Source organism: Astatotilapia calliptera, chromosome 19, assembly GCF_964374335.1.
Source record: "Astatotilapia calliptera chromosome 19, fAstCal68.1, whole genome shotgun sequence".
NCBI lineage: Eukaryota > Metazoa > Chordata > Actinopteri > Cichliformes > Cichlidae > Astatotilapia > Astatotilapia calliptera.
The window spans coordinates 18,297,168-18,441,346 of NC_137440.1; the positions used below are offsets into that span (position 1 = coordinate 18,297,168).

Sequence of the window (144,179 nt, forward strand, 5' to 3'; positions counted from 1 at the left end):
GTCACACCTATTTGCATTGTGACTAAGAGCCGTCGGCCTTATGTGTGGGGAGTGCCAACAGTGCTGAATACAATTCTGTCAGTATGCCCACTGAATGAGTCATTGAACCTGCGCCGACCTTTTGTCTTGTATATACAAAATGCATTCTTAGAGGAGAATAAGAAGCATCAGAGCAAAATGGCACAGCTGTGAATCCCTGTTTGTTTTTACCTGTGACTGTGCCACCTAATATATTCATCCACCACACTGTGCGCTACAATAACACCTATTCTTAGCCGCCTGACTCTTTGTTTTGTGGTTGCACTTCCTGTATAACTATCTGAAAAGACCAAGAATTACATATTGTGTTACTGATTCAAAAATGTAAACTGTTTCAAAGTGAAATTAATTAAAACTGCCAGTCTGCGAAATTTACTTCAAGGGGGCATCTTGACATCAACAAATGATCTTTGTTGGCGGAACACAGTTGCCTAGCAACCAGATACAACAAACTCCTGCCAGCAGGACCGTGATGCTAACGTTAGCCAGATAGCTATCTGGCTGTGAGGAAAACAAACCGGTTTAGTTTCATTTTACCGGGGGGAAAATGGTGAAAGAGACGATTCAGATATTCGCTCGCATTAAACCCACCAAGAAAAATGTGGCGGTAAGTGCCTCACAGTAACATTTAGTCCAACACTACTGTGCTAGATTCTTTTGCTTAAACAAGGCCTTACATTCGATCATCAAGTCTTATCTACTACACTTGTTTTGCACTAACCTAAATCTATATATTACTTTTATATTAGTGGAGTAGAGTCCAATAAATGAACCAGAAAAGAAACAAAACAGTCTGAGAGACCTGGAGAACAACTGAGCGACAGTGTTGTTACTGCACACAGCAGGCAAACTAAAGGAAATCAGAGACGCCACTAAGGTGGATAGATACAAAGAAAGAAGAAAAAACTCGCTGGGTAAGTTTAGTAACATATTTGGGGAGTAGTTTAATCCTTAATCCAGTGATATGACTCAAATGCTCTGTGTAACAGTTCACCTCTGTCAGGTGTAAAAATAGATAGTATTTTATCTTTAGGTCTAATCTTCTCTATGTAAGGCAAAAGGACTGTGTGTGTGTAATTACATACATATAGATCTATGAAGCTGCTGAGTGTTAAGAAATTCAAAATTTTGGATGCAAGATAGTAGAAAAACTGTTATAGACATGAGACTGTGCACCGTGGACAAATCAACCACATGTATGTGGTTGATTTGTTATGTATAATGAAATCTGGAAAAGGCCTTATTTATTATTTTTTAAAAATGTTTAAAAAAACATAAACAAGATTTTGTTACTGTATAGAGACTGATCAAGCTTCCACGTGTAGTCACACAAAAACCCTTTTTAAAACAGTGGATTAAATTTCAAGAGTATATTTCAGTTTCTTGAATTCATTAAGTCTGCTGACATTAGATGCACATTACAATTCAGATAACGCAGCAGGAAAGACACTAAACTTCAACAGTAATACGATTTTTACATCTTTATGTTTCAAACAACTTGTTTAATACTAGAGCTGGTTTTAACTTTCTAGCTGGCACCGCAATAGGCCCAAAGGGTCCAGTTCGGCTCTCTGGATGGCTCTGGAAGTGTAAAAGTAGCAGTGAAATCATGAATTATTCAAGATAATACTTTTGTATTCCTGGTGCAGTGAACCAGAAAGTTTTTTACACTTCTTTTTAGTTTTAGTTCACCATAATAACCTTGAATTGCATGGACTCACTAGTCAAATTTAATAAAGAAAACACAAGGTTTTTTTTGATTTTCTCACAAAATAGATGAATATATAATAATGATTATGTTTTATAAAAGGAATTAGTACCCAGAAGTTAGGTTGCACTTGTCTGTGTGTATGTTTGTGTTTGTCTTTTATTGACTAGTCTTGTGGGGTGGGGATAAAACCGATCATCACTCTGTTCCCACGTGATTTATGGATCTTGAATCCCCTGCCGGAGGGCACTGGGAGGACAACAGGCTGCTGTTTGGATGAGTTGAGTCCTTTGTGCCTCTCAGTGACTTCCTGAGGCACAGCTGGGTGCAGGTCAGGCAGCGTGCGCTCACTGCTGTGCTGTGCCATCCACACCAGCCTCTCTAGGGCCTCAGCAACCCTTTATCAGGTGGTGAACAGTATCAGGTGGTGCCCTGATGGAAGTCCCTGAGCATATGAGGCCTCATAGCAAAGGTTGCAGAAACACCTGAAGCTTGTGGGCCTGTTGCAGCCCTATTCCTACCGGAAATCCTATTTGTTCTATACATGTGCAAGAGGGCTTCTTCCTGGTCTTGCCTTTCACAATAAAAGTCTACAACACGTACACTAGACTTGCAGCATAAACAACTAAATAAAAACAACAAATAGAAGAGGATTCAGTGATTGGAGTTCTAGCTGTGAAACAGAATATCCAAATATTGTATGTTTAATATTTGGAACTAATGAAACAGTATGTCTAAAGTTTGTGGTTTAGATTAGTTCAGCGCTATATAACAATATGGATGTGAACATAATGCACAGAAATAACTGAAACAACAAACTGCCCCAGTGCAAACTGGAGGTCGTTGATCCTGAGATTACAGAGACTGATACCCTCTGCACGATACCCTCGAAAGCCCTCTCCAAGTCCACAAAACACACTAGTTGGTATGGGTATAAAAACTAATTATTACAATCATTCTAAGTAATGATGTAATATCTTTATAATCTTTTTGCAGAGAGCTTCAGACTCAGCATGATGAAACATGAAATTATGAGCCAAAAGGTATAATCAGCCAACTCACTTGGAATTATTTTGCAATAAAGTACACACCTGCTGTGAGATGAATGCCACACATATAGATAGATAGATAGATAGATAGATAGATAGATAGATAGATAGATAGATAGATAGATAGATAGATAGATAGATAGATAGATAGATAGATAGATAGATAGATAGATAGATAGATAGATAGATAGATAGATAGATAGATAGATAGATAGAGAGCGCGCGCGCGAGAGAGAGAAAAATTAACAGAAAATGTTTAACTAATTAAAAAAATAGGAAATGATAGTCATTGCACTCCTGGGAAAATCATTTTCTTCTCCTTGTTTTATTGTGTGAGCACAGCAGCTGGTGGAAACAAATAAGCCTATTTCTTTAAGGTTTTCTGTGGCACCCACAGTGAAATGAGAACAGCTACCTCCTGGGGGCTTTTTGAGGTTTGGCACATGGAAGAGGCAGTACTGCAGGCGGAGTGACAGTGAAAAACAATCCAGTTATTTAGGTCTTATCTTTTATTCCTGCAACCTCAGGGACTTGTAATTGCATCAGTGTCCATTGGAAACATATGCCAGAACATATGTTGAAGCTTGAAGCTGAAAAGCGAATGGTAGGAGTGTTTAGGCTGACCTGACTGACCTCACTTTCAATACTCTATATTGGTTTAATGTTATGCCGTTTTTCCTCGCCTCCTCGCTTTGGCTTCAGCTTCGGTTAGTAGAGGTGATTTTGCAGGGCTTGCCAACACTATACGCTGATCGTGATTGCTTGTTCAGTTCTATTTGTTTCCACAGGATATGAGCGCCATAAACTCCACCCTTTTATTTTCAGGGCTCGCAGTACCCAAGCCACAAAACGTCTAAACGTATATTTTAGACCTAACATGATATATTGTCTTTGTGTTTAACTTGGGCCGCATGTATGGCTCCACATACCGTAACAGCATGCACACTGAAACATATAGAAGACTACGAATTCCTGTGTGGCTACTGAGCTGGAACATAACTGCCTGTGCTTATAATCCGTCTGCATAGTCCTGTGGTATGATATAGAAGTCTTTAGGCCTTCCTCTGCTATATAAAACTGACTCTGCTGTTGTCTTTGGCTCCCTCAGGTGTACTCTGTGGACAATGAGAACCAGACAGGTTCCTCTCTGGAGTTTTTTGTGCCCAAGGACCTGGCTGATGGCTTTGTTAACAACAAGAGAGAGTGCTACAACTTCAGGTATGTGACAGCCAGAGATCAAATGGTATTGTTGTAGGGTCTTTCTTTGAACAAGAATCGGTGAAGTGCTAAGTTATCAAACAAAAGCTAGATAGCTTGTTTAGCAAGCTGCATTTATAGACACAGAATCCTGCTACTTAGTGATAAGTAAAATCCAAGTGTGCCCTGAGTAACAAATGCAACCCATGTTATTTGTCATGTAATTGGATTAAAAGGTACAACCAGCACAAATAGCACAAATTGAGAGGTCAGTTCACTGAAGCTTAGCGAGCTAAAAAAAAAAAAATGAATGTAGCCACCCTGACATCACCTATCTTTGTGCTTTGAAACTGGATGTGACAAAGGAGGGGCGAATCTGCTCACCCTTTGCAAAAATAGGCGCACTTTGTGCTCATAGAATAGCGACTTGTCAGTCATACATGACTCTTTCATATGCAGTCTATGGTCATATTGACCTTTTAGCTCCTAATACTGCAAATTTGGGCTTTAAGAGTTATATAATTTTTTTTAAAAAGAACTAGTGGTTGCATGCTACAGTGGTTAACCCATTACCGTAAAGACCCCCGTTTTCAATACCATAAAATCTGTACCAAATCAAATATGCAGATCCATCGGTAGAGGCAGCCCAATGGAAAATAACAGTAGGGGCAAAAGTACATATCTACTTCTAAAAAAAAAAAACATTAAAGCTATGACAAAGAGAGTTTATTGCTGCTATAACGCTGGCAATTTAACACTGGAGTCTATGGGGTTCAGCCTCAAGGGGATATTAGAAGACCTGGAGAGTTTGTCATTTCCACAGTGGCTTCATTTTTAAACGTGGACGTTACTGCTTGGTTGTGTCTGTAATAAAAGTCAAATTAGCTACAGTCTGAAATAAGGGCATGACATTAAAAATGTCCAAGAAAAAAAAAAATTGAAATAGATCGTGTGAATAAAGACAACACACAGAATTCAAGCTCTTAATGTTGCACAAGAACTTTCCCGTGAATAATTCATCCCCCAGTCCTGTCAGTGAAGAGCCAGAACATCTGTTTAATGCTGGTAGTGAAAGCTGCAGCCTTATATACCCTCTGGGCAGGGCTCATGCCACGCTTCCAAGCCCTAAATTCACAGTTGGGGAGTCAGACAGCACTGGACACTCAGAAGCCTTGAAAACCACACAGTCTTATAATAGCCTGTGGAGGTTCCCTTGTGCCCTTATAGAAATAAAATTTCCACATTTAACAACCTTCCTGGGCGGATTCCTCGCTTCATCTCTCTCATCTTACTGTGGGATAAAACATGACGGGCTGTGACTACTTTAGAAAACAGAATGACCAAACTCCTCCTCTTCCACTCAGGAAACTAAATTCTTGCTGCTTTTTGTGCTTATTCAGTTCTGCTGTGGGTACATGACCCCAGATATACCAGCAACATATACAGCACAAGTTCCTGCTTTCTTGTGTTTGTTTTCCTGTTGTCACATTTACATATTTTAGATTTTTTTATATATATATTAGTCAACAGTATATATACAAAATGCTGGTTTCATTTATTAAGAGAGAAAAAGCTCTCCGAATGTACCTGTGCCTGTTTGCTTCAGGGCACGGAATTCAAGGTTTCACCAATTATGGCAAGTCGTCGAGAAGCAACAAAGCAGCAGTTCTTTTTATAAAATTGTGTGTTCGTTTTACATCAGAAGTAACAGCACAAAAGGTTTGGCATTTGTCTCGTCAGTCCACAAAATGTTTTTCCAAAAGTCTCGGGGATCATCAGGATGTGCTTTGGCAAATGTGAGACGAGTCTTTGTGTCCTTTGTGGTCAGCAGTAGTTTTTCATGGAGGCCATTTTTGCACAGTCTCTTTCTTATTGTTGAATCATGACCTTAACTCAGACAAGTGAGGCCTGCAGTTCTTATATTAATGATCTGGGTTCTTTTGTGACCACCTGGGTGAGTCATCGATTTTGAGTAATTTTGGTAGGAGGGCCAATCCTGGGAAGGTTCATCTCTGTTTTAAGTTTTCTTCCAACTTATAGATAGCCTACTTCACTGTCAGACAACTTCTATTAAAGTGATTTCTTAATTCAACAAGTCGGGCAGTAATCAGGCCTGTGAGTGGTTAATGAAATTGAATTCAACTTTCCCAAAAACTGTGATTAATCAGAGTTAATTTATGATCTAACAAAGGTTTGGATAATTGTCTACCCCTTACTTAGAACTCAGGAAGACAAATAGTTTTTTCACAACTCTGCCTATATTAGACTCGGGGTTAAACACCTGGGGTTAAATACCCCGGGGTTAAATACCTGTTATGCCAAGTTTATCATGGCCGTACCACCTTTTTTACCTCTCACCTTTTTCCAGGTTCCAGAAAGTGTTCGATCAGGTCGCCAAACAAGAAGAGATATTTGAAAACATCGCCAAACCAGTTGCAGACAGGTAAACTTTAAGTGGACGTGGCACTCTAAAGAAAGTTGTTAAGTGTCCATTAGGTAATTATTTTAATGTATAATTTTGCTATGTTATTTACAGATTGTAAAATAAAAAATGGCACTGTAAGTGAGAAGACATCAGCAGGATATTCACTTCATGGAGGGATTGTTTGTTTTTTTGGAACAAATCCAATCCCACACTGTTTTTCTTTTACCAAATCTTAACCAACAGTAGATCGCCTGCTAACACACACAAATTTCAAGTTATCTCACAAAGCAAAACACTTCCTTGAATGGATAAAGTTGGCTGAATTGACCATTTTCAAATGATTTTATCTGCTAATATTGTGAAATAACTAAACCATCAGGTTAATGTAGTGTCGCTACGTTACAACAACTTGCTTATCTATTGCTATAAAATCATATGAAAATGCTGATTGCCAGCAAGGATCAGTTTTTTAATTGTCATCTTTTCAAGCTGTTGTAGCGCCACTGTCACTCTACTCAAGAATTTCTGTGTCTCTGTGCTGAGAAATCATTGTAACGCTGGTAAAAAACTGACTGTTATGGCCCGTCTAGGCACAGCCAGACCACAACATAAAGGGTGATCCATCCCCGTCCAACCCCAAGCAGCACGTCACACACTTAATATTTTGTGACAGTGATTTATTTACAATGAGTGCAGTTAAACAAAGGAAGGCAGCATATCATAACTTCAGGGTGAACCCAATGCCAAAACAACAAACAAAAGGTAGCCTATCTCAGGAATAAACACAACTTACCTACTCAAAAGAACTAAACCAAACGACAATCACTTTCCTCCCTGCCTAACAAAAACAGGAGAAAACTGATCGAACAAAAAGGCGGTCCACCCCTACATGCTCTTACATTAACCAACATAGTGACACAGTGAACGGTCTGCCGGTTGGGTTGGGCCGAGGATGAATGCCCTGGCAGTCTCTTCTTATCCGCTGCCTCCCGGTCCTCAGCCAATCGGTGCGAGCCATCCACCCTGGATGCACCAATCACGGAGGAGCACCTGCACACTCAAATTTACATATGATTACGATCACAGTCATAACACCCCCTTTCCCAAGAATTAACATTACCCCCAAAATGTTTAATTCAAGGAGAAAGTGCTCTAGACAGAGTATCAGCCAACACATTCTCTTTCACACTGACCCTTATTCTTCGTTTGATGTCACATTTGGTGCATGCTGCTGTTTGTGAAAGTGACAGTAGCGAGTATGAACTAGGTGTTAATCACTTAATGGTACAAAGCAAAGCTATATAGCATTTATATTGCAATGGCGGTCAACAAGGGGGCAGTTAGATAGTTGTAACTTGGCATCTATCTGGTATTCATAACTTCATCGTGTCCAAGTAAACTTTGTTGTCGTTTTACCATTGCGCTGATGTACAAGTATGCAGTATATAGCATACAGCTAACTTCGAAACCGCAGCCATCGCTGTCCACCTGTCCTGTGCAGTGTTCCTCTCTGCACACTGAGACCACACATGCTTCAGAGGGCCTTGTTGACAGGAAGTGAGTAGGGCTTAAGATGTAAATGAAGGGTGTCTGTGATTTTTGGCATGCTTTGCATACTTAAACCACTAAGTGGATGGAACTGGCAGGCAAGATGGCACACTGTGCCATCATGAATGTGAGAGCATTTTCAAGCCACAGTACAGAGCTTCACTGTAAACTGTAGCTGATTCATTTTTATTTTGACTCCAATATTGAAGACAGCATTCATAGAACAAGGCATTTATCAGCAGAGCTAATTATTTTACCTGCACTATTCAGTTCCCTTGGATTAATTAGCAATTACCTTTTCCGGCTCAGGTACTTTAGAAGCCAAGGAAACTCAAATCGTGTAGCCTGTAACAACCTAGAGTAAGGTTACCTTAAGTGGAGGTCAAATGCTAATCCAGTAAGCTAATATACATTCCAATAACTTCTTAAAAATAAAGCTGAAGTAGCAGAACAGAGTAGAGCCCAGCCAGTGTAGGATTTTTAAGACTGATACACAGTATCAGCTGAATTCCTTTTTCAGACACACACATAAACCCATGTCTGATTTGAATATTTTTTATGTGTTGTTATTTGTGTACTACATAGTGAAACTATGTAGTACACAGACAATGTACGTGTACAGTAAGAGACACTTACTACATGAATGTTGAGTATTTTTGTAAAAAAAATAAAACATGTATTTAAAAACGTACTTTGATACCATTTTTTAATGGATAGTAGTAGTAAGTATTAAGGCTTAGATAAAGTAACTACGATAAAAAAAGAAGAAAAACAGCTAAATAGAATAGAAGTCAATGAAAATGAAATAACTGGAAAAAATAGGATTATCTCATATCGGGCTTTAATTTAAAAAATGATCATGCATTCATGAAATAACCCTATTTGTTGACTTTATAGACCATTTTGTCATCTCCCACAGTGCAGAATGGTACCTCAGTGATAAACTGCAGTTTCTTGCTTCTTTAAGACTCCTCTAAATACACACTGTGTCTTACAGAGCTTTACCCCCTGCCCGCTCTGACATTCAACACAGAAAAACAGCACACAAGATGGAATTTACTTGGAATTTCCTGTCATCAAATGCAAGTTATGCTGTTGTTATTGTTATGTGAACAAGATTCTTCCTCTCCTTGTCGAACCCTGTCCTGTCTCAGTTTCGTTCCTACCATCACTGGTCTTAATCACAATAGAAGCTATTTATGGACTCCCACAAGTGCTTTGAATTATCTTTGCCATTAGCAGACATATAAACAGCACAGTCAGATGTCTGGATTGGTTGACTAGGGATATGGATGCATTTGACCTGACTCACGCAGGTTATTAGGTTGCTCTCCCCACGCAACCTTTCGACAGTTTCCTCTGTGTTCTTGCATATGGTAAAAATCTAGTTAAAAAGTTGCAGTCACAGCCCGGCTTTGTGTTGCTGTATCAGTTTCAAGTTAGCATCTTTTAGTTGTTTAGTCTTTAATCTGATATCAAGGAAGTCCATTTGTAAGTGTCTTCATGTTGGCAACACCCCTCGGCAGTTATTTTGGGTTAAGTTGACCCTCCAGGTGGAGAACCAGTTGGCAATTTAAGTGATTGCTGAGACATACAATTGTATCAATAACATCAAAAAGAGATTTAAAAACTTTTTTCCCAGCTAATGTGACTTGCTGGCTTTTACAAGTATGCAAAAAAAAACACAAAGACTCATCTCAGTCTATCAGTCAGTATTCTTTCCATATATGTAAACATACAGATGTTTATTAAAAAAGCAAGACAGTAAGGGCTTTGTTTAAAAACTATCAGGGAAATGCAGTATCTTTACATTAGTATCTTAATGTGAAGACATGGCTTTATTCCAACTAGTTATTGCTTAGCTGTCAGACTTGAACCCAGGCGGCTGCTTTTTAGCCATTCAGCATGTGGTCGTCTGCTCACCCACTGAGCTAAATGGTAATGTTAATAGACAAAGGCCATCTACCCAGGAAGCTAGCAATGATGTGGAAACCAACGACCAGAGAAAGTAAAGTCAATGTCATTAATCAGTCCAGACAACAGTGCAAAATAAGTTTGCACAATTATTAAAACTCAATTACAATTTTAATCTACCACAATTAAATTATTAAAAAATACTCAAAATGTGTGTCTCACCAATAAAATTCAAACCAAAAACAAATTAAGTGCTCCCCCAATTACCGCCTGACAACGTGCCTGTCTATCTCAGTCACAGCTCTTGTGAAGCTTGACATTTTCTGGATCTGGAAGAGTAACACTATGCTTAATACAACAGATATCAGACCATCAAAAGAAAAGTCAAATGTCTAGCAAGCCAGCAGGCGATGAGGTTGTCCCTGAAAACACATCAAGGTCTGTTAATTGGAAATCAAGAACACAACATAGGCTGAGTGCTGTAAAGTTCTGTCTGATTTCCAAAGGAACACAACTAACTTCAACTTCTTGAAAACACAACATAAACAGCAGCATAATGAATGCATGAAGGCCGAGCAATGGTTGCTAATATGAATCATCTAACATCAACTCAGACGTACATAAAAGTATGTCTGAGCAGCATGTGAGCATCTAGTGCACAAGCACATTACAAACACATTGCATGTGAGTAAAAACAGGTGTCCAGTAAACATAATGAGTAATGCAGGCTTCAGAAAAATGCTGCTGCACATCAGTCTCGGAAAGGTTATAATGCCATTTCTAAAGTCTATCATTCTACAGTGAGAAAGATTATTCACAAGTGGAAAACATTCAAGACACTGGACAACCCCAGGCTCAGCTTCTTGTTTTGCTTAGACAAACCGCACAAAGCTGACTCAGACTGTACAGGTATCAGTTAGTTGAATGTTAAAGTTCATGGAAGCACACTGAACAACACTGAACAAGCATGTGTTGTTTGGAAGGGAGAAAGCATCTTTTCTCTAAAAAGAACATGGCAGGTTTAGGTTCGCAAAGTTCCATCTGAACAGACCTGAAAATATCTTAGAATTGAAAAGGGTACTTTTTTTTTTTTTACTGTGACTGTTAGGACTGGGCCATATCATACCATTCACAGTAATACCGGTATAATGTTGGGCAACAATAAGAAAATGAAATATCGCGATAGAGTATGGGTAAAAAGCGCATGCGCAGTGCCTTTGTTTTCGTACGCACATGGCGGAAAAAGCATGGCGGAGAATTAGAAGGGTGAAAGCAGATCGTTGAATGAAATAGATGAACCAGAATTGGTTGTAAAAATGCTGCAACTTCAGTGGTGTGGAACTGGTTTGGCTTTCATCCATCAGATACACAACAAAGCACTATTTTTGGTAGAGCGTGCTAGCGGGCGATCGTTATTACCGTGTTTTTTGGAAAATACACTTAAAATCAATCCTTTGATTTTTCTGAAAATCAAGAGTGCCCCTTATAATCTTGTGTGCCTTATGTATGAATTCTGGTTGTGTTTACTGACCTCGAAACGATTTTATGTCGTACACGGCGCTCGAAAATCTGTCAAATGTTTTAGTACGACTTTGCTAAGCTACGAACTCGCACCGCTTGATGGATTGTCGGAGCATTACGGCTATCGTAGGCAGGAGCCTCGCGGAGTGACACGTACTGTGCTTCAACATAATATTACAGTATTGTGTGTGTATAACCTCTTTAAGTTTTGTGGATATTATACATGGTTATGCTGAGGATACGTACGCCCAATATGAATTTGCATTTGCACTGTTACATTTTTATATAACTTTAATGCACATAAAAACAGCTGCTTGTTTAAGTGAAAATGCATTGATTTTTTTTTTGCACTAATAAAGTTGTGGAGTTGTAAACTAGTTTGTCTAGTGTCAATTATATCGTCAGTTATATCGTTATCGCAAATTTTCAAATGTATATCGTGATAAATATTTTTGGTCATATCGCCCTGCTCTAGTGACTGTAGTAGTAACTGTTCCCTCTCTGTGTCCCCAGTCAGTTGTGTCCCCATGGCTGTTTCTCCCCCGGCCTAAGTGTTAAGTCCTCGTCTCCATATTTGTTGTGGTTGATGTTTTATTTTGATAGTCCCATGTTCTGCGTTTAGGGTATTTAGTTTTGCTTCCTCCCTGTCTCCTTACTTCAGATTAGTTCCAGCTGTGTTTCCCTCCTGTTGCACATTCCCTCATTACCTTCTGTGTATATATTGTGTTAGTTTCCCTTTGTTTGGTCGTCTGTTTGTCATGTGTCAAGCTCAAGTCCCCCCATGTTAGTTTTGTGTTTGTTTTCTCCTGCCTTTCGTTTTTTGTTTTTGTTTGTTTTTTGCTTCCCAGTTTCTAATAAACAGCTCACTCTTTGTGGAAATCAAGTTTTGTTTTCGCGTGTCTGCTTTTGGGTCCACACTTCAACCTTCACATGGTCTTGACAGAGCACAGACCTTGACACAAACAAAATATTTAGCTAAATATAAGAGATAAACAGGCGAAATGCTAGTGAAAAGGAAGTTAACCTACATGAAGGTATTAAGCTGACAGTCATGGTTAAAACGATGAATGGTATTTAAGAAACGGTGATCGTTGTTATTCTGTTTCATTCAGGAATTTGCAGCAGTTTCGCTGTTGTTGCACTAAAACTCGGCTGCCTATCATCTCGGCTAGCAGTAACTGTCAGGTTGCTGTTTTGGTTGGTGCTCTGTCATACTTGGCACACTTCAAGTTTAGCCAAAAGCTCTAACTCGTTTACTTGCACTAAAGTCTGTGTCTGTGCTGTGGTGTAACTGGAACCAGTTATTTCAACTCCAGCACAGTAGCTTAAAAACAAACCAGCATTAATAGCTCCACAAGGGGACGAGCCAGTGAAATGATGTCGGGCTGACACGTCAAACCCTCTATCAGGACAGTAATCTATTTCACAAGGCTGTGAAACCTGCTGCTGAAGTTCAGTTAGGGTCTGTTCAGTTTTATCTTTGCACCTGAAGAGGTTGGACACACAGCTTCGCATTTAAACAACAGAAAGAACAAGGATCTTTTGAGCGATCACTCTCCAATCTCCAGGAAAGTTGAGGTGTAAACAGGAACAAGCATTGGGAAACACCCAAGCCTCAGTGGCAGGGCCCAGGCCGCATCATTAGTACTGACATTAAGCTAAACACTGAGCCAGTGTCTTTTCCCCACGCCTGCCAATCACTTCCATGACTCACAGTAGATTAAATGGACGCCCGTTGGCTGACCAACCAACCGCCGTTCTCATAAGTGGACCCAGTGTTCTATTTTAACTGAGATGCAGTTTTTTCCCTCGCCCTTTTCATACAGGGTGTGGAACACAGGGAAGGAAACCCACACGTTGCTCAAACCTTGGCTCGCCTACACCATTAGAATAAGTGCGAGGCTTAAGTTCGTTTATAATTCATCTCGAAAAATATAGTGTAAAGATATCCTTTTTCCTTGCTATTGGCAGAGTCAGGAGCACACAGGATACCCACACCTTTGATCCAAGCTCGCGTGTCAGAGGCCCCTCTGTCATTTTACCATTACTAGCTGGTTTATTTCCAAGAAGACACAAAATTTGTTTTGCCTATAAATTTTGTCTCATGTGAGCTCTATCATTTTTAGATGTTCATTTCATTCAGACAGATCTGAATACCATTGGTTTCCATGGCCCTGAGCACGTGCAGAAGGACATTTCTGTGCCAAACCAAAATTTACCGGACCTGCTACAGCTGAGTGGTTTTGGGCTCTTTTTGTCACTCCACCACATTCCTCCTTCACCGGCAGATATCTGTCGCCATTGCAGTTCTCTGCTCGCCGTCGCCATCCGTTCCTGTGGATTTGAAGTGTCACATTCAATTAACAAAGGCCTCTGGTGTCTGCTGAAGAGTACAGTCAATGGTCTTTTTCAGATTTAAAATGCTGATGTCATTGGAGGCGTATGAGCAAGAACTGGTGACATTTAGGGAAGTCCAACCAAATCCAGTTTTATTTATAGGACCAAAACAGCAAAGCAAAGCAATGAAAATGACAAGAAACAAAAGGCAAGAAGACACCACTCTCATTCTGAGTTAAAAGGCAAGGAGCAAAAAATGAGGGGATCTTCTGTGGCTGAAAAAACTCAGTTACCTTTTGTTTTGAGTCAAGCTTCAGGGACTGCAAGGAGCAGCTGGTCCACTGACCTCACCGACCTCAATGGGACTCTTGCAGTCAGCAGCTTACATATGTAAGTTGGTGCTGATCTATTAAAAGTTATAAAAACAAATAATAAAACTTAAAATGGGCCCTAAAATTAATGGGAAACCAGTGGCAGGAAGCCACGATGGAGTAAATGTGCTCATGTTTGTGTGTACCCGTTAAAAGATGAGCATAACTGTGAGCATTACTGAGGTTCGTTACTGCTGATATTATATACAGCTGCAAAGGGCCCAGGTCCAAGAGAGGCGCGACACAACCACATCTGGAAGTGAACACAATAACCTCAGTTTACTAAAATTTGAAAAATTTAAGGCCATCAGAATTAGAAACATCCACATTTGGCCAAGACAAGAAATTTGAGTCCAGTTCACTTTGCTGTTCTGCACTGGGTACCAAGCCCCAAGTGTGATCTTGTTCCTTCCAGAGGTCTTTATAAAGGAAAAGTGAGAGTACGTCAGTAGGACAGGACAGGGTGGGCTAAGTTACAGTTTTCTTTAAAAATGAAAAAGTATTGTTCACAGGTTTGTGCCACTTGTTTCCAGACTTCAAAGTGGACCTATTCTGGTCATTCAGAAATATATTTTTATGGCTAGACTCTACTAGAGCAACTCTGCATGATTTACAGTTCAAGAGACAGCTGTCATTTAACTTATACTTGGCCCTTCAGTTCACTCGATAAAGCTGTTTTAGCTTTATGTGAATGATGGCCTTCATATTGATCAGATGAAGAAACTATTGGGAGATATTAGTGCACTGTCCACCACTATCATGTGTTTTGAAAGAATATATTTAATGCCAAGGAGCTTTCTTTTACTTTAATTTGTCACCTGTGTTTATGTATTTGTGTGCCTTCAACTTTTAGAGAAAGGAGTCAAGCACAACTTGAAAAGTATAAACATGGCATTAGTGATAGATATTTAATGGCTCATTTACATGGTAGTACTTTTATTTTTTGACTTTAGCTTGAATTATTCGCGAAAACTTTGCTAATAATGTGGGTGTCTTTGCAGTGTGTTGGCTGGCTATAATGGCACCATATTTGCATACGGCCAGACAGGAAGCGGGAAGACCTTTACCATCACAGGAGGGGCTGAGCGGTACAGCGATCGTGGGATTATTCCTCGCACCCTTTCCTACCTATATGAACGGTTCAGCCAGGTCAGCAAACTGTTGTTCATTTGCCTGTTTTTCAGTTGATTATGTGCAGAACATAACAATCGTCTTTTTACCCATTATTATTATTATTATTAGCTTCAGAAAAATGTCAAAAATATGTAAGTCTTTTATGTGATTTATTGGTGCTCCACAGGACAGCAGCATGGTTTATACCACACATATCTCTTATCTGGAGATCTACAATGAGATGGGATACGACCTTCTGGATTCCCGACATGAAGCATCTCGACTGGAAGACCTACCGTCAGTGCCCATTTTCTTATTTTTAAGCGGTTGCACATGTCAACAACTAGGGTCATATGGTGTATATTTTAACTTTAATTTAGCCACCTCAGCCTGGCTCACAGTTATTGTGTGGTGAAATATGGAGACTCTAGTGTTTAGCAGCCCACTATGAACTGCCAGCTGACATAATGAGGCTGTGGGACCGCAATGGATGTGGTCAACCTGGTGGCAGACTGCAGGAGAGCAAAAGAGTCATGTGGATAAATAGTTTTTCAAAGCTGGTCATTGCAGCCGGTCTTTTTTTGTCCATCTGCCATTTGTTTGCAGGATTTCATGGGCTCTTTTGTTGCTTTACTCAGAACCTTTTTCTTGTTTGTTTGTTCCTTTCCGTCGTGATCCTCTTTTTTACTTTGCCTCCATCTTTCTTTGCAATCCTAATTTCCATCTGTCTAGACGCTGGTCTGTGCATTTAATTTTTTGCCTATTGTGTTTGTGTCACACACAATATTTATATTCATTCACTTTATTTTACCTTTAGTGGGACCTTCTGAGGTATTGCCATTGAACCCATGATAGGACTTATCAGTAGTTGTGACAATATTGTACCTGGCTCATTCCATGTAAATTGAAGCACATAGTCAGGGGACTAGGTCTGCGACCCAGTATTCTCTCTATTGTTTGTATTTTCTCTCCTCTGTGTCCCTCTCTCGCTCCCTCTCTCTGTCTCTTGTGTCAAGCTTGCACGTCCCAGTTCATGTCTCTCCATGTTTCCTCTTTTATTTTGAAAGTCTTCTGTTTCCATGTTCAGTGTGTTTAGTTTTGCTTCCCCTGTGGCATCTTGTTCATTTGTGTCAGAGTTGTCTCCCCAGGTGTGTCCACTTCCCTCATTATCCTTCTGTGTATCTAAGTCCTCTGTCTTCCTCTGTTCATTGTTTGGTCATCTGTTTACTTCATGTCAATTCTTGTCAGTTTACAGAGTCTTGCTTTCTACTTTTCATGTTCATGTCAGGTTTAGTTTACTTCACGTCCATGTTTCACATGTTCCTATTCAGTTTCATGTTCTCGTTGTCATAGCTGTTTATAACAGTCTTTCTATGACATTTGGTATGATGGGATATATCCTAGATTCAGTAGAAAATTGTACCAATTAAGTGTCCATGACAGTTACAAAAGCGGGCATTGGTACCTTGGGTGCTTTCTATGTTTTTACTGAAGAATTTAAATAGGAATTTAAATGGGAATGACGGTACAATAAAAGTACGGAGACGGAAAGAAACAACTCGTGATCCAAAGCATTCCATATCATCTATCACACATGGTGGAGGCAATATTATGGCACTGGCATGCCAATGCAGCGGAGTGTTTATTGATGATGTGACTGCTGATAGAAGTAGCAGGATGGATTCTGAAGTGTACAGGTCTATGCTCTTCTCAGATTCAGCCAAATGCTGCAATCTGATTGGACAGTGCAAATAGATAATGGTCCAAAGCAAAGTAGAGAAGCTACCCAAGAGTTTCTCAAGGCAAAGAAATGTGATGCTACTCAAAGGCCAAGACAATCACCTGATGTTAACCCAGTAGAGCATGCTTTTCAGTTTAAAAACCGAATGCAGAAAGATCCACATACAACAGGTAACTGAGGATGGCTGCAGTAATGGTTCAGCAGAGCAGCTGATTTCACAGGGTTTATGTATGTAACTTACATTTTACTTTAAATTACATTTCATGCAACTTACGGCAAAACTATTATTTTTTGCTACCTTAGACTGAAAACAGTCGGTCTTGTGCTTTTGCAACTTAAAATCTAGAAGAATCAAGGCAAATGTGTTCCTGCATGTTCCTTTTTTCTCAGAAAAGTTAAGTAATTAGGTTATACCCATGTAGAGGCAAAAATAGACTTTTACTGTCACCTCTGTTTCTGAGAGTGTTATCCAGTATTTTCATGTACTTGCTCGATTTAGGTTTCTCCTCTCCATTCACAGAGAATCCAGCTCAAGGTTTAGATACCCACAAATCACAGTCTTCTGGAAATAGACAGTGCCCGTCGTTAACTGTGCTCTGGCCACACTTGCTGATTCAAGGAGAAGCTGTGGCACTGACTGATGTCTCTCTTTCACTGCCTACAGTACCCCATTCTCTTCTTTATTTATTATTTCCATCGCATACTCAGTTTTCCGCCCTCTCGATGCCAGAAGTCTGCAAATTACCTTAATCCATTCTCGGTTTTTGTAAAAATACAATAAACATTTATATTTCGGGTTGGCGTGGCTGTTTAGGAAAACAACCCTGCCAGGCCACAGCTTTTAATCACATTAAGATTAATTCTGTTTTATCAAACCACCTCAATTGCCTACACATGTTAGTATAATTGTCTGCATGTGTTCGCGTATCATTCCACCCTCTTTGACATGTCAGTCTAGTAGCCATCGTGTCACAGCCCCTGTGGCGGGATGGAAATAATGTGGTGAGATCACAGGGGTTCCTTAAGTGCACCGTATTTCAAAGGGTGCCTGATGTGGGCAAGAACCAATCACCTGTTTGTTTTTAAAAGCAAGCCCTGTCTGTTATCAAATCATGAACTCCCAGATAGATAAAGCACAAAGTGGGTCGCAGCCCACACTGACATGCATGTGTGGTTTGTTTGGATTCAGAGCTGAGCGACGCCTGGTGAAGAGAGGGAAATGGATGACATAACTCAGATAATTCTTTTTTTGTAATTGCTTTGCTTGGAATGATTGGGGGTTTTGTCTGATTTCTGGTCATTTGTCTTTGATAATTCTCCCCATTAAAGATTCTTTTTCTGTTTTTTCAGAAAAGTAATGATTATGGAGGATCAAGACCAAAACATCCATCTGAGGAACCTGTCCCTGCAGCAGTCAGTGAATGAGGAGGAGGCTCTAAATCTACTCTTCCTTGGTGACACCAATCGTATGATCGCTGAAGTAAGAGCAAAAAGGGAAATAAAGGCTTCTGCTTTTTAATTTACATGCTATGAAAGCAGTGTTAAGAATTAGGATTGTAGGCAGCATACAAAAATATCGCTAACCACTACCGGGGTAAGCAGCATAAAAGGCATTTTTTGTCCACAAATGCAATATGCGTTCTAAAAGGTACCTTAAGACCCATCTAAAATATTATTTTGGTCCCATGTGGTCCTTTTTACCATTTTTTTCCCCAGTAAAACCAAGCATTCTCTCTATAATTTATGTTTATGTTGTGGTGTTGTTTTTTTCCACACTCAGACGCCCAGACTCCCCACGCTGATGAGACATGCGGTGGGTCAGCTTTTGCTTTGCAACCTGAGCTTTGGAGCAAAAGGCTGATCTCACCTCGTTTGCTCGTTTCGGTAGTTTGTAAGTAAATAGCAGACAGTAAAAGTGAACAGGATAATCAGGTTTCAAACAGGCTCTTTAGTCTTAATGAGAATGTTGAAGTGTGCGGCTGTGATGCTATCATGAAACAAAACCAAAGTAAAAAAAATATAGTAGATGTTTCAGGATCTAAGATTGAGTTTCTGGAACTTTTTAATATGTTTAGTAGGTAGTGTTTCATACAAGTATCACAAAATGAGGGAAAATATGAACATCAAATAATGCAGTTATTCCACTGAGCCTCATCTAGACAGGAATTGTAACACAAACATGTGAGACAGAGAGAGCAGCACCAAAGGCATTTAAAAACCACGAAACAAGCAAAAGGTTCTGCAATAAGGACATTAAGGATTCAGCGGAATTAAAAATACGAGGGAAGAAAAAAAAACTAGAAACAATAAAAATACAATTCAATACAGCACCTGCTCGACTATGACAAGAACAAGTCTGTTTGGCAACAGACGAGGTTAAACATAAGAGTCTAGTAATGAGATGGACAGAATACTTGATCACAGGTGAGACTAATTCAGAAGAGGTTATATTAATGGCGGTGGGACAATCACAAAGAGTGGAAAATAACTCTGTATGTGATCTTTCCGCGACCCCCTCAGTGTCAGAGCCCGGACCCTGAACAATATTACATTTGTTTTGCATCTGTTTGGTTGACACGCTTCCTATGTCAATTGCTGTGAAACCTTCAGGGATATTTCAGTGCAAACACATTCTCAGAAGTCTCATTATAAAACTTTTAAAGGGTTGCGATGTGCTGCAGGGGAGACCCCACCGCTGTCCACCCACATTCAGACTTTTGTTGACTCGTCCTCTTTGGGACTTCATCACAGGAAGGTTTCTCTTGAGCCTGAAGCAAACAAAGAACCCTCCACATGGTCAAATGGTCTCTGCCAGAATCAAGTCCTTGCTCCATGCAGACCCTCCAATAAAGCAATGCTTTCTTTCTTCTGTTACTCCCAGCCATGTGGCTAATAGATGACACATCGGATCACATCGCACTCCGCAGGCAGTGAGCTCACTCGGTTTGAGACTTTACAATCCCCTCCACAACTTTATTGAACAGGACTTAAAAAAAAAAAACACACCTTAGCTTCACAAGGAAAGGTTTCCTCTCATTTGCTCTTTTCTGTTTCGGCTTCACATCGATGTCGGACTTAGACCTCTCCTCTTCTCTCAGATTTCCCCTCCAACTTATGGGGGTGAGCTGGGTGCATAGAACCAGAATAGAATCCAATCAGAATCAAAATTATTTACATGTTTGTACACAAATAGCCAAATTTCAGCTTCCCTCTCAGTATTTTGGATCAGCAAACTCTATATATTTAGCAGTTTGTAGCACCACTTTCTGTTGATCCCCTGCGACACTGTGTGTGGTTAGTGTGAGGTTATCATAAGGTCTGCATGTGTGAGAATAAAGGACATGACTCCATTGAGGACAACTTGTACTTTACTGATGTTACTCCATAGTTTATATGTTTTGAATAGGGATACTTTCCCCTGTGGACACATTGTTTATAACTATTAATATCCATTGTGTCCCCAGTGTGCCTGCATGCTTATATGCTAAGTTACTCTATGACTTCTGGAACTATGATCCATCTGTTCATTCATCCATCCTATCATCAATCCATTTCCCTCCTGTCGGGAAGGGGGGCTGAAGCCCATTCCAAATGCCACAGGGCAAAAGACAGGATATAACCTGAGCATTTATGCTTTCTATATTTAAACATCTTTAGCTTGCTGTGCTTCTGCAAGCCTCCCTTGTGCCAGCTTCTCCCTGTCTTGCTTTTTCTGATTTAATAATCATCCTTACTTATCATTTACATCACTGCTCTGTTTTCCACCTCAAGTTTTCCATCTGTCTACATGGTAGGTCCCACAACATATATCCATATCCACAAGACTACAGATGGAAAAGGGTTCCTGAAGTAAATTCTCTAATTTAGCATGGACACACTATCCCCAACCTTGACCCATTATGCAAAACTATTAGAAATGCGATCCCAGCTCAACATATAAGAGCTGCCTCACGTTACTTTGGGGATACAATATGGAGAAAAGATAGACATGTGTAGAGTGAAGGGAATTTGCACTGAGGAAAGGGATGACAGCAGAGGGTTAAGATAGTGAAAGATCTGTCACTAGCTGTCATGACCCTAACAGTCAGGTGTTGGCACTTTTATGCCGAGAGTAAGTCAGAGTCAGAGCAGCTTTTTTAGACTGTCTATGGTGATCTTTTTTAGCAGTGAGAAAAAGTGGCTCATGTCAATATCTTAGATGACTGAGAGTTACAAGATGAGATTAGAAAGGAGGTGTCATACCTCCTTTCTAATTAAAAGCTGCTTAATAAAACCTGCATCATGTGTTCAAACTGCAAGAAGTGCATGCTCAGCGCTATGTCAGTGAATGTCCATTTCCTCCGTTTATTCTGTCAGCAATGCCCTCATCCTCCTCTAGTTAATAAAACTTGTTTGTGCAGAGTGACTCATGCTCTATTTCTGTTTCCTTCTGGTCTCAACCTGCTTTCTGCTGTTCCAGTGGCCTTCTGAAAATCAGCCTCAGCTTTTGTCAAGCCGCTACCATGTGTTCACCGCGCATTGGTTGCACATGCTGTGACTTTGATCTATAAATGAGTGGGAACAAGAAAAAAATAAGAATCAAAGGGAACGTGTTTTTTTGTTGTTGTTTGAATTGGAAAATACCAGAAATGAAGAATTAATTCCCCCCTTTGTTTTTCTGGTTTCACCACGTGTGCCAGTTTATCAGGATTCAGGATTATTACTCTCTCACAAACCTGCAACTGCAACATTATTTTAAAATCTGTTCTTGTCACTTGACCACTTTTGTCATCCTCAGACTCCCATGAACCAGGCGTCCACTCGTTCCCACTGTATATTCACTGTGCACCTATGCAGGCGTGAACCTGGTTCAGCCACCCTGCGGCGATCCAAGCTCCACCTGGTGGATCTGGCAGGATCGGACCGAGTTAGCAAGACTGGTTTAAATGGGCAGCTGCTCACCGATGCAAAGTATATCAACCTCTCTCTCCATTACCTGGAACAGGTAGGCTCTTTTTTTTCTTTGTTATATATTAATACAGATTAGAATAAAAAAAAAACATGTTTAGTGTAAAGATATAATCTATCAGTTGGTTTAATGTTTGTTTTCTTGTTACTGATACCAAACAGAAATTTAGCTCTTTCCCCAAGGACTTCAGTTGCTTCATTTGTACTACTCCCTGTGAGTTAATAACATTGACTGGATAAAAAAAGATGGAAATAGCCACTGTGAAATCTCCCACTGATTTGTGAAGGCCCGTTTTGAAGCCCTGGGCTGACTCAAAGACACTGTGCACTCATATACTGAGAGTGGCTGCAGTGTGTTTCCTATGATATCGTGCACACTCCGCCAGGTTGACAGTTTATCCCTGGAGATTTTGCAGAGTACTGCAAAACTAGTAGAGAAATAAATTACTTTCTACATCGAGTAAATAAGTAGTGTAGAATATTGCTTTTTTAAAGAGTAACAATTGATGTACAATTCATTACATTGTTGAGAATGGAGGCAGTTTGGTTAGCAAACTGCATTCATAAACTGAACAGATGCAATGCGCAGACACACATATTGAGTACCAGGTAACAAATAAAGGACTAATAAAATGGTTGAATTTTACTCACTAAACTGAAGCATAGACTGCTTGGATGCGCTATACCAGCGGTCCCCAACCCCCGGGCCTCGGACCGGTACTGGTCCGTGAGTCGTTTGGTACCGGGCAGCGAGAGTTGAGGCTCAGGTGTGAAATGTATAGTTTTCAGGGTTTTTATCGGTTTTCAGCGTTATTTTGTTATCGTTTTTATTGTTTACTCGGTTTTTACTTGGTCTTTTCACGTGTGTTATGAATAAATTTTCTTTTTTTCGGTACCGGTACTAGTTTTATTTTGTTGTATTTATCCGCAACACCTTAAAGGCCGGTCCATGAAAATATTGTCAGGCATAAACCGGTCCGTGGCGCAAAAAAGGTTGGAGACCGCTGCTATATACCACAGATAAGCCATTGAAAATGCTCCAAATGGCATCAACTGCACACACACGCACACACACACAAACACACACACACACACACACACACACACACACACACACACACACACACACACACAAACACTGTGTAAAAATGTAGTTTAATGGCCAAACTAATGGATGAAGGGTGGCAGACTGTGTCAGCACACCTATCTCAGTTATCCATGTTAAGCAGTTATAAATAATATTCACTTGCAAATGTTAAAACGTATCCATAGAGGTCAAAAAAGAGGCCTGGCTTTAAATAGGCTCTTTAATGCTGTAAAGTTGGAAATCTTAACATGAAAGTCTAAAGGGATTTTGGAGCCAGCTTCAAGTGGCCATTAGAAAAACTGCAATTTTTGCCACTTCATCAGTGGCTTAATTTTTAAGCTTTTTAAGCCCATTGGTAATAAACCCAACAATGCTACTCAACACATTACTCTTACCCTTTTTCTGTGTATGTAGTCTTTTAGTCTCTGGCCCATATTTGTAGGATTTGGGCGTGGACATTTCCAGTCTACATATTAAAAAGCTAAACTGTTGGCTGAGAATGCCCGATTTTTGTTTTCAAGCTTTTTGTTTTGCAGTTCGTCCCTCGTCGGCTCTTCATACAGATGTATATCTGATTGGCCAGTAGAATTCTGTAAGCAGCGTACAGATAGAAAGGTCTCATGTAGTGAAGATGTGATTAACACTGTAGAAATAATGCAAAAATAATGGCAGCCTTTTGAATCATGAGCCGTGTGCCAACTTTTCCCTGGTTTGCGTGGTATTTCTCAGTCATGTCAGCACTTTTCTCTTCCTCAGGTCATCATAGCACTGTCAGAGAAGAATCGTTCCCATATTCCCTACAGAAACTCCATGTTAACGTCTGTTCTGAGGGACAGTCTTGGGGGCAACTGCATGACCACCATGATTGCCACTATGGCAGTTGAGAGAAGGAACCTCGAGGTAAGCATGGTTACAATGAGGACATGTTCAGACACAAGTCTCTTAGATTCCCTCAAAAAACAATACTTTATTGTAGTTTTAGGACACTACTTTTGTCGGTGGGCTTCGTAGAGAAACTGTTGTTACCTTTGTTGAGTCTCTGCATGCATTCCTTTGAGGAAATGTACAGTATCACATGATTACTAAATTATGGTGTAATCAGGGGTATTCATTTTTCCCCCTCCTATTGACAGATCAGATCACTGACAGATTTTTCAAACTATTTTCCTCAGGAGTCCATCTCGACGTGTCGCTTCGCACAACGTGTGGCTGTCATCAAGAACGAGGCGATACTGAACGAAGAACTGGATCCTGCGCTGGTGAGACAATCAGACGCTCGCGCTGCTTCGCCAGGCCCTCGGAATTCTGACGCTGAGCTGCACAATCACACCACAGATCCATGACTTAATGTGCCGTTTTATTTTGGCCAGACCCTCCCTTAAGCTTCCAGACCTTAAATTGATCGGCAAATGAACAGCAGTGAGAATCCAGTTTCTAAACTAAGTGTAACCCACCATGTGCTTAAGTGTCCTCTTTGGGTTTCCAGCACCAAGTTAGTTTTTCCATTGTGACACAGTCAGTCTGAAAGAAGCCGTTTTCCACCCTCAACATGTGGACGCCCGTCCATCTTGTGATATTTAGACTGCTCACACGTCCTGTTTGCAATCTCTCTCTGTCTTGTTTACATGCCTCCAATTCTGTTATGGCATATTCTCTCCCAATAATTCCCAGCCTCTTGAGAAAATATTCAGCTGGTGTATACATATGTCCTTCACACAGTCATGCAAGGAAGCAGAAATTACACATTGCACTCCTCACTGAGTAGTGTTTCCCCAGATGTAGTTATGAGGAGACTTTTTTTTTTAAACCAAGAGTGGGTAGTCGGCTGAACATCATTATTTTTATTTGGTATCTATATATTTGGGATTAACAAATAATACTTTTTCACGGGTGGTACTGGTAATTATTAATTTAGCAAGGAATAAGCAATACCTCAGGAAGTTTTGAATAAATTCTGATTAAAACTTGTAGGGGTGTAGAGTGGCAGCCCGTTCTCACTCCCGAGGCATTATATACTGACGATTTGTCAAGTCCCGCGGCGTTCCTGAGGAACGTGAAAGGTGACCGTCCGCGTTCTTATGCTACATGCCGGGTTATGGATGAAATCTAGTAGAATGACAGTCCCGCGGTAATACACAATCCAGCTATGTATTTCAGCCCTAACCCTAACCTCATCCCTAAAATACACTCATTAATCACATACCTGATAACAGTTCATTTAATTTACTTATAATAACAAAGCCTACAGGGGATATAAACTCTACACAAATAAGTAGCAACACAGGACAAAAACTAACAAAAAAAACAGGGCTCATCAGGAGGAGAGGAGTGCCTTACAGTGGACACTATAAATCAGGGGTCCCCAATCCCAGTCCACGAGGGCTGGTGTCCCTGCAGGTTTTAGATGTGTCCTTGATCCATCACAGCTGATTTAAATGGATAAATTACCTTCTCAACATGTCTTGTAATTCTCCAGAGGGCTGGTAATGAACTAATCATATGATTCAGGTGTGTTGACCCAGGGTGAAATGTAAAACCTGCAGGGACACCGGCCCTCGTGGACTGGGATTGGGGACACCTGCTATAAATACACAGGCAAGAACATGAGGGTACGAGGAACAGGTGGGAACACAGCCGGAAGAAATTAGACCTAAGGAGACACGAGGAAACGCAAAGTCAACACACTGACATAAGACACGGACCTTCACAATAAAACAAGAAATACACCTGGCTCAAGGGCACAGACTTGAAACTACACAGAGGGGACAGAAAACAGGGACCTGAGAACTAGAAATACAAAACAAACCATCAACCTATCAGTCAAAACCTAGAAGAAAACAAAGCTCAATGATAACACAAAAAACCAAAATGCTGGATCACCGACCCAGGATCATAACAACTATTAGCTTAAAAGGTAATGCAGCCTAGAGACTGCTTTGAGCTCTTGGGGGCTTTTTTGTTGTTATTTCATTCACTAATAATAGGAAATCACATAATCACAGCCAGGTTAACCTCTGGCACGATGCCCCTCCTTCACTATTTGTGGTAAACTATATAACACTGTTCTTAACAAAGCTACTCTTTGCCTCACAGAAATAATTTATTTAAATTCTCAAAAACAGTAACAAAATAGTAATTCTAGTTATACTAGATACTTTGGAATACCTGTCACACCTTCCACTGTTGCAGTTTGCAAACCTGGTAGTTGTTAAAAAGGCCTAATGGGCAGATATATGGTAGCGAGTCATCACTCCTGTATATACTTCCTCTGCTCCCAACCTATCGACAGCTACTGTATTACTGCTGCTGCTAAGAGTTGGCTGGCCACTTGCAAACCCCACAGAGGTATTTTTAAGAGAGTCTGCGGCCGGCTCAGTAATTGTGACAGTGTCTGGCTGCTCCCAGTCGGGTCCGGCACAGTTACAGCTCCAGGCAAACCCAACCTCCATGGGCAAACCTCTTGTCTCTGTTTATGGATTTTTAGTGTATTTCTCATTTTATGTTCATTGCTTCTGTCTCATCTATCTCTCGGCCCAGTTTACTGAGGAAAATGCAAAGCAAGCAGCAGCGCAGCATGCAGAATAGAGTGATGTCATTTATTGTGGTTTGGGGGGGACACACTGACTCCAATTTTTGGCCTGCCCCGTCTGAAGGCGCACTGTGTCTTGGAGTCGCTGGCTTTGGTGATTTAAAACCTGAAGTTTGCTTTTCACAATGATTTGTCTGGTCCTGGTCCTATACTGTAGCCTACAGGCTTCAAATCCTGAGGAGCAGGAAACCAGCCAGACCAGACAAAACACTGAACACGTCTCTCACTGACAGGCAAAGAATGAGGTGTTGAAAGTGACCTGTGATGATGATTAAGTCAGCCACAGTGGCCGCACCATATAAGGCTGCATCGGTTAGTTCCTCTAAGAGCACTGATGTTGGCGTTAATCCTTCAATTAGACCCGGCTGATCCCAATCTGCATTCATCAGTGGAGATTGTCAGCAGCTATTGTAACAGTCACATCGCACTGATGCATTTATGTGTTAATGCTCCCATTATTTATATTTCTTTAATTCTTAAAAGGGTTAAAAATGTTGGCTTGAGGTTATGCATTTGTGCAGAGGTTAACTTAGGGGCCCTCTTAAACTTAAAGCCAGTATTCACAAAAACGCAAGCAACATCCAGCTTTAAAAGACAGCTCTGATTAGCTGTACCCCAAGTTGGTGCTTTAGTAGTATACCCCTTGGGTTACTCTTACTCCTGCTTGGGAATCACTGGTTCAGTGCAGTGCTTCTTGTTTTAGTCTGTAATACCAAAGTAGTGCCATATGACACAAGAAATTCAGCCCATGTGTTCGCATTTTGTTGTGGAGGATGAAAACCTAGCACACAGTTAGTTGTAATGGGAAATTTTGCCTAATCTTCCTTTATAAAAGAGGCCCCATAATAGCAGCATGTTTGTGAGTGGCATACTGCGTAACGCTGCACATATACATTTTTAAGGTGTAACCTGTGGTTATATTGCGGGTTATACTGCAGTGCTTACACTTTAGTGTGGGTGGTTATGTGCACAGGATAGAGGGTATGTTTTCAAGAAGAGGAGGTATAATTTAAAGTTAGGCCTGTTTAATGTTTCAAAGTTAATTGTGTTTGTCAGTACATAGACTGTGACAGACATAAAGGTAGAGAGAAAGAGGGAAAATGAACATCTAGATGTTTCTTCTATCATCAGATTTGTGTTGTTGGGTTTCCATAGGGTTTGCTGACATCATCAGTCACATGGTTTGAGTCCGTTTTTATTCAGAGCCTGCCCTGAAACTGTGGTGCCAGTGTGGGCTTGGCGCTCTGAAATAGACTGCGCAATTCTGCTGACCAACAACTGGTGGGCAGCTTTTGGGGATGCAGCTGGAAGAATTACATCAGACCACGAGCTCCAAAAAGGAGATACAGGGAGCGGCTCTGGTGAAGAGTGGTCAGATGTGGTGTTTGGTGTTAAAGCATACAATAAATACAGGGATGGGATGATGTGGGGTGATCGAGGTTGAAACAGCAAAGTCACGCCTTTCCAAAAACACACAACAGATCTGTTTCTTTTCAGAAGCGTCTCAAGTTGTGTTCGAGTGTCTGGCTGCTTTGGCTTTTCAGTTTGAGGTTGACACTCAGTCTGACCTTTGTCCTTGATTTAATTCTCACTGACCTTTAACTCTTTAGCAGTTCTGTGTCAGGAGTGGCACTGACTAACACTTGCACACAGTCGCTAATTTCTATTCCCTTTGCTCTTTGCTGTTGAGATATTTAAGTAGGATTTACCCTTAAGTAAGGGGGTTTTAGCAAAAAGAACAATGGCCACTTGTGTTTTTAGAGGGTTTAGTGTGTTGTTTCATTTGGGGATTTATGTAAAATTTTTATTACAGTGGGTTTGGCTTCATTTCAGTAATTTCATGATCCATTGACTGACTATTTTCCCCACCATTAACATGTAATTGCATGTCTCTGTTTTTCTCTTTTGGGACTGTTTCCTCTTTTTGAACAGATTTCCAGTGTGTAAATACCAAGTTATTGAGCCAGTCATTCACAATGTTTTTGCTGTCCGGATCTACATTTTCAGTTTACCATAGCACTTTACGTTAGGTCGTGGCACATGAGAATTGGACTCACCTCTGACCTCTTGCTCATCATCCTTCAACCTGGTTATTTTGGAGAGCTCTTCCTGTTAAAAGGAGTTTTTCCTTCCCACTGTCCCCAAGTGCTGCTCATAGGAAATCACCTGATTAGTGTTCTTCTCTCTGTTTAATATTGTACTGCCTATGCACAATGTAACTGTTGTGGTGAATTGGTCCCATGTCATTGCATTATTACACATCTGCAAAGTAGAGGTTCTTTTTTTACTTTTATAGAGAAACACGGTCATAATGGATAAAAAATGAATTTGCTGCTGATCAAAGTATCACAGAGTCAAATGTTTATCTATCTTTTGGTGTTAAGATGATGCAAGCATGCAGTAAAATCTTTTGTAAGTTGTAACAATTTGTTCTCTTTCTGCACACAAATCTTTTCCTCGTGTGGAGCCAATTCCCTGATCAGTCTGACACTTTAAGGATAAGAAGCACATTTCCTGTTTAAAATGTTTTTGTGGGTGATTGGCAGTATTAGTTCAGAGGACCTTAAACGATTAACCAAATCATGTCTCATCATACCATTATCCCCAGTATCACCAGAGTCACTGGTATCTCGCGTTTTAGTGAATTAATCAGAGTTAATAGAGCATTAACACATTCATGAAACCAAGCTGAACTGACACTGTCCCATGAGATGAGCAGTGTCCAAATCTGTGATCACTGACTGACTAATCCTTTACGTGTTAGGTAGCCAGATGGCAGTTAATCCTCTGCTAGACTGACACGAGGCTGCTTAGACTGACCTCTTTAGGCATAGAGCCTTTCAAAAGAGGCAGACTTATCTCCAGAGAGTAAAGGTTGTGGTGGTGAATTCACTTTTATCTTTTGTTATTGAGCCTCTTTAATCAAAAAAATCTCTCTAGGAGCCTTGGTTCTCAGTGATAAACAAGCATACTGCTGTCAGTGTAAATCACTCGAACGAGGCTTCTTGCTCTAAATAAAAACACCTTTTTTGATCAGTAGTGTTTCTCATATTAAACATTAATATAAATTCTTCTTGTAACTATTTTTTTTCCCAAACCTGGCTATCTAAGTACTTATTTAAGAATCCGTGTCTGGGCTTGGTGTCATACTTTTCTTTTTATACGTATATATAGAGTAACCAGACCCGGACAGCCAGCAGCCTGTTGGCTTGCTGAGTCCTTACCAAACACGTGTGGAGAGACAGCCACCGTTGAGGTTTAATGCTATTTTGTGTTTTGCTTTCTGCATTTTTCTTCTTCGAGTATCCACTTGTCTGGAATCACTTAAGTTTGACCTCAGAAAGCATCAGCAACATAAGCCGCAAGATTATTTTCAGCAGGATTGTCTCATCAGTTGGCAGCAGCTGGATAGTTTCTGTCTGCACGTGCTTGTGTATGAGCGTCTGTCTGTGTGGAGTACTGTACTTGCAAATGTGTGCATTAATCCCCACTTTCTGTGTATATGGTGTGTATTTCAGCTGATAGCAAGTTTGAAAAGAGAGATCCTGTCTCTTAAGGAGGAGCTGGCCATGGTGACTGGAGAGCAGAGAGACGACCGACTAACTCCAGAGGAGATCCAGAAGTACGTCACCTCTACTTTTTAAAGTCCTCGTACTTTTAATCGTTGCATCGTCAGATGTTGTTCTCGAGTTAACTAAGAATGTAGAGCAGCTCAAACGTGTATCCAAGCTCCACAGACTGTATGTAAAAGATGGAAGTAGCCGGTGTGACGTCACATAATGATATGTGGGTTCTGCATTAGTGTTATCACCATCATCATGTTGTTTTCTGTGCCAGAAGATGATCAGATGAAGATCACACAGACACAGATATTGCTAATTAGTGCTTAGTTAAAATCTTCGTGCCATTTAGTTTCACTGAGTCAGATATGACCATATTTGGATTAGAGGGTGAAAGGTTAAGCGCAAACACTAAGCGGTTTTGTTTGCAAGCTGCATCAACAAACTGTATAGCTGCATTCTTACCAACCTTGAGACCTCAGAATTAGGGAGACATTCAAAAGGGCTGTTGGGGGGGTGGTATACATATACATATATATACAAAACACTTGAATTTTACAATGTTTATTTATCGGATAAAATAAGTTAAATGACACCATTATCATTGTCCGGCCGGAAACAGCGGGGGTGTCCAAATTCAGAGGCTGCGTCCACCTGACCGGACCCGGCCTTCGCGCTCTAAGTGGGCCAGGTCCTCCGAAAGCTGGGTAGACTGGAAATGAGTGACGGTGAAATTGGATGGTCTAGCCTTCAGAATTACATCACGAGATCTTTCGGTGAAGTGAAACTCTGCCATCTGCTCCTTACTATCTAAAATATAACCAGACGCTGGCGTAGATTTTCGACCATCTCACACTTCTGTTTAATCAGTTTTCTGTTTGACGTTTATTCAGCTGTGTGAAAACCCCGGAGGAACCCACCTGAGGGATTAATAAAGTTTTATTTTATCTAATCTAATCTAATAACTTTAATCTCAGCCAAATCGATTTACTCATGAACAAATAAAACACTGAAAAAGGCCAAACAATAACATGTTTAAGTTATTTAAGTGACTTATATATCATGTTTAACCTGAGTAGCGAAAGACCGAATTTGAAAACAATGTGCTGGGAGTTTGCTGTTCTCGTCGGCTCAGATATTTGAAGTTTGCACAGCTACATTCTCGCCTGAAAATACGCTAAAAGTAAAAGAGTAAAGAGTAATATTGAGCTAAGTAGCTGCAGTAGTAGTAGCCATTGTTGGAAACTGGAATTGGCTGGGCCAATCTGGGATATAGTTTTTCAATTTTGTTGTCCGAGTGGAAAATCGGGAGAAAATCGGGAGAAATTTGGGAGAATCGTGGTGCTGGGAGATTTTCGGGAGGGGCACTGAAATTCGGGATTCTCACGGAAAAATCAGGTGGGTTGGCATGTATGTATAGGTGCTACACAGAAGTACAGGTACCTGCTAATTAATGCTAAGTAACAAACAATTTCATTGTTTCATCAGCCCCTAATATTATAATCAAATTATTATTATAATTATTAATTTGATCATTGGAGTGGAGACCAAACTATTTTCTGTAGTTAACTGTGAACATGTCTATTTCTGATGTAAAGCTGAATATTTAACATTGAGGTCTGTTGGGATAGTCGTTTTGCATTTCACTGAAGCGTTTCCTTCATTTTCAGGCCTAGAGAGTGCTGTGTTGATCCTCAGACACACAGAAAAGTGCAGAGTATACTTTATGAACTGTAATTTGTATTTGCAAAGCTCAAACCCACAGATTCTTAAGGAAAAATGTCTGGTGATTTATAAGTATTTGGGGACTGCCTAATGTGCGTATATAACTTATGGTGCTGGCTTCACATTGGTGCTGAATTGAAGTCTTGCTCAGTGCGGCTTAACCAGATCTCATGGCGTTTCCCAGCGCTGCTTTATTTCTGCTGCTGTACTCAAGTGGCAGACTGACCCAGGCAGTCGGGCAGGGCCAGGGTTCAGACCAGAGGTTTCATGGAGGATTTGGCAGATTGCTCCTCAAATGCTGATGCATTTCCCATGCCTTCGCCCCCACAGTTCACCCGTTTTATTATTTCCTCTCTACCCAGGTGATTATCCTTGATTTGCCTCTGTTTGTGCCAAACTCACACTGGGAATCTTTAATAGTATCTATTATGACCACATTTGCTGGAGTTTTTTTGTTGTCGTTTCCTCTCTATTTGATGTCCCCACTCATTTCCTGCGCTGATCGATTGCACATATCCTGGGTTATTTACTGTCACAGTTCCAAACGCACACACATCCTCGGGACTGCTGGGCTTTTGTGTTTCCAAAAGACACTTCTGTGTCAGTCCACTTCTATACAAGCTAAAGTCAAAGTAAATGTTTTAACAAGCAGTGTTAGTTTGCTACACTTGCTTGATAACGGCTCACATCACACACAGTTGAGCCACTTCTTGGAAAGTTTCCGATTCCAGTGTGTATTTCTTTCCTCTTGCAAAGTATTGAACATTGCATCCAAGGGCATTCTTAAGGTTCATGAAACCACTGATGTCTTGCAGGACCCTGAAACAGGACCGCTGCGTTTGTTTTAAGTCCTTCATCATGTAAACCTTGCATGTTCTTGTGTTGAACAAAAAATAAAAACCACACACTGTCGTGTCTACATTGGATGGGTTTGGGCACTTGCCTCCTGCTCTTTTCCTGTGGCCGCTTCCAGATCTTGAAGAACTAATGTTTGGACTATCGTTTAATGATAGTTTATCAACAGTCCGGCCCAGTGGAGCTGAAACACAAGTTTAAGTAAATAGTTTTCTTTGACCAGACCCACATTTTAAACTACTCAAATGTATATCTTAACTGTTTAAGTGCTGAGTGAGGAAGAATATAAGAGGGAGTGTGGCACTGCTTAGATGGTCTCTGTGTGTTTATGTGCACGTGTTTAGATTGGAGGAGCTCGTTAAGGCTTATCTGGATGATCCCGATACAGATGTGACACTGTCACTGGGACCAGACATGAGAAAGATCCAGCACTGCTTCTCCCTGCTAAAGGTAATGTATTCACAGTAACCTATGTGTACAGTCTAAGGAGCTTGGAAAGAAAGTGACTGGACTTAAGTTTTGTGAAGACACTCACCTCTCATCCAAGAGGCTTCTTCAGTTTTAAAACCAAATGGTGGAGAGTTTTAAACTCTAGTGGGGATTGTCCCTTAAGAGTGTTGTTGACCCATTATTGATCATGTGCCTTGTCACATGACCCAAGGTGTGAAACAAGGCATCGGTCATTACCCGTATTATTCGGTAAAATCACTGTGAGACTACCATTACTTGGAGGACTGAGAATCTGCACAGTCCTGCTAAGTCGCCTCAGCTGGTGAACGGGACAGTTAGACACAGTTTTTTTCAATTTTCATTAATTGGGTAGGGCTGTGCGATATGACCGAAATCTCATATCTCGATTTAAGACATCTATTGTCCCGATAACGATATAAATCACAAAAATTTTACATTTTCTGTAAATTCTGTGAATCTCGGGCAGCTCGATTTGTGTGTTTCCACCTGTGCGTCGTGTAGCTGGAGTCGAGTGTTTTAACCGATGCATGAAACTATACATTTTTAGACAAGTTGTAACGGCCGCCGTTTTCTTTGTGAGTATTTATTACACAGCGTGCTGCAGGGAAAAGCCTGTTCTAACGTCTGAGTCTAAGGTTTATTTTGCTTCTCATCCATAAATACTCTGCATACTCTGTCACGCGATTCAGTTTATTTTGAAAAGTCTCAACAGGATCTTGAGCTTTATTGTGAAAGGTTTATGTGGAATATGAACAAGGGGACATGCAATGGTTTTACCGTTGTTGTTGCTAACGACAACACATAAAAACAGGCGCTTGTCTGTCTGTAGTGTGGTTATATTAAATATAAAAGAAAGAGAGAACTTTAAGAAATGAATATAGCCACTACAGTGACCATCAAAACGATGAAAAAATATTGCCGTAAACAGTTTATTTTGCGACACCGCGAAACAAATGATAGCGTGAAATGAAACAATAGACGTTTTTATATCGTCATCCGATCTATATCGTTATATCGACCAGCCCTATAATCTGGTGTTAATGTCTTTTTTAAAATTAGGTTCTTTTGATTTGAGCAACAGATTTTCAGTGAATTCATCATAAATTTAATCATTTATTTTTTGTCATGTTTGTTAAAATATGCAATTATTTTACTAATTTGATCACACATTTCAGTTACTGAATTAATGAAACCACCAAAATTTTTATTTCCCACCATTCATCACCTCAGCTTTGACCAGGTGACCCACATCTTCTGAACTGCTCGCCCAGCTGTCACCCCCTGAGTTATGGTTGAAACTTATTTAAATGAATTTCCTGCTTTCAAGCAATTAAAGGCTCTGTGGAAGGTTACTAATCAGAATTTTATCACTGTAATTTCACTGAAATAGCCAACATTAAAATCATTAACTAGGAATGTATTGTATGTATTGTATTGTACGCAGTCACGGGAAATATCTTTTTGGTATTGTGTGTGGCTGCTAAATCTCACTCTGAAAATGTTTTACTTCTTAGTGATGTCAGATTTTACTCAGAGTTGTTGATTTTGATGGCTGAAGGCTGATTTTCCCATAGCCTGGCTAAAGTCTGAAGACAGAGTTTTGCAGTTATTTGCCATTTAATTAGATCCTAGGTGTAATGTTGACACGCCGCCCTTAATGCACGTCTTTAAGTTAAAACTTTCCAAGAATTTCCACCTGATCGTAGCAATCAACCCATCTGAAAACTCATCCATGCCATTTTCTTTCCCACTCACCTAACCCGAGTCACTAGAAGGCAGCGGCACTGCCATTTGAAGATGTGTTGTGTATTTTTCACAGTTTAATGAAATTTTCTAGCTACATGAAAGTGATGGCCCTGTGACAACCTGGGAGACTTTTCAGGAGGTCTTGATTACTTTCAACAGTGAATTAGATAAGCAGTTAAGGAAACAGTTAACTGAGATCAAACATATTTACATGAAATATTAAAGTTGATCTCTTCGGCTTTTTCTTTATTTCCCTTGATAATCCTGTTCCAATAGTAGATGCTCTTTTCCAACATGGTCAAAGTTTCACATAGTAACTGCTCTAAATGCTCAGTTTTACACCGTTATTTTTTTGTTTTGTTTTGTTTTTTTAAATTCTTGGCTACGTATTGTGTCACAGAGTGGAAATATCACAGCAGTACGGTGGCCCTGAGAGGCCAAACGGACTGCAACTTAAGAAAGCACCAGCAATAAGAAAAACGCTGTTTTTCTCTCCAGAAATACTTCCCTTGTGCTTTTGAAAAATCTGTTTTTTCCTATTTCCGTTTTTGTTTGTTCCATTTTTGTTTTTGTTTTTCCTATTTCTGTTATGTTTTGTGTTCTTTTACAGCGTTTTTCTTATTGCTGGTGTTTTCTTAAGTTGCAGTCCGTTTGGCCTCTCAGGGCCACCGTACAGCAGTGACCAACATAACATTAAGAGCAGATTACATCCTGGCTACTTTTGTATATTTACTGTCCTGTAAAAAAGGTCATCTTCATTGTTTTCTATGGAAGTTAATCAATAATAATACTGCAAAATGTATTCAATTTATATTAGCAGTAGATTTGCAATAGAAATTTATGAGGATAAGGATAATAATTATAACTTTAAACAAAACTGTTTAAAACACTCTTGTTGGTCAGAGATTGTGTCAAATAAACAAGTAGTTTCCATAGAGAAAGCTTCTGGTTTTAACTTGTTCTTAATTCAGATTGTCTGTCATTATTTTAAAATAGTGGGAGTAGCTGAAAAGATTGCATCTATTCATGTTCAAGCTTGTTGAACATGAAGCTTGAAGAGTGCCATGTTAGTTGAAGTGATCTGATAAAGGGCTCTTTACCTGTGGAGGTTTTGATTGTGATTATAGTAATGACACTGTTGCTGTCAACTCTAGAAAAAATAATCTCTTTCGCCGTTGCTGTAGCACCGCCACCTGTTTGATGCTTGTGGTATTTCATAGAGGAGAACCTGCAGCTCCAACTATGACAATGTACTTTTAACTGCTGGTGGTTTTCCCTGTAGATGCTCACTGGGCTGCTTCCTTTAAGCCTTTTTAATCATACATGTGCTAAATATACTTGATAGTCGGCATTCATCTACAATCAGTGTTGACTTCCTGCTGTGTCAGTAAGGTGGCTATCAGCCTGGCACTGGTTATGTTGTACCCTATAGAGTCACATATCTCTGGCTGTGAACTCCGATTGCTTTTCAAACCTTTTAAAAAAGGTGACTTAAATGTTCTAAAAAGTATAAATTCATGTGTTTAAAAATGATTTAAAACTTTTGAAGGAACACCTGTCATGACCTTATGTCCAAAACATTTATATATGGTGTTGAAGCGATATCAACTGAAGTTTAAATAGGGTTGGGTTGTACTTAAGTGCAATACCAATTTGTATTACAAGATGCTACACTGTGTTAATACAACATTTATTCAACCGTTAGAAACATTGATTTTCAGTGAAAACAGGCAAAAAAAGCCTTTTGCTGAAATGCCGGTAGCTAAAAAGAAATACCAAAAACATACACAATAGTGAAGGTGGTTGGTGCTGCCAGGTGGTGAAGATTTTAGATTGATCCTTCAATCCCAGAAAGTATCTTTAAAGGGAGGGGTTCCTGAGACGTTTGTTGAAATAAGTATATCAAAGGGACAGCACAGGTTGAGTTACTTGGAGACAAAGTTAGAGAGGCAAGGCGGAGATGGTTTGGACTTGTGCAGAGAAGTATTGTTGTATTTAATATCTGGCAGCTGGTGCTCAGACTGAACTAAACACTTGGATGAGTTGTTGTTAGAAAATTTGTGTTTTTACAGTTCTTTTTGCTTTGGCTATCTACTCAGTTTGCCCTTGCATGTTGTGCATAAAATGTTTGTAAAAAAGTTCTCATTTATGGAGAAAGTCTTAGGCAATGACATGCTGCTGCTGCTGCTGCTGCTGAGAAATGGGAAAATGGGCTTTGGTTTGGTTGAAGTTTGAGCAGCCACCAGAAGCTGTTCCAGACCCCACTTGAATGTCTGTTTATCTCTCCTTCAGTTTGTTATGATCCGCAAACTCTATCTCCCGTTCAGTTTACATTCCTCTGAGCATCACCCGAGTCGCACTCCAGTGAACCTGTAAGAGTTCGTCCGGTTTGAATTTCATTTCATTTCATTTGTTCCCAGCGCTGATTGTCACCATTTCAGGCTTTTGTTCAACAGTTTATCTTTTGTGTTTCTGTGCCACAGTGATGACATGAAACTGAAAAGTTATTTTACAAGCCTGGGGAGCATCATCCTAGCGCAAAATGTTCAGGGTCAAGCTTCACTCCTCTTTTGTGCCTTCTGCATTTGCAAAAATTACATTTCCCCTAATATGTTTCAGATTTAAAGACCCTGTCTGAGCACCTGTGGTAAAAAATAAATAAATCACGAAATCTTTATTGTAACTGTCTTTGTGTGTGTGTCTGTGTGTGTGTGTGTGTGTGTGCGCGTGTGTACAGGTAATTATTTGGGACAAAAAGGGAGGAAAAAACAGATCCAGTGATGACAAAGCAACACCAGCAGCAACAGGGAGGGAAGAAGAAATTCAACACAGCCACCAAAGTGCAGGAGAGGTGGCCAAATTAAAAGAGATGCTCGGGCAACGTGATAACGAGATTAGTATCCTTTGGCTTGCTGCAGCTAGCTTACTTCAGCTCCAGTTAATCTCTATAAAGAAATATCTGACATTTCATACCGGAAGACTTTTTTCTTTCTGTTTCTAGTCTGTGTTTTATTGATCCATCATGTTTGGGCATTGGTTGCACATAGATCAAAGCCTGTGTGGAGAGGCAATAAGGGATTGAATGTTCTGAAGTGCAATTTCAAAACCATCAGCTACCGTCTGACTTTTTTTTTTTTTTAACAATCAGCGAGGCACACAGAACACAACGTCTTGGCCTACATTTCTGTTCTCCGTTATTTTGATATTCTGGCTGCACAAGAAAACTTGGCAAAATTGGCTTTTGCATCCACAAGCTTAGTCATTAGAATAGTTGCCAGGTTCCTGGACTGAGCGTCAATAAGAAGCAATAAAAATCTGATTGTACTAAAAAATTGTTTTACAAACAAAGGAAAAATAATTAGGGACCTTGGTATGAAACATCAAACCTCTTATGTGTTTTAACTTATTTTGACTAACTACCTATCCCATATGGTGAAATGACTGTTTTTACCCAAAATGTACTTTTCAAAGATCTCTCCTGTGAATTATCAGGAAAGAGAACAATCATCCAGGGTACCATTGCTTGTTTCTGCTACTCTGCGTCTTGGACATTAAATTGGTGCAGTTTTGATGTTGAAGCTATGATGTATCCCATGATACTGAAGTTCCAAGTTGTTATAGGAGAAATCAAGCTGAATAAAATCAAGATTTTGGCTTTAGGCTGTGAGACTTGGAGCATGTCTAAAATTGATTTGGTTTCAGTTTTTAATTGAATTCTTTCATCTATTATGAGAATCAAAAATGCTGGAAAAAGTACCATTAAAACAACTTAAAAACTGAAACTTTGACCCATTTTTAATTACTTTGAAGACCTGTAACTTAGAAAGGTAAAAGTTTGCATGGCTTCATTAAATACAGTAAATGCACTGGTACCTATATAGCACTTTTATACTCGAACACCATAAGCCTCATTCATCCAATCAAACACAGATTCATACAAGCTCTTTTTTGCTATACTTTGTCTAACAGTCAGACACACACTCACTCCGATGGATGCATTGGCATTAACTGTGGGTTCAGTATTTTGCCCAAGGATACTTTGGCATGCAAACTTGAGGAGCCAGGGAGCAAACTGTCAACCTTCTAACTGGTAGAAGATGCTGAACATCTAAAACAATATTAAGTCATAACATTTGCTGGCTTCTTACTTCTTTACCTTACAGTTTTACTAACTCATTCAGGAGATAACTCATGTTAGCACACCCACACATGCCCAGACTCATCTGTTTTGGAAGTGACAGTTATATGTCAAGATGCTACATGTAATGATATTTATTTAATGCATCAGTAGGGAAATGAGGCAAAAATCACCTTGACTGGTGAGCTGTATTGACCTGATAGGACTGCGTGCACATTTGGTGCAATTTCAAACCACAGAGATTCAGATCCAGATGTACAGCATCTCATTCCTCTAATATACAGCTTCCACTGTTCACGCTTAGCTGAAACAAGAGTTACAGTGTTTAAGGAAATGGCTTTTTTAAATTGGGTGATAATGGGTGGAAAATAAATTGAGCAGAGTGGATTTAAATTTAAATTAGTCTTTCTGCATCCCACCTCAGCATTTAATCACACTTACTGCTGATAGTAAAGCCTTCATTAGGAAAAAGGTCTTTATAGGAAATGTGTCTGTGTTATTGCACGGTTGGGTTACTGCACTTCTGTGAAATATAAGTAGGTTAACATTCATCACTAGCACACCACAAAAACACAGATTCTAATGACTGCTGTTAATCATAATTACTATTAATCATAATAATGGTATTGGTGTGTGAATACGATATTTCTAATGGCTTTATGGGATTATTCCACCCTCAGCCCCTTTTGCTGTGGCTTGCCGTTAGATCACTGCACATTAGCTGGAAAATTGAGACGTCTGCTTGATTATTTAGCCAGAAAATTCGCAGGTCTCCTAAACAAATCGAATATTATCATACAGATATTTTACCATAGTATTTCTTGGACCTGTTTTTTGGAATGTAAATTCCTTTCTTCTTTGATTTTTTCCCCCTCAAATTGTCACATACTGGTTTTCACATGATGCACGTGTAATTGCCAAAAGTGCCCCTGTACGTGTCTAAAGGCGCATATTACAGTCACTAATGTACATGCTCTCCTGACCATGTTGCCTTCTTTCATTGTGAAGTTTGTATATAAGGTTGCAGTAGCCTAAACTGTCAATCCTTCAGTCAGGGTGGTCTGTCTGCACTTTGTAACATTATAGTCTGTAAGAGTGACATTATTTCCAAACAGATCACTAATAACTATCTAGATTTCAAACCTGTATCCGCTAGCTAATTACTGTGCTGCCCATGTCTGTATGAATGTCCTACGCCCTTGGCTCTACAGCGACACTGAGGAGTCCTCACAGGGTTTATTATGGGAAAGTTCCCAGTAAAACAAAGGGGGGGCATCCTATCTGCAAGAGTTAGGGCACCTGGTTTTGCTTAGTTGACTCTGCAAGAGTGAATAGATATCCACCAGTAACATGATGACAGAGAAGCAACAAACATAGCAGATTTTAAACAAACGAAGAAAGCACAGTGGTTAGGGTGACAAATAAAACAAGCCGATGTCAAAATGACAAGGTTTTCTGAGGACAGCTCATGTGGTCACATTGCACCTTAAAAACGATGACTAAAAAGGATCGGCAAATTTCAGAGAAATCTGAATTTATGAGATATAAAACAATAGAATTCAAAGTTCATGCTAATGATCCTATAGAGAAAATATTGACCTGATTTCTGTGGGGCTTGAATATCCCGAGTTTTCCTAACAGGAAAGTGTTATTAATTTATTTATTTATACACTTTTTTTTAAGCAAAGTTTATGCTAGTTAAACTCAAAGTGTATATATTGTAGTTTATATCAATGCATGCTGACACACTTCTCTGTCATGCATTGTGCCAGTTTTTCCATCTCTACAGCAGCTTCTCGGTGGTCGGTCATCTAAACTGACATCAGAAAGTCTGGATTTAAGCCACATGACCTATCCAATACATGTTCTACAATAATCAAAGTGACAATTGGGTGGCTTTAGCCAATTAACTCTCACCTTTTCTTTGGTAATAAGAAATTTTGTGTCCTTGACCTCCCAAATTGCAGCATCCAGCTCAAAAATACTTAGACCCACCTGTAATTTTGTGCACTTCATGGCTGCAGTGTAAAAAATAACCTGTGAACTGTGATGAATTGTGAGCTGTATGAGCGACAACATCACTGACAGTCTCATTTGTGACTCAAATACTGTGGTGGGTGATGATATATATCAAAGGTGTTCAAAACTTGTGTAAAGCTATACTCAGCTACCACTGAACATAGATTAGTTAGACCTGGGTGGTGTATCGTGTTGAGATCTCATGACTTATCTACCCAGAAGCAACATGGCTTCACTGGTGTAAATACTAAGCCCTCAAAGCATCATGTATTACTACGTGGAAACAACCAAAAAAAAACCTCTCATGTTAGTATTGTGCATTAATTTCATTCCTGATAGTAACTATAGTCTCTCACTTTGTATCTGTGATAACAACTTAAAATTGACAGGCCTGTGCTGATGCCCTGTCTTTGTTAAAGCAGTACCATAGGGTGTCACTTATTACACATTCGGTGGAGAACATCAGCTTTTGATCATTTATTGTACTTGGATTAGTTTTACGCTGTTCAATTCATCCAAGATGTTGTAATTGGAGCTGTTTGGGTCTCCTTTTACTTAGGTGAAAATGTGAAAAATATCTTTGGGCTAGGGCCATTAAAGCTTGGTTGGTTTTGAGCCCAGAGAGGACTCGGTTGCTTGGTCAGGAAAATATCATGGCTCCAAATATTTTACAGAATGGTCATGACCGAGCTTTAAAGAAACTAACACTTCATTTTGGCAAGAAACAGAAATATTTGACCCGTTTGGGGGCAAAGCTGGCCAAAAGATACGAGTTCCACTTGCTTGCACTAATTTCCTTTCCTTGAATACTGTCATTGTATTCGTAAACGTAAAGAGTAGGGAAACAAATTGTTCCTTATAATTTTTATTGCATACATTGTGTGGTACATTGAAACTGGAGTAGTTTGTGGCACCATTGAGAATGAAATCAAACATCTGCCATGTGTGGCAATTTTAAAGGCATTTTGTGTATTTCCTGTAATGTCTGGCTTGTTGGAAATTATATTAGAGAATGACTAAAAAGCCGAGGAGGAGAAGAACATCATGAGCTGAATCTAACCGCAGCATTTTCACCACATGGCATGCGAAACAGCCCACAGATCTCACGTTCTTGCTCCTATAGAAGTTTTTATCTCCACTAGACTTCTGTGGTAGTTTTGTGCATAAATGAAGATATCAGATGCCAATAATGGAAAAACCTGATGAACAGCGGTTTGAAGTAATGACTTGTTTGAATCAATGACACAGGACCCACAGAAACAGGCTCTTTTTCTGTAAATGTTGGCTACAGTAGGTCATTTGGAAGTGTGTTAGGTTTAGATTTTGGCAGTTTTGAGAACACTGTATGTTTTATTTCAATGGAAATTGTAATTAGAGACTACTTCTTCATATTATTGTTTCCACTGACATCCCCTTTTGTCATGGCTGAAGGGAATAAAAGTTAAGTTATGCCGATTTTGTCTTTAAAAATCCCCCCGCGGTTATAGTCTGACTATAGTGAGATGTCTGCAGATCTCATTGTTAGTTGTGTGACTCAAAATTAGGGGTAGGCAACTCTTATTTCATGCTGACTAATAAATTAGGGGAAGGGCCATTCACAGGATAAATAAATCAAAATATGGTTACACGTTGAAATGAAAATATTACTAATATAAAATAAAATCCCTTTAAAACAATTTTAACTATAAGGATAACTTTCTACACTTTTCTTTTGTAGTCAGTGACTGCAGGAAGTCTAGAACCCATGCACATCAACTAATGCTGTTTTCCCCCTTGAAATGTTCTGCCAGGCCTTCACTGTAGCAACCTTTGATTGTTTCCTTCTTGTGAGTCTTTGAGTATTAAAGTAAATAACTTTTTAAAAAAAATGCTCTTTATGGTTGAAATCAGATGACTGACTTGGCCAGTGTATAATATCTAATTTCTTTGCATTGAAAACTCTTTGGTTGCTTTTGCAGTATGCTTTGGGTCATTATTTATTTGCACTGTAAAGCGTTGTCTAATCAGTTTTGGCAGCATTTGGTTGAATCTGAGCAAAGGCTATAGGCCTGTGCGCTTAAGAGTCCATGTTGCTGCTTGAATCAGCAGTCACATTGTCAATAAACAGTGGCCCATTTCCACTGGCAGTCATACATGCCCATACTGTAATGTTGCTTCCACCATGTTTGATTGATAATGTAGTATGCCTAAGATCGCGAGCTCTTTCTGTCTTTCTCCATACTTGTTTTCTTCCCATTATACAAGTAAATCTTGGTTTCATTTGTCCTTTTTTGTAAAACTGTGCAGACTCTTTTCTTTGTTTTCTGCTAAACTCTAAACTGGCCTTCCTCTTCTCAGGTCTTTCCATTCCCGTTTCCCCTTGTGTATTCTCATTGTGTTCCCATCTTATCTCTGTTTTTATCTTTTGTCAGATTCACGTCTTAGTGTGGGTCTCAGTCTGTATGTGCGTGTGTGTGTGCGTGCGTCTAATTACTGTTTTAATCTGATAGTCTTATATCTTGTGTGCTTCATATTGAATTTTACTTCCCCTGATATGCTGCAGCTGTCTTCCCTGGTGTTTTCAGTCTTCCTAATTACTTGCTGTGTATTTATTGTCTCAGCCTTCCCTTGTCCCTTGTCATGTCCTCACCTCACATGGTAGTGTGTTTCTTAGCTCTGTGTTGTGCTGTTTCCCCCTCAGAGTTAATTCCTAGTTTAACATAAGCTTTTCTTTTTGTTAACCTTTGCATTGCCAAAAATAAAGCAGGCCATGAAACTAATGTGTCCAGTTAGTTTTGAGCCCATTAAAAGGGACGCATTATAAAAACTGCTATAATTCCTAAATTATAGGCCAGAGGCCTTGTCCAAATACTTTTGGACCTAAGAGTAGTCAGCTCGAACCAGCCCTGGGACAAGATCTAAGAAGAGTCAGTACAGTCACTCAGTTATTCTCAGTTATACTCTTGAGCAGACAACCACATCAGTGGGAAAAGACTCCCAAGAAATTCTTGGCAGTGTCATCTCTGCAGGCTTTTGGCTCCTCTCCACTGACTCATGCCAGACATTGCACCTTCCCGTTTCTCTAAGGTCGGATGTCATTTAGGAAATCTCTACAGAAGCACAGCCTTTATCAAATAGCACAGCCTTTATCAAATATTGAAACATTTGGGAATACTTTTATAACAATTTTGTCAAAAATTAACTCTAGAGCAGCTACCTAACTGTCCTCATATATGCTTGACATAAGTTCTTTGATTTGTGATCTGTCCAATTGAATTGAGGGAGATTTTCTTGCAGTATCTTACCTCCAAAACAAAGACAAGTGCATTCTTTAATTCCTTGCGACAGGCATCCTAGTTAAGATGTTGAAGAAGGAGAAAAAAAGAGCCCAGGATGCTGCTGCTCAGCTTGCAAACATCACCAACAGCCAGAGTCAGAGTACATCGAGTGTGTCCACGGTGGAGCTGTCACAAGAAGGAAGTATGGAGACCATCTCAGCAGACCACAGAGGACGAGCTATACAGTACATGAAAAGAGGTACGTCAACCTCAAGGTGTTCCCCTTTTCTTAAAAGGCAATATTGAAAGATTTGGCATGTTACTTGTTACATATGCAAAATCGTGTTTGAAAGACTGCTGATATGTTGTGATATAGAGTCAAAGTGTGAATCAGGTCCAGCTTCTTTCAGATGTTTTTTCCTAAACATAGCAATTTCTGGCCTTAAAATGAGGCCATATAACTTGGTTCAACCAACTCAAAAGGAGTTCATTGAGCCAAATTATCAAAAAAAAAAAAAAAGAACAGGTAGTACAACTAGTGGTATTTAAGAGGGACTTATCTCAATAAAAGCTGTCTGTACTTTCAAGGAAAAAATAACATAGGCAAACATTCTCTGATGTAATTCCTTTCTTGTCTAATGTTCTCTAGATTTTTCTACTTTCAATAGAAAATGTCTTTTTTTTATTTCTACTATTTAAAAAAACCCAAATTAAAAGGAAAAACATCCATCAACTAACTAGTAATGTAACTGTTTGTAGAATGGAATGTTTTTAGTCCAGGCTGTTAGAGGCCTGTTAGAGACAGTTTCATTGTTTTACATTATGTTACAATATCTTTAAAAAGCATTTAATACATGAAAAGAGTTTAATCATATGTGTGTGTTAAAGTATTATGCATTTCCAAAGCATTTCAGTGTTTCTAAAGACAAGTGTCCACTTGTCCACATGTTGAGAGTGAAACCAATGTCATTTTTGCATTTGGTGTGGTATTTGATATATGTGAGCTATCAGTGCTCAAGACTAAAAGTAAGAAATGAAAACTGGCTGGGTAATATTCCTCAGAAATAGAGCTGACCTAGTACTAATGCTGTTCACGCTTACCAAAATAATCAGAACAGGTCCTGTCCCACATGGACTAATAAAGCACTGTATGAATTAAATCAAATTTTCACAGATGTTGACTCCATTAAGCGTCACACTCGCTCTTTTTAAGCTTTGAAAAATTAGGTGCTAAGCCTACAGACAGGTGATCTCTCTCGGTTGGAATGTAGGCTGTTTTTTGTGGTCTTAGATTTTCACTGTGCCTTTTGTGTGTCTCTGGGCCATAACAAATTCCTGATTTGTGGATTTTACTGCATGGTAAGGGTCTGACATACCAGAACCCTTTTCTTTATTTCTACACAATGCCATGAGTAGGATTATATGTATTAAAAGGACAGTATGGTATTTTAAACCTGTAATTTGTTGCTGGTGAAAAGCTAATGGGTTTAAAACCTGTAATACTGACTGGAACGTGAAGCCGAGGCCGTGAGCCAAGACTTCTGCAATGTAAATACAAGAGACGCTATGCAGATGTGACCAGGACACTAAACCTAGACTGACAACTTTTGAGAAAGCATCCACTTAATTTAGAGACAGAATGTCTGTGCCTTTGTGAAGCAGGCCAAAAAGGGTTATTCCAGAAGTCCTGCTCGCAGTTTTCTACATCCAGTTCATCCTCAGTATCACGAGAAGCTGCCAAGCCAGATGAGCTTCATGATTACCTGATTAAAATATGTTTAATCTCCTTTTCAAGATCGCTGTCTCTTGCTTGCCCAGATCTCATCCAGGAAGTCCCGATTTGAATATTTGTATTCTGCGCCCACGGTTCTCAAAGTCAAGCATGGTACGCACATTAACAAACAACACCCACGGATGACGGTGATAGGAGCTCTTGCTACAAACAAGCCGTTTCCAATTCTGAAACCAGTGACTCAGCTGAGCAGCGAGAAAAGAAGCATGCGTGTTGTGCACTATAAAACTGTCTTTCAGGGTGAGGTTGTCAACCGACATCGAAGAGTGGTGCTTGCCATCAAATGCTTGTACAAAACACATTGAGAAAGGCTTTTTTTAACTACACTAACACAATCTTCACAGGCACCCCTGAACCACTTGCCAAATTTGCCTACCTACAACTTTCTATACTTCTGTGTAGATCCAGAAGAGATCCAGCACACACTGCACAGGCACAAGTATGAGTGAACATTTGCAGAGTGAGCAGCCATACTGTCCAGAATTGAACAAAGAGATGATCTTGAAATCTAGATTTTTTTTTAAATAGATCTATCCAAGAATTTTTTGATCACATCTTGTATAATCTCTTTAGTCTGGGTCTCCTCCCAACTGACCATCCAAAGTTAGACGACTAGGAGATATCCTGATAAGATGAACGTGTATGTATCAGTAATTATCTCACGATACTCAAGTTCTTTGGCAACAACTCTCCTCTAGTGCAGAGGCAGCTGTCCATTCCTGTTTTTGGATGAGAATCATGGTCTCCCATTGATGGTGCTAACTATGTTCTGTCACCTCATTGTCAGCTTTACAGTGGGGCAAAAAAGTATTTAGTCAGCCACCGATTGTGCAAGTTCCCCCACCTAAAATGATGACAGAGGTCAGTAATTTGCACCAGAGGTACACTTCAACTGTGAGAGACAGAATGTGAAAAAAAATCCATGAATCCACATGGTAGGATTTGTAAAGAATTTATTCGTAAATCAGGGTGGAAAATAAGTATTTGGTCAATAACAAAAATACAACTCAATACTTTGTAACATAACCTTTGTTGGCAATAACAGAGGTCAAACGTTTACTATAGGTCTTTACCAGGTTTGCACACACAGTAGCTGGTATTTTGGCCCATTCCTCCATGCAGATCTTCTCGAGAGCAGTGATGTTTTGGGGCTGTCGCCGAGCAACACGGACTTTCAACTCCCGCCACAGATTTTCTGGAGACTGGCTAGGCCACTCCAGGACTTTCAAATGCTTCTTACGGAGCCACTCCTTTGTTGCCCGGGCGGTGTGTTTTGGATCATTGTCATGTTGGAAGACCCAGCCTCGTTTCATCTTCAAAGTTCTCACTGATGGAAGGAGGTTTTGGCTCAAAATCTCACGATACATGGCCCCATTCATTCTGTCCTTAACACGGATCAGTCGTCCTGTCCCCTTGGCAGAAAAACAGCCCCATAGCATGATGTTTCCACCCCCATGCTTCACAGTAGGTATGGTGTTCTTGGGATGCAACTCAGTATTCTTCTTCCTCCAAACACGACGAGTTGAGTTTATACCAAAAAGTTCTACTTTGGTTTCATCTGTCCACATGACATTCTCCCAATCCTCTGCTGTATCATCCATGTGCTCTCTGGCAAACTTCAGACGGGCCTGGACATGCACTGGCTTCAGCAGCGGAACACGTCTGGCACTGCGGGATTTGATTCCCTGCCGTTGTAGTGTGTTACTGATGGTGACCTTTGTTACTTTGGTCCCAGCTCTCTGCAGGTCATTCACCAGGTCCCCCCGTGTGGTTCTGGGATCTTTGCTCACCGTTCTCATGATCATTTTGACCCCACGGGATGAGATCTTGCGTGGAGCCCCAGATCGTGGGAGATTATCAGTGGTGTTGTATGTCTTCCATTTTCTGATGATTGCTCCCACAGTTGATTTTTTCACACCAAGCTGCTTGCCTATTGTAGATTCACTCTTCCCAGTCTGGTGCAGGTCTACAATACTTTTCCTGGTGTCCTTCGAAAGCTCTTTGGTCTTGGCCATGGCGGAGTTTGGAGTCTGACTGTTTGAGGCTGTGGACAGGTGTCTTTTATACAGATGATGAGTTCAAACAGGTGCCATTCATACAGGTAACGAGTGGGGGACAGAAAAGCTTCTTACAGAAGACGTTACAGGTCTGTGAGAGCCAGAGATTTTCCATGTTTGAGGTGACCAAATACTTATTTTCCACCCTGATTTACGAATAAATTCTTTTCAAATCCTACCATGTGAATTCATGGATTTTTTTTTTCACATTCTGTCTCTCACAGTTGAAGTGTACCTCTGGTGCAAATTACTGACCTCTGTCATCATTTTAAGTGGGGGAACTTGCACAATCGGTGGCTGACTAAATACTTTTTTGCCCCACTGTAACTGTGCGTTCTAACAGTCATATTCAGAAAGGCAAAAGGACTGCATTAGATTCTTAAAACCAACACCCTCCTTACTCTGAGTGTGCCCTGAGATCCTGTCTATGAATGCCAAATACGTAATTTGTTTGTAGTTCTCAATTCAAATCCAAAAATGTATGCATAAATACATAAGTAAATATGCCAGAGGATATTTACTCTTTCGTTTTGGCAAATGTGTACATAATAAAGAACCATACTGTTTTACTTAACTGGCAGCCTAAGCGTGGTTGACAGCCTTTATGAACTAAATGTCATGGTCCTGGGCCATGTGGGCCCAGTATTCTTAGTTTTCATGTATTTTTGTATTTTGTTCTTTATTTAGGCCATGCTTCCTGGGTTGATCTGTTACGTTGTTCCTTATGTGTTTTCCCTTCGTGACTCTTACCCCCTGTGTGCCCCTCTGTGTATTTATGAGCCCTCGTCTCTCTTTGTGCTTTATTCTATGTTTTCCCCAGCCCGTTATGTCTGCGTTCTCCCCGTGCTCTCTCTCCTCCTGTTTGAACCTCTGTGTACTTCCTGCTTTACTTTGCCCATCTCCCATCAGTGTTACGTTCACTCCTGCCGTGTCTTGTTATGATTATCAGTGTCACCTGTGTTCCCCGTGTGCATCCACTTCCCCTGATCTTCCCTCATGTGTATTTAGTCTCTGTGTTTCATACAGTCTGTGTCGCGTCGTCTGTGTTCTCACCTCCATGTTTTCCCGGTCAGTCCTTGCAGTGATCATCATAGTCTGAGTTTTCTTAGTTTGTCGCAGTATTGGTTTTCCCAGTTTAGTTATAGTCTAGTCACACCATCCCTGCTTTGTTTGTGCACTTTGTCTTCAGCCATAATAAAGGCTCGCTTTCTGTTAAGTCCACTCCCGTCTACTCACTTGTGTATGCACCTGGGTCCATCACACACACCACCGCACGGCCTGTCTGCAGATCGTGACACTAAAAGTTTAAAGATACATGATAACAATGACCCAAAGGTGGCAGCTTTAGAAGTAGAAACTTCAGCTGCAGCTGAACTTCTTTAGACATAAACTTGGTTTAAATGTAAGGGGAATGCTGAGGTTAAGCAAGTTAAGCTTTTGGATGAGCTCTCCAGCCAAAGGCGGCATTTATTTGGCTTTTCCTGCTTAATTTTGGTTAAGTGGAGCCTCGAGTGATGATGAACTTGAGCCTTTGTAACAAGCTTGGTCATAGCCATCAGGCTCGGTATGAGCCAGAAACTCATCAAACCAAGCCTGCGCTCTTGTCTCTGCTAACCACAGCTCTCTCATCCTCTCTGACATTTTTGTGTCATGGTGCCCAGTGCAGTAATAAGACCAGAAGAGCCTGTTTGAAAACAAAATACACACTTCAAGTCTGTCCATAAAGGACTATAGAAGTAACAAAGACCATGAACAGGGGTTTTTAAAATCACTGATAAATGATGTTCCATATGTATTAGATTATCTGATATGCAGTTAACATTATTATATGGGCTGTCACAGCAGAAGATTTGTTTTCATTCGGCCTCAAAAGGCCATTTTATTTCTTTCTTTCTCTCTTGTGAGACATGAACTTCCATGGATTCTGGTTCCTCTTAGTTTTACTTGGGCAGTCCATCCAGGTATATTAACAGCTGTGAAAATAAATTTAATTAACATAGATCATTGCAACTACAGCTGATCCACAGCTGTCATGTTAAAGCCTCCAAAATCAGTTCTATTCAAATTTTCACATCAGAATTCTGCAAACAATACCCACAGTGACAAAGTGTTTTCTTGAGGTTCGCATACTTATTGTGCATAAGTATTCACAGCCTTTGCTCAACACTTTGTTCAAGCAGTTTTGGCAACAATTACAACCTCAAGTCTTTTTGAGTATGATGCTACAAGCTTGGCACACCTGTTTTTGGGAACTCTCAGGCTCCATCGGTGCTCAGATATTTTCTGATCTCTCCAGAGCTGTTCAGTCTGGTCTCTGGCTGAGCCACTCAAGAACATTCACAGACGGGTCCCAAAGTCACTCCTTTTTTATCTTGACTGTGTGCTAGGGATGTCTGTACATTGCTGTATTCATCTTTCCCTCGAAAAAAAAAACAAAAACAAAACATCCCCACAGCTTGATGGTGCCACCACCATGTTCAGTGTAGGGATAGTATTGGCCAGGTGATGAGTGGTGCCTGGTTTCCTCCAGATATGACGCTTTGTATTCAGCCCCAAGAGTTCAGTCTTTGTTTCATAAGGTCAGACAATGTGGTTTCTTATGGTCTGAGAGTCTTTAGGGTGCCTTTTGGCAAACTACATGTCGGTTGTCACAGTTTGACAAAGTTTTAGTGGGGGGTGGCTTCCATCTGGCCACTCTACCATCCAAGCCTGATTGGTGGAGTGCTGCAGAAATGGCTTTCCTTCTCGAAGTATCTTCTTTTCTCCACAAAGCAACGTTGGAGGGATCAACCACTGTGGTTGACCCCTTGTAAATGCATGGAGTATTTTTTCTACAGTCACCTTTTTCAGTCACTATGTGTTTATACACCACTCTTCATTTAATTATTAGTTATTATTAATCTCTCTTGTTTTTTCTTTTGTTCCTTTTGCAGTTATGTTGTTGCAGTTTTTAATAATTTCTGGCTCTTTGCCACAGCATGTCTTTGTCTTGTCTTCATCCACTCATCCCCAATCGGTCGCAGCCCATGGCCGCCCCTGCCTGAGCTTGGTTTTGCAGGAGTTTTCTTCCTGTTTAAAGGAAGGTTTTTCCTTCCCACTGTCATCAAAGCGCCTGCTCATAGGGGGGCATGTGATTGTTGGGGTTTTCTCTGTTTTCTTTGTATTATTGTCGGGTCTTTACGTTACTATATAAAGTGTCTTGAGGCAACTGTTGTTGTGATTTGGTGCTACATAAAGACTCAGAGGTATGGTGCTACATACGTCTGAGTCATCATCGGTGACGACCTAAGCAACTTTGTAGCATTTTGTACTCTTTGTAGAAGAAAGAGGCACTTCTGGTTTACATCAGAAATAAGGAGGCTGCAGCATTCTTGCCTCAAGAAAATAAAATGTGTGCCCTTTTCCAGGCTGGAGGATTATAACAATGGTGGACGGCATGCTGACCAAGACTGATTTAGCATTGCTGTGGAGTCACAGACTGAGATGGTGTTTGTAGATGACTTCATTCTTAAACCAGACTATATAATGACTACATTTTTTAATTTTGCCAACAGTATTAGTACTGTCCACTCTGTTGTGGGGAAAGTTGCACACCCCCAGAAATCTCCAGATCCTGCAGTAGTTACACGTCCACTCAGGAATGTTCAACCAATTTTCTCACACTTCATGAGAAATTCCTGACTCTTTCAGCCTGATGCTGTCCAGGGAGACTCTGTAACTTTGGGAAGCACAAGACCACACTGAGTACTTACAGGAGAATCAGAGAAGACATTTCCTACAGTTGTAATGCTTTTTATGTGGAGCACAGGTGGGGTCAATATTTATTTATTTGGTTTTTTTAGACTTTGGTGTTCATGCTGCATTTCTACAAAGATTTATGAGGTCCATTCTTTATTCTCTGTTTAAAAAGAGACCATTTCTGAGAAAAACTCTCAAACTCTGAGATTAGATTTTTGAGGGAAAATGCACAATATTTTGTAGATTATCTAGAAAAAAATATACAAAAAAAGATTACACTTTGCAGTCAAATTCACTAAGGGAATCCTGATAACTGTAGCTCTAACTCTAATTTCAAGCTTTAAAGAGACACTGTCATAAAATGGGTGGATTCAGAACATAATTACACACTGAATTAGACGAGCTTTGTGCAACATCTGTTGTTTCTGCAGTTTCATGCAGTAAAACAGCAGTTTTACAGAGGCTGGTGGATTAGAATTTCAGCTTTTTATCTTTATTTATTTTGGCTTTCATTTTTCTAAATGTCCAATTTTTTCATGTAAATTGAAGTCTAATCTTACATATCTCATCCTTTTGTTTTTCAGAATGTTGCCTCCCTTCATCTGTGTATTTTTTATTATCATTATTATTATTATTCATTTCACAGGTTTTCTTCCTAATAGTTACAATTTTCATATCAGAAAATGTCGGATTTATTCCTACTTTTGCCTGTGCCTTTAAATATATATCTTTTAGAAACCTCCTTTTCCCAGTTTGTTTATTTATTTATTTATTTATTTTCCATCTTTAGAATATTTTAGGATTTTTGAATTTTATTATTAGCTGACAGTTAACTTTTTGTATAGCTTTATTTATTTATAGTATCTGTTTTTTTCCTTTGTATTTATTTATTATATATGTTCTTATTCTTTGCAAAGCACTTTAGCACTCTTTCCAATAACCTTACTATTTCTGTTGTTACCTTTATTTAATATGCCACAGTAGTAAATCAGTACCTAACTATTGAATTTTTAGACCCATAGATTTAAAAGTAACGCATTGAGAAAAAAGGATAAGAAAAATACAGCTGTCCTTGTGCGTCTTCTTATGTGTGCTCTAAATACATTTTTTATGAAATACACAGAATGAGCAGAATACCAGAGGGACACACAGTTGACGCAGTTCTTTAACAATAGAGCAGATATCATATGTTTCTCATCTGCAGCGGCTGGTTTCCATGACCCACTTGGAGACTCAAACTATATGCACATTAGATCATTGTTCTTTATTCTGTCTTAATTTAAAACAAATGCGCTACACTTATCATGTCCGCATGCTCAGAGGGTCGCTGACTGTTTATGTACATTTCAATTAGGTCTAATCTTTGGGTCCTGCTGCTGCAGTCGCTGGATAAAAATCACTGTCCCCTGAAGATGCACTGTAAATATAATGATGATGAACTTTCCATGGAAACCATTTGTGATGATTGAAAGCCATACTGTCAGACTCTGTTTTTTCCTTCTGTTCTTGGCCTCCTAGCTCAGCCAACACATAATAGAACCTGGACATTAGGAAGGGTTTTCTGATTACCACTGTCTCTGTAGAAGCACTCTGCGCACATTACGTCATAGAGCTGGATTTCTGCTGCGTTTGCTGTACAATGAAAACAGGACTAATAGGAGTGTTTAGAGTCTTATGAAGGTACAGATGTACAGTGTCTCCTTCCTGTTCTTTTCATAGAGCGCTGATAGAAAGACAAGGTGTTCCTGTTGTGGCTCAGACTGTTAAAGAATTGAATTAACCAGAAATGAGACGAGTCTTAAGTGAGAGTTAGATCTTAACGTAAATCCGGCTAGCTTGTAATGAGACGCTGATGATTCTAGCAGGCCGTCCACACGTTTCTGTGATCTGGACCAAATGGAGACACCTCAGTGAGTGAGAAAGTGCAGTAGGAACATAAAATTCACCCAAAAATAATTGTGAAAGCTCCTAGCTTCTTCTCTTTGCTGGCATTTCACCTCTAAAATTTGTTGAAGCAGCAACAACAGTCACAACACATTCAAACCTCTGTGGTTTGTCTGCACTTGGAGCACGGAAAAGAAAAATGAGGAAAGTTGGCCTGAGGACCGTGTGATCTCATTACCCCACAAATTCTGTGAGCACAACATAATATGATGTTATATCACCCTTAGATATTCCTGGAATGCTGCTTTTTTACAAGAGTCGACCGGAGTGCATTTCCCCTCAAGATCCCCTCATGCTGATTTGTAGAGTTTGGCTCTTGTAGCGCACGTCTAAGTTGGTTTTAATCAGGACTTTCCAAAAATAAAGAAACAGCATTCCTAACTGTCCCACGATTAATCTCACATGAGTTAGTGTCCTGTGTACGAATGTCTTTGGTTAGAATGGATAAGTCCACAGATTTAACGGGGGGTGCAGGGATTATTGGAAATCATGGTGGCATTTTGGATTTTCCAAGGAACAGTTGGAAAACAGTTGGTAACAGAGAGGAAAACAACAACTTGTTTTTCGCCTTCTTAATAAAACAGAAAAAAAATAGAGTGAATTCCAGTCACCATGATACATGCAGCACTTATAAATAATAAATAGCTCCCAGTCATTTAATGTCTACATACAAGTTTAGCATTTTGTGTTAAACTAAGAGAAATAAAGTTTTTACAACAGATTTATTATCATGTAATAGCATGAAAAATAACAGTGCGCTAATTGTAAGATTTTTCTCTAATACCAATATAATCTGTACTGATCTCATTGTGTTATTTAAGGAGGCAACAGAAAAAAATCACAGTTGACTGACTAAGATTGCAGTGTCAGTATTTAAGGTCAGGATGTGAACGTCACTAAAGAGGAGCTCTACCAGAACCTGACTAAAGAGCAGGCAGACTACTGTCTGTCACACATGAAGCCCTACCTCGACAGCAAGGGCCGCGAGCTGCCGTCAGCTTTCGACTTTGTCGAATTCACTCGCTCGCTCTTTGTCAACTGATCCTTTCCCCTTTCCCCAAGTAATCCAAACCATGCAGTGACATATTAACGTTATCTTGTGGATGGGCTCTTCTCAAGGATTTTCTTAGGTCGAGTTTGGTCCGATTTTGGTGTCTTCTTTCTGCCATATGATGACAATTGCCTCTGCCCATCAGGAATCTCAACAAGAACTTTTATTCAGAACTATTTAACCTACAAATAAACATCCTTCCTTTGCTAATGTGTTTATATTAGTCTAACCATAGCTTTGTAGTTAGACTCCAGGTGCATTTGGACACAGAGATGGTGCATAATGGTTACCACACAGATGCTTCTGGGTCATTTCACTCCTTTAGGAACCTTCCTGAGAATAAAATTTGCAATCCAGCCTTTCTAATTCAATCGCATTTTCAGAAGGAGACCAAATCAACGCTCTCTGCTGTGTTGTGTTTTATCCCCTTGGTGGAAGTGCAGTATTTAAAGCAGATGTGTACAGCTTTAATAAAAACTTGAGCAGTGAGCAGGAAGTTCAACATCATGTTTCCTGATGTGCGATGCACTGCTGAGGTTGAGCAGCGAGGGGTGGGGTATATCCGCTATGTAATCTTGACATGTTCAGAACTGCTGTTTATATTTGTGTTTATGTTCTCGCTAATCATCAAATGCCGCGATAATCAGCCATATCAGTAGAGCTCTGTAGCGCACATCTGGCTCCCAGACTGGAGTAGAGTACCGGTGAATGTGGGAACATGTTCACATTTGTGTGAATGAGAGAGTGAATGAATAGTGGTATTGTAAAGCGCTTTGGGTGCCTTCAAAAGCGCTATATAAATACAATCCATTATTATCCATTATTATTTGCACAGCAGGACCTGGCATGAGTGCTCAAGTTAGATGATGTTTTTTACCGTGGAGCTGCTGATATACACAGTGTTTCTGATTCATAAAATAAAGCACACTGTGCATCTCAGTGCTGATTTTTATTCTCTCTCTTTCAGGCCCCAAGCTGTCAATGGGAAAACAAGAGGCCTTTGAGATCTTCATAAGAGACCATGAAGACCACCTAACCATTGAAGACAACAAGAGTCTGCTGAAACAGAGGTTAATGACTAGTAGAACAAAATATTATCCTGATAATGCCCAAATTAAGGCAGACTACTTCAACGTATAAGCAGTACCACAAAGTTCAGCATTTCAAGGATATCGTTTTCTTCTCGGGCACCTCTTTCTCTAACACCAGGAATCAGTCTGAGTGGTCACATGAATGTGGTTAACAAAGTCACGTTCACTCAGGAAAATGATTCTTTGCCCTCATAAACACGGAGCAATAGTTTTGAGTAAAATTCAAATTACATATACAGGGAGTAGGGATGGGTACCGGTGTTCTGACATAAACGGTAGTAACCAGACCGAAAAGCAGCGCACATTTCGGTGCTTTATTTCGGTGCTTTTTTTTCCTGAGCTGTGATACACTTCTAGCCAATCATTTTACGTTTCCGAGGATAGTAGGCGGGGCCAGGTACGTACGTTCTTTTATGCAGAGCTACAGATTAAAAATGCCCAAAGGCGAAGCGGTCAAAAGTCTGGCTGTACTTCACAGCAAAATATGCAAACTCAGCAGCCTGCAACAAGTGCTTTAAGCTGATACTGTGATACTGTCAAAGGAGATAACACCTCGAATCCGATGAAACACCTGGCGACGCATAGCGGGGTTTTTTTTTTAAAAGCCGAGAAATGCGCCGTATTTGATGGCTGCAGCAGCCGTTCTTCTCTGCGTGAGTAGCTTAATGTTGTTCGTGTGTAATTTACGTTGAGTAGGCTAACCACGTTATTACATTAATGCATGTAAGGTGAACTAGCAAACATCATCATAGCTACATGCGGCTGTCTTCTTGTTTGATGGCAGATACTCCCTTCACCCTGGCCAAAAAGGCTAAAATGACCAAAGAAAAAGAGGGAAACAGCTAAACATGAGAGGTTTTTGGACAAAGTTTGTGTTTTTTACATTGTTTAAGCACTGCTTCCAGCCAAGAGTGATACCATATATGCCCCATAGCTGCAGAAAAGGCTAACTTTGTTATCTTTTTACAAAAAACCAGCTGAATATGAGAGGTTTTTGGACCAATTTTGTGTTCGCCATTCTTTAAGCACCGGTTTGAGCACCGTTTGAGCACCGGCACCATTTCAAAAGTACCGATTTGGCACCGGTATCAGATAAAACCTAAACGATACCCATCCCTAACAGGGAGTGCAGAATTATTAGGCAAGTTGTATTTTTGAGGAATAATTTTATTATTGAAGAACAACCATGTTCTCAATGAACCCAAAAACTTAATATCAAAGCTGAATGTTTTTGGAAGTAGTTTTTACTTTTAGCTATTTTAGGGGGATATCTGTGTGTGCAGGTGACTATTACTGTGCATAATTATTAGGCAACTTAACAAAAAACAAATATATACCCATTTCAATTATTTATTTTTACCAGTGAAACCAATATAACATCTCCACATTCACAAATATACATTTCTGACATTCAAAAACAAAACAAAAACAAATCAGCGACCAATATAGCCACCTTTCTTTGCAAGGACACTCAAAAGCCTGCCATCCATGGATTCTGTCAGTGTTTTGATCTGTTCACCATCAACATTGCGTGCAGCAGCAACCACAGCCTCCCAGACACTGTTCAGAGAGGTGTACTGTTTTCCCTCCTTGTAAATCTCACATTTGATGATGGACCACAGGTTCTCAATGGGGTTCAGATCAGGTGAACAAGGTGGCCATGTCATTAGTTTTTCTTCTTTTATACCCTTTCTTGCCAGCCACGCTGTGGAGTACTTGGACGCGTGTGATGGAGCATTGTCCTGCATGAAAATCATGTTTTTCTTGAAGGATGCAGACTTCTTCCTGTACCACTGCTTGAAGAAGGTGTCTTCCAGAAACTGGCAGTAGGACTGGGAGTTGAGCTTGACTCCATCCTCAACCCGAAAAGGCCCCACAAGCTCATCTTTGATGATACCAGCCCAAACCAGTACTCCACCTCCATCTTGCTGGCGTCTGAGTCGGACTGGAGCTCTCTGCCCTTTACCAATCCAGCCACGGGCCCATCCATCTGGCCCATCAAGACTCACTCTCATTTCATCAGTCCATAAAACCTTAGAAAAATCAGTCTTGAGATATTTCTTGGCCCAGTCTTGACGTTTCAGCTTGTGTGTCTTGTTCAGTGGTGGTCGTCTTTCAGCCTTTCTTACCTTGGCCATGTCTCTGAGTATTGCACACCTTGTGCTTTTGGGCACTCCAGTGATGTTGCAGCTCTGAAATATGGCCAAACTGGTGGCAAGTGGCAGCTTGGCAGCTGCACGCTTGACTTTTCTCAGTTCATGGGCAGTTATTTTGCGCCTTGGTTTTTCCACACGCTTCTTGAGACCCTGTTGACTATTTTGAATGAAACGCTTGATTGTTCGATGATCACGCTTCAGAAGCTTTGCAATTTTGAGACTGCTGCATCCCTCTGCAAGATATCTCACTATTTTTGACTTTTCTGAGCCTGTCAAGTCCTTCTTTTGACCCATTTTGCCAAAGGAAAGGACGTTGCCTAATAATTATGCACACCTGATATAGGGTGTTGATGTCATTAGACCACACCCCTTCTCATTACAGAGATGCACATCACCTAATATGCTTAATTGGTAGTAGGCTTTCGAGCCTATACAGCTTGGAGTAAGACAACATGCATGAAGAGGATGATGTGGACAAAATACTCATTTGCCTAATAATTCTGCACTCCCTGTATATACAGTAATGGACTTCTATACATTTTACATCAGATTAAAACTTTGGGTGTAAGATTCAGATAATTATTTATTAAAAGCTAGACATTTTAAATGAGAATAAGAAAGAAAAGTATGTCTTTGTGCCCCCCATTTCCCTGCCCTATCGGCCCCCCTGGCTAAACTTTGCTAGATCCGCCCCTGCACAGTTACCAGCCGTCAGCTGCGTAGAAAAAGATCCTGGTCCAGAAAGTAATATTAAATAAATTCTAACAACAGCTTATCAAGGTTAAACATTCTGCTGATGTTCAGCCACTGGTTTCCTCTTTCTGGCGCAAAGTGGGCCAAAAACAAAGAAGAGAGACGGACTTGGACAGAAAAGCCGATCAGCTGATCATTAATCAGTTTCATGACTGAAGTAGCAACAGGAGAGGGAGGGAGAGAGAAGAGGCAGTCGCTCCATATATTGGTTGTTAAGCTTAACGTGGGAATGCTTTACAAACATTCAGATATTAACTTACACACTTGCTTTACTTCTCTCTGGGATCACTTCCTCGGAGATGAAATGCCGGTTTGGTAGGAGGCTCCAAATACACACAACCGCTCTATCACATGAGCACACTGCTCCGTGCTATGGTTATGGGCCGAGTTACGCTGTGTCGCAAGTTTTGTGAGGTGCTTTATTGATATTTAATGGATCGGGTTACATTTTTTATTTCTCTCCGATATCCGATCCAGTAATTTACGTCAGTATCGGACCGATACGTAATATCGGATCGGTCCATCTCTAGTAAAGACACATTATTGTTGTATTGTTTTTCAGTGGATTTTCTATCCTTAAGAGATGCCAGACATTTCCACAATCCAGATGTATAAACAGCACAACAGGCCAGAGGAAGCATATGTAAATGTGATTTTGGGGGTGAACTTTGCTTTTAATTCTTTGATTCTTTTGAACAGATCAGCAGAGGCCCGGAAACTTGGAGAGGAACTGAATGAAGCCAGAAACAGAATCGGTAAGTTTTCTCATTCTTTTTGAAAAACACATTGCACTCAAGAGCTGCGTAATGTTCAGGTGCGCAGTCTTCTGTCATAGAATAGAATAGAGCCCTCTATTCAAAAGAAAGATATAAATAGTAAAGACATCATCAGGAATTAATAGCAAACAGAAGAGAGGGATATATACAAAACAAGAGAAAGGCACACATCGGAGAGCAAATTGCTGGGAAGCAGTGCAAAAGGACTTGATCATCCTAATGGAAACTGAGATACAGTTGATAAGACGCTCCATTGAGTTCTGTGGTGTGTTCTTCTGTGTTTACTTTACCACACATCAGCAGCAGAAGAGCTAACATAGCATGAAGCAAGCTAAGACCAAAGAGCGAGCAGTTTGGAGGTTCATGCTGCGATAGCAACAGCCTTTCGCTATATGTTTCAAAAGGTTTTTCTTTTTCTGTGTGTTCGGAGATACAGTGGTGTAAAAACAGTGCTTGCCCCTGCTCCTCACATGTAGGTTTGGATTTTTCCCCCTTAATAAGAAACACCTTTATTTAGAAACTGCATTTTGTGTTTACTCAAGTTATCTTTGTCTAATAGTAAAATTAGTTTCATGATCTGAAACATTTAAGTGTGACAAATATAAAAAAAAATAGGAAATAAGGAAGGGGACAAAGACTTTTTATACCACTGTATAGGAAGAAGCTGAAAGGGCGTTGATTTGATGTTGGGAAGCTTCTGTTGTTACTATGGCAACATAACGTCCTCAGCTTGATTGATATTTAATATTTAACTAGTTTCATATTTTACTTCACCTGTTTCTTTCTGACAATAGGCGACAATAATGCAGTTTTATTTTTCTTGGATTTGTTGTCTTGTGTCTTTACTTTTGAATATTTCCCAATTTAGTTATTTTGGTCAGTTATTTTAACAAGTTCCATATTAATACATTTGAAACAGCCTGAAGATTTCCACATTTGGATTTCCGGTTACTGAAGATTCCAACCTGTGCTTTTTACTTGGCTGTCACTCTTGTGCTGTTCTGTGTGATATCCATAACGGGTAAACTTGGCATTGGCTTAGGCCAAAGCTTAGTGGTTCTAAGCCTTATGTTGTTAGTCTGGGACTATATTCACTACACAATGTGTGTCTTCTAAATGCCCACAAGTGACCCAAAGTGAAGATTAGACAGAGACTGTCTCATTTGCACTTTGTTTCATATTTCCAAGTAAATATTTTTATTTCTGGATTCTAATTGAGTCATAATTCAAAATAATTCTTATGTATTGTAAACTTGGTTTATGAGTTCATTCTCTGCCTGAAACAAGCTGAACTAGGAGTCTGTCATACTTCCATGTAACACGACATTCTATGACACAAGATGAGGCTTCCATTAAGAACAACGCTCTGAGAATGCAGAGCCTTTTGAGGAACTGAGCTAAAAGAATTACGTTAAATAGCAACAGACATCTGAAAACATTCCAGTGATAAGTTTCTTGATGTTGGCTAGATGCACTGAGTCTTCTTCTTCGTCTTCTTCGTCTTCTTCTTCTTCGTCTTCTTCTTCTTCACTCACTATGTGTTTATACACCTCTCTGCATTTAACTATTAGTTATTACTGATCTCTCTTGTTTTTTTCTTTTGTTACTTTTGCGTTTCTTTATTTTTTGCTTTTTTTTTTCCATTTCAGTTTTGTGCAGGTAAAAAAAAAACCTTCATTTTAAAAACTCCTAGAGCTGTTCCATACAGAAAAAAAAGTAAAAGCAGAGAAGGTGCACTTTAATATAGAAATCATAAAAGATGCCTTGTTAGAAGCTCAGTATTGTGTCATAACCTGCTGCTGTTTACAGAAACACTAAAAGCCGAGTCCTGTCGCCGCTGGCAGTGAGTTTAAATGATATTAATGTTTGGTTGAACTTTCCAGTAAACTCAGAGCAGTTAAAATGTGTTTTTATCTGGTTTGCGTTTACTACTGCAAGCTACATTTATAAATTTCCCTGCTCTGTCTGTGGCTCATTTCACATGCCGTTGAAATGGATAGGTTTACACCAACGCCTGGCATCAGCGCTGCCTCCGAGCACGCTCAGTGGTTTAGTAGCATTTGCCCGTTAGCACCACACATGCCAGTGTACACTTATCACCCTCTGAATTCATTTTTTTTGTCTTTAGCCTTCACTGCATGAGGTGCTGACACAGACGAATCTGTCACATGTCATGCAGAAATCAACCCTGACAGCATGCAGATTATTAACTCTTTAAATGTGTTCTGCAGACCACACAGTGAGGCTGAAGCGAGGAAAAACTGGATTTTTACTAATTTATCCACATTCCTCATCTTAGTCAAACATCTCAATGCTGTCAAAGCTTATTACATTTTTAGGTGCACAGAGCTGCATTCTTCCTGGATGAGAGATGGTGTTTTTAGTGGCTGGAGAGTGGCTCGCTGTGTTTTAATGCCATCTTGGAGGGTTTGCTCGGAAACTTTACACCACCTGTGTCTCATGGTTAAAGGAGAACATGGAAACTTTTAGGATAATATGAGGTGCTTTTTTCTAAAGGACCCAACTTGAGGGTTAGAGGAAGCATCAGTCTCTAGTTTATGCTGTATTTCTTGGCCTCACTATGACTCTAGAGATCAGTCCTACTGCAGAGACGCATTCTGAAACCATAGGTCGAAAGAAGAGATTTCTATTTAGAAAGTCACAGATGCACATCTTCTGTAGCAGGAGTATGAGACTGATGTGATTCTGAGCTCCCACTAAAGCAATTTGTGTGAAGTGGCGAGAATGAGAATCAGTACCTCAAAGTCTGAGACCGTGGTTTCATGGCTCCAGAAGGCTAAGCTTTTGATACACCTGTCAATCTATGTTTCAGTCATCATCGGTACTTGAGATCTGAGCAGTAGTCAGGAAAGTGAGCTCATGAATGCAGGTTTACACATAGGGTGAACAGTTTGGACATCAGGATGGAGCTCAGAATAAAGCTATTGCTCTTCTGTTTCTTTGGAGGTTTTCTGAGCATTCCCAATTTGGAAAGGGAGAAATTATATATGTTATCTGGATTGGGAAATTCTTGGAGGAACCAGAACATTTTGTTAGGGAGATGGACGTCTGGAATATCCTGTTTAGTCTGTTCCCAATGCTACGCTGCTATAGATACTGTATGTGCAGATTTGACCTAGATCAGTAAAACCACTGTATAAGAACGTAGATTCTGAACATTCTTATTTATTTGAATTTACTGTAGAAGAACCCCAGCTGTCATAGTCCGGGAGTGTTGGTTTTGGTTTTTGTTGGATTTTTCTTGGATTACTGTATTGATTTCTTTTATTCTACCAGATTGCAAGCTTTTCTGTGACATCTTTGAGTCTTTTCATTCTTTGTTTTACTTCATAGTTATTCTGGTGATGCCTTTCAGTTTTCCTGTGTTTTGTTTTATGTCTCAGTTTTGTGTTTCTGTTTTCTGCAGCACAGTAATACTTTGCCGTATTTTTACAAGGCAGCTACAGTTCCAAATGCATGTTTGTGGAGGCAGGAGGTTGTCCTAAATCAAAATCAATAGCGCTTTCTGAATATTCAAGTGGTTTGGTTATATATTTATTCCTGAGAAAAATTTCTAAATTCCAGATTTCTTATATAATGTTCCTAGAAACACACACCTGTTTTTACACCAGTTTTGGTGGGGCAGTTCTGTTGTTTCTTACTTTGTTGAGGAATTTGGGCCAAGCATGTGACACCGTCTTTGGTATCACTTTGATTTCACCTTCGCTGAAGTGACCCACAGATGCAGGAAAAATGAGTATGGAGCCGGAGATGTGCCACACTTTTTAGAACAAATACCAGAAGAGAAATATTGTAGTCTTTGTTAACATGAGCTGCATTTTACTGCGCTGACTGTTTCTGTGATTAATTCCTGTGCTATTAGCCGTATATTAAAGTGGTTTATAAAAAGTCCATAGTTTAGGTCAAAGCCTCAGTCAACAGCAGCATGAACCCAGCTGTCCTACAAAAATGGAGAATGTTTAGTGCAGCTCTCTGTTTAATAGAAACAAATCTTGCTTCCTGTGTTCTTGCGGTTCTTTATTTGTCTTGTGAATTTTAAACATTTACCAGATTACTTGTGGATATTATTCTTCATCTACACATAGGTCAGATGCTGGAAAGCTGGGCTGCAAGTATGGTGCTCAAATCTCACCTCACTTTGGTATTTATGTGGCATATCACATTCAACCTCCCGGCCACAAAAATCACCAAATATTTATTGAGGCTTGTAGCTTGAAACCAGCCTTTAAAGTCGACAGCACGTCTACTGACGGTGGTGTGGGGGGGAAACCCTGTGTGGTTTGGAAGAGTTTTTGGTGTTGAGCTCACAATCTTGTCCTGGATGGAGAATAGAAGCACTGAAGTCTGCACCCCACCTTTACTTGACAAATATCCTGGATTTTTGTTGTTGTTTTTTTGGTCTGTTTTGGGACTTGAACTGGCTTTTGTGACCAAAAAGTTTTGATTCTTTTTTATTTCTCTGATCATTGCTGGGACAGGTAAAAAAGTAAATCTGTTGTACATTAAACCTTTTGAAACCAGAGTCATATTGGGTATATGGTGTCTCCTCCCTCCCACTGATACCCTGCAGATCCTGAAGAAATAAGAGATATTTGTCCCTTGGCCAGTATTCAGTCTTTTACTGTAAACACAGTTCACACAGTCACTATTGAACATTTTCTATCTCAAACTTTGGCTGCATTTATGGTAGGTGTGGTATGGTATTTACCGGTAGTTGTTTAGGTTATTTGTCTAATCCTGGTCAAAATCATTGAATCAGATTGTCTGATTCAGGCACAGACTGTACATAAAAGTTAGATGTAGCAGTGGTGCTGTCACCTATTGTGTTGTTTTGGAGCTTTTTACCTGTTGCTTTCTTGTTTTTTGATTGTTTTTGTTTTTTGTGTTTGAGCCAGAAGTGACCATGTTTGAATGGGACACTGGTTAGCTTGGATGGCTACATGCAGTTCAGTTTAATTCAATTCCATTCAATTCTATTTATATAGCGCCAGATCACAACAACAGTCACCTCAAGGTGTTTTATGTAGTAAGGTAAGACCCTATAATAATACAGAGAAAACAGTCAAAACCCAAATAATCATATGACACCCAATGAGCAAGAGCTTTGGCGATAAAGGGAAGGAAAAACTCCCTTTTAATGGAAGACGCCTCCGGCAGAACCAGGCTCAGGGAGGGACGGCCATCTGCCGTGACCGGGTGAGCGGAGGAAGGCAGGAGACAAAGACATGGATCTATAGACAGTAACTTTACCAACTAAAACTGGAGCATACTTAACATATTTCTTGGATTGTCTGTAAATGAGCCATATTTTTGTCCGACAGCTGCATTAAAAGTATTCAGAAAGGTGTCAAAAACACTGGCTGCGTTAGAATCTACGTCCCTAATAATACAAACTTTATTCCTTAAAAGAATTTAAACAAGTAAGTTTTTTTTTAAAAAGTTTGTTCTAGGCTGCAAAGATGGTTAGTTCAGCTTTAAAGTTTGATTTGTACCATAGGAGTCAATACAGTACTCACTTTTGTAGCCCACCTCAAGTGGACATTAGAAGTACTGCAGTTTTTGTAGTTTATTTTTCAAACCCATTTTAAAGAGATCGTTGCTTGGGTGCAGTCCATGAGCCTTTAAGAGAGATGTGTGACGAGTTTACACAGAAGATATTTGGAAAATTTATGGCTAAATAAAAGGGTGGGGCCATGCAGGGGCTTCGGGCGAATATAACAGATCTGTTAAAGAATACTTTGGCCATGACCATGTACGGATCAGAGTGAACACAAAAGCCAACCAAAAAAAAAAAAAGTGCTTTTTATGTTGCCTTCACGTGCTCCCTGCCCCTTTTTTGTACCCTGTCATCATAGCGTGGTCATGGCATAAATATTTTTTAATCCTTTTATGTTATTATGAAAGGGGTTGTGGGTCATGTTTGAGAGAGCTGTGTCTGTTAGTGAAGTTTCAGGCTGCCCACCTCACCACAACGCGAAGCCACAGGGCGTCTCAGTACAACTACATTTTCAGCTATCCACACACAACCCAGCTTCATAGTCCATAGGCATTTGGAAAAACACTGTCATCATGGGCACACTGTGTCAGGGCTGCTCATTTGTAATGTTTCACATCATCCATTCATGTCTCTGCTGTCTACTGAAACCCTCAGAAAAGTGGTCCTGGAAGACGAGCTGGTTACACGGGCACTTTGCAAACAGATTTAAAGTATTCCACAGGAGAAAGCCGAGCAAGAGCTCTAATCCAACCATTTTGTGGCGTCATGTGAGGTGTTACAGAAACCCACCCCCCTCCTCCCCCCCACATACTTCATCTGGATTTCCCATTTTCTGATTTCCACTTGAGATAGGGTTGTATTATACAAAGAGCTGCAGCACAGCAGCGTCTATAAGTGAATGACACCTGTGGGACTTTAATGGAAACACCACAGAAGATACTGCCATTCAACACTGCTTTTATCTCGTAGCCTGGCTCTGATCTAAACATGAAATAAACATGAAATTGTATCCTGTGTTCGTCTTATGGCAAAAGCATCCCTGGACATTTTTTGTCCCTTTACTTACAACTGTCTTCTACTACCGAAGCGGTTTATTAGCAATTTCTCCAACAATGTAATTAAACACTTCAGTTCAGCAACAGTAAATGACTTGCCCATATGTAAAGACTGCACTATAGCCACGAGAATCAACATTCACCCGAATGCCTCCTTCTTGTTGCTTCTTTGCTTACTGAAGACTTCATTTAGAGGACTATGGAAGTTTATAAATCAGCACCATCTTGACTATTGTTCTGTTTTGATTTATTTCCTGCAGTACTGTATAGTAGATAATCATAATAAACTTGGGAAATTTTTCAACTTATGAGGTCATTGTATATAGAAGTAATCCCTGTGAGGCCTCATACTCCTCCAAACACTGTTTCACAGTTTTTTTTTTCTATTCTTGGCTCGATATGATGATGATGATGATGATGATCATATAGATATTAGGCAGAGGATGAACTGAGGGGCTGTACTCACGCACTTTATAAGATAAATAAGGTAAATATGAATTATTGTGTGGATGCTTTAAGCATCCACACTATTGAGTTCCTCTTGGGACTTCCGTACACTTTTTGGCACTTAACTACTTCTGCAATTTTCAGCCGATTTTCACCGTTCAAATTTTAAACTATTCTGCTATTTCTGCTAATGTGTGCTATGTCTTTTGGTATTTTTCACTATTATACTTTTTAAAATATTAAGCTTAATTTGTCCCATTGAAATGAATGGGAAACTTCTGCAATTCTGCTAAAATTTGCTTGTTTCTGAAACTTAACTACTTCCTCATATTTTCACGTAGAACAACCATTCAAACTTTAAAATGTTCTCAAATTATTGGGCTATTCAGGTATAAATCAGCTTTTTCAAATCTTTTACCGTTTTACTTTTATGCCTCTTAAAGTTTTCAGTTGCACAATTGTGATTTTTCACAAAATACATGCGTTGTTATGGTTGCTATGCACTTGGCTTCCAGTGTGCCACTGAAGGTTTTGCAGTCTTCTCTTCATGTCCGAACAACTTCTTGCTACTTGCTCAATTTTCACTCAACTTCCACAAATTATACATCAAAACGTAGGTATTTTTGCTGGCTTTCCGAAAATGTCACTATCATTGTTGTGAGATTTATAGAATTTTGGCAAATCTCCTCAGACCAACACAAAGTCGCAAAACTCTCCATAGAAAGTCAATGGAGAGCTTGTTCAAAATCACCGCTTGATTTCTGTAACGAGAGGCATATTCAAATCGTTATATCTCCTTAACGAAGCAAAGTTAAGACATAAGGCTTGTCCCAGTATATCTTCAGACACTCCTGACGCTCACAATTCAAGAATTATTTTCTCACCTATTACCGTTCTGAAATGAGTTAGACTTGTTTGAGGGTAGGAAATTTGTCCTTCGCTCAGATTTCTTCAGATTTCAAACTCTGGAAATGAACCACTTTTTTCTCTCGTCATAACTTTTTGTTGGATTTCCACAGAGACCTGAAAATTTCCATGACTGTTCACCAAAGCCTGCTGTCTCTTACGGTGAAAGAATGATATCGATACTCCAAATAGATTTAGAGTTAGAAAGCGTTGTTTGAGGGCAAGTCAAGGCAGTTTTTGCTTCGCTCTACTCAGTTATGGTGCATTACAAGTCAAATATCTTTAATAATTCATATTTTAATGACAAATTGTCAACACTTGAAGATTCCCCCATCTCTTCTGAACAAAACGGTGTAAGAATGACCGCTCTACCCCTACGGTTAGGAAATTATGGTCATTTGTTTGAGGGAAGTTGTCACTATGAGAAATAGACTGCAATAATCCTGTGTCTCTCTGTGCTGCGTGCACCTGTTTTGGCGGGAAAAAATACACAGCCTCTCTGATTGGTGGATTCAAATTCAGCAGCTCCCAGTCTGCTCTACTGAGCTAGAAACTTACTTCTCTCTCCCTGTGTGTGTGTGTGTGTGTGTGTGTGTGTGTGACAGAGAGAGAGAGAGACAGAGAGAGAAAGCCTTTTAATGGGATGATCTCATTGTAAGATTTAAATTCAATATATTTAGAATGGTTGACTGAATTGGATCTTGTGTGTGTGTCTCTCTGTGCATGTGTGTTTCCTTATGTGTACATATTTGTGATTGTGTGGCTGTTATATATTTTTTTGCTGATTTTTTTCATTTAACAAGTATATTTGAGGGACCCTCAGCATGTTCAGCATTTTTTCAGCTGTCCATTTTGCTTTTCCAATTTTTCTGTTTAAGTTATTACTATTGTGCTAAATCATACTATTTCTGCTATTTTATAAGATTTGTGCTAAATATAGTATTTCTGCCAAATATAGTATTTCTGATTAATTAGAGTTTTTCTACCAAATAGCACAGTATTTTTGCTTTTTATAGGATTTTTATAGGATATTTATATTGCTTAATATAGTATTTCTGCTTTTTAAAGGATTTGTGCTTAATATAGTATTTCTGCTAAATTATAGTATTTCTGCCATTTTATAGTATTTGTGCTAAAACATAGTATTAATTTAAAATTACAATATTCATAGTTCATCACAGTGTCTCTGGTAAATCACAGTATTTCTGCTATGTTGTACTATTTTTCTAAATCATAGTGTTTCCATAATGTTTAAGTATTTCTGGCTAAATATATTCTTTCTGTTATCTTATACTATTTCTCCTAAATTCTTGTATTTTTGAGAAGTTATAATGTTTCTGGTAAGTTACAATATTTCTGCTAAGTTCTGCTATGCTATTGTATTTCTGCCAAGTATTATGTTTCCTCTAAGATATTGCAGTTCTGCTAAGTTATTCCATTTTAGCAAAGTTCCTTTGCTTCTGCAAAGTTTTTACAATTTCTGCAACTTTTCAGCTTTTTCAGCTAGTTTTTGCATACAGCTTAGCTTTAAAGCATCCACACTGCATTTTCGCAGGAAATGCAAATTTTTCTAGTTCTGAATTGTAAGTCATGCAAAGCCAGTCTAGTAGAGTTCAAGAGTAAAAATAAGAAGTTAGAAATGTGCAGAAAAGGTTAATCATCTGGAAATAAATCATAGGTTCAAATGTCTAAGAAGAATAGAGTTTGACAGGCCAACTCCAGAGGGAGCTTTAGGATTTGCGTGAGATTGTTGATTACAGTTGAATTACAAAAACGAAGTGTGAGATTTGAAAGAACTGTTATGGATAGAAGTTTAGCTGGTGCCACTCTCAATCCTAGGTAAATTGGGAGAGAGCTTTCGGAATGTCTTACCAAATCAAACATGCCGATCATCAAGAGTAATGTTTGAAATAATGTTTTTTTCTTCTGGGTTATAATGAGGACTCCCTGTATTAGGCAGCACATGGGTTTTAACCGTTTTGCATTGCAGGGGTTTTAAGTAGGTGAATGACAATCCAAAATGTTTCTTCATAAACAATGTCATGCATTTACTTGCTTGACTTTTATGAAATCATGTGGAACCAGGCGACTTTTTTTAAGTTATGAAGCCCAGTGGCCTTGGAGATTGATGTGCTTTGAGTCTCTTGATGGAAATTAAAATGTTTTGTTGTCGTTCTCCTTCTCTCAGCTGAACTGAAGAAGCAGCTGGATGTGCGGAGGAGACAGAGAGCCGCTTATGGTAAAAATTATTTATAACTTCTGCCCACACCAACATCTAAACAACAAACATGTGAAGCAATTAAAATTCACCACATTTCTGCACATTTCTTGCCTTTGCATTGGGATTGCAGCTTGAGGAAGTATCAGGTCTTTTTATTATCATCTTTTTGATATTGAACTCTTCTCAAAACAGGATGATAAACGCTGAGCACATTGTGGCCCCTTTTCAACTGTTACTGGTGGCCACTTCAAAGCTTTTGCAGCAAGCCTCAGTGAATGAAAGCTTACTGGCCAAAGACTGGGCGGCTCAGGCTCTAAGACGCCTTCATTTGCTCCATTCTGACTGTTTTGATCAGTGAGATAAAACCTTTGATGGGGAAACCTGGTTCTAAAGCATGCAAACACCTCCCACCCAAAGGCTTTTCTTGTTATTTGGAGATCTGCATCAGAGAGCTCTTCACAGCAGCCTGGTTTCCATTATCCGAGGCCAAAAGTTTAAATGCTTTCTTTGAAGCCAATGGACTCATGACACACACAAATTCTCAGCTTCTAATCTTGCACTTGTCATTTTATATAAAACATGACCATGTTTCTTTTTTGTTTTTAACTCCTTTGTCCTCTCTGCAACCTATCAATTCTACACCACAGGTGTCATGGAAAGTCACACAGGGTCTGAGGAGGAGTTTGACCCAGCTGAAGAAAACCTCTGCAAGCACATTGAGGAAGAAAAAAAAGGGTGAATTTGTAGTGCTTTTTAATGAATTACTATGGCAGACCCTGCTTGCATTGACTGGATACAGCAGATCCTTCGTAACGTGGATAAAAGTTGAATTCAGTACCGTTAATTTCTCCTGTCAGTTACAAGAGCATCGTTGGCCGTCTAAAAGCGCTGAGGACCGAGATTGAGCATCTGCAGCTGTTGTTGGAGAGGTCAAAGGTCAAGCTCCAGAAGGACTTCCATAAGTGGTGGAGCCAGGAAGCTTCCAGTCTGCAGGTGGCTGAGCTTACCTTCCTCTACCTATCCATGTGACAACACCACATAAAGCATCTGGGAGCCTGATGTAAAGTCCAGGGAAGAGTGTTAAAGACGTGTTTGACATTAGCCTTGTCTCTGGCTTTTTGTCTTTCTGTTTATGGATGTCTTCTTTCGTTTGTTTTCTGAATGCAGGGCTCTGTGGTCGTGTAAGTTGATATGCATCTGTCTTTGACTTGTGGGGCCTTTATGGCACCAGTGTGACCCTTGCAGCCTCTGTTCAACATCATGCTCAGTCGGTCCTGGGGGGAAGATATGTAGGAGGCAAATACACACAAAGACATTTTCATGGAACTCTTTGTGACCCAAACAAGAGCCTGGAAAGCAGCTTAGAGGAACAGCAACAGATGATGGACAGTCCCAGCAGATAGCATTAACAGGAACAAAATGTCACACAGTGGAGGCAGCCAGCTAAACATAGTGGAGAACAGTTGCCATAACGCTATAAATATTGCATAAATCTTAGTAGCTAAAGATTTAGCTATTGAAATTGTTGGCTAACAGTCTTTAACAGACATGTGAAGAATAAAGTTTCCATACAGCTATGTACTGCTTCCATAGGAATTCAGAGGCTAAATAGCTGATAATCCAATTCACTAATTAATTATCAGGATGTGTGAGCAGGTTTATAAAAGCAGGAGCCTTGGCATTTTGCCGTCTGGAGCATTCAGATGTGTGTCGGGACAATGCCACAGTGTTCGCAGAAGTGGACATCCCAGGAAATTCACCCCAGGTCCGGAGCACTCAGTGCTCAGCAAAACTGTAAAAACACCCAAGAGCTACATCTCAGTCAAATGTGAGACCATCTGTCTCACAGCTAAAGCTTGGTTCAAACTGGGTCACAGAACAGGACAACGATCCCAAGCACAGCAGCAAATCTGCAACAGAACGGCTGAAAAAGAAAAAGCATCGCGGTGTTGCGATGGTCCAGTCAAAGTCACAGTGAAAAAGTTCACAGTATAGATACTAGAAAAAATTCAAATATAGTTCATTCAGTTGTACCTTTAACCAACTTTTGAGCTTTTACCGTATGATGTGTAAGTACTTTACCAGTATCTACATGGCTATATTTGTCTGTGATCTCTGTGGGTAATAAGAGATAAGTCTTGTGCAAAAGTTTAAAGAGAGAAAAGCTGATAAAATTTCATGTCTAAAACCAAGTTAGACTTGTCTCTCCACTTGCACGCTTTCCTCAGCCTTGATGGCTGTCATGTGGTTGGTTTCGGAAACCAACTGCATAGAAGATGTTAGGCACCAACATGTGATGAGCAGACGTCGCTGGCTGCCGCTCTTTGGTTTTGATCTTATGAATGGAGAAGAATATCTCATTCACATCTGAGAAAAGTTTGGAAATGTGTCACTGAGTGACGAATGGGAAGCAGAGGAAATCCAACAGACGGGCCTTACACATGCAGTTTGAGTCCACAAAGCAGGACGTCCTTTTTCGTGCCTGTATATATTCATCAGCTTTGTTCACACGTTTATTGTTCTGCACACATGTGATCGCTTAAACTTTGTGTTATGACAAAGCCAGAAGACACAAAATACCTAAGGTTGTCTGGTCCTTTTAAAGAGAACTATGGCCACATTGCATTTAACTGTTACCAGGCTGGCATGATGTTGTTTGTAGAGAAGTGGTACAGAAATATTTCAGTAAATTAACTTTTCATTATTTGTAACCAGGAGTCTGAGTCAGAGGCTGCAGCCCAAAGTCACACTGGGACACTGAACAGGACCATACAGCCATCTACACCTCGAGCTCCGGGATTTGGGTGAGATTGCTTTTTGCCCAGCCTTGCAAAAGATGTAATAAAGGTCTGACCAGTTGGCTGGTATGCACTCTTAATATTAACTGTGTATTAAATAGACATTTTTAGCTTCTATTCAGCTCATACACGTATAAAAACTAGCGAAGTTATAATGAGAACCACTCTCTTTTTACTGATTTATTAATAATATTATAGTTTCCTTTTCATTTCCGTGCCTGAACACTTGATTTTTAGCCAGCAACCTGCAGCTTGTTTCTATAAAACCTTTTTTTACTTTAATAAATAGCAAACAATTGCTGGAACAATGTTAAATCAATAAAACAATGTTTTTATGTGAAAGATACAAACAATACTAAAAGACCTAAACTTCATCACAAATGTTGAAAATGATTAAAGAAATTATTAACCACCATTTTTTATAAGGAATATAGTACAAGAACTAGAAAAATGGAGCTGAGAATATGGCAGCTTTAGTTTTAACTCAGTGAACTTTGCAGAAACTCCATTAACAAAATGTTGCTACAAACTATTTTTGTGTTGTAGCGCCCTCTGGTGGTTGGCTCATGTACATGCATACATTTCCTACAGATGATATAATGTTCTGTGGTATTTTGTTGTCAGTCTTCATGAAATACTCTTCTAATTTTAATTAGGGCTCCTGCTCTCAGCAGTACTGTGAGAGACTCGCCAGCAGGCCGACACCTGAATCCAGATCCTTCTATCTCTGCTCAGGAGCTCAGGTCAGCTACGCTTCACTGATCCTCTCATTTATTTGCTCTGGGTACTGATGGGTTATACTGCATGTAGCCATACGATATGTAACACTATATATATACACATACACTGATTCTTTGAATTTCAGAAGTTTTACCCTTGAAAGCAAACCTCCAGGACCAGCTGTGCCAGCGTGGCAGAATAACCCTGTGAACAGGAAGGTGACAGACTTCACCCCTTCTTCTGAGTGGAAGTATGTGAATCAGCGGCCTGGAACAAAGGTTGACAAATATTACAATCAAAAGAGGAGTTTTAAACTATTTCTGGCCAAAATAATCCTTTGGAACAACATATTTAGGCCCTACAGTGTCAGTGACACAGCCTTGTTAAGTATAACTTTGTATACATGTTACTAAAAAATATTTTTTCTTTTGTCACATGTAGCTACGTGGGGGTTTTTATGATCATTATCGTGTGCCCTTTAACTTTGAATCTTTATTATTAACTTCAATCTTTATTATGTTTTTAGTTTTGATGACATCGTTGAACTAATACTTACAAATAAAATGCTTACATTTCTTAAATCTCACAGGAGATCCTGTGAGATTTAATACAGATTAATGAACATAATTATGGGGGTGCATGTATTTTATTGTTTCACTTGTAAAGAATAAAGTGACAGAGCTTTATTTCCAGTATATTCTCAGAGTTCTGCCATTTAACATGTTCAGAGGAACTATTGACTTCACTCATATCTCTTTAGAAATAAGAGACATCACAGTCCTTGTATTGTCTATTGTTTATTTTTTACATTTTTAAAACAAACTGAAAGTTCTTTGGATTTATTGTCGACATTTTGAAGCACTTAAATCTGTATATAGACGTGTAGATTTTATAGATTTGCAGTGTTTTTGGTTTTTTTCAGTCATGAGCACGGCTATGATTTTTTTATATCTTTGTGAAGTAATGTCTACAAACTGTGCTAACAAATCAAACAGGCCTCACTGCTGCCTGAGCTACCGTTTTACGATCACAGTTAAACACTCGTGCTTTTGTTCCACCAGCAGAGACTGCATTGTTACCTGTTTCTTATAAACCTCTGGATTACGAATAGTCAAGAATAACAGGACTGCTGGGTTGTTAAAGCAATGAATGATGATGGCTGCCTGTCACAGTAACTATTCATACATTTCAGGACCCTCACCTCTGCCACAGTCTCATCCTCTATTCCGCTGACTGGAGACCAGCAAACTGATGCTGACATCCTGGCTTTTATCAGGGCTAGGCAGAATCTCGTCAGCAGGGCAGGTGACACACACAGATACACACATGCAAAAAACGCACCTTAAGCACAGTATGCATTATGCATTCAACACCGCCCTCTGCTGGCCTGACAATAAAGTTTAGCTTCTTTCAGGACTTTTCGTAGCTTTCTTTATCCTCGTTTTCTGTCCACTGAGGGAATAAAGAGACTTGTTGCTTCCACTTCTCTGTCACAGTGTTGCATTATGGTCACAGACAGCATACATATATGGTGGACACTCCTTTCACAAAGCCCTGAGGTTTATTACAAACCTTACTTACCAGCTTACATTCACTACAACTTAGGGAGCTAGTCTTACTGAGCGAATTTGAGGTTGAATTAATTCAATAATTGCTTGAACATTAATATTGAATACAGTATTTTTGCTGTATGGATTCATGTGTGTTACTTGAATGCTATCTCTCTTGGTCACGACACTGTTGCAAAAAGATTTTTAATCTCAGGAGTTATCAGGAAAATAACTGCTGACTTTCTTCTTGCTTGTTTTCTTGCTTTATTAGTTTATTAAACTGTTTTTCTTTGTCTTTTCTTCCATCATTATAGCTTTCGCCACTAAATGTTTACTAAGTTCTTTCCTCAACTTTATTTGGGCACTACCAGTGTCAATTTTTACTCTTTCTATATTTATGTATACGTCTTCCCAAAACACCTTCCAAGACACTAGTGCGTTCTGGGAAGTGTAGTAACACTAGCAAAGGCATTTGAACATCGACACACAATAGCTTATTCTAACTTTTTCTTTGTTTTCTGAATTTCAGGCAAACATCAGCAGTGATGTGTTTCAAGTTTGACCTCCACGTGTCACGGCGAGTGAGATGAGCCGTGTGGAAAATAAAGGAGGATCCAAACGCAGGCACTTGGTAAAGGTGTGATGGTGGTTTATTAAACACAAAATAAAAATGGACAAAAGGCGAACCGAACAAAGACTAAACTATACTGGGAACAAACTGAGTACAGAACACGAACATGAACGAGAGCGAGCAGAAACCGATTGACAGCAGGGAAACACACAGATGAAGCAGGGTGGATACACAGACGAACCAGCAACTACAAACACAGAAGACACGACTTAAATACACTCAAAGAATCACAGGGAGATTACACACAGGTGGGAGACACAGCTCGGAGTCATTAACGAGACGAGAGGTAAAACTGAACACACTCACATGAGACGCAGACCTTCACAATAAAACAGGAACAAGAAACCATCACACTAAGACGCAGACTCGACATTGAGAGACAGACAGAAAATGACACATGGAACTAGACATATACTAAGCAGACACAACCGAAGAACAAATCCTAAACACAAACAGAAACATGAAACTCTAATAATAAACATCATAATCATCATCATTAACACAACAAGAGAACAAGAAAACAATCCCTGATGCAAAATTAAACCAAAATATAATAAACTCAAAATACTGGGTGGAAACTGACCCAGAACCGTGACACCACGTCTACCAGTTGAAATAATTACTCATGACCCGGTACATGGGTACTAGGCTTCTCCAAGAAATACAACACACACACGCACACACACGCGCACACATTATGCCTGCTGTCAAATGTGCACACTCAGTTACTGGCTTCTTCCTGGTAATGACGTGATATAATGGTCATGAGTGGAAATCACAGCCTGCTCCGACTGTTTGACAAATTTTGTCTCAAGATATCAGAAGAAGGAGCGGCCAGTCGGAAGCCGGCTCCTCCAGTTTGTGGAAGTAATGAATCATAACTATGTAAATGATGCAGAAACAAATAACTTTCATATTTCCATCTAATTTTACTTTATTCAAAAGGGGTGTAAAAGTGTATAATATCAGGACATTTCCTATTTAAAATGTACAAAAAAAATGAAGCAGAATTGTGCGATGCTATGACACACACTACTGCTGTTCTTACTTCTGAGTTTCTTGTTTTGTGTATTAGTTTTAAACTCTCCACTCTGCCTGCCTTGTGATTTAAAATCCACAGATCATAGCTGTTGATGCACAAAGCTCATTTTCTTTTGCCATTTATATTAGTAATAAATATTTTTTCATGAGTGCTTCCTTATTTCTCTTTGATAATATGTAATAGGTGTAACAGTGGCTTTTTTTCACTTTGGAATTTAACTGGAAAAGTGGAAAACCACTGTCAACTATAGTTCTAACAGCTGTACTGAAAAAATTAGAGTATCTCTTAGGTCTCCCTGAAATTTGAAGATGATCTGTATGAGATCATATAAGCAAAAACAGTTTTTGTGCAGCAGATTTAAAATTACATCAGGCATTCACTCGGACCCTCAGATAGTCTCTCAGTCTTGTTCTCTAAAACTTAAAGACTTATGAGAGCCCGATTCTCCTGCAGAGATGTTTGCTGCTGTTGCGTCATTTCCTGGCGACACTCTCGTTGGACAGCATTGAACGAGATCTACCTGTTCTGGACCATGATAACAGTATTCTGGCTGATTGGAGCTGGAGCGGACCTGGCTTATCGAAGAACAAAAAAAGCGGTTACAGCTGTTCAAAACCCCACAAGGTTGGCCAACACGATTGACCATGGTCAAGCCGTGAGTACTCAGACTGTGTTTACTGAACGCAATATTGATAAGATCTTGGAGAAGCTCACGGCTCTGCATCGGGAATTGAGAGACCTGATGACCAGTGATGGACATTTAGACCAAATGCGAAATTGGAATGCAGTTGTTAATTTGAACCCAAATAACCATCTCCTTCATGCAGCTACTCAAGACTGTCAAGGCCAAGACTGCCCAAAACAACAAATTTCCCTGATAACAGGACTGTGTTTTGACTATCTGCTCCTATACTTCAAGGTCACCTGCATCACCTGGAGGACTGTTGACTTTTGCTTAACCGGGTGAAAGGACACTCTTTCAAGTTGAACACTGGTTACACACACACACACACACACACACACACACACACACACACACACACACACACACACACACACACACACACACACACACACACACACACACACACTCAAATCTCTCATGTACACAGACACACACTCACCCCCCTCCCCCCTCCAAATGCCTCCGAACCTTTACTCCCATCCAAATTAGGCAGGCAGATCTGTCCAGCACTGGAAGACTGGCAGCAGGACTGGGCTGCTGTCTACATGGGTTGACTCCTGAGCCCCTCCTTCCCTTTGCACCTAAAGCCACCTGTGTCTGTATTCACCTGTCACTAAGGAAGCCACACCTCTAATTAATGTAAACTTTAGGCCTTAACATGTTAACAGGCTGTAAACATATCTATTTCTGCTATGAAGTTTGACATTAACATAGGAGTTACTTTTGGAGCCAGCACCAAGTGGACGCTACAGGAACTGCAGCTGATCTGAGCTGCTGTTCAGGGAAATGATGCCAGCATGCACTGTGCCAAAGGTAAAGAAACACCCATGGAGAAGTGTCCAGTCGGTAAAAAGCTCTATTCAGATTGTGTTACAAACTCTTCTTGTTGGATTCTGAACTAAATAGTTATTATTAGACACAGAACAGCGAAAGCTCTTGACACACCCTTCATTTCTTTATATTATACTTTCAAGGAGGAATTGAGAAATTGTTGTCCAGTCTTTCTGAAGTTCTTTCTGAAGTTTTTTTGTGGCCATTGGCTATTTTTTCACTCCAGTAATTCCTAGTTAGGTAAAAGTTTGCCATGTCTTTGCATGGTTTACTGCTATCTCAGGGAGATTGTCAGGTTTGAAAAAAAAAAAAAATCAATATCTCCATCAGCATCAGCTAATAAGCTGTGTCTGCCTACCTAGCTACCTCAAAGCCATTTGTCCAAACAGAGACGACCTGTCAACAGGTTTACATGGCTTTGCATCAATTTGTTTGACACATGCACGCTTTGCATCGAGGCTGAGTGGCTTTGGAGCAAGGTCCTTTTTCGGTCACGTCATTACACCTGTTATTTCCCTCGGGAACATCACTTCCGATCACTGGGTTCACTGGTAATTGTAATAGAGAGGGTGTTCCCAGGAAGAAAAACTGCCTAATTAGAGCTGAAGCATGTTTTTTTTTTTTTTAAATAAAAATAAAATGTGAAAACTGTGTAAATCTGCAGAGAATACAATAATCTAAAGATTGATCTAAAGTTGGTCATGGAAAAAAAATCTTCTGACCAACAATGACATGCATTTTTTCTTCTTCTTTTACACCCCCCACCGAACACTTTAAGGGATGTGCTAGGATTGCTGCACTTCCCAGAATGCACTAGTTCCTTAGAAGCTGTTTTACTTTGCGTACACTGCTCATAAAAAAGGACAACTTTTAAATTTTAGTATAGCATCAAGTCAGTTAAAACTTTGGGATACTGATCTGTTCAGTGTCTGGTTTTAACTAAATTAAGAACAGGTGCACTGTATGAGACAACCCACAAAACAAGGAGGAGATTCCAGTAGACGGGAGGTTAGTCTTGGAGAGCTGGATGGGGGTATGGAAGGTCCTGAACCTATCAGCGGGACTGGTATCTGCTCCTTTGTGCAAGGAAGAACAGGCCAGAACCCTACAAAATAAACTCCAGCAGGCCAGACAATCAAAAACAGACTTCATGAGGTGGCCTGATGACACAATATCCTTTAAAGGGCCCTGTGCTCCCTGCACTGTGGAGCCCAGTTGCTCCACAGACTGTCCAGGAGCTCAAAGATGCCCTGGTCCAGATCTTGGAGGAGATCCCCCAGAATACTATTTAATTATGAGCATGCCCTGATGTTGTCAAGCATGCATATAAGAACATGAGGACTGTACAAACCACTGAGTCCCTTTAACTTGCTGGAGTGAAATCTCAGAAAAATGGTCTGAAGCATCATTTTTTCCTGCTTTGATTTTTGGAGTAAGATCAGTATACTTTCCTAGTGAGATTATGGTCTTAGTCACTAGTGTTATTCCAATGAAATACAACATGATGTTCAGTTTGTAAATGATGGTACTGTTATGTAAAGTATAAAGAGGATAAAAGGGTGGTGCTCCTTCATAACCATGTAATATCAGTTCAAAATTCAAGACGACAAAAATGTTGAACTCTTGGCTTTAAAACAGGAAATCACAAAACACTGGGTAACATCCAGTCCGTTTTTTATATGACAGAAACCAAAACAGAGCAAATATTTGACATCTGTTTGATTAATTTTTTCCAGATGCCTCTAAATAATTGGTAACCTTTGGGTGTGTAAGCCATATATGCCTAATGGTTGATGCTGTTTTCTTGATGTGTTGACATTTTTTTTAATTATTGTAACCTACGTGACTGAAAAACTAAATCCTGTTTAAGTTTCTCCTTAATAATCATAATGAGCACAGTCAGAGCCGAAACTTGGAATAGGCATGTGGGGAAACCCAAAGTTATAGAGGTAGGTGAGTCTGGGCTTGTGTACAGGCTGGGATCAGATGGCCTGTGCTGCCGCTGGTCAAACATTAACTTCTGTTATGCTGACAAGATGTTGCTCCCTTATTAGTGGAAACAGTTGGAAGTGTATGTGTGTGCCCAGATGTCACTAATGGAGGTGAAGTAAGTTTGGCCATTACCCAGATAACCCATAAATTTACAGGACTCTGACCAAGCAGAATGAGACCTGATAACCTATCGACTCAGAGCTTCACCAAACATTAGCCTGCCCTCACCCTGCTGTGATGTAGAAATGCTTTCTCCTTAAGCAAACCGCTTTCGTTGCCTGTTTTCAAAAAGAATCTCACGCTGAACGAGGGTTTGTCTTTCAATTCTTTCTGAACTAAGAAAAAAAACAACCAACTCCTCCAACAAGTTTGTTGATTGGTATCGTATCCTTTCTGTTGGTGGCGGGAGGTCAATGGCGAGCTTTCACGTGGTGCGGGTCAGAGCGAGCTGGACGGCTCTTTTGGCTCTGTCCCATTTCATCTACCTGCTGGCTGGAGCCACCATCTTCCGAATACTGGAGCGAGAGGCCGAAAACTACAATCGAAACCATTTTCTGATGGAGAAGTTGAATTTCTTAGCAAATTACACCTGCTTGGATGGAGACGCCTTGGAGTACTTTGTTAAGGTCTGGCATTTATTACACTGTCAGCATGTGTTTGATAGTCCCAACTTTACCAACACAGTGATGGCAAGGCAACAGCAAGGCAATTCAAAGTGCTTTACATTAAAAGATAAAAGGTACTCATGTAAAATGAGCAACATTACAAAAATGTAAGACCTTCTAGATAGAAAATAGACTGAAATATATGTAATTTAACATAAAATAATCTGAAATGAAAAGCAAAGAGAAAAAGCCAAAAATGAATGCTTCTTCTCCATAGTTTTAAATCATAGTTTTAAAAATGATGTGGCTGTGGCTCAGGAAGTCATCAAGATACTTAACCCTGAGTTCCTTCCAGTGCAATAATAAATCATTAGATAAGGCACTTGAGTATAGAATAAAGTGTGTGTGTATGTGAGTTGAAGGCTTGACAGTAAGTAGCTTTGAGTGCTCATTTTGATTAGAAAACTGTAATTTACTTGCCTGGCTACTTATCCTAGGAGACTGTCACAGACAACCTGATGGGTCTGGATGGTTAAGAATGTACTGGGAGGTCAGTAGTGCTTCCAAAAACAGAAAGTGAATGAACAATTGTATGATTATGGACGCAGTTTCTTGCTACACCCATACCCCTCACATCCACAATGTAGCTAATAAGACCAAGCTCTTGAGCCGTACACATGCATGCAGGAGACTTTAGATTAGATTACATACACCTGGTTGGACCCACTTTTGCCCTTTTTCTTTGTGATATAGACTCAACAAGTTGCTGGAAACAGTCACGAGAGATTTTGGTGCATGTTGACATGATAGCATCACACAGTTGATGCAGATTCCAGCCCACTATATCCCAAAGACGTTTTATTGGATTGAGATCTGGTGAGGTCATTTGAGGAGAGTGAACCTTGGTTATAACAAATGCTTTCTCACCACTCTCCAATCAGTGATCCTGGAGAGTGGATCACTGATTGTCAGCAGTTTTTAAAAAATTCAGGCCTCCTTGCCTGGCTAATTAACTCATTCACTGCCATTGACGTCTATAGCCGTCAATGGCAGTGAATGAGTTAATATATGTGAGTAGTTTTTCTACCAATTTTAAGTTTGTGCTGCATCTTTACATTATCACTCTACCAAAATGTGTTCAGCATCAGATCTAGTGCCATGATAAATGTCTATCAACACCATAAATGTTAATAATGCAATGAACCACATATCTAGTGATGTTACACGAGAATCAATTATTACACTACAAGCTTTTTTAACATCATGACAATAACTCTTTTAGAAGATGCAGCCTTAAATGCATCTCAACGGACATTAATCAGTTAAATTATGTAAAAATAGATTCTGCTGTTGTCAGATACAGGACACAGTGAATACAGGATTATAGCTGCTGGCCCCACCATTATGTTAAATACATGGTAATAATAGCTGACTGTAACCTGACCTAATGAGTCATTTAGTGTGTTCTAATCTAAAATATTTGCCAGTGAGATTACTGGCTCCCTTTAGTGTCATGAGTCATTAAATGTTCAGGCACATTGAATCCTGATTTTACTATCTCTGTGCTTGCATTTGTGTGTGTGTGTGTGTGTGTGTGTGTGTGTGTGTGTGTGTGTGTGTGTGTGTGTGTACACAGGTCATTTTATATGCCAAGAAAAATGGAGTAAATCCTTCAGGAAACTCCACAAACCCCAGTAACTGGGACTTCAGCAGCTCCTTCTTCTTTGCAAGCACAGTCATCACAACTATCGGTGAGCACTTTCACATTTCAGTTTTCCCATTTGTGGGAAATGCCTGCCCCGCTTAATAACGGCTCCTTATCTGGTTCACAGGCTATGGAAACCTCTCCCCAAGCACTGTGTCTGGCCAGGTGTTTTGTGTGTTTTATGCTTTCTGTGGGATTCCCCTGAACCTGGCCTTCTTCAAACAGCTGGGGAAGTGTTTCACTATCCACCTGGGGAGGCTGGAGAAGGGACTGGTCTCAGTTGTTCCTCACAAGGTACCGCTTCATGTCCATTAGCTACAGCATGGAGTTAAATTTTTTTAGGGATCACATCAAATCAAAATTGTTTATAAGCACATTTAAAGCTAACATAGGTCGGCCTATTATCTAGTACAGTCTAGTGAAAAAGCCAAAGAATAAAAATGAGGTGTTAAAATGTCCAGTGTTGATGAGATTCTGATGTGAAGAACCTTATCAGCACCATCAGTGGTCACCACGACATAAAAATGACATGTATAGAAAGAAACTTCACCAACTTTCCAGCATTTTTGTTTCTTTGGTAAACTAGCTGGGAGCCCATGTAAACAAGCAATACAGGTGATAAGTGCCCTCACACTTTCACATACCACTTATTTTCCTAACCTTCACCAGGTAACTGCTGGCCAATCTAGGGACAGGTTTAAAGTTTGGTAAACAATCACATCTTTTTATAGATTTTGCGCCTTTTGGAACACCGAAGTGGAAAAGCTTTAAAAAAAAAAAAACAAACTCCTGGCTAAAACCTCTAACACCAAAATGTTTCTTTTAGCTTCTGAAACTATACCTTTTTTAACAGCTTTGACAAAACCTAATCTTACACAGCTCCCATGTGAATTGGCAGATATTACAAGCCAAGCATCACATTTCTGGACCTGCTTCAGATACTGAAAGCAAATACTGGCTTAAACAAAAGATTACAGAAATACTCTAACTACTCTGTTCATTTGTTTATCAAATACTAAAGTGCTGCCAAAAAGACATCAACATTTGTTGCATTGATTGGATGTGTAGGCCACAGCATGCTGATAGCCTTTATCTCTGTGTATAATATCAAACCTTTTGTCCTTTGCAGCAAGCATTTGAGGCTGTTGCAGCGAGTTTGTTCTTTATCGCTGGCACTTTCCTGTTTCTGGTCATCCCCCCTCTGCTGTTCAGTTACGTGGAAGGCTGGACATATGGCGAGGGCTTCTACTTCGCCTTCATTACCCTGAGCACCATTGGCTTTGGAGATTATGTGGTGGGTGAGTAGAGAGAGCAAACAAACAGCACAGAAGTCAACCTAACCTTTGTGATTCTATCCAGTGGACTGTAAAAGGCATTTGGACGTAATGTCTTTGCAGGTACCAACCCTGGAAAGACCTACATCTATCTGTACCGCAGTGTTGCAGGCATTTGGATCATCTTTGGCCTCGCTTGGCTCGCTCTCATCTTCAACATGGCAGCTAGTATAATGGAGCATGTGCTGGACCAGACTTACCCGAGCCTCAGGAAACAAAGGGAGGCAGAGAACATGCCATCCAGTGAAATAGAAGCCACATCAAAGATCTGAAAATGGACTGCAGATAGCACCATATACAGTGCGTAAAATATATTTAGCGAGACTGTGCTAAAATAGACAAAGCAGGATGACTTCTACCTCATTCAGGCCACACAATCGGTGCTTTAAATATTTGCGTTGAACTGTCATAAAATGCAAACAGTTCACACAAATAACACTGTTCTAATTAATTCTAATTATTCTCACTGAGAGCAAAATGTTTTACATATTATATACAAAGTGTGCTCAGAAAGTTATGAGAACAGGTTGACAGAAGGGGGAAAAAATCAAAAGCCTGACTTCATTTAAATGTGGCCAATCTCCCATTCAGCACTATTTTCTCATGCACCTCTGGACAGATTTTAGATCTCATTGCAGAAGTCTTCTCATTTCCCTTTCCCCCCCTTTATTTTGTGATCTCCTCCAGTTTGTCAAAATCAAAACTTAATGGAAAATCTGACAAGTGAGTCAGTTGGCATCTTAAGATTGTGCAGGTGTTCTTGCACACAGTTCATGTTTTTGTCACATTTCCTCCCTCACAATAATTGGGATGTTCTTCCAGAACTCTGCACTGATGGGTCCAACCTGAAGGGAACATTCATGCTGTAAAACACTAGAGGCAGTGTGAATGTGGTAACAATGCCATGATATTTCATACTGCACTCATGGTAGCTCCCAAGTCCCTACTGGGTCAGCTCACATTTTTGCCCATGTTATTCCATGTGTTGGTATCAGTATAGGTTAACATCCCTCCTATTAGCGCTCTACTTAGCTTCAGCTCTGAAATCTTCAGGAGTACCACCAGTGTGATTGGTTGGTAATGGTTCTCCAAGAACTGACTGCCATTAAAAAAAACAAAACAAATGTAAGTATGTGACTTGCAAAATAAAAAGTAGCCATTCTTCAGAAACACAAGTTAAGAAGATCAACTTTTTCAGTGTTAGTCATAAAACAATTAAAGGCACCGCCATAATGAGCTGACTCTCAGCATTAGAGCCTTTCTTGTTTTGTAAACATTATTTCAACATATTCTTAGATGATCTAGTAGAGAATGTGTTTACTCAGGCGGAAATCATGTTTTCTGCTACACGTTTGTGTTTTTTATTAACTCTTGTGTGTGTGCGTTTCTCTGAGAGCATGTCTGCATTTGTGTAGTGATGGAAAATTCAGGTGAATTGAATGCAGAGGGCTATCTTAGACAAACACATTAATCAAAATGGTGAAGTGAGCTGTAAAAAAAAAAAAAAAAGGATGGCTTTTACCTGTCCCACTTTTTAGTTTGTTTTAAATCCATTCAACACTTACTTATTTTTGGTTATGGAGCGGTTTGGTTTCAGAGACCCTTTTATTCAACTGATTAAAAATTTATATTATTTACCTTCAGCAAGAATAAAAATAAATGGGAGCTTAACTGGAGTAGTGGACTTGCAGAGAGGATGTCGGCAGGCATGTCCGCTTAGCCCAGCCTTGTTTGCTTTATTTATTGAACCGCTGGCGCAAGCTATTAGGGAGGATGAACAAATTAAAGGGATATGGATACGGAATACGGAATATAAAATGGGTTTATTTGCATATGATGTTTTGCTGACCCTCACAGACCCAGAAAGAAGCTTACCTAAGTTATGGTCAAAGATGGAAATGTTTGGAGAACTTTCCGGATATAAAATAAACATTCAAATAAACACAGGTGATCACATACAATTATGTACCCACAACAAAGATCAAAAATCTGTCTAAATTCATACAAATAAAATAATTAAATATTTAGGTATTAAGATTCCCAAAACACTGACAGAAATCTGTGAATTAAACTACTCACCAATTACAAGGGAATTGAAAGAAAACATTCAAAGGTGGAGCCTACTGCCACTTGATCTGTATAATAGGATTGACCTGATCAAAATGAATATACTTCCGCTACTGCTTTTCCTTTTTCAATCTATACCAGTACACATACCAGCCAAACAATTTGCGTTATGGAACAGAATGATTTCGGATTTATATGGAAGGGCCGTAAACCCAGAGTTAGGTATATAACATTGCAACTACCTAAGGAAAGAGGTGGACTTTCCCTCCCAAACTTAGAAAGTTATTTTAAAGCAGCACAATTAAGATATTTAATTTATTGGTGTGATCCGTCGTACGAAGCAAAATGAAAATATTTAGATGTGACAAAATTAAAATTACCACTACAGACAATACTAGGAGATAAAAAATTATATTTGGAACAGAAAAATAATTTAAACGAATGGACTAAAACTCCTTTAAAGATATGGTTTGATGAATGTGAAAGTCTTAAATCAGGAGCTGGTCTCAAACAACTCAGATGGGTCACACATGATAAGGAATTTATCCCTGCACAAATAGATAGACGTTATACAACTTGGTTAACAAGGGGGATCGGACCATTTTGCTCATTGTTAGGAAAAGAAGGATTACAAAGTTTTGAAAAATTAAGAGACACCTACGGTTTGGAAAACCAAGATTTTTTCAGATATCTTCAAGTCAGGTCCTATTTCAATAGTAATATAAAAACTACAGAAGAACATAGTGAAGGCCTAGTCCCCGTTATAAAAGAAGCTTATAAAGGTCAGATTAAAAATAAATTGATTGCTAAACTTTATCAGAACTTACAATCACTTAAGGATCAATCAACCAATTATATCAAAATTAAATGGGAGACGGAGGCTAAAATCAACATATCAGAGGACAGTTTGTTAAATATATGCAGGACACAGATGGAAACTACTAGTTTGGGTTACTGGAGGGAATTCACGTGGAAAAATTTTATTAGGTTTTTTATAACACCCAAAATAAAATACAAACAAAAAGGTCAACTGACAGATGGACAATGCTGGAGAAACTGTGGGGAAAACATGGCAGATCATTTTCATATATTTTGGAAATGCCCAATAATCCAACCATACTGGAGTGAAGTGGTTGAATCAATTTACTTGGTGACTGGTCTCAAATTAAACTTGGATTTCTGTACTGTGTATTTGGGCGATATCCCATCAGCAGCCTCCTTAAAGGACAAATATTTGATAAACATCCTGTTGGGAGCGGGCAAAAAAGCGCTTACCAGAAGGTGGCTGGAGAAAGAGCCCCCAACAAAGAAAGATTGGATAGGAATAATGGAGGAAATATATAGAATGGAAAAACTTACTTTTTTTTTAACCTCAAAATGGACCAATTTCATAAAAACTGGAGGAAGTGGGAGAGATTTGTTGAAGGTGGTAATGTGGGATGAGGGGTGGTGGGTTATATAACAAGAGCTTAACTAAGTATTTTCACGCAACTACTGAAAGAAGGAAGGTCTGCTAAGGACGTGGTCACGTTTTTTTATAAGGTAGCTCATAAAAGAGACTGGAAATACCCTTCCGAATATCATCAGGGATGGACTGTAAAGTGCTGCGTGGACAGTAGCAAAAACCTGACGACATGGGACCTGTAAAGAGGTGGAGGGGAGCTCCCCCAGACCGGGCAGATCTGAGAGTTTCACTGTGCCATTATGTTATTGTCAGTGCGTATTATGTTTGTTTGTTTGTTTGTTTTTCTGGGTTTTTTTGTTGTTTGTTTTTTTGTTTGTTTGTTTGTTTTTGCTGTTTTTGTTTTCTTCATGTAGATGACTGTCATAATTACAAAACTTTCAATTAAAAAAAAAAAAAAAAAAAGCTTCAAAAGGAAGTAAAATGAAAACAAGGTTGGTTTCAGATAGCTGACGTAAACACTAGCACACAGCTGGAGCCCTCAGCCACCTGTAATTCAACAGTCTGTAATTTAAAAAACTAATAATAGAATAAACTACCCCCATATATTTGTATATGTATAGATGTCCAAACTGGTTTTTGTACCAGGTTGAAAACATGGTTATTAGAAAAAAGAAAAAAAATAAATCCATTCAACACTGAAAAAAAAGAAAAAAAAAAAAAAAAAAAATTATATATATATATATATGTTTGTGTTTACGTCTTTTTTTGAGAAGGTTGGCTTTTTTTGCGCTAGATTCTGAAGCTGTAGGTTTTGTCTCTCTCCAGCCAAAATTTATTGAACCAGCAGCAAAAGAAGATCCAAACTACTCTTCACATTTCGCTTCACATACAGTGGGATGCATAAGTTTGGGCAACCTTGTTAATAGTCATTATTTTCCAAATTTATGCACCTGCCTGATTTTGTTTAAACAATTATTGCACACTTTCTGTAAATCCAATCAACTTCATTTCACTTCTCAAATATCACTGTGTGTGTCTCCTATATGACATATTTAACTGACATTTTTTATTGTAACAACCAACTATTTATACAGGAAAAATAATGACTATTAACAAGGTTGCCCAAACTTTTGCATCCCACTGTAAACATCGTCGTGAATTCCCTCTTAATTTTGATGTTTTGCTTCCACCACGATAAAAATAAATAAATAAATAAAAATCACACTTCATGCACAGCTCTCTCTCTCCCTCTCAGTGTACTTCAAGAACAGTTTCCCATGTCAAATCTCTGTTTTCTGCATTATTCGCTTGCTTATTACCCACCAGTCTATGTACAGCGCTGTCGGACGCTTTTTTTTAACTCACTTCCGACAAAAAAAAAAAGTCTCATTTCTGCTGTTTAATACTGAAGAAATGCAAACTTTTTAAAATTACATGAAATTGCAAAATGATTAGTTGTGTCTCTAATTAAACCTCTGTAACTTTGCTCTGCTTCACTTCAGCAGCATCAGGTAATGTTACTGCAGAAAATTTTAAGGTGGTTATCTGCTATAAAAAAGCCAGGCCAGGAAAATCTCCATGTTTTTCTGTGTTTTATGCTCAGTTACTTTGACACAAAGACATCTGATGTGATGCATTCACCTTTGATAAAGTCTCGCAAGCGTCAGCTTTCTTTTTATAGATATAAAAATATGGATATGTCCTGATAAATGATCAGAATTATAATATTTCTGACTGTCTGGGGCAAAATTTCCCCGATTCAAATGGAATTGAACCGGGACCTTGTGAATCTGAATCGAATCGATCGTAGAAATAAGCTATGATCACCCCTCCACGCACGGTGGCACTGTCACTTGGTCACTCTCTACGGTAGAGTATCACTTCCTGTTTCAGCACATAGTTGTATTTTTGTGTAGCAATTTAATTAAAAAACTTACAGATAACAGATACAGATAACTTCTTATTTCACGGTGTAATTTCCACGTGCTTAATTAGCAGCACACTCTGTGTATTCACTCGCAAAATAATGTTGACAATATTCACTCACTGGTCTTTAGGGTTTCGCTAGCTTACCTTAGCTCGTAGCCGACTCGTTAGCGGCATGGCCTCTTCACCTGTCTGTTCTTCTGCTCATTGTGTCAGATGTTTAGTTAATCATCGGCCTCGATACTTGTAATAAATGTAGCCTATCTGCAGCTCTGGAGGCCAGGTTCACTGAATTGGAGACTCGGCTTCGCACCGTTGAAAAACTCGTAGCTAGCCAGGCCCCTGTAGCCGTTAAGGCAGGAGGTAGCGTAGGCCCCGCTAGCTGACCCCCGACAGACTGTCCGAGCAGCCGGGGAAGCAGGATGGCTGACTGACGGCAAGGAGGAAGCGTAGTCTTAAACAGAAACCCCTGGTACACCACCAACCTGTTGGTGTCTATGTGTCTAACCGGGTTTTTCACTCCGCACCACACGTGCCGGGGATCAAACTCTCGTTTTCACTGCTTTGCAGATGACACCCAACTTTATCTATCCATGAAGCCAGAGAGCACACACCAATTAGTTAAACTAGTTGGCCCTGAAAATCTTAGAAATATGGTATCTAACCAGATGCTTACACTGGATGGCATTACCTTGGCCTCCAGTATCACTGTGAGGAACCTTTGAGTCATTTTTGACCAGGATATGTCCTTCAATGCACATATTAAAGAAATAAGTAGGACTGAATCCAAAGTCCTGCTCCTCACATAAAGGTCTTAAACATAGAGGCCCCATCTTAACTTAATTACCTTATAGTATATCACCCCACTAGAGCATTTAGCTCTTGTACTGCAGGCTTACCTGTTGTTCCTAGAGTAATAAAAAGTAGAATGGGAGGCAGAGCCTTCAGTTTTCAGGCCCCTCTTCTATGGAACCAGCTTCCAGTTTGGATTCAGGAGACAGACACTATCTCTACTTTTAGTTAAAGTTACTTAAAGTTTAAACTTTCCTTTTTGCTAAAGCATATAGTTAGGTGCTGACCCTGAATCCTCCCTTGGTTATGCTGCAATAGGCGTAGGCTGCTGGGGGGTTTCCATGATGCATTGAGTATTTCTTCTTTAGCCACTTTTCTCACTATGTGTTAACAGACCTGCCTGCCTTGAATTATACTTGTTATTAATCTCTGGCTCTCTTCCACAGCATGTCTTTTATCCAGTCTTCCTACTCTCACGCCAACCAGTCACGGCCAATGGCCGCCCCTCCCTGAGTCTGGTTCTGACTGAGGTTTCTTCCTGTTAAAAAGGGAGATTTTCCTCCCCACATTTGCCAATGTGCTTGCTCATAGGGGGCCAAATGATTGTTGGGGTTTTCTCTGTATTGTAGGGTCTACCTTACAATCTGAAGTGCCTTGAGGTGTTTGTTGTTGTGATGCGGCACTGTATAAATAAAACTGAATTGAAGTGAACTGAGAATTTAGCATGGGAGTCTATGGGGATTGAAGACAGCTTCAAGAGGCCATTAAAGGAACTGCAGTTTTGTCAGTTTTATGACGTCTTCACTTTTCAGGGGGAAAAGCAGAATTCAATGTCCAATTTTTAAAGTATTTTTAATGCACTGTGAGAGCTTAAGTCGATTTAAATAAATCCATTATTGTATCTTTGCTAAATTTGATGTATTCTAATAAAAGCATGGTGTTGAAATCCCCCCCCCCAATCGTAAAATTGCCGTAGTTTTATTAAATACATGTTGAAATACAGCCATACAAGCACACAACCTTGAACTATCATATTTGTGAATGACTGAATGTAGTGTAAAGCGCTTTGGGGTCCTTAGAGACTGAGTAAAGCGCTATACAAATGCAGGCCATTTACCATTTGTGCCATTCTCTGTAATATTAAGGTAAAAAGAATGAATCAGCAAATTCTACATACTTGGTCTGAAATGCTAAGATTAAGATTTTGTCATGTGCCTTTTCTTATTTTGTCCTTCTGGATTTGCATGGCAGGCCTGGTGTGATTGAAACAGTAGCACAGGTGGAGGTTCATTTGCCTGCAATGCAGCACGAGAAGCCAAAAGCAGGTAAAGCCTGAGCAGTGTCTGTCCCCGGCTGCATAGGTTGAGACATTTGCCAAGATGGGAGTAAAGGAAAAGTTAAGTCTGATGCAGATCCCCTCCATTCTTGTGCTCGGCTTTGTTTATGTGGCATATGTGCTGATCGGTGGGGTGGTTTTCTGGAAGTTGGAGGGAGACCTCGGAATGAAGGACGTCAGCTACTTGCTTGAAAAAAAAGAAAGGCTCCTTAGCACATACCCATGTCTCAACCAAGCTGGCCTGGAGGCCGTAGCTCAGGTGAGAAACAAAAATGTGGAAATGAAACAAACTTTCTATACATATCTGCAATTTATGATTGCGCGTTTTGATAGACCTTTTCTGCAGCTTTCTCTACCACTGTATTTACATCTTAACCACAACCATAATGATTTTGCATTTTTATATTCCTTTATGGCGACAGTCCACCATTGTGGAACATTGAATACATTGACAGAAGGAACTAATTTATTACAGTTTGCTTTTTGGAACTATTCAGTGATTAGATCTAAATATATGCTTAAACTGGCTTAGTATATATTGATATATGTTGTTTGTGAACTTTGAAAATGTTTCCTACCATAAATTTGTTAATTTACTTCAACACATTTTTATGTTTTTTGTTACAATAATTTGACGGTAATTTGTGGTAATTTTACACTAATCAATACACTGTAACTATACGTAATAATTATATTTTGTTCATGTTTGCTTGTTTGTTTGATTTTTATTTTACTCCTGTATGGATAAAAGTCATTGTTATCTATAGTTAATTGCAATGTTTTACAATTGCTGTCATGGGTAAGGAAAATTGTATAGGTATGATAAAATATTATTAGAGCTATTAAAACGTTTGTACCATCAAACTGAGCACACATTGGTAAAACGCTGCCCCCTGGTGGTGAAAGTTGAATTACCTACATTTTGAAGAGGGTAATTCGAAAAAGTACATTCAAAATAGATGTGCAGGATGTTTATGTGCTCAGTCTTTTATACCTTCAGTAAATTATTTAAGTGACTGGCAACAGTAATGGGTCAAAACAGGTGAAAATGAGCCTGAGTTATAAACATGTTTTCATGTGACAAGGAAAACAAGCTTACATGCAAATAGCAGCTCCTTCAGACATTCCCAGCTGCACTTGCTTTGCCTGTGAATTTGACCAGACTTCATTTATGAAGCTTTACATTCTATACTCAATTCCCCATGAAACTCATAAACTTAATTTAAAGGTAGAAAGTTGTCCTCAAAAATGAATATTATACTGCATGTAAGAGTAGAAATGGTAATCACAATGTAATAAATGGCTGAAACCTTCTGCCTGTTGATGTAAGCTGCTTTGATTTGCATTGTGTCAAAGCAAATGCAGACAGCTTGTAAAGTTGGTTTGTTGATTGTTTTTAGTTGCTAATGTTTTTATTCCATTCTTGCCATATATACATATATATATTGCATTTCATATCTTTTTTTTTTTTTACTTTATCTTAATTTTAACTTATATTCTTATTGATTTACCTTCTGCTGCTTTCTGTCTGATAGCAAGGTCATTGTGTTTCAATACCTCTTTAACAAGGTGGACCAGTATGCAAAGCAGTTACGTAATTGTGACTCATAAGATCTTATGGGAAATGTTCCTGTCAGGTCAAGAACTAGTGAAAACCAAGATAAAAATGTGGGCATTATTATTTTTATTATAGTTATTACTTCTATTATTGTTAATTTGTTTTTCAGGTTGTTAAAGACACATCAAAGGTGGGCCTGAGTTTGAAAAGAAACTACACGGCAGACGGCTTCTGGAAATTCACCAGCTCAGCTGTGTTTGCTGCCACTGTGGTCACAACTATAGGTCAGCTATGAGGGAAGGGAACAACCATATATATATTTTCTTCCCATTCTCATTTAAATGTTAAATGTTTTTCCTTTATTTTCATGACTATCTCCATTGTAGATTCTCACTGAAGGCTAAAAACTATGAATGAACACATATGGAATTATATAGTAAACAAAAAAGTATGAAAAGATTCAAAACATGTTTGATATTTTAGATTCTTCAAAATGGTTGCCGTTTACTTTGGTTACTGCTTTGCTCACTCTTGGCATTCTCTCAATGAGTTTCATGAGGTAGTCACCTTAAATGCTTTTCCAACAGCCTTGAAAGAGTTTCCAGAGATGCTGAGAACTTCTTGGCCCTTTTGCCTTCACTCTGCAGTTAATGTCATCCCAAACCATCTCAATTGGGTTTAGGTCAGGTGACTGTGGAAGCCAGGCCATCTGGTGCAGCACTCCATCTCTCTCCTTCTTAGTCAAATAGCCCTTAAACAGCCCAGAGATGTTTTGGGGTCATTGTCCTGTTTAAATATGAGTGATGGTCCAACTAAACGCAAACCATATCGGATGGCATGTTGCTCCAGGATGCTGTGGTAGCCATGCTGGTTCAGTGTGCCTTTTATTTTGAATAAATCCCCAACAGTGTTACCAGCAAACCACCCCCACACCATCACCCCCTCCTCCTCCATGCTTCACCTTTTCTGTGTCGCACAAAGACACGGCGGGTGGAACCAAATATCTCAAATTTGGACTCATCAGACCAAAGCACAGATGTCCACTGGTCTATGTCCGTTCCTTGTGTTTCTTGGCCCAGACAAATCTCTTCTGCTCTTTACTTTTCCTTAATAGTGGTTTGTTTGCAGCTATTTGACCATACAGGCCTGTTTTGCACAGTCTCTGAACAGTTGATGTAGAGATGTGTCTGCTACTGGAACTCTATGTGGCATTTATCTGGGCTCTGATCTGAGGTGCTGTTAACTTGTGATTTCTGAGGCTGGTGACTCAGATGAATTTATCCTCAGAAGTGGCTCTTGGTCTTCCTTTCCTGGGGCTAACCTCATGTGAGCCAGTTTCATCGTAGCGCTTATGGTTTTTGCAACTGCAGTTCTTAAAGTAATAATGGACGGTGGTTCCTCTTTACTTAGCTTATTGGTTCCTGCCATATGAGTTTTTATATAATCTTTCTATCAGTTTTTATCACTTTTGTCATAATACATAATTCCATCTTGCTTCATATAGTTGATGTCTTCAGTATGTATCTACAGTGTAGAAAGTAGTAAAAATAAAGAAAAGTGAAGGGGTCCTCTTCACCAAAGAAGCAAAAATGTGAAGGAAAGGGACAGTGCTACCAATATCTTGGTAAAATGTCATCCTCTACCTCCTCACCTCAAGCCTGATCTCCTGAACTAAAGCCATGGCTCTAATACATGACAGCCTGCTTACATGTGCGCATTCATTCTTGAAATTCTCGCTGTTACTTATTGTCAGCAGATTTAGCATGTGACTGTCCGATTTCCAGACAGCTGACAAGAAGCCCACTAAACAATAACAACAACTGGTTGCAAGCTAATGTTATTCCTGCTAATATTATAGGCACTTTCTCTCTGAGAAACAGATCGATTACATTGTCACATTGTATGAGAGTTTATTCATGAAGTGTCAGAGTACAACAATGTAAGATCTATGTCAAAGACGGCTTCACTGCAGCTAACAGCTGTACTTAACAACAGAAAAGTTGTCGATCGTGGAGAGTTGGCAGCTTGTCTTGTAATCGGAAGGTTGCTGGTTCGAACCCCGGCTCAGACAGTCTCGGTCGTTGTGTCCTTGGGCAAGACACTTCACCCGTTGCCTACTGGTGGTGGTCAGAGGGCGCGGTGGCGCCAGTGTCCGGCAGCCTCACCTCTGTCAGTGCGCCCCAGGGCGGCTGTGGCTACAATGTAGCTTGCCATCACCAGTGTGTGAATGTGTGTGTGAATGGGTGGATGACTGAATGTGTAAAGCGCTTTGGGGTCCTATGGACTAGTAAAGCGCTATACAAATACAGGCCATTTATTTACCATTTTAGTATCGCTTTCATTGGGCAGACGTTAACTTTACTGACTCATTTTGGACTCCTTTTGCAAAGTTTTATAGCCTCTTATCGTGTAACTAGTTGAGCATCTCACCCGGCATTGACAGCTGAGGTAAAAAGTGGCCCGACAACTTAGAGAAAACTCCCGGGCAGATCTGGTCTAGAGTCACTTTGTTATCTGAGTGCACTCACTACCAATGAAACCTAAAATACCAAAAAAATATTTAAAATATTTGACTGTATTAGTTTGTGTAAGTGTTATTTAAATATGTTCAAATATAGTGTGCACAAAAAATGTTGTTGTTTTTTTTTAACAAAGATAGCAGTAGAAACATGCCTTTATGAGGTACAGTAGCCCCCTGCACTTGCGATATGACTGCGATCTACAGACATCTAATTGTGATATTTTGAACACTATAACTTTAAAGGTTTGCTTTAAACAATGCAGTACACCCCTCCATAGTACCATTCTCCTTCCACCACAGTAACAGTTTAAAGTTTTTCAGGTTATGGGAACATATGTCCCAGCACTACAGGTGGCCAGATCTTCTGCGTGTTCTTTGCGCTCTTCGGTATACCACTCAACATTGTGGTTCTCAACAGAGTGGGCAAGTACATCCTAGCCATAGAGAGGAACATCTCAGACTTCTTCGAGAAAAAGACTAGTCGAAAAGTAAGGATGTCCTGATTTTAGATAAACCTTTTGAAAAGGAGCGATTATTCTGTAGAGGATGACTAACACTGCTTCTCTTTCCCATGTCTTGCTGCAGACATGTACCCGCTTTTTCATCCACTTTGTATGTTACATCTGCGGAGTGGTTCTTTTCTTCATCATGCCCATGATTGTGTTCAAGCAGCAAGAGGACTGGACACATGCAGAGGCCATCTACTACTGCTTCATCAGCCTCAGCACCATCGGCTTTGGAGATTTTGTGGCAGGTAAAGCAGAATTGTGTTTTTTGTTTAGAACAGATGTGACACCAATCGAGTCAAGAAACAGCATGAAAAAAGAAGTGCTGTGGTGTAGATGAGTACTAAAACAGCTTGCACTTGAGCAGCAGCTCCAGGCAGACTAAGGGAGCTTAAATAGCAGTCCTACGTAAGACTTGTCAGCATTTGCTCGGTTTCTGCAAGATAGAATTGCCTGTAGAAATGGAAAGTCATACCTGATTTCGCAATTTAAGGTCTCATATTTAGTGTGAAATTTGTATGCACCTCTTGGCCTCTTCCGGTCCTATTTTAACACATTGACATTGATGGTAAAATCATAGGCAAACGTGTGCAGAGGGTAAATATTAACTTTAGAGTCAGAGTGGCCTGACTTTAAAATCATTCAGCACTGCTGATCAACACTGGGTCTCTAACATCCGCCTATAATTGTAACAAAACTGTTACTCCATAATTTTTATCAACATTCACAGATATCATTTCATTAATTCTGTACTTGTATATTCAGAATTCTTGTTGGCAAGGAACCAGATCTTTGGTACTTGGAGCTTCTGGGTTCCTGTTTGCAGTCCGTGTTTTACTGACTAATCTGTTTGAGCCTGTTTGAGCAGGCTTTGTTTGTGCACAGATAAAAATGGAATGGATAACCAGTAAAGTATCTTTATACTTTCCAGTTCTAAAAAAATGTCATCTGCATTCGCTGTCCAGAACAGGAAGTCTCGAACTCATTCATTGGCTAAATCAGTCACTCTAAGAAATTACCAATACAAAGTGGATGACAGATAATACATATAGTATATGTATTAATAGTGAACTGTAACCCAAATACTATTAGGATGATGTGGGACAACATCAACACGGGGATATGAGACACATCAACATCCCAGTGTTGGTGTTGTTCCTATATCAACATAATAATTATGGGCCAGGATCAATATTGCAACTGACCACTTCAACTATCATTTGCTAAGGAGTTAGCTAATGCTTTTAAAAACTATCACTATAAAGCCAACTTGAATACTCTAAATTTTCCCTTTTAACGGGAAGAGAAACAACAGAAATGTACTGGCATGCCCTAGTAGTGTATAAACACATTGGAAATGAAAACAAGTGAGAGAAGAAGAACTCTGTGAATCACATTAAGTCATGCATCAGTCTGAGCCTATAAAAGAATAGTTGACGGATGGTTTAGGGCTCTAACTGTAAGGTTTATTGAGAAAAAAAATCTGAGTTTAATATTAAAGCTGAGTAGAGTTTCTGGATCCAAACTTAATACACAGGAGAAGAGTCTGATAGGTGAAAGCTCTGGGTCCCATTTTACGTTTAGAAACTTGAGCACGCTTTGCTCACCTTTCACCCTGCTTATCAAATTTGCATCTATGCAAGTTGATTCTCTTCTCTGGAATCCAGGGACATCGTTTAGGAGGAAGTTAGAAGAGGACTTCTAAGAAGTGATTTAGGAAAAGTGGTTCAGTGGTGCACAGTGAGAAAACCTTGAAAAAGTATAAGCCACGTTTTAGAAATGATCGCATTCTGATCACATCTGTTTTGTATACTCGACTCAAACTGAATTTTATCTTGTAAAATCCCCAAATCCTTTCTTCTTTCCAGATAGCAATCCAGACAAATATTACCCAGATTGGTACAGCTTCCTCATAGCCTCGTGGATCTTCTTTGGCATGGCCTGGCTGGCGCTGGTTATCAACCACTCAATCGAAATCCTGGAGCGGCTCAACAACTACTTTAAAAAGCAGTTCAAAAAGAATGATAATCAACAGGGGGATGAGGCAGACGGTACAGCTGATAAAAACCCAGAGACACAGATGGAGGAGGAAGACGAGATCACCCAGCCTCCAGTTACTGAGTCCACCTAGTTATAGAGTTACCTACATCTGTTTGTGGTGATTTGATACGTGCCTGAGTTATTGTTTGTCAGTTTTAGACATTTTCTCCGTAACTGCCACTAAACTATTGGCTCATTTTTGATGAGTCAGGTTTATGTGACAGCAGCATTCACGCACTGTTTAAGTGCCTCTTGTTAATCTAAAACCCTTTAGATTAAAGTTTAGAGAAGGACTCAGCACTTCTGTCCGTCTGTGGTCTAGTAGACAGGACAGTCAGCCTGTTTCCTATACTTAATTAGCTGACCACAAGTCATTTACCGACTCCGTGGCACCAGCTTGGCTGTAGTCAAAGCCACAGTCTTTTAAAATGATCTACTTTGTATGGTATAGGGACTCCGTGGCCCACAGAGGCCTGGGGATTATTATTATTCAGCATATTTTAAGAGGTGGTGGAATTTCCTAGGTTATAAAATACAGTGAAGTAAATTAACTGGCCTTACAGAAGAGCAAGAGAAGGAAAATTTATTTCATTTGTCAAGGTGTAAAAAGTTTTTGTCTTAAGTATTGTTTTAACACTTCCAAACCAAATTAAAAATATTTATTAAAAGGGACCTGCTCTGCTTTTCCTTATTGTCTGCCAGACTGCTCTAACTGCTGAGGTTCACAGTTATTCTACTCTTAGAACAGAAGTCCCTCCAACAACCGCCTCATAATGCATTCAGACAAGTGATCGATGCTGTTAATTACAATAAAATCCTTTTTGTTTGTTTGTTAGTTTTTTGCAGCTGCAGTCAATTTCTATACTGTGGAATTAAGAGGAAGTAAGAGTTACCATCGGTTTTAACAGCTGCCTGGATGGTCAAAGGCAATATAAAAATACAAACAGAACAATGTAACAAAAAGCTTTAGCTTCTTTAGATCCTTAATGTGTTTATTTACTGAGGGAGAGAGATGGGAAAGTTGCATTTAAATAAAATATAATCTTCCTTACTGTTAAATGCAAAACCTGCAACGGGCATGGTTCATTGCATGAATTTAGTTTTAGATATGTCACATTTCAGTCTACCTCTTGGGATCTGGGCAAGGTTCAGATAGTCAGTCTTAGGAAGTTTCCTCACTGAGTTTAATTTACCCTGAAATATCAGTAGGGATAATTAAAGCTGGACAGATTAATCCATTCCATAGGTGAATAAAACTGATTTACTTTATTCAATTCTGTAAATTAAGATTGCTAATCAGAGTAAAATTAAGGGTCACCATGATTTAGTTTGCATTAGTTACAGACATGAGTAACTTTAGACTTCACTAACAGGAGTCCTTTGTGAAAGCAGGAGTTGCTTTGGATAACCTTTCCATTAGGAACATGAATGGACAACATGAGCAGCTATTCAGAAAAATTATTCCTTTTTCTGTAAAGTTGCAACCTTAATTATGAAATGTTTGTAGGACCTGCATGAAACAGCACGGTAAGGTTTTTTAGTCTATCTTCAGGGTATTGTAGCTTCACCACAGCGGACATATGTCAGTATAATTTAGGAAATTTCTGAAAGTACTGTCAGATTCTCTGAACTTCTTCATAAATTCTCCTTCACATCTTGTCTTCACTTCATTTTAAATGGAAATAAAAGTGATTAGAAAGACGAAACATGAGTATGGGTGCAAGTCACATCTATGTCTATGTCCACTAGGTGGCGCCGCTGTACCAATAGTGTACAAACTGGCTGTTAAAAACAGAAGCAAAGCAACAAATACAAAGTGCGGAGGGAAATTACTGTCAAATTAAAGGCAAACAAACCAAAACACATTGGTTTCCTCACTTCCTTTCATGCTTTCTATGCTGCCATAGCACAGCATACAGTATCGGTCAGTATCCTAATGTTCACATACAAAGTCAGCACTGAGGAGGAGACAATGAGAAAGACAGATGGTGGAGAGGAAAACTGAATGCGTGGAAAAGTGTTGGCATTAAAGGTGAAGGATGGAGGTGATGGAAAAAGGATAAATATCTGAGGGAAAGTGAGAAAACCCCCAGAGGGAGAGGAGGCAGTGATGTTTTTTTTTTTCTGCAAGGAAAAATCAAAAATAGTTGGGCCCCAAACTTGGAGCCAGAGTTATGACAGCTTCATGTTAGATCATCAGTTTTTATTTTTAGTGTTTATCATACAGTTGAGATTAGTTTAAGTTCATTTCCAGAGTGAGTTTTTGTCCCCAGTCCTACTTCTTTCTTTCCATTGCTGGTCCTGGTGCCTTTTGAAATTCAGCCCACATATGTTCGCATCTGAGAACCAGTTGTTATGTAATGTTATTATCAGATGGTATCACTTTATGGTCAGGTTTATGTTGTAATTGCATTTATTCATGTAAGGAAAAACACAAAATCCAGCATGAGCTCAGATAAAATGGAGAAAAGTCTCAGGGGTTCTGTGTTGCCTAGTTACACAGATGAAGACACGATCTACTCTTCTTCCTGTTATCTTGGTGTGGTTCACGTTCGTGTGTCACCTGGTCACTGTAGTGAAAATTTCAAACAGTGTTTTTGGGATTATTTTTTTTTAGGAATTATACACATCTCAGTGATGTTACTAGCAGAATAAGAACAAAATCAGATGCCCACAAACTACTTGATTTACAAGTAGTTTGCAATTCATCTGTCAGCTAGGGTCAGCTAACACTGGCCAGAATGTTGGCTATATGTGTAGCCAACATATGAGACAAACAAACAAAATATGAGACCTATTTTTCCCTGACACAAACCCTCTGCTTTGGTTAAACAGTAAATGTGACATCAAACTTCGGGTTTGTGCAGATTTTATATATGACTGAGATTTTACTGTTATGTAAATACTGTATTATGTGCTTCAGTGTAAGTGATTAAATCTTATAAATCATTTGCTTATATTGCTTCCTACAGCACAAACAAGGCTGCAGGCTGCAAAAACCAGGTGACACTGTTATTATAACCGACAGCAATGTGAACCTGAATATTTCTCAATGGGATACACTGCTGCTAAGGTTTGACTTCTTTATTAAACGTGCAGAGGAATGTCACAAACCTGCAGACGTTTTAATATCCACTTAAGGCTGGCTCCAAAAGTGAGTCAGTTTCCATAGACTCCCATGTTAACACATCCAACTTTCAGCAGAATTGGATTGGTACCCATACAACACCTTGCTACTCATTTGAGCACTCAAAGTGCTTTCTTACTACAAGTCTCTTTCACCCAGTCTCCCACACACATTCATGCAACACTTTTATCTATTTCTGAGCACTTTCACACACGCTCAGGCTATGATCCTGAAAAACAATCAATCCCACTAGTGGAAGTTAAAGTTGGCTCTATTTAGTTTCCATTTACCTTTTATTGTTTGAAACTATCCAATTTCAGTTTTGTTTACTAGTTTATGTCTTAGTTTTATTTTTTATGTTAAATTTCTTTTGAATAGAATAAATAATTTCTTGACACGAAAGCAGGCTGAGGGGTGGATGCATACATGGGCAGCTGTAGCTCAGGAGGTATCCACGTCTAACAGCCTGAAGGTCAGTGGGCCAATCCCTGCACCCTTAAAGCCGCTTGTTTTTATTACTGTACATCATAAACATTAAGCTGATTCAGTTTTGCTTTTGAAATTATTGTAATCTCATTATATCAATGACAAGATTTGATTTTGGATTTAGATTGCAATGAGCTATGCGAGTGGCGCTTTTGGTGGAATTTTTTAACAGAGCTTAAATATCGTTTTTGGCCCTAAAAATTTCAGGCAACATCTACATAGCAGCTGGAGAAATACGGCAATAAAAAGTGTCAAATTTTACCTAATAGCCATGGCCTCATTGACTAGGATTAGGATTCAACTTTATTGTCATTACACATGTATGAATATAGGGTAACGAAATACAGTTTATACAGTGAAATTCCAAAAAGACAATCTGCTAATTCTGATTGGCTCAGATGGGAAGCACTTCCTGATTTTCTATCAGACGATCCAGCTAGCAGTGGGAGAAAACCTGAGAAATTAAGGTGAATATAACTGCAATGAGAATCACTTTAGGGCTTGTTGTCTATATGACTATGGGTAGTCATATTTTGTTGAGTCATTCACAGATAAAGTATTCTGTGCCCTGAATCTTTTGTAGAACACTAAAAGTGTGGTAATTATTAATAGCTGATACTTAGTGTTAGTTATAGTAGCTGGCTGCAGTATCATTTACCTTTGTTGTGTTGTGTGGACCACATGTCTGCATGTGACCAAAGATGACGGGATTATTGACCTATCTCCTGATGTTATCAGTTATTCTTTCTCCCTGTAGCAAAAACAAATGCTAAAGACAACTTTACTAAACAGCTTTTTGTGACATAGCTGTCTATGTTGTTACACTTATAACAGAAACACAGGAATTCATGGTTATAATTAGGCTAAATGAAGTGATAAAAGCCTGGAGAAGAAAAAAAAGACATTTCACCTTTTATTTTTCATTTGTAACAGCCCATCTGTGTCGCCCAGACCCTACGTGCTACTTTTATTTTTATGCAGGAGTGCTACTTCAGCTTGCTTAATGCCATGTTAGTTTTCAGGTTCCAGTTGACGTCATAATATATATGTATGGAGGACCAAAACAGCCAAAATCATATAACGGATAAAAATTTCCCTGACACAAATAAATATGCCAAATAAATGTACATAAAAAATAAATTGACTTTTTTTTTTTTAGATATTTAATCATTTCTGAAATATGACATTTGGTCATCTTGATCAAAATCACTTAAATGCTTCTTATTTGCTTCTTTCCCCCAGTTTATTTCTCTTATTTATTTATTTATTTATTTATTTATACATACATATACATGCAGTTAACCTGTTTATTTCTTTATTTCTTTCTACATTTGATTCTTAATTAACTATGTAAATAAGAGGAATGTCATTCAAGGATGGCCATTCAGTAAACTTAATGAATGCCCACAATTATTTTAGCATAATTTGCAGTGGAGTTAATAGTTTTCATTTCTTTATTAGTTCTGATTTCGACACTTTCAGCCTTCCATAACAGAACGGGTATTTTTTCCACAGTACTGTCTGCTGCCCAGTACTTCTCTTTAGGTGGTAGGTCATTGGAGGTTAGTTGTGGTTTGGTCAAAGAAAGGGAAAATTTGTGTGCATGAACAAACAGATCACATTTCGGGACTATTTTGTGATTTTCCATGAGACCAGGGTTATTCATCATGCAGATTTGCTCTCAGTGCTCCTGTGTGTGACCTGCTTGATGTTCTCTTTGGCCTTTTCTGGCACCTCATTGAGAAATGTTGTTTTGAAAAACCCCAAACCCAATTTTAAAAAGAACAGATATAAGACATGAGACATTTTTCCCCACTCAGACCCTCTGCTTTGTTTAAACAGTAAATGTGACGGCAAACTTGGGGTTTACTGTTATGTAAATACACTCAAGCACATAATACAGTAAGTGATTAAAGCTTATAAATCATTTGCTTATATTGCTTCCTACAGCACAAACAAGGCTGCAGGCTGCAAAAACCAGGTGACACTGTTATTATAACCGACAGCAATGTGAACCTGAATATTTCTCAATGGGATACACTGCTGCTAAGGTTTGACTTCTTTATTAAACGTGCAGAGGAATGTCACAAACCTGCAGACGTTTTAATATCCACTTAAGGCTGGCTCCAAAAGTGAGTCAGTTTCCATAGACTCCCATGTTAACACATCCAACTTTTCAGCAGAATTGGATTGGTACCCATACAACACCTTGCTACTCATTTGAGCACTCAAAGTGCTTTCTTACTACAAGTCTCTTTCACCCAGTCTCCTACACACATTCATGCAACACTTTTATCTATTTCTGAGCACTTTCACAAACGCTCAGTGTGCCAACTCGGTATTCAGTACCTTGCCCAAGGAAACATTAACTTGCAGACTGGCCATGTTGGCTAATAATCATTGTGAAAACATCTAATTCAACCCTTAATCATGGCCTCTTCCTGAACTTAACAGAGCAGTTTTGGTAGCTTAACCTAAACCAAAGAAAAAATGTATATGGATAAAAGAACAGGGCATCAACAGCAGACCTACAGGTTCTGGTGTTCTCAGGTACATGCAAATCAGGCTGCACAGTGGCTGGGCTGTGAAGAAAGACTACACTAAAGCTTGCTAGACCCTCATGCTATATCCATAGAGTCTGTTTCTAACAGTTTGGTCTGAAATATACATGTGAGTAATCTGTGGGTCATTCCTCTTAACACACAGGAAAAGATGCTCGTCCTGCTGGTGGGTTGATGTCCTTCTATGGTCTTATCCAGCTCTCCTCATGTAATGGCGAATTACATGAGAAGAGCTGGACAAGGCTATCCTCATGTAATTCGCCATTACACTTCCATGTATCAGTTCAGTATCTTGCCCAAGAATACTTTGGCACACACACTGGAGCAGTTAGGGATCAAACCACCAACTTTCTGATTAGTAGACAATCTGCTCTACTTCCACAGCCAGCCTAAACTTTTCTGTGGTTATGAGTCATTGACCAGCAGAACATTTGCTCTAATCATGGTGATAAAAGAGAAAGAACTCGATGCAGATAACTCTGGGTAATAAAGATAAATCTTTTACTGCTGCAAAGGGCAAACGCTGCAGTAAAACTCCAAAACTGTGACAGATAAAAGATAAACTCAGAAGTGTTTGAGGATATTTATTGAAGGTATGATCAATGATCAGTATTTATCTACCTAAGCTGGCTCTCATATTAGTCAACTGATATGTTTGCCTTAGGCGTATCCCTCTCTCCATCCTACTCATTGGACCTCAGCTTACTGTTTTGAGCCAATGAGAAGACAAAATGCATATTCGACCTCTAAAGTGCATTATTTTCCCTTACCTTCCCCTCCTCCTCTGCCAGATCTGCCTTGCTGTGACACACTTACCCTCCTTTAACCTCTCACCTATGACGTAATACCTAACCTCTGTTTGTGTGCATTTCTGAACCTGTCTGATCGACCGGCCTACTTGTTTACTTACGCGGCTCAAGCTGCACTTCACACAAATCCTAACAATTACTGTAATCAGGTGAACGGAGCTAACAACAGTGTGCGCTGCTGCTAAAAAACTGCAGCGCAAAGATAAAGCCAAACCAGGATAGCCTCTGGTAAACTGAACAAGTCAGAGAAATTAATTCTGAATTTACACTATATGACCGAATAGTTGTTGGGGGTTTTTTGTTTTTGTTTTTTTAATAATTTAGCTCTGTCTCCTTTTATTGAGGTTCTAACATCTTTAATCAGCTTGAGGTCTGGACTTTGGCTGGACCATTGCAACCTCTTGGGGGTTTTTTTCAGCCACTCTGTTGTAGAGGTTCTGGTTAGCTTAGGATCAATGCTCTTTCCATGACCCAGTTTAGGCCAAGCTTTAGATATTGGACATTTAAGTCTAGAATACTTTGGTCAATTGAGTGACTCCCCTATGTGGCTGCAAAACAAGCCTAAATCATCACCCCTCCTCCACCGTGTTTGATAATTGGTTTGAGGTGTTTTTGTGGTGTTTTGTGTTTGAGTTTTGCCAAAATGTAGTGCTGTGCCATGATGACTTAACATCTCCACTTTGGTCTGGTTTGTCCAAAGGACACTGTTCGACAAGTCTTGTAGTTTGTTCAGTTGCAAATTTTCAAACCTAAGCTATGCTGCCACGTTCTTTCTAGCGAGGAGATGTTGTCTTCTGGTAGCCCCTCCAAACAAGCCATACTTGTTCAGTCTTTTTATAATTGTAATAAAATGCTAGGATTTAATTTGCCACAACTGGAGCACTGACTCGTTTGTGGTATGTTAGTATAGTTAACTGAATACACGTAGACATGGAGGGCTAGCAGGAGGGACCATGCGCTTACCTGCTGCTCTCTGGCAGGTAGCTCCATGCCCTCCTGGGTTTTAAATGCACCTTACAACACACATGCATCAACACTACAATGAGCGGGTGGAGGGAGGTTTGGAGTCTTCTCTCACCCCCATTCTCTGCGACCTGCTGGAGCGGGGGGGCTAGGAGGAGGAGTTGGCCGTCCGACTGCGGTCTGGAGTGTGGGGCCTCCCTGCTGCTGCGGCGTCGGGGCGGTCTGCCTCTCCCCACCGCAGGGAAAAGGGTAACACCACCTGGGTCTGGGTGCAGTTCCCCCCTCCAGGGGCAAGGGTACCTAGACCCGGTTTGTAGAGTACGCTTGGGGAGTGTGATCGTGTGTACAGCGTCTCTTTATGTCTGTCTCCACGTTGGTTGAGTGTGGAGTAAGTGCATATGAGAGCATGAGGGTGGGAATGGATGTTTGTATATGTGTGTGCCTGTATGTCTGTGTCTATATGTCAGGTTGGGTATCAGACGCCACCTCTCTGGGGACACCTCAGGCCCTCCAAGGTTTGGAGGCCTATCTCCACCCACCACCACTTCCCCTGCCAGTGGCGGACTCCCTCAGGTGTCGGTGCGTTGGTGGTTCTTTGTGTCTGGGGGTGGGCGTCTGGGTACACACCGGCTCACTCCTTGGCGGCCGCTTATCGGGGCCTGGAGCCTGGGGCTCGCTCGGGCCACTTCGGAGGTGGGGTGCCCCCGGCCTCTCGGCCTGGGGTTCGGTCACTCAGGCGCAGCTGGCTGCCGGCGGAGCTCACGGGCGCGTCACTGCAACTCCCCCTGGCTTCTGCTCCGCGGCTGCTGAGTGACCCCTCATCTGGGACTCTCCTCAGCTCTTACTGGGACAGTGGCGCGGCTGCCCCTCTGTTGGTCTTCCTTGGTCTCTTGTGTTCTGGGGGCCTCTGGATGTCTGGAGTTTTGATCTCCTCCATACCTGCTTCATGCCCTGGAGGACGGGGCTGTGGCCCCCCCACACTCCCTAGCAGATCGTTACATGGAGAAACCTTTGGAATGCAAGCATGCTGATCCACACAGGTATGCACACAGGTGTACACACGGGTATTCACAGACGCGGACTACAGCTTTCTTGGCTGCTGCCTCAAAGCACATTGTGCGCTGTCTATCTTGCGTGCTGCACAATATCGTTTATTATTTAGTATCTACTGATATCTACTGCTAGCTAGTTTATTGTGATGGTGCTGTTTTTTTTATTATGTTGCTCTTTGTTGTTTGCTTTCTCTTCTGTTTTTTTTCTCCATACAGGTGACCCAGGTGTTTTTTTTTTGTTTTTTTTTTGTTTTTTTTCTTTCTTCCCCCCCTTCTCCCCTTTGGTTTTCTTTCTCTCCCTCTCTTTCTTTCATTCTTTCTCCCTGTCCTATCTCCCAGTCATGTCTGTCCCGTTTGTAGCAACTGAAAATAAAATAAATTCATAATTATAATAAAGGTCAATCAAATGGACCAATATGGCAAGGCCATGATGATCCACTTGGTAAAATAAATCCGCTTGGCATCTTTCTTGGCCTTAAGACAACAATTCTGATGGCTAAAGATCCAAACGGGACACACAAAAAAAAACAAAAAAAAAATAGTATAGTTAACTGTACAGTAAACCTTATTTTTGTATCGGATAACTGCATTCAATTTACTCCAAGAGGCATCAACTGGTCTGGTTTAAGGACTCAGACTACTTCAGTAGCATCAAAGCAGATAGGTAGGTGCTATATCCACTTGTGCTTGCATCCATCCATAACTTGAAAACACCACACCAGTAATGCTGACTTTTGAGGTTTAATAAAATTGATTAAAAACAACTGTTATAAGTGGAAAATCTATAGATCTAAAGGGGAAAAGCTACCAAATCTGACTGCAAACGTCTAAAATGTTAACATGAAAGTTTATAAGGATTTAATAATTTTTGTAGCCAGCCTCAAGTGGCCATTAGAGGAACTGCAGACTCCAGAGGTTGATACTTGGATTGCTGTGTTGGTGCTTTGCTATTGTAAAAGTTAAAGGGTGTTATCAAAAATATATTCAATGATATACCTTTGAACTCATTTTTAAGACAACTGTAAATAATTCTAATAATTTATAACAATTTTCTATATCCAATCAATTGATCTTGTTTTCTGTATCCCCATGATACTTTTAATCTGAGGTTTCTTTGAGAAATGGTTTTGATTTAAAAGATTTTCTGTTCTGTTTTTCGAGGAGTTCCTTTATTTTAAGAAATATTTCCCATCTTTATAATTTTTTCCATGTTGATGGCTGAATTTTGCAGTGTGGCTTTTGTATTGGGTGTATGCCAGCCCTCTACACATCTGTGTTTTTGCTTTTACCCTGATATCAGAGCGCCTGCTATACACAAAACGTGCGAAAGAGAACGTGTGAAAGCAGGATGTTTGGCATTAAAACGGGCGCTTTGACGGCCCAACAAACACAGAGCTCTGAGCAAGGTCACACTGAAACTATCTGAGCAGAGTCGACAGATAAAGTTCCCAGGACAAGTTGACCTGCCCAAAACATGAGAGTTCACCTCACCTTACGTATTTTAAATATGTAACGCTGGTACATGTATTCCGTTTCTCCCCTGTTCACAGCACATGTGTCAAAACATGTCTGTCTGCATACACACTGAGCCAAAGCTACACGTCTGTCCACTTCCAACTGTTTACCTCAGCAGGAAATGTGTTTACTGTACTGTAGTTTACTGTGTGTGAACCTTTTGGCACCACTGTGCTGTGTAAAAGCCTTTACTATTTAATTCTTTATGTTTTACTTCCAAGGAGCCAGACATTCTTGAAGTTTTGTGGTCTTGATCAATTGTTCTCCAGGTTTCCACTCCAGTCATTGTACCTGGCCATTTTCTGAGGCATGTTTTTTTTCGTTTTGTTTGTTTGGTAAGCCACTTAACCATGACTCACTGACTCAAGAAAACAGTACCTAACTCAAGACAGAACCAGTGCTGTGTCTACACATGACAGAAAACTTATCAAAGAACTCATTTTAAATTTCTTTGCTTAGGCTTTTTGTTAATACCAGCCTGTTGCAAAAACACAGATTCATTCACATTTCCTTAGTTTAATCTACAGTGAATGGCAACACAATTCCAGTTTATACTTTTACACCAACTTGGCATATCTTGGTATCGTGTTCAGTGTGTCCAGATGAGTAGTATCTGAAGGTCATGACCTTAAGAAATAGGAAAAAATCCAGCAAAGATCTGACACAGGAACTGAGAGATGCATCTGGCTCTTGAGTTGATCCATCTACTGTTCTCATCAGAAATGGTCTCAGTGGGAGGGTGGCTGTCAAGAAGCCATTCTTAAGGAAAGAGAACAGAGATCAAAGGCTTCTATTGCACAAGAACTGGATTGAAAATCAATAGTCTGCTTTAAAATGAGCCATCCTGACTAAGGTAAACATACAACATATACATGCACAAGTGAAAATCCGAAATATTCTGTGTTTTAATTTGATAGTTTATATGTCATGTTTTGGTCGATTGTTTCCATCTATGCTTTACTTCCACCTGTGTCTTCTCTATATTCTTTGTATATACACTTTATAATGCTTGTACATCTTTGTATTTCTTTTTCTGAGTCTTTGTAGGATCATTTGTATTCTTCCTGTGTGAGTCTTCATCCACAATTACCTTTCTTGGGATATCAACTTTTCCTTTGCACTCTGGTCTCTTGTCTTAGTATAAACCCTTCGGGCTCCAAAAAGACAACATGTAAACAGAGCAAGCTTAGTTAAACAAGCCACAAAATTCATCCAACTGAATGAGACTGAGGGTGAACATTTGTATAATTTATAACGCCTGGCTAAGCTACAAACTGGTCCAAATCTTATTGATTTAATCCTTTTGTTAAAGGAGATTATTTTGAACTTCCTTTTATTGTTAAGAGCTTAAAAGAAGGTGATTGGACTCGTTTTTGTTTTTTGAAGATGATCACCTCTTATCAAAGAGTGGAGAGTCTCAGGTATACCACCTTCTAAAGGTGTTTGTTGACCCACTATTAATCATGTGCATCATCACATGACCCAAGGTGTGAAAAAAGGGATGAAGCATTACTTGGAGATCTTTTTTTTTCTGGATTCATGGATGACATTTTCTCTCTCTCCATTAAAATGAAACTACACTGTTCATTTGTACATGAGCCAACTTACAAATACAGCATGGGATAGAATAATTATTTACAACACTGTATATGCTTGCAAAGCTCACTCAGCTTAATTATCAAGGCAGGCTTAACATGATGATGGCTTAAAAGCCATAATGTGCTTTATTGCCCATCTGACAATGCTTTTCACAAACATTGGAGTGTAAACCTGGTTTGAAACTTGGTGACGATAACTTTCTTTAATATAACAAGATAAGGCACTCTACACACAGCCTTTCTATTTCCAAAACTAGAACATATTTGACTTAGAACTGAGCGTATTTATGTAGCACTTTGGAATAAATGAAGTAACTTGCCAGAAAATAACAAATAATGACACTAATAGCAGTTATATAAGGTCACTGTGCCCAATATAGAATCTGCCAATTAAAACTGTAATTTGATGATGCCAAAAATAGGAAAAGTCATGAGATCATAAAGTTACTATGTCTGAAAAAAAAAAGAAAAGAAAAAAGTGACATTTTTTTAGTCTGTTATCTTGGGTTTGCACCAGAAAGAAAGACGTCTCTATTTTCTGGGTCTGCTCATTTTATGTCACCTTAAACACCAGTATCACCACTAAACAGAAAAATGTCTTTGGCACGCACCCAAAGTCTTCCTTAAAAGCTGACCTTGTGTTGACCTTCAATCCTAAATGTCAACATTTTTCTGGGTTAACTGAGCTGAAACAGTGATCTGTTTACACACTCGCTGATAACCCACACAACATACTTACTACACGGCGTGCGCACAAAAACACGACTTTTGTCTGAGACTGTGTGTTTGTCAGCAGAGACGTGTTTATGTGTGCGTAATTGACTCACCACAGACTGCGGAAGAAATTGCGTATCAGAGAAATCCGGATGTGCAATCCATAGTAATAGCGGAGAAGATAACCACAGCAATCTCTCAAAAGTGACAATATGTGTGTTTGTCTCTCAAGAGTCATTTTAAAAACATACTATTAGGCCCCTGTGTGTGTGGGTGTTTTTTTAAAGACCCCAACATTTCTCAGCCTAAGAAACAACTGTTTTACCACAAAACTTCAACCACTGGATGAATTTCTTTTTTCCTCTTCTACTGTCTTCAGAGCCTCTCATTTCTAACATAAAACATCAAATAATTACAATGACACAGTTTTTATTAAATGCACGTTATTCACTGATAAAGAAATCCTCTGGTTGGCAGTATACGTCACTCCAAAGTCTTTGTATATTGTTCACTATTAATGGGCCCTTACATATGTGAAAGCTATCCCTGTCATGTGCTTTACGGCCCTGCATACCATCACAGATGCTGGCTATGAGTCGTGTGCTGATAACAAGCTGATAATCCCTCTTCTCTTTAGCCCATAGGATGCAGCGTCCATGATTTTTCTGATTGGTGAGACCACAGGAACTTTTTCCACGAGGTCTCAGGCCATCTTCAATGAGGTCAATGTGAAAGCATAGTAATGTCCTCTGGTCTCCTACAGTTGTTTTACATTAAAAAAAAAGAATGCTAACATTTAGACGTGTACAGTCCACTCTCCTATCAAAAGATAATTACAAAGGAGTAATCTATTTGTTCATGTTTGTGGACATTCATTTTTAAATCCAGCCTCGTGTGAACTGATTTATGCCCATGTACTTCAGGGTCATGAACAAGATGACCAATAACATGCACACACCTGTTGTTGTCTCCTCCCTGTCTGAGTTTGAGTGTCATTTTGCCGAATAATGTTTCAACAATTATAACATCAACTGCTGTGTTTTCATTCTGAATTGGCTAAACAAAAAAATGGCAATTTTCATAAAGGTTATGCATCCCCATTGTTTTGTATATTTTCTTCTGTCATGTGAGCACTCTTCTGTTAGTGTCATTCATTTTGTCAACATTGTGTAATAGATAGCTGAGTTTGGAGAGAGTGTTAGTCTCAGTAGGGGTGGGGATAGAGGGGCAGGTGAAGTACAAACATGTTTTTAACAATAAATAAATAAATAATCTGGCTACAAGAACTAAAGTTTAAGAGAATAAAAGTGTGTTTAGTTTAGTTTTAGTTTTTTTCCTTCTTCTTTCTGGATTGGACCCTGAGCAAGTGCCTAGAATACCCATTGGATAACCTGTCTTAGACCCTGATGAAGCCCATGTGATGAAACATGCTAAAACTGGGTATCATACTATGAATTTTGCTGGAACTTTAACTTGTTCAGACACAATGCTAAAATGCAACAGTGCAACATCTTTCAAAGGAACACCCAGTCTGCAGACACAGAGTCCGCTTCCTTTCTAACACAAAATGTCACAATTTGTGCAAGCTGCATTGCAAAGGCTTCTGGTAAAGCAAACTGAATCATCCACAAGTTTACACAAGTTTTCCGATGAGCTTACTAACTCAAACCACTGCACATTCCTCCTCGTCGCTTACTGAACTCATGCCACATAACTCTCAATAAGACCTGTGTGAATAAAATATTTTTAAGACATTAATGCATCCTTACAGGGTGCGTTCCTCCGGCTGCTGCTCACATGTTCACAGTAAAGGGCAGAGATTTATAAAGGCGCCTCTACTGACATACACTAACTGTTTTGTGACTGCTGTCATATGAGCCTGTAATAAAACTCTTGCTGTCTTTATTACTGGCTGTTACAGCTGAATGAAAGCTTTGTACCAGTGACCTTTAAAAAGCAACTCTTAAAACTGTATTTTTCTTCTTTTTTTTTTTCATAATGTTTTAATATTTAAAGTCCAGGGGGTCTAAAATCTTAAATGGTCTTAGGCATATTAACTGAAGCCTTGTAAAAATTTCTATAATGATATTTTTGTATTAACATAGTATTTTATAGTTGCAATAGCAAAACTGCACCAATTTGACGTCTATGGAGTAGAGAAACAAAAGCAGCCATTGACCTCCTGGATGTGTCATCTGTTCTGGTAACTCATTGGATGATATGTTTTTAAAAATGCTTTCCACAAAAATTTGAAGACTTATATCAAAATGTTTGACAGGCAACTAGTCAAAATGAAGCCCACATGAGGGGTCTCTGGATTGCCTACATTTCAATGGCTGCCTACTCTTGTAGCTGTGATTCCTTATGGGTCAAAATAATTTAAATGAACCATTTCTGATATGATATTAATTCAAAAAGAAAAGACACTTGGGTGCAGTGGATGTAAAATGGATTTGGTCAAAGATTTTGACAGAGTTTAAACATTGAGTGTGGCCGTCTCTTGGGCTCAGACTATATCTAATCACCTCTAAACCCGATGCATTAGTTTAGACTCATTCCCCGTGAGAGGTGATGCCATTTAATTACATGAAATCCCTATGGTGGTTCCTGCAGGTGGTGGGCACAGAGCACAGAAGGTGCATGATAAACTTTTGACCCCACTTGCGACCATTTCCTTTGTGAAACCTTATCAGGGACAGACTGCCCTCAACAACACAGCTCCTGGGATCACTAGACTACACAAACCCCTCCACAATGATAAGGTTGTGATTTACGGAGGGGCAGGTGAGAGGTGACCCTAATGTAATCTGGCTATTAAATAACACACATAATGAAGCTGTGTGATAATATAAGTAAACTTTGAACTCCGATAAAGGAAGCTGAGTTTTGGTTTCCAGGAATTAAGCACTTCTAATACACGGGAAACCATAATCTCTGTCATGCCTTTTTTCAGGAATCTCATAAAGGTGAATTTAGAGATTATACTTCAAGCCAATGGCATGCCTTCACTCATCCCAGAGCATTTCCTCTCTTCAGCGTGGACAAGCCTGTGCATGAGAGGTGAACAGCAACATAAACAACCTGTGGTGTTTAGTCAGCACCTCTGCTTGGCTTTTTTAAAGCCTCTTGGGAGATTGCTTACAACTTTGGGCAGTAAATACATTTTCCCAGTACTAGTGTTTGAAAAGCATTCTCAGGAACCTTATCTATATCTGGTTTTCATATGGAGTGTATTTGTGATTTGATATACTTTTCTCGTTGCAGTGTAGCCTGGTAAATACTTACTACACTGACCTTCAGTGGTCTGATACGTAATCACAACTCTTGTCCTTCATTTGACAGGAAATTAAAGGACAAAGGGAATAAATTTAGAGACCTGTGACAAACAAATAATAATAAATAGAAGTCAAGCCTATCTCCTTTTGCACCTCTGCATCACTTCTACTTATAGAGAATGAAACAATAAAACAATGGGCTTTATCAAAACGAGACAACCACAAAAGTGTAAATGGAGGAACAGACAGAATGACTTCATTCTAATGTCTTTAGCCCCTCTGTCAAAACAAGCTATTAGCTCCTCCCCTTATAAGGTCAGGCTCACTTAAAGACAACTATCGTCTGATTCGCTGCCCCTCTTAAAGTGTCACTCTCTCTCTCTGTATGAATATTATATATACACATTTTAGTTTTTGTTTATGTCTAATATGAAAATCCAACCTTTGAACTTCAAAGACACGAAATGCGGAATAAGTAAACCTTTTCATTTGTGCAGTGGCAGTGTTAGAATATTTCTTTAAATCATTTACTTTTGTTTACTGCCTTCCTTTTTAAATTACATTACAGCCTTTTAAAATTATTCAAATCACTCTGACATCTGTGTGCCTCTGGAAGTCACAATATTTACATAAATATTACATGTTCTGTGGGTTTAGCCCTCAGACCAGTGATGAGCTAAATATCTGAAACTTTGACCTTGTGCAAGATGCTCACCCACTGCTGCGACAGTGTATATACGACCAAAAGTAAGGAAATGGCAGAATAAGATTCACTTTGATCCAGGATATTGCTTGGTACAAACAGCAGCTAGGTGCTCTCAGAAGTTGTTTGCGTCACTGAGACAGCTTGTTCTTTAATTTTATCTCAGTCTGAAGCCTCCCAGTAATAAACAGGAAGCTAACGCCCGTCCTACTGACACCAAACATCTCGATATAAACTAACCTTTTTGTATGTGACACTTTGCAATGAAGGCCACTAAAGTGCTGAGATTCTCAGTGTGTTATTTATAGACATTTAGTAGCCTGTGCCAACCTGTTGCTCGGTGCATTCTCATATGCCATAGGGGTGATAATTACAGTTATGCAACACTTTACATGTTCATAAGGAACAATGAATGTGTGTCTGTAGGCCTCAAGTTCCCATTAACTCTCTCTATGAAACTATGCGTACTTCATTACCAGCTGCTTATGTTCCCACTGTGTGGTCCAGAATCAAACACCCCATGTTAAACTAGATGAGCAGGACTTCACATTTTTCAGTCCGACTGAAGCAGTCTGTTTGTCCCATGAATATCCCTTCACATTGAGAACATTTAAACACTCTTGCCACATTTTTAAATTAGCTTTGTGTAACTTCGACATACCGTTGTTATTAATGACACCCGCAGTGAACTGCAGTTCGCGTTCTCTTACATATGTGAATGCCCTCTCCACACTACCATCAGCCCAAACAGGGATGAGACATGCACAGACTGCTCTGCACTGTTATTTCATAATGCTGTATGCCATGCACAGTGTGCAACATTGTTGTTTTATAACAACGCTTTTAGTGTTTTGGGCATTTAATATATTTGTGAGTATTATTTTTTTCTATAGAATCAAACCAAGCAGACATAGCTTCAGGTCTTTTCCCAAAATGTTTGAATCTCTCAGACAAACACAGTAAAAAGTGTTCTTTTAGCTTCTGTGCATTTAGTGCATATGCTTGGAAAATGTTTAGTATGAAAAGCTAACTTGTACAGAGCGCATTTAACTATGATAGCTTTTAAATAAAATCAAATTGGAGTTTCTTCCAAGCAAACACGTTGCAGAAAAATCTGCAGGAGCAATAGTAACACTTAGACTGCACTACTCCTGCTATGTCCTGCTACAAAGGACCAGAATCTTCGAGAAGAGGAATCTTCAGAATTGCATGATGAACTAACTTGTTATGCAACAAGTCAGAGAAACCGCAGGAGTAAACAGAGTGTAACAACTTGCCCTGAGTCAAGGCCGTAGTTTATAATAGTCTTAAAGTAGTTACTTTTTTAAAAATCTGTCTACTTAGCTGGTAAAACGAGTTTTTACTCATCTGTTTTACAGTTGAATATAGAAAGCGTGATAGCATAAGCTAAATTAGTAGCCCCAAAGTTTAAGACTTAATTAAAGAAGTATTATGTGAAAAACCTGGGAGCTTCTGTCCATTTGTCCTCTATTTCATGTTTGGAAACACATACAGTAACGATGTGCATTCACAGAAACTCATACAAACCCCAGGTAAATTAGCTTGCTGATTGTGCCGCTTTCCTTCCTATCGAGAAGCTTGGAAAACACACAAGACAAACATCAAACAATGGGAAAGTAGGAAGCAGTTTCTCACTCTTTACACATGGTAAAATCACTCTATACACCCGGACGTGCTAAAAATATCACTTTACAAAGGGCTGGCGTACAATATTAATTAACAAACAGGAAGAACCTGCCATAAACAGACATTTCAGTGATTGAGAGGAAACTAAATTTTGTTTTAATGTCCTCACAAAAATACTTCAGCTGCAAATTTAATTATTTGTTGCACTCAAAAAAATGAAATTGGGTGGTTGTTACATGCATAAGATCCAAACTTGTAATTTGAACTAGTAAGAGTGGCTGGATCCAGGCAACTAACCGCTCTTACTAGATTGTATGATGTCATCTCAACAAGAACAAATTAAGTTGCTGAATTTCATGCAGATCCTACATGATTTAATTACGGTCACCATAAAAACATGGAATTATTTAGTTCAAATTACAAGTTTGGATCTTATGCATGCAACAACCACCCAATTTCATTTTGGGGGTCGACTCACGAAATTCACAAGATCACATTAGATGTCAAACCACAGGAAAATCAGTGGGGTTACAAGAGGAAGACAACCACACCACGTGTATGCTGTTACTATTTCTTATGGTTTAACTTGTCAAGAACAACAACATAAAGCATCATCAAGCATAGCTTTCCTACTTTTGTTAAGTCTGTATTGACAGATTAATGCCATGGTGGTTCGTGCTGTTGCCTCAGAGCAAGGAGATCCTGGGTTCAAATCCACAATGTGGCGAAGTTTGCAGTGGGTTCTCTCTGCGTACTCTGGTTTCCTCCACAGTTAAAAGTCATGCAGTTGTAAGGGTAACTGGTTATTCTAAATTGCCCAAAGGTGTTGAAGTGCAAATGATTGTTTGTCTCTGTATGATTGACTGGCGACCTGTCCAGGATGTACCCTGTCCCTCTTGCCCTATCACTTCCGCAGCCCAGATAAAGCTAAGAAGATGGGTGGATTGGAAGTTGCTGTAAATCCATTGATTTTTTTTGGTTGAACATTACTTAATATGAATACAACATGTACTACAGACATAAGTTACATTTCAGTCATTCAACAAGATTATCATTGGTGTAACAAACAGCTATTTTACTAGTTCATGTAACAAGACTGATTTTTGATGTGCTAAAGTGTTTAAACAATATAAGATGGATTTAAATAGATTTAATTAGACTAACGTGGTGCAAACATGTTGATTGAACAAAAGTCAAATTAATTGAATGTTAATGTTAATATTATGTTAAACCTACACACATATATCGTGTTGACACAACACAATCAAGATGGATTAATATAACATGATTTGTTTAGATGGAATATAAGTGGCAAGATAAAATTACGTTCATCCAATGAATTATTTTTTTGAGTGTGTAGTAAAGTTAATGGTACTGAGAAACTGCTCCTGCTCACTGTTCTAAAATCACAGGTCACTGACAGATACAGAGCAGTGTGCTCTTCTTGCATAATGACTGTTTAACAGGGCAGATGCTTGTTAGCCTGTTGAATATGAGTTATAGTGTTGTTGCACAGGGATGTTAAGTGGGAGACTAGCCAATCAGAGGTGAGGCACAAAGTGTTAAATAGGTGATAGGCGCTCTCAGCTATGTGCCCCTCGGGATGATCTGATATTCTCGTGTTGGTGTTGTTCCCAGACCATCATGAAAATGTTGTTCCAGGTTCAACATTGCAAGTGACCAATCACATTGTTGTGACGTTATTCTTTTGCGCGCCAAGCCATTCGTGCATTTATGAAATTCCAATGTTCCCTTTCAGTCGATTCACTCGGTACAACACATAAGTATGGGATATCACGCCCTCGCGTGTCCTGGCTGAAGAAACCTTTATTCACGCCTTTACGGCAGATGACGTGTGATGACACGCGCAAGGCCCCGCCCGCACATATAGCCGCTGCCATCACCGTCATCCCTCAGTTCTTACGCTCTTCACCTCGCTGAGAACACCTCTGCTGAGTTGGGCTAGCTAGCTACTGCTAGTTAGCTCCGTTGTCTGCCAACTTGAACCTAGCTTAACTGCCCCTGTTGGTGTTAGCCTCCACCGCCCAGCTGGTGCGTAGGCTGCCCGCGGAGCGCTATTTTCAAGTTTTTCTTGTGCAGCGTTTCGCTTTGCGTTTTGGGAATGGACTCCAAACCGAAGCGAGCAAAGCAGAAATCTTCTGTTCGCCCCTGTCCTCAGGGATGTGGTTTCTCTTTGCACGACAGCGACCAGCACGATGCCTGCCCTGTCTGCCTGGGGATCGTCCACGCTAGGAGAGCGTTGACGGAGCCCGAAGCTTGTGCGTTTTGTCGCCAGCTCCGACGCTCGACCCTGGAAAGACGGGTGACGTTTGTGGAAAGAGTGCTGGGACGCTCGGCTGTCGCACGGCATGACCCTCTTCTTTCCGAGTCTGGAGCCCCGGCTTCGTCCGAGTCCGAAGACGAAAATTTTCAGGTCGATGTCCCCGCGATTAGCTGGGCTGACCACATGGAATACGTTGACGGGTTAGCCGATGACGGACCGGAACCATGCAGGAGCGCTGACGGGCTTCAGCCTGGGTTGAAGCCCGCCAGCGCTCCCCAGGAAGACGATGACGTGCTGGACATCGGCCTGGACATCCATGGTTTGTCGGAGGATGAGCAGGAGAGCTCATTGTCGACCCAATATGCCGCCGCTGCTGCGCCGGTCGGCCACGATGACACCTCTCTTTTCTCCCTGTTTCGCCGTGCCACTGAGAAGCTGCAGGTGGACTGGCCCTCTCCTCCACCAGCTCGGAAGCCGTCGCGGTTTGCGGGGTTTTTCCTTCCACCGGAGCCCGCAACGGCCAAAAACTGCCTCCCCATGTTCCCAGACTTTCTCTGCGAGCTAACAGCGTCATGGGACAAACCTCTGTCTACCCGCGTCACTGTGCCCGGCTATGGACAGTACATGGAATTGGACGGCGCCGAGGGAGCTGGTTTAGCTAACCCACCCCCTATGGAGCTGTCTCTGGCTGCTTATCTGGCCCCGTCCCATAACCATGGTGTCGGTGGCCCCGCAACTCTGCCGTCCAAGCACTGCAGATTCTCGGCCTCGCAGCTGGAGAAGATTTATCGGGCTCAGGCCGGCACCGCTCGAGCCATGAGCTCCGTCACCATGCTCCAGACGTACCAAGCAATGTGCCTGGCGGAGCTTGGATCGCTGGTTCCGGAGGACAGCCCGCTGTCACCTCTTCTTAACGAGGTTAGAGTCACCACGGATTACATCCTCCGTGCGTCTCGCTGTGCAGCGCTCTCCCTGGGCAGAGGGATGGCTTCGACAGTGGTGGCGCAGAGGCACCTGTGGCTGACCCTCTCCGACGTCCCTGATAGAGACAGAGCTGTGTATCTGGACGCACCAGTGTCTGCGGCTGGGTTATTCGGACATTCACTTGAAGCCATTCAGGCTAGATTCGATCTGAGGAAGAGGCAGACGGAAGCTCTGCGCGACATCATCCCCAGACGCCAGCCCCAGCCCAAGCCCACTGCTAGCTCTCACAGGCCCGCCGCTCCTCTGACAGCTGGCAAGAGACCGGCGCCCACTGCTGGAGTGGGAGGGCCGCCGGCGAGAGCACGTACTCCGGCCCGAGCTCCACGCCAGTCGGCCTGGGGCAAAGGCCCTCCCCCGGGCCCCCGACGGGACCCGACGCCCAGGAGGAAGAAGCCTCAGCCCTCCTAGCTGTGATTGCGAGTGGGGAAGGGATCCGGCAGCAGGGAGACGCTGCTCTTACCCCTCTGTTGCCGCACAAGAGGTGCCGCTTAAGTTCTGTTCAGGTTGTCAGCCCCAGAAGGCGCTGCACTTCCCTATCGCGGTCTCCCAAGCACATAACCCCTGCACACGGTTCAGATGTGTTGAATGTTCAAGCGACCACATCGAGTGTTCCCGCTGTTTTTCATTGTTATGCCCCGGAAAAGGTGCACCCAACAAAATGTATAAATGTACATGTTCCCATGTTGCAATCAATAAAGAGTGTGGTTTACTCTCAAACAATCTCAAATGCTCAACCTGCAGGCGAAATGAGCCAGGTCAGGCAGGGGATGCAGTCCCCTGCAGACACACTGGGGGGCGACGGCGCCCCGCCGTCAGTGCTGCAGGCCAGCCGGCTGGCTGCTCACTTCCCTCAGTGGCGCGCTTGCGCCCCCTCTCCGTGGGTGCTGCAAACCGTTGCCATGGGTTACCGGTTGCAGTTCCGGGTCAAGCCGCCTCGTTTCCAAAGAGTCGTGAACACGATTGTCAACCCCGAGGCAGCCTTGGTACTCAGAGAGGAAATACAGGCGCTATTACAGAAGAGAGCAATACGGGTGGTCCCCGCTTCGGAGACGGACAAAGGTTGGTACAGCCGTTATTTTGTCATTCCGAAGAAAGGGGGAGGGCTTCGTCCCATCCTCGACCTGCGAGTCTTGAACACGTACCTGCGAACGTACAGGTTCAAGATGCTAACACTCAGACAGCTCCTGAGTGCAGTCGGCCCGGGAGATTGGTTTGCGACAATCGATCTAACAGATGCTTATTTTCATGTCGCTATACACCCGAAACACAGGCAGTTTCTGAGGTTTGCATTCGAGGGCGTAGCCTACGAATACCTAGTGCTGCCGTTCGGGCTGTCGCTCGCTCCCCGCACCTTTACGAAATGTGCCGAGGCAGCGCTAGCGCCCCTCAGGAAGAGGGGCATCCGCATCTTGGCCTACCTGGACGACTGGGCTCTCGTGGCTTGCTCCAGAGAACAGGCGGAGACGCAGCTGTCGCGGGTTCTGTCACACATTCAGACACTGGGGTTCTCTGTGAACTTTCAGAAGAGCTCGCTAATCCCAGGTCAACAGATCGCTTTTCTCGGTCTGGAAATATGCTCTCTTTCCACGGTTGTCAGAGCACAGAGTGGCCGCGTTTCATCGCTGCCTCGCTCAATTTCAGCTGGGACGCAGACTGCGTTTCCAGACGATATTGCGCTTGTTGGGCATGATGGCATCTATGATCGCCGTAGTGCCGCTTGGGCTGTTGAAAATGAGAGCGTTTCAACGCTGGACTCTCTCTCACCGTTTGTGTGCTTCGCGTCACCTCCGGAGGAGGCTGCCGGTAACTGCGTCTTGCATGCTAGCTCTCCGTCCTTGGAGGGAGCCCGGGCTACTGCACCAGGGCTCTCGGATTGGGAGGGTGTTGTTTCGCAAGGTGGTGTCCACAGATGCTTCCCTAAGTGGGTGGGGAGCGCTGTGCGAGGGTGCGTCAGTGAGGGGGATCTGGTCCGCGGCTCAGCGCCAGCTGCACATCAACCACTTAGAGCTGTTAGCAGTGTTCTTAGCTCTAAAGCGTTTCCGTCCAGTCCTGCAGGGCCAGCATGTCTTAGTCAGGACGGACAATTCAACAGTGGTGTCTTATATAAACAGGCAGGGAGGAACACGCTCTCTTCCCCTGTTGCAGCTGTCTCGCTCTCTGCTGTTATGGTGCAGTGTTCATTTTCTGACTCTAAGAGCCACCCATGTCCCGGGCCACCTGAACCTGGGGCCAGACCTTCTCTCCAGGGGGGGTCCTCTGGTGAGAGAATGGAGGTTACACCCTTCAATAGTGGCTCAGATTTGGGATCTATTTGGCGAGGCGCAAATAGATCTTTTTGCTTCCAGGGTGAATGCTCACTGCCCCCTGTACTTCTCCATAATCGACCACGATGCACCCTTGGGCTTGGACGCGCTAGCGCACCAATGGCCAGACGTGCTCCTGTATGCATTTCCCCCAGTGGAAATGATATCTCCAATTCTGGAGAGGGTGCGTCGGCATTCCCTCTCTCTGATCCTGGTGGCCCCTTGGTGGCCCGCGAAGTCGTGGTATGCAGAAATAATCAGCCTGCTTGCAGCAAGTCCTTGGCAGCTTCCTCTCCGCAGGGATCTCCTCTCTCAGGCGGGGGGGGGGAAGTGTTTCATCCGCGCCCGGATCTGTGGCACCTTCATGCTTACCTGCTGAGAGGTTAAACTTGGTTGCTAAGGGTCTGCCACCTAGTGTGGTAGCGACGATTCAGAGCGCCAGGGCCTCGTCTACTAGAGGCTTGTACGCTTACAAATGGCGAGCCTTCGAGCGATGGTGCCAGGACCGCCACACTCTCCCATTTCGGTGCTCTATTGTGGATGTTTTGACATTCCTGCAGGAGCTGTTGGATAAAGGCCTTTCGTTTTCGACGATCAAGGTTTATTTAGCGGCTATATCTGCTTGTCATATCGGTTTTGACGGGGTGACACCAGGTGCGCATCCCCTCGCTGTGCGTTTTCTGAAAGGGGTTCGCCGGCTGAGGCCCGTGCTTAAGTCCAGTGTCCCTGCTTGGGACTTGTCTTTGGTGCTGGAGGCCCTTTGTGGCCCTCCGTTTGAACCCGTTGAGTCGGTAGATATGAAACTTCTTTCGTATAAGACCGCATTACTTCTCGCTTTGGCCTCGGCGAAGCGAGTGGGGGACCTTCATGCGCTGTCTGTGCATCCTGCCTGCACACAGTTTTCTCCTGATGGCCGCAAGGTCGTATTGCGTCCGAATGCCGCCTATCTTCCCAAGGTCATGCCTGCATCTTATAGTTCAATGGAGTTTGAGTTGCTGAGCTTTTGCTCCCCTCCTTTTGAATCTGAGGAGCTGAGGAGGGTGCATTCTCTTTGTCCGGTGCGTGCGCTACGCACCTACATTGAGCGCACTCGGGATGTGCGTTTGTGTGACCAGTTGTTTGTCTGCTTCGCTAATCCGAATAGAGGTAGAGCTCTGTCCAGACAGAGGCTGTCCCACTGGATTGTAGAAGCTATCTCGCTGGCATACAGCACCGGAGGTTTTGCGTTGCCCCACGGGGTGGGAGCTCATTCCACCAGGGGGATGGCGACCTCATGGGCTCTTTTTAGAGGGGTGCCTGTGGCTGATATTTGTGCAGCGGCTAATTGGGCGTCGCCGCACACTTTTGTGCGGTTTTATCGGTTGGACGTTACAGCCCCTTCGGTGGCTCATGCTGTCCTTTCTGCTGGGTCTACCACTCACTGAGGATGTGGTGGTCCCGTTCCGGTTCGGTGGCTGCTCTGCGGGGCGTGTATATAGGTCCCATACTTATGTGTTGTACCGAGTGAATCGACTGAAAGGGAACGGTTAGTTATGTCTATAACTTCTGTTCCCTGAAGGAGAGGAACGAGGTACAACACAGGGTGGCCCCACTGAGCAGTTGGCTCGGTGAAGAGCGGCTATCGAACTGAGGGATGACGGTGATGGCAGCGGCTATATGTGCGGGCGGGGCCTTGCGCGTGTCATCACACGTCATCTGCCGTAAAGGCGTGAATAAAGGTTTCTTCAGCCAGGACACGCGAGGGCGTGATATCCCATACTTATGTGTTGTACCTCGTTCCTCTCCTTCAGGGAACAGAAGTTATAGACATAACTAACCGTTACAAGGACAATATCAATTCTGCTTACTGTTTATTAAAGGGTTACAGTTAGGGTTAGGGTCCGTTGATCGGCGGACAGAGGCGGTTTCTCGCAGCTTAAGTACAGTTTTTTGTTTTACGCCGGTTTTTCCCAAAGTCGCAAAGGTATGACGTCACAACATTCTGATTGGTCACTTGCAATGTTGATCCTGGAACAACATTTAGTATGATGATCTGGGAACAACACCAACACGAGGATATCAGATCGTGCACGTTCCTCGACTGTGCTGGGTTCGCTATATGGTTTGGACCCAAAGATACTTTAATAAGTTCATGTTTTATTTATTGTAATGTTTTATTTCTGTATTTGTACGTTATATTTACTTACTAATTCTCTGTTTGTTTACAGGGAAAGCAATGACTGCTGTTAATTTTAGGATGGTCAGTGTAGTTGGATTGTTTTGAGTCATGTTAGTAGTTGTGCTCACTGTAGGCTTTTATTTTGACCCTGTCCTCTCCTCCTGTGTTTGGTGGTTGTCCCCAGTCACGGGTACCGACACCATACTGGTAGTTTTTGGATGATATCATTTCTTTTTTCTCATCCTTTTGTAGTAAAGATTTTAATGACATGCCATTTATTGCACCTGAAGAACACTGACAGATATGTCTCATGCATCTTCTTACATTTGTTACAGTCTGTAAAAGATGATATTACACTGCTCAAAAATGCTGCCAATATAATGAAGCAACATCTTGTTTATCCACTAAAAATTACTTTGTTAAGTAAAATGACTAAAGGTTTACACAGTAAACTATTACAACTAGAAACTATTCTGTGGGGTTTTGGCACTAAACTACTAGCTTATAAATCTAGAATCTCACTGCGACTACGCCAAAGGAATGGAGGACTGGACATTTTCCATCCATCCACGCATGCACCTATAGTTACCCTGGGAGCTTATCCGGAGGCCCGGTTTCATGGGGGCAGCAGTTTAAGCAGAAAACCTTCCTCCTCCAGATACCTCCTCCAGCTCATCCCGAGGGACACCAAGGTCTTCATAGGTCAGCTGAGAGATATAATCTCTCCAGCATGTCTTGGGTCTGCTACAGGGCCTCCTCCATTCTAGTCAGATGCCTGAACCACCTCAAATAACCTCCCTTGTATCTGTGATTTCATTCCTTCAGTCACTACTGTTTATAAAAGCATAAAACAATATCACAGTCCATTTTTTTGGTGTCATGCTGAGTGGCAGTCTGTTAAAGCAGCTCTTTTTGTAGTTATCTACTTGTTTAGTTTAAAATTTTGACTTTATTGCTGGAAAAGGCTGGTTTTTCTTGCTTGTTGCGATTTTGTTTATTTTTACAAGTGTACCGGTGCTTTTTCGTCATATTACATTGTTGGCAACACCAGCTGATCGTGCTCACTGTTTTGCCTCCTGAGTGAGGGCTGTAATCCTGGAGGACCTAAAGAGGAAATGACAGGGTTTCATTGCACTGGAGCTGTTCAAGTAATCATCATAGCGGATGTTTCAAAAATAATATCAATAAACTCGGTGAGCTGATTAGGATGAGTGGCGCTTGATGCCCTCGATGTAACGTTGCAATGTGACACAGTCACACTTCCCAATCCTCTGACAGTACCTGGCTTTAGAACATTGACAGAGATGTTAACCTGGACAATAGGAAGAAATGTGGAAAACTGATGTGACCCCAGATGACATTCTGTCAAGAGGTAGGTTCTATGTCCTGAATATTGAGCCACTAAATTTGGGTATGCATCCACGTCATTCACTGTTGTTACTGTTTGAATCGACGCTGTTTGGATTCCTCCATCAGGTGACAAAAAGCACTTCCAAATAACTGTAACTGCTGTGGATAATCAAGAGATGCTAACCACCCTCTGTACTGGTTACTGTGCAGCTAAATATTCTCTCTAACATTTTCTCATCTTACCTACGATGATTTTTAGGATCCTTATTGAGTAACTTGAGTTTTTTTGAATCGCTTCTTCTATAAGATCCCAACTTTAGGAATAAAGTATTTCATTTTCTTCTATTTAAAGGAAATAACCGTTGACTGTGAATTGATTACACAGGAGGGTGAGCTTTGTGCCTAAAGGATATTTTTGCAATGAGGAAGAAGTACACACAGTGCCAGCTAATCCAACTTTGAACTCAAAGTTTCATTTTTGCTTCCACAAAGAAGGTTCTTTCACTTTCTATTTGCAAATCTGACAGACTATTTGTGCGATAGCTTGAGAGATCAGAGAAAAGAAATAACAGCTGAATGGCGTACTTTAGCTGTTATTGTGCACTTTAAAACTAACATTTCTCAGTAAATACAGAAACCATTTTTATTTTTTAAATGTCAAAACAGATCTCTACAAAGATTGTCTCCTCCAAATGAAACATTGTTTTAATTCACCCACAGTGGATGTTGTTTTATCTGATGTGGCGCTTCTGCTTGTCTTATCTGGGTTGACGGAAAATCTGGAAGTCCCCCATATCCCAAAGCTCTTTTCACCACAAACCAACAAGATGGCCTTCAGCATCTGTTCATGTTTGGCTTTCATACAACTGCAGCCAAAAGGGACCAATCGAGCAACATTTACAAAAGATTTATCAGATTTAATTTATGAGATAAGTATTGACGTCAATATCAGAGGACTTTGTTTCTCCCTATTTTTCTCACGGCATGTGAAAATACTCAGTGTTTACTCCTTAACAAATGGATATGTGATGTGTTTCATTCACATGGCCAAAATTCCAAAACACAATTTGTGTGATAAGACTGATAAGATTATATTTTTGTTTCTAATCATGATTAAATGTTGTTGATGCTTTGTTTTGTTTTTTTTTACAAAATCACTGCTTTGGAAAGTTCTTCCAAAAGGGTCACAGTGACAGGGCTCTTTGTGCGGGCAGGCAGAGATGAGGATCCAAATGCAGGACTCTGAGACAGAATTGTAACTGAAAACCTCAGCTTTATTGCTGGCATGAAACAAGAACACACACACACACACAATTCTGAGGGTACAACGTGACACTAATACAAAGAAACACTAAATACACTGAGGAAGTCATCAAGGAATTACAGACAGAAGGGGAACACAGCTGGAAGGAATGAGACCTAACGAGACAGGGGGAACAAAGCTAGAAACACTGACATCAGACATGAACAGGAACCTTCAAAGTAAAACAGGAAACAAGACACACTTAACTAAGACATGGACTAGACAGGGTGAGACAGACTAGACACTGAACTAAACCTGCAATAATAACAAAATACAACCAGAACATTAATCATAATACAGAAATATATCAGAATAACTAAAACATAGATTTATTATAATACTCAACAAAGCACCAGAGAAACAGAAAACAATCCATCATTCAAAAATAAACCAAAACATAAGAAACTCAAAATGCTGGGTCAAAATGACTCAGAACCGTGACACACAGTAGCCCAAAAAACACAATCTCTCTTTCAGGATGTAAGTATCTTCCTGTGAGCCTTATCCTGTAACACCTCATCTAGGAGACATTCAGGAGATATCCTGGTCAGTTGCCTAAATTTTCTCAGCTGTCTACTTTCAGTGTGGAGGAGTCGTGGCTCTTCGCTGAGCCTCTCCTGAATGATTAAGCTCCTCAACACATTTCTAAGGGAGAGTCAAGACACCCTAAAGAGGAAGTTCATTTCTGTTTGTATGTCCAATCTAATTCATTACAAAGCCAGAACAAAAAATTCAATGCACTCATCAAAAAGACAACAAACAACCTGGGACAATGACAGAAACTTGCAAAAGCTAAATCACCCAAGGAAGACTCAAACTTGCCACTTGCTGATGAAAACACTAGTCAGGCAGTGAAACACACAATGAGACTTAATTTATTCCGGATATACATAAATAACATAAAAGTGTGTATATTTTTAAAAAATAAAAGAAACGATTGTTATATAATTATTAAATGCGGCCTGACTGGACCTTCTTTATTTGTGCAAACAACATTAACCTCTTTTCTAATTTTTGTTTGTTTTTTGCAGCAGTCAGTTGTAGGTTCCCTACTTTGAAGCACCTTGAGCTGAGTGTTTTTGCGATTTAGTGCTATATAAATAAAACTGCACTGAATTGAACTGAAACTGTTTCAACCATGTATGCAGGAAAGTTGTGCAAAAGCATTACGTTTGAAAAAAAAAAAAAAAAAAGCTGAATCTGCAGATGCTCTGTCAGGCGCACAGATCACATGACACAGTTCAGCGTGTTAAATGAGGTTCTCCTGTGACCTCGTGCGACCTGTCCAGGGTTTAACTTGTCTTTCATCCTGTGACAGCTGGGCTCTAGCTTGGAAAGCTAGCTAGCTTATCTCAGTAACTGGAAAACTGGAAGATCCAACCATGTGAAAAGCACAGGAATGTAAAATAAGAGACCAACAGTAAAAAAAAAAAATTACAGTGCACAGGTCCAGTTTAATTTTCCAATTAACTGCCAGTGACTGGCAAACAGCTAGCAGCTACGATGCCTGTTTCCATCAAAGATTTAAAATTTAAGCCTTAAAACAATTTAAACAGGTGAGTTAATGAGTCAGAGTAGCACGTTGTTTAGCGCGGTTGCCTCACAGCACGGAAATCCTGGGTTTGAATCCTCCATCTATCCATTCTGTATGGAGTTTTCATGTTCTCCCTGTGTCTGTGTGGGTTGTCTCCAGGTACTCCAGCTTCCAAACAAGCAATTACTAGGCTTAGGTTTACTGGTGATTCCCAGCCACCTCAACAGACTCCTCTCAGTGAGACTATATTATATATGTTGACTACTATATAGACTATATTCTCAGCAGCCGCAGCAGCACTCTATTCCTGCTGTGTCACGAGAGCATCAATTCCAACTCCTGGGTTTAGCACCAGAACAAGCACCAGTAACTTTGTAACCGCAGTTTTGTGCAGCAGGCTTAGCATGGGAGGTGTGGAATATGGTCCATTCAGACTCAATGTCCCCAGCTTTTCTCAGGGAATCAGAATCAGAATCACCTGCACCCCTGCTACCTGATCCAACTCACCACCAGGTGATGATTTGCTGACACTAGAGTTCCTGTAGATGGAGCACCCACACTGTGTAGCTCCTTCCGGCTAAGCCTAGCTGGGGGCCATGGGCTAAGTCCCAGCGATCAAATGATAAGTCCCTACTCCAGGCCTGATGCCAGGGTAGGACTCCAGTAACCCCGTCTCAGGAGAGGTGAACTGGTCTCTTGGTCATCACAGGTCTGGTCCCTCACCCAGGATTTATTTGCCATGGGAGACCCTACCCAAATGAAAATTGCCAGCATAGCAATTTGACAGCATAGCTTCTGGGATCACTGGAATACACAAACATTACTACCATTATAAGGTTGCAATATTAACTGGAGTGGGTAAACATAAATACAGTGGGATGCAAAAGTTTGGGCAACCTTGTTAATAGTCATTATTTTCCTGTTTTGGTTGTTACAATAAAAAATGTCAGTTAAATATATCATATAGGAGACACACACAGTGATATTTGAGAAGTGAAATGAAGTTTATTGGATTTACAGAAAGTGTGCAATAATTGTTTAAACAAAATCAGGCAGGTGCATAAATTTGGGCACCACAAAAAAAGAAATGAAATCAATATTTAGTAGATCCGCCTTTTGCAGAAATTACAGCCTCTAAACCCTTCCTGTATTTTGGACAATTCCTCTTTACAAAACATCTCTAGTTCATTCAGGTTTGATGGCTTCTGAGCATGGACAGCTCTCTTTAACTCACACCACAGGTTTTCAATAACATTCAGGTCTGGGGACTGAGATGGCCGTTCCAGAACGTTGTACTTGTTCCTCTGCATGAATGCCTTAGTGGATTTTGAGCAGTGTTTCTGGTCGTTGTCTTGTTGAAAGATCCAGCCCTGGCACAGCTTCAGCTTTGTCACTGATTCCTGGACATTGGTCTCCAGAATCTGCTGATACTGAGTGGAATCCATGTGTCCCTCAACTTTGACAAGATTCCCAGTCCCTGCACTGGCCACACAGCCCCACAGCATGATGGAGCCACCACCATATTTTACTGTAGGTAGCAGGTGTTGTTCTTGGAATGCTGTGTTCTTTTTCCTCCATGCATAACGCCCCTTGTTATGCCCAAATAACTCAATTTTAGTTTCATCAGTCCACAGCACCTTATTCCAGAATGAAGCTGGCTTGTCCAAATGTGCTTTAGCAAACCTCAAGCGGCTCTGTTTGTGCTGTGGGCGGAGAAAAGGCTTCCTCTGCATCACTCTCGCATACAGCATCTCCTTGTGTAAAGTGCGCCGAATGGTTGATGCACAGTGACTCCATCTGCTGCAAGATGATGTTGTAGGTCTTTGGTGCTGGTCTGTGGGTTGACTCTGACTGTTCTCACCATTCGTCGCTTCTGTCTATCTGAGATTTTTCTTGGTCTGCCACTTCGAGCCTTAACTTGAACTGAGCCTGTGGTCTTCAATTTTCTCAGTATGTTCCTAACTGTGGAAACAGACGGCTTAAATCTTTGAGTCCATTTTCTGTATCCCCCCTCTAAACCATGATGGTGAACAATCTTTGTCTTCAGGTCATTTCAGAGTTGTTTTGAGACCCCCGTGTTGCTACTCTTCAGAGAAAATTAAAAGAGGAGGGAAACTTACAATTGACCCCCCTAAATACTCTTTCTCATTATTGGATTCACCTGTGTATGTAGGTCAGGGGTCGCTGAGCTTACCAAGCCAACTTGAGTTCCAATAATTAGTTGTAAAGCTTTTGGAATCAATAAAATGACAACAGTGCCCAAATTTATGCACCTGCCTGATTTTGTTTAAACAATTTTTGCACGCTTTCTGTAAATCCAATAAACTTCATTTCACTTCTCAAATATCACTGTGTGTGTCTCCTATATGATATATTTAACTGACATTTTTTTATTGTAACAACCAACGAAAATAATGACTATTAACAAGGTTGCCCAAACTTTTGCATCCCACTGTACATGAGAAAATGTGCTGCCTCTGCCTCTCTATAGAGAACATGCAGGTTTTCCATCATGTCCTTCAAAGGTATAAAGACATTTCATTTATTTGGGTTTTTAGATTTTACCACTTCAAAAATAAAAATAAAATTTTTTTTAAAAATCCACTAGAGACATAAACAGTTATGTAGTATAAGTGTCTCTGAAGATGAGCCACTGAGTACCTGAACCTGTTTGACAGGTGTGGCCTGTATACTGTATGTCCTCAGGGTGTTTGGAAAGATACTGTTAATCAGGACAATATGTGGCAGACATGCAAATAAAGAAGTGAAGGTGAAAAAGAAACTGCTGAAAAAAATGACTTAATGACCGCACTCAGTCACTGGAAGGCTAAAGGTAACATGTGTCAGTGTCCAGATATGAACTTCTTAAATGTTTGCTCAAGTGATGCTCTCTGTTTTCTTTGTTGATACTGAGAGGAGCAAAGATCAAACAAAGGAACCCTTATCTGTATGTCTGTTCTGTTTCAGGCGATCAGACAGAGATAGGAGGGTTTATTATCATTATATGTGAGTCTGAAGTTTGTTTTAAAGGTTGAAAGATGAAAAAATTACACCAATTAGACTTTTCAAAATCACTGCTGGGCTATTTCGTGTAAAATTAACAAAATATGAATAAAGCTCCTGCGAGAGATCCTTAGAATTAGCTGGGGTGTTGTGGTAAAGTAGCTTTTACCTTCATTATATTAAGGCCACTGAAATATGGGTGTTTGTAGTATTTTTTTAACAGTATAGAGCCTTTATAACTTCAGAAACACAGGAGATAGTCACATGAAAATTTTATGACTTTTTCTAATTAAAGTTCAATATCATGGAATATGTCAGAGCTGCAGTAGTATGCCTGCATCAGTTTAATGGTGTTAAGGTACCCTGGATGTTTTGTATGTTTTCTGATCCAAAAAGAATATTTTATGCATTATAACATTCAGAAATGCAGCTTGCAGCTGTGAAGCTGAGAAACAAAATTGGTGTTCACATTTTTTATGACATGTAACCCTGTAAAAAAAAGAACATTTTCATATATCTGCACAAAGTTGTGAAAAAAAAAAGTAAACCCTTTCTGCTTGCATGGGGAACTAAGAGAGCAGCAGCCAGGTGTTGCCAATCAGATATACTTAATTAGTAATCAGCAGATTTCTGGTCTGGCGTATTCAGGTGTATCTTAGCACAATGCCACAGAAGAGGATGTGCAAATTCATAATGTCGAGCCATGCAATACTCAGAGAAACTGCAAACAGCCCAAGAATACATCTCAGACTGCAGGTCTCAGTTAGCATGTTAATGTTAAACTTTATGACAGTACAATTAGAAACAGACCGAACAAGTATGAGTTGTTTGGAAGGTTTGCAAGAGCAAGCCTCTTTTCTTCACAAAAACATGGCAGCATAGCTTAAGTTATATCTAAACAAACCACAACACTGCTGGAAAAATCTCCTTTGGACAAACAAGACCAAAGTGGAGATGTCTGGTAAAAACCAAACACAGCATATCAGCACAAACAAATTATACCAACTGTCAGCAAGCACAATGGTGGAAGGGTGATGATCTGGGCTTGTTTGACCTGAGCATGTTCGGTCGACCAATTCAACCACGAACGCTGCTGTATATCAAAGTATATAGAGGGCCAATGACACCAAGCACAACAGCAAATCCACAACAGAATGGCTGACAAAGAAATAAATTAAGGTGTTGAAATGGCCCATAGTCCAGATCTGAACCCAACTGAAGTGTTGTGACCTTAAGAGAGCTGTGAAAAAACAAATGCCCACATTAAACTGATGCAAGAAGAAGAGTAGGCCAAAATTCCCCCCAACTGATGGGAGCGACTTATAAAGCCAAACAGAAATTGATTATTTCAGTTTATTCCTATGAAAGGTGGTTCTACAAGCTTTTGAAACATGGGGTGTCCTTTGTTTTTCACGTGACTGCATCATATCAATCAAGTTCTGAAGACATTTTTCAAAGTCACTGAAAAGAGATGGCTAACTAAATGTCGCCTTGATCCCTGAACATTTCACGTGGTTAGTTCCTGCACTCGTTTCTTACTGTGATTAAGTAATGAAGGCTCAAAACGTACTAGGATGACCTGCAGCTCTGAAATTCTTAATCAAGATCAACACTGTTTGTGGGATGGTCAGATCTTACCGAGCTTGTGGTAAAAACACTACAAGTTTGTAACTTATACTGAGTATATGAGTTCAGCTTGAATGAATTTCAGGTATTGCATCAGGATCAGTCATGTACTGCTAGCCTTAGGCTTTTTTTTCCTTGAGTGTGTTTGGTTTTATGCTCGAGCAAGTACAAGTTAGGTATAAACTCAGTTTATTTTTAGGTTGCTTGACTCACACACACGTTTTTAGAGCTCTGCTTTCTGCAGTAAAAAGTAAAAAGATTTTTAGAGACATATTAAGTTTCCTAACATAACAGTTGTACTCAGAGCTGCACCAAACGATTGGCAAACCTATCCATAGCTCATTTTCTCATGGCATAACACTTGAAAGTGTGGGAAATATCTGGCTGGCTACACAGCTTTGTGCAGGCTGGCAGTGCAAGTGTTAACCTGTTTGATTTCTATACCGAAGAAATAAAATATAGTAATAAGTAGTAGAAAAAAACACCTTCATCATGTCAAAGAATGTCACTGACATTTTACATTAACACACACTTAAAATAATTATACACAAGAGCGTCCTTCTTTAAAATATTTAGGTTCACTCCAAAACAGTAATTTTCCATGTTGCAAGACAGAGTCTTCGTTTTATGTCTTTACGCTGTGCTGGCGCTTTTTCCTAGAGGTGACTGTCCTGTTACCTCCTGGAAAAATTGCAAATAAAGACCATCAGTATGCCAAAGATGCATTCAGACCCATTTTGTTTTCAGTAGTTGAGAAAGTTTATTTCAACCAGAACTGACTGCACATTTGAAACGTGTCAAAACAGGCCTACATAGGCATAGTCATGGTGTAAAAATGTGCATCAGATTTAAGATAATTTTGTAGCAGCAGTAAAAAAAAAACCTCCCAAAACCAGAGTCTTCTGGTTTTACAGCGAGGCAGGAGAGAAGCTCACTTTTAAACCATAGCACACCACATTTAAGACGTCTACAAATTTCATGCTTTTCTTGCCCCTGGTGCAAAGAAATAACATTGAATAACCAACACTAGAAAGAAGAAACCCCACATTAGGGGTTGTGGCTTCGATTTTAGAGCCAAGCATGCATCTCCAGAGCTGAAAAATGAAGCAACGGAGTCACATATTTTAATGAATGACAGATTAAAAAAATTCAAATGAAGTGTAAAAGTTGGGTCTGCGGTTGCTAAATAACTCACTCCAACACTAGCCCAACCACTCTCCAAATGCGGACTTTTTTTAATGCTTAAAAAATGGAAAATAAATTTTGTGCACATGGAGATGGCATAAAAATAAGGATGGGAAATTCATGTTCTGGAATACAAATCAGCTATTTCAAACACTGCCCTTTTGCAAAATTGATAGCCTGTGGGGGAGATCATTCATCAGTTTCTGTATTTTATAAAGGTTTGGGATGTATATTTAAGTCTATGGTATTGTGACAGAAAGCTTATTTAACTTAAACTTGTCATGACAATTACATCACTCTATCCATGTAAATTCCTACCAAACTGTCTGTATAAATGGATTAAATAAGTAATCTTTAACTGGATGGAATGTAGGCATAGATAGTGAGCCAAACAATGTTATAACAAAGGCCACATTAACTGTGTTTAAAGAGCTATTTTCTTTTACTTCTTCTTCTTATTACTTATACACATTATTATTTAGAATTCTGGCTCTTTTTCAATGTTAACGCTGAAACCAATTGAGGACTTTTATTTTGAAGGCAAAGTGCGTGCATCTGTCATATGTAGATGGATGTAGTAAAACCTGAAGAATCTGATCCCATTCAGAAATTCTAAAACTAAGACATTAACTGTTTATTTCTATTTTATTTAGCTTGTTTTGCAAGTGCACGGTGTGGTTTTAATTAATGGTTAATTGTTATTTTTTAGCATAATTTTGAATTGAATTGAATCAATTTTCTTTTACTTAGTTTACTATAATAACTGTCGGAACAAGCTGACTTCACGACTGTGAATTGTACCACATTCAGAGTCCAAAGCAACCGGAACAGAAAGGCCCTGGGTTTGAATCTTCTAGGTGTTTTGGTGCTTACCACAATACAATGTATGAGGTATCTATTGGCATTGCCACAAGTAGGACAATGAAAACAGGAAATGCCAATGAAATTGACATTAAATACATAAAATAAAATACATAATAACCTGACACTGAATAAAACCATCTGTGTGAGGACCTGGGCCTGCAGGCGACCCTGAAAATCGTAGCCAGACTTTTTCTACACCAATTTTCCACACTAATTTCCTGTGGGGCCCCTTCCTCCCTTGCTCTTGGCCACCCTGTTACAAAAAAAGACGAAAAAAAACGTGGAAACGCCCCTGCTCTGGTGATCTCTTAAAAATTTTCATTCTTTTTGACTGAAGCTTCTGCGATTTAAAGAGGTTTGGATGTGTAAACGGTGTTCAGGAGTGCACCTGTAGGAAAAGAAAACAGGGAAAGAAGGAAGCGGATTTCAGAGTGGTTCACTCGTGGGCGGTGCTCGGTCCCGTTGTTCTTCATTTGCAGTCTGCTGCTCTCAGTGCTCAGTTTACCACTGGTTGCGCACGTGGACACATTACTACTCCTGCAGCTCCACGCGCGCGCACGCTCAACGAGCCTTTTGAAGCGCTTTTTTAAAGCTTTCCCTGTCCGGAGCCCGATGCTGTCAGCTGGTCTTTCTGGGAAACTTTTGGTAAACTTGCAGAGTATGAGCTCTGCATAGTTTCGGTTCCTGCTCTTATCTGCCCCCCTCCCTCTGTCTTTTTCCCCCGTCCCGCGCGCTCTCCGAGCCTTTGTGCAGAAGTATGGTAGATAAAGGTCCCTTGTTGACCTCTGCCATCATTTTTTACCTGTCCATCGGGGCAGCCATTTTTCAGGTGCTAGAGGAGCCCAACTGGAACCAGGCTGTAAAGCAGTACAATGCCCAGAAGGACAAAATATTGGAGAAATATCCGTGCTTGTCCGGGGGGGATTTGGACAGAATATTGGAGGTATGGACATCTTCATTCAAACGTTTCATTCTGTGTTTCACAGCTGCATGAAGATAACTTCCTGTTTAGTTTTACTGGAAGGCACTGGACACTTGAGTGTTTATTGAGCCCCAGCTGGTTTGTAAGCTTTTACGACACAAACCTCCTGGCCTGATTAACCAGCTGCTGTCAGACTGGCTCGCGCAGTTTCACTAATATATAAATTCACTACTAAACGGTGCCTATTTTTAGTCCTTTATAAATCATAAAGCAACAAATTTCCACGAGAAATTGATGCAGGGAAAAAGCTTAGCAGGAGAGATAACTTAGCTTTAACTGTTTACATGCTCCCAATCTTAAAATTTACAGGACCAGAACTCATGTAATAATTATCATCAAACCGTCTTATTATCTTTGCTGGCGTCCTGTTGTCCATGCCTAATGATTAGGATAATTATTTTATTACTTGTAAACGTGACAGTGTATCTAAAGCAGTGATTATGTGGGTGTGGATGTCCTAATCTGTGACCTCAGATCTTAAAATCTGCAGTACTTGTTGTTCCATTTACTTTCTTGTCACGGTGGCAGTTTCTTTACCAAAAAACCGGGGCCACTGACCTCTGTGGTTTCCCCCGTCAGCATGGAATGACCACAATATGTCAACAATCATGTAATTTTTTTGTTTGTTTGCCCCACGCAATGCTGTTTGTTCATTTACTTTGACTGCCAGAGCTTTATGACCTTTTGGTTTCCATTTGTTGAATCTGAACTTGGAGGGAAGTCCTACACTGGAGAAGAAGAGTGCTGAAACAAACTGTTTGGCCCGTATTTGCAGTTTTCTAGCTTCCTTGAATCAGCCAAAGATCCAACTTCATCGATTAAAATGGATTTTTCATTAATTGCATTTGGGCCCCCCAAAACTGGGAATAACCCATGCTGGCTCAGCATGGGTTATAAGACTGAACTCGTGCTCCTCATGAGAACAGCAAGGCAGCTGGGCAGGGGTTGATGGTGAGCTGAAGCCACCAACTGACGCCTTTTCTTGGCATGCAATGCTCCCAGCGTTAGAAGTCCTTCCAAAGGATCACCTGCAGAAACGCACTTCTTCTAGAAGGATCTTGAAGACCAAAGCTTCTCCTTTTGTCATCTTGACACTTTAGATGAGCTAAACTGTGAATGAATTTGTGCTGTGTGAAAATGAATGCTCAAAGTATGTTTTATCATCATTACATGCTTTATCACAATTCATAGCAGTCATATTTGGGACATATTCAGGCTACTTGTGGCACTTTCAGCTCTGTTTCAGTGCAGGAAAGGGGTGGAAGGGCCTGACGCATCCTGAGTGCCAACGCACCCAACAAGTGGCCGATATAATCTCTCAGATTATTTCAGAGTTGGGAGCATCAATAAAGGCCACAGAATACTCCCATATTTGGGCCAGGCATTCATTGTTTTCTGGGACGCATCAGAGAAAGGAGAGAAGCCTCACCATCTGCCAGAGGTGAAAATTTAGATGGTATCTGGGTCCTGTTTCTCACATTTTGCACTTGGAACATGTCTCAACCTGTTTCTACCCCCCCCCCCCCCCCTTCCAGTATTGGGGGGATTCTCCCCCCCCCTCTCCTCCTTCTGCTTCTTTGTGGGCAGTTGAAAGAGTCTCAAACAGCCAAAACCCCTGAAGCGGCCAAATCTGCATATGAATGTAGTTGAGAATAATATGGCTGAGAGATTTTGGCAGTTTCCCTTTCAGCAGCAGCTGCTGCTATAAATCAGCTGAGAGTGAGAAGTTTATTTGGTGTTAGTAGCTGCTCAGCTGCAGCAGAAATGACTCCTGCTTCTGTTTTCTCTCTGAAGTCTTAGGCAACATGGGGTGTGTGGGTGGGTGGGGGGTCACATTGACATGTTCCCCCAGCTGCGCAGACAGTTGTTCTCCTCTTGTGGTATTATGTTTTCTCTGTTGCTGTTTGCTGAAACACCTGCTGCAAAAGCATTACAGTCATTTTAATAACAAGATTTTTTTTAAGAAGCAGATTCTATTAGATTTCCACTGTGGAAACTCTGCCCAGCTCGTTAACGATTAAATCAAATGTAAGCAAGCTTAACGAGAGACTGTAACACTATTGTAAAAGTTCTGTTTTATTAACAAGGAGTTTTACTATTAACTGCAGGAGCCTTGAAGTGGTCACAGTTTGCAGATTGGATTTTATGGCCCATCAAAGTTGGCTCTTGAGAGGCTGCTAAAAGTTCAGCAGGGGGGGGGGGTGAACATTATCTCTCCCACAAAAACGACTGAAGTTTCCTGAAAGCAGTAGCTGTTATAAGAGAAGTGGAAGCAGCGTGCTTTCTGTTACAGCCCAGAATAAACAAGAGGAGGAGGAGCTGAAATTTACACATGCAGGTAAAAAGTGTTCTGAGCTGCATTTGCAGCAAGTGGTGTTTTATTTGCTCGGGTTTGGTTTTTATCTTTAAGCAATTATGGCACAAATAGAAGCACATTTTGTTGTATTCTTCATCACCACTATACACTAATCTAGTAAGAGAAAAGATGTACAATTTCCATGTGTAGCCCTGAGGCCTGTGCACACAATATTAAATAAGTGTTAAAGTTTTTAAAAAGTGTGATGCATATTCTTGGTCTGCAAAATGAATCCAGTGCCGTAATGTGGTCAATCAGCATTCTTCTTAATGGCCACCCAGGGGGTAACGTACGGGTGTAAACAAAAATCATATTGTACAAAAGTCTGAGAAAATTAGCTAAATGAATCTACAGGCTTGCAAGTTTGAAGTCTTATGCAATACGATGTGATATTAATTTTAGATCACATTATCGTCAAGAGGATGTGATTTATGACAGTGCTAACTTGAGATTGACAGTTTGCTACCATATGAATATCTTTTAGTTTGCCAGGCAGGTTCACACCTTACTTGTCACCCTCAGCTCGATGTTTCAAAACCTGCCTTCTCAAACCAGTCGGTTACATCTCAGTGGCTATATCCATCTTTTATGTACAGTCTGCAGATTTTAACCAGTTACGTCATCATTATCCTGCCTATCATATACACTGAGATGGCTTCTCGATCACTTCAAACTGTACTATGTAGCACAACAGGTAACAATTTTAGGCCTTTTCTTTTTAGCCTTCTGAAAAAAAAATCAAGAAGTCAGCCATTTTTAAGGTATGTGACATCTCTTGGAAGAAAATTTATCTTGAGATGAAATCATCCAGACTGGAACGGCTTTGGTGTTAAGTCATGTTTTTAGAAGTCTTTCATTACTCAGAAGCCCCTAAATAGTTTGGTAAGAGGTACAGCTCAGTTGTTACTCCCATTGGCATGAGTAAAATAAACTGACGCTATAAATCTGACTCCCCACAATCCCCCCCCCCCCCAAAAAAAAAGAAGGGGAAAAAAAAACACTCCACTCAAACTCTGTGTGGTTAGAATTCTGCAGTAAAATGACTTTAAATGATCTTGGAAAAAGGTGTCCACTTCCTGAAAATGCAAGTGAATTACAGGATTTTTGTTTGTTTCAAATGACTGGCTCCAGACAAACATACAAATTGTAGTGCTTGTATCCTCTGATTATCTGCTGCGTTGCCAGGTTAACCTTCAGTCTAAGGTGGGATTATGCTCTGTTGTAAACATGGAAAACTGCAGATAACCAGACCAGTGGTCACTCTTTGAAGTCCACTTGAAGAATGCATGTGTAGTTGGTGCTTTAAAGTGCAGTCTCTCCATGGATGAGTCCGAGTTTTAAAAGAAACTGGCAGGCACACAGCCATCCACACTAGCAAATTCACTAACATATATTTTAAGATTTAAGTATTTTTGAGTCTCTGATGGAAAGGTTTTTTTTGTTTGTTTGTTTGTTTGTTTTTCTCTTTTTCTTGCTAAGAAAATTGGTATTTTTAGTTTGGGGGGGGGGGGGTGTCTTTTTTTTTTTTTTTTTTGAACTTTTAAAGAAAGAAATTTGAGTCTGAACAAGACGTTTTTAGCGCTTTCACGTAGGACGATATACGTTGTCTTGATATTTATTTTTTAAAGCCATAAAGTAAGAACAAAAAGAGTTCTTAGTCAAAGCTGTGTCCCAGATCTCACACAGGCACTTTTATTAACATACAGTGTAGATGTACATGAAAAAAATTACTCAGAAATAAATTATCAGCATTTATTAAATAATAATGCTCCATAAATAAAATAATGTTTTTGTGCATAACAAAAAACTCAGAACTGTGCAGTTAAATCTAAACTAAAAGACGCTGAGCATAATAACAAAGACCGATTTCGCAGCTGCTCTGTTCCCAAGTTCTACTGTGTGACTGACAGCCTTGAGTTTGAAATCCTCTTTGCAACCATGTCTCTTACAGGTGCCATTTGTGGTCCGTATATGCACACAATACAGTAATATTACGTTGAAGCACAGTACGTATCACTCCACGAGGCTCCTGACTACGATAGCCGTAATGCTCCGACAATCCATCAAGTGGTGCGACTTCGCAGCTTACCAAAGTCGTACTAAAACATTTTTTGACAGATTGCTGAGCACCACATAAAATCGGTTCGAGGTCAGTAAACACAACCAGAATTCATACATAAGGCTCGCTGTCGATTTTTGAGAAAATGAAAGGATTTTAGGCCTTGCAGCCCCCGTGTGTGGGAGAGACAAAAGTAGACGAAAGAGAAGCAAACTTGCGTCTCCACAAGTATAATTATGACGTAACATAGACTATCGATTTAAACTATATTGTTATATCTCAAATAAAAATATAAAGATATATTTAAAAACTCGATATATCGCCCAGTCCTGCTTTCACGCGTTTGGCAAGAAATTCAAAAGAAGCAGAAAAGAGAAGTGGCTCTCTGTTTTAGGGGACAGCTTATTTTGTCATGTGCCTGGAAATGTTGTCCACCGGTCACTGACTTGTGATAACCAAGACTTGGTTCCTCATTTTGGAAAGTGAAGAAATCACAGGGTGCGGCCCTGTAAGTTTCTGTAGGGTGTCGGTGACTCCCTTTAGGTGCTCTTCAAAACTCATACATTAGTCTCCAGGAGGTTAAACTGAGCTGAGTCCCAATTAAAGCCAGGATTGTTCTCCATCATGGGTGAGCACATGATTAGTTGTAGACACTGATCTAAAGGAGCCTTGAGTCTTAAATATTTGTACATTTTCAAGTGTGACATAAAGTTGGTAGTTGTTTGCGCTGACTAACATTAGGGCCAAAAATATGGAGTCCGGACTCATTCAAAAACAAAATCAAAACATGTGATTATCTAGTGCTCTAACAAATACAGTATTCATTCTCTAACGAAGCACAGCATCATAACATCTCGTGGAAATGGGATCTGTTTGTTTGTGTACATGGACAGAGGTGCCAGTGGGACCAAATTTTTTTTTATTTATTTATTTTTTTTTAAACTTTGGCCATGTTTAATATGAAAACCTGCCGTTTCACCAGGATATCTGAAAGAAAATGTGGGCAAGCAGAGTAGTTCAACAGAAATTTGTACATTAAGGTTTGAGGGTTGTGTTGTGCAGTAATAGCATGGGGAAACCCTGCTGAAGCAAGGATTAAATAATCTGTAGCGTTTATCCAGATAACGGCACATACTATACAGTGTCTGTACATGCTGATTCAGCATTTAGGTCAGTGCAGCCTCTCTCCAGATAAGGCCTGTTTCCTCTGAACCTTCAGTGAGCCTGGTTTAATTTACTTAAATACTAATAAACTCAATAAATTGGATAATAAAGAACGCACTGTGGTGTCAGTAAAGCAAGCCTGCTTCATGTGATGGTAACAACCTAATTCAAAGCAACCACTCACAAATCTTGATTTCACCATCTTGGATATAAAAATCTTTTCACTTTTACTGGCTTACAATTTTATTCCCCTTTTTATACATTCATTAAATCCATGAAAAAGATGGATAGTCCTTTTTTTCCTTTACTGTTACTTCATTTATCCTAAAAAAGTTTGAAGACGTTGTTGTTGTTTTTCCTCATGCTTGGATCTTTGGTTGCAGTACCGTACATGCAGTCAGATGTCAGTACTGTTACTCAGATGCATTGTTTGCAGCTTATCTGCCTCTTCCTCAGGAATAAATACATAATGAGACAGAAGAGCTTCAGTTTCTTCATTAATTGCAGCTCAGAAAGGGCTTTTGTACACTGCTGTTTGCTTCTGTTGTACTGAAAGTGGAAAAACACAGAAGAGCTGGAGTGGCATGTTGAGCTGCCGCTGTCCTGATAACAGTTTGTCATTGTGGAGGGTTTTTTTTTTTTTCTTAACTGTTATTTTTGTTATCTGTGTCCTGCAGCAGAGTGGTAAACCTTCAGTTAGTTATACAGAAATGAAAGGAGCTTTTAGTAGAGGAGTGAACTGTGTTCTGTCATGCGATGTGTGTGTGATGAGTGTTAGTGTTGGGCTGGGTTGTTTGTTTTTACTTTTTTTTTGTGACACAGTGGTGTAATTTGAAATATTTAAAGATTTCATCTCTGTCTTTTCAGTGGACAAGATTGTAGCTCTGAATTACAAACAAAAAAAATGGCACACTGAAAACGTGAGACACAGAATTATGCTCTTCTCTAATTTTGGTGAAACAGATAATTGGTCCGGGAACTTTACGTGAGAGACACAAATGGTAATGTTAGTTATTTGTATATTGTGACGTAAAACGATGCACTCTAATGCTTTCAATAGTTCTGTCATTAAAGTCAAGGTGTGGTTGCTCATTACAGAAAGCGCTTGTTTGCATAGAACTGGGCTACTTTCAGTTGAAATGGAGTTGAATACAGACTTATTACATCCATCAGCTCAAGATGCATTAACATAAAGCTACATTTCTTTTTCTTTTCTTTTATTGAGGTGGAGTTGTTTCACTCCTTCTTTTGGGTGTTCAGGGGGCTGGATTAGGATGGTCCATGGGCTGATTCTGGGCCATGGGTTTTTGTTTGTTTGTTTGTTATGTGAAAAAGGTTATGGCAAGGGGTGGATTTTTTTTTTTTTTTGGATTTTTTTTTAATTTATTTTCCTCTCTCTCTCATTTTGTGAATGAGGCAGTGGGGAGAGCGGTCGCGCACAGATCTCCATTTGGAAGATTTGAAGATATTGCCCAACTCCACAATAGTTAAATTTGTTTGTTCTTTCTCTAATTAATAAGCAGTCTTTGATTCCGACCTAACTAAAAGTGTGCCATTCAGAATTCCTCACATAAAACTTTATCATGATAGAGAGGCGTTAAAGCATGTTAAACCTGCTTAAAGTTACAAGCATCTTGCTGTCATTAATGTTATAGTCCAGTAATGCAATGAAGTCTTTGTGTGGTTCATTTTATTGAAAGCAGCATTTTATTCATTTTCCCTCATTTAATTTGTCATGTGCTCTGTGTGCAAATTGGGGAAAATGTAGTTTGCTTAACAAGATTTGCCAAATTTCTTTTTATTTTACCCTTTTTTTTTTCTTTTTTTCTTTTTTTAATTTGTGCATTTAGAGATAAACGTTTTATAAATAAACTTTACATTCTGTGATCACTTTATTTGCAAAATAAGCTGCCCCGTGGGAGTTTAATCTGTGTGGTTTAGCTACTATTTGGACAGTGGCAGACATGTGATGAAGCCAGTTTAACAGCTTCCTCCTGAGCTTGTTTGGTCCCGTTTTGACACAAACACACTTTTGTGCTTTTTGCTCATTCCTCATGCTCATTAGTGACCTGAGGTGGCCTCTGGCTGACCTTTTAACCTTTCACGGACTTTTAGCTCTGCAGAGCTTGTTCGAGAGAAAGTTTAGTTGTGGAAACACAAGAAATTTGAAGACTTGCATTTTCAGTCTGCTTTAATTTTAGATGTCATCACATTTTCTATTTGACTGACATACACCGGAGGTATGTGGTACTTGCTTCCATGCGTCAGCCTTTGCTGTGCTCATTACATTCAGGTGAATCAGTAGCTTTATATGTGCTAAACTTGAGCCATGTATATCTGCCAGACAGACTATGAACATCCTCAGATCTTCTGTATAATGCGAGAATGAGGTGAAGAGTTCACATCAGTTTCAGAGTAATGAACGAATCGCTTATTATTTATTGCTTCATCTTGAGATTAAATATCCACCATGATTTCCAGAAAGTTAGCTGTGTTATTAGAAATGCCATCACTCTGCATTAAAGCAGCCCAAGCTATCAAAGTCTGACAAAGAACAAAAACCAGACAGGTTTTTCAGGTCTAAAAAGTGCATTGCTCAGATTAGAGCTGTGTTTGTTGCGCATATTAGATTCTTGGAGAGTCGTCGTCATCATCTAGAAGATGACAC

General features: G+C 40.2%; 4 protein-coding genes across 6 annotated transcripts in view; all 4 read left to right on the plus strand.

The window, feature by feature from the left end:
• Nucleotides 1-476: 476 nt before the first annotated feature.
• Nucleotides 477-76,758, plus strand: kif6 (kinesin family member 6). The gene is made up of 23 exons (XM_026151361.2): nucleotides 477-646; nucleotides 3,905-4,014; nucleotides 6,362-6,436; nucleotides 15,111-15,258; nucleotides 15,410-15,519; nucleotides 18,314-18,443; nucleotides 21,741-21,947; nucleotides 23,754-23,897; nucleotides 24,170-24,256; nucleotides 30,105-30,208; nucleotides 33,071-33,176; nucleotides 37,681-37,840; nucleotides 44,428-44,616; nucleotides 55,907-56,009; nucleotides 59,639-59,694; nucleotides 69,830-69,880; nucleotides 70,510-70,597; nucleotides 70,720-70,855; nucleotides 72,578-72,666; nucleotides 73,317-73,403; nucleotides 73,526-73,630; nucleotides 74,573-74,685; nucleotides 75,460-76,758. The coding sequence occupies exons 1-23, from the start codon at nucleotides 587-589 to the stop codon at nucleotides 75,474-75,476; spliced, it is 2,475 nt and encodes an 824-aa protein (XP_026007146.2). The 5' UTR covers nucleotides 477-586; the 3' UTR covers nucleotides 75,477-76,758.
• Nucleotides 76,759-78,933: 2,175 nt separating this feature from the next.
• Nucleotides 78,934-87,714, plus strand: LOC113011704 (potassium channel, subfamily K, member 16-like). The gene is made up of 5 exons (XM_026151377.2): nucleotides 78,934-80,737; nucleotides 82,353-82,467; nucleotides 82,549-82,715; nucleotides 83,551-83,719; nucleotides 83,819-87,714. The coding sequence occupies exons 1-5, from the start codon at nucleotides 80,525-80,527 to the stop codon at nucleotides 84,025-84,027; spliced, it is 873 nt and encodes a 290-aa protein (XP_026007162.2). The 5' UTR covers nucleotides 78,934-80,524; the 3' UTR covers nucleotides 84,028-87,714.
• A 1,314-nt stretch (nucleotides 87,715-89,028) lies between these two features.
• Nucleotides 89,029-98,578, plus strand: LOC113011702 (potassium channel subfamily K member 5-like). Of its 3 annotated transcripts, XM_026151375.2 has the most exons (7): nucleotides 89,029-89,096; nucleotides 91,197-91,270; nucleotides 91,430-91,540; nucleotides 93,009-93,123; nucleotides 95,682-95,848; nucleotides 95,946-96,114; nucleotides 97,735-98,578. In XM_026151375.2, the coding sequence occupies exons 3-7, from the start codon at nucleotides 91,448-91,450 to the stop codon at nucleotides 97,995-97,997; spliced, it is 807 nt and encodes a 268-aa protein (XP_026007160.1). In that variant the 5' UTR covers nucleotides 89,029-89,096; nucleotides 91,197-91,270; nucleotides 91,430-91,447; the 3' UTR covers nucleotides 97,998-98,578. The 3 variants fall into 3 exon arrangements, with proteins under 3 accessions (XP_026007160.1, XP_026007159.1, XP_080150079.1); XM_026151374.2 differs by having other exon boundaries at nucleotides 89,048-89,096; nucleotides 91,197-91,540; XM_080293953.1 differs by lacking the exon at nucleotides 89,029-89,096 and having other exon boundaries at nucleotides 89,804-91,270.
• A 36,443-nt stretch (nucleotides 98,579-135,021) lies between these two features.
• Nucleotides 135,022-144,179, plus strand: part of kcnk5a (potassium channel, subfamily K, member 5a) — a 16,726-nt gene continuing 7,568 nt past the window's right edge. The window contains exon 1 of the mRNA XM_026151369.2: nucleotides 135,022-135,893. Within this exon, the coding sequence (XP_026007154.1) occupies nucleotides 135,708-135,893 (186 nt within the window). The 5' untranslated portion in view covers nucleotides 135,022-135,707. The remainder of the gene's footprint in view (nucleotides 135,894-144,179) is intronic.

Coding starts and splice junctions, on each gene's coding strand:
- kif6 (XM_026151361.2), top strand. CDS start 587: ATGGTGAAAGAGACGATTCAGATATTCGCTCGCATTAAACCCACCAAG. Junction 4,015..6,361: donor AGAGAGTGCTACAACTTCAG/GTATGTGACAGC, acceptor ACCTTTTTCCAG/GTTCCAGAAAGTGTTCGATC. Junction 59,695..69,829: donor TGAAGCCAGAAACAGAATCG/GTAAGTTTTCTC, acceptor TCCTTCTCTCAG/CTGAACTGAAGAAGCAGCTG.
- LOC113011704 (XM_026151377.2), top strand. CDS start 80,525: ATGGCGAGCTTTCACGTGGTGCGGGTCAGAGCGAGCTGGACGGCTCTT. Junction 80,738..82,352: donor CCTTGGAGTACTTTGTTAAG/GTCTGGCATTTA, acceptor GTGTGTACACAG/GTCATTTTATATGCCAAGAA. Junction 82,716..83,550: donor TCTCAGTTGTTCCTCACAAG/GTACCGCTTCAT, acceptor TGTCCTTTGCAG/CAAGCATTTGAGGCTGTTGC.
- LOC113011702 (XM_026151374.2), top strand. CDS start 91,325: ATGGGAGTAAAGGAAAAGTTAAGTCTGATGCAGATCCCCTCCATTCTT. Junction 93,124..95,681: donor CACTGTGGTCACAACTATAG/GTCAGCTATGAG, acceptor AAAGTTTTTCAG/GTTATGGGAACATATGTCCC. Junction 95,849..95,945: donor AGAAAAAGACTAGTCGAAAA/GTAAGGATGTCC, acceptor GTCTTGCTGCAG/ACATGTACCCGCTTTTTCAT.